This window comes from Oncorhynchus masou, chromosome 10, assembly GCF_036934945.1.
Source record: "Oncorhynchus masou masou isolate Uvic2021 chromosome 10, UVic_Omas_1.1, whole genome shotgun sequence".
NCBI classification, from domain to species: Eukaryota; Metazoa; Chordata; class Actinopteri; order Salmoniformes; family Salmonidae; genus Oncorhynchus; species Oncorhynchus masou.
In genome coordinates this window covers 12,649,814-12,793,992 of record NC_088221.1, presented here as the reverse complement: position 1 = coordinate 12,793,992, position 144,179 = coordinate 12,649,814, and the positions used below count along the sequence as shown (strand labels likewise).

Genomic DNA, 144,179 nt, shown 5'->3' with positions numbered 1-144,179 from the left:
CTTCTACATCTTTATTCCTAAAATACTGTTTTCATTTTGTCTTGCATTGACAGGGAAACAATTGCTATTTTCGGAGGCACTGCATCATGTTAAGACACTTTAAAAACAATTTCCTAAATAAGTAAGATGTCTTTTATCTAAGCCACCCGGGGTCTTTAGCTACTTGGCAATTTAGTCCACAACGTAACCTTGGTTAGGAATGACAAAAGAGCAGATTAAGATAATCAAATGACTTAAGTGACGGACCAGAGGAGGCTTAGCAAAGATAAGGATGCAATGGGTCCAATGGGCTTTCCTGACAACTCGTATATCTTTTTGAGAAACAAATATTCATCACCATCTATGGGACTTCCAATTCAAAGCCTGTTTACATAACATGTTTGGTCTCAAAATGTTAATGTGCCTATATGACAAGTGGTTAATTAGGTCATCATAGTGCTGCCTGAAGAATGTCAGCCTGACCAAAGCAGATTTCATGCATTATTTATTTTTTCCTTAAAAGTTGCATTTAAGAAAAGAAGATACAATAACAAAAGATAAGATGGAGTTAAAATAAGAGAGCTTTGTGGGATACTCTTTTAGCAAGGTCAGTGTGATCAGCCATGGTGCCCGTCAAGGTCTGTGAAGGAAAGTTCAAAGTTCATAAGGTTTGTTTCCATAGATTAAACAAGATACACTAGATCATGAGCACCAGGCATTCATTTTTTTGTTTTGTTACTGTGTTACTGGAGACGTTGAATTAAATGAATACTTAACAAACACTCCACCAGTTTACCCATAAACAAATTAATACAATTAGTCAAATGATGAGGATTGAATTAATGAGCAACAACATTAATTTTGTTTTACATAAAGTTACAGGTTCATCTTCAGTGATAACCCTCTTGTCACTGTTATTCGGCAGACGCTATCGTAATTACTGTTACATGATCTGAATACTTGCAGTGTATCAATCCACCCTCCGCGGAGCTCCATGCAAACCTTTTGTTCTTTGGAATGTCTAGGAAAACGTGGCTGCTGAAAGCAGCGTTTTGCACTGCCGCCCCACAATTCATGAATCAATAGAAACAAATTCTAACAGAGATGAGATGCACGGCTTATCATCTGTCAGTCCAGAACATTGAACTGAGCCACGTCTTCCTATTTCCTTTGAACTAAGTATCCAAGCTGTTACAAACCTGGAGGCACGTGTGTTCTTGAAGGTCTGTTGAAGTCCATTAAAAACTGAGTGGTTGCCCAGATATAAATACCACATATACTAATTGCTAGCGTAATAATGCCCTGGCAGCAATAAATGAATCATAAGTATAAGCATTCAAAGAGACTAAAGATCATGGCACACTAGGTATTGCTAATCTTAATGGAAGTGATGATCATCTTTGTTTCTGCCACAGTTTCCAAGGTCCATAGAATAATGCGCTGATAACAGTTTTTACCAGCCACAGTCAAGTCACAGATGTGCCAGACTTATTAACATTGAGTACGGTCAGGGTATTCTGGGCATTATTTCAGCCCTATCGCTCTGCACTTCTGAGTGCTCTCAACATATGGAAATATGCTTCAATGACTGGGGTCCACAGGAATAATAGGGACTTGAGGTTGAGAAGCCAATTGAGGCTAAGTGCAGGGAATCTTGTAGTCATTTGTATCATGAACTTGTCACACTGCCAAAAATCTTCCAAAGCATATAGTCACACGACATATTGACCGACAGGCATATACTGTAAGCTCAAAGGTCGAGTATTGGTGTACACATGCAAAAGCACACTTCTACTACACTGGTATTTTGCTTAAACCCTCAGTAATTCTTGTATCATTTTACCACCAATAATGGCGTGCCTGTTTTCGTAGCTGTATACATACGACCACAGACCGATGCTGGCACTAAAACAGCACTAAATGAGCTGTATATACCGCCATAAGCAAACAGGAAAACGCTCATCCAGAGGCGGCACTCCTAGTGGCCGGGGACTTTAATGCAGGGAAACTTAAATAAGTTTGACCTAATTTCTATCAGCATGTTAAATGTGCAACCAGAGGGGAAATACATTCGACACCACCTTTACTCCACACACAAAGATGCGTACAAAGCTCTCCCTCACCCTCCAATTGGCAAATCTGACCTTAATTCTATCCTCCTGATTCCGGCTTACAAGCAACACTTAAAGCAGGAAGCACCATTGACTCGGTCTATAAAAAAGTGATCAGATGAAGCAGATGCTAAACTACAGGACTGTTTTGTTAGCACAGACTGGAATATGTTGTGAGATTCTTCCGATGGCATTGAGGAGTACACCACATCAGTCACTGGCTTTATCAATAAGTGCATTGAGGACAGGAATCGGGAATCAACTCCACATCCCTGGTGTAGGAAGCGCCATGCTCTACCAACTGAGCCTCTCTGCTATTTTAGTCAGAAGTGGGCTAAGAGTCACGTCCCAAAGACTGCCAGAGACACACAGAACATATTAAAAGTCAATATCACACACCACTCAATGGAAAATAATCAGTAGAGGATATTCAAATATTGTGATAAAGTTCAACAGAACTGGCCCGGAGCATGACAGAAGATTATAAAAGCAAAGAAACAGACATTTCCTCCATTAATTATAGCACAAATGAACACAAATAGAATTTTCCTCCATTAATTCTACCACAAATGTACCAAAATATAACTTTCCTCCATTAACTCAGCACCATAATCATATTCAGTGATCTATAGAAATGGGCACACATAAGGATAATCGCACAGTTCATCTGAAATCAGATAATCAACTTCTGGTTCCCTGTTGGGTAGCTCTCTATTTTCTGATCTGCATCCTATTGAGCGGCCTCGTATTGGAGGAAAGCCCAGCAATTTTGTAATAGCACCATCGACAGGCAAAAAGGTAAAGTGGTGAGGTATAAGTGGGTTCATTCCTGCATCCATACACTAAAGGCCATTGACAGTCTCACTGAAGAGGGTGCTCTGTTGCTTTCCTTTTCACCCATAGGGAAAAGCCACAATTACAGACAAATTGCTATCATAAACATTTTGGAAACTTGGAGGTGATATGACTACAATCAAACAGCTTTGCTGTGTGTTTAAGATGAGTATAATAAGCTACACTATATACAGTGCATTCGGAAAGTATTCAGACCCATTCGCTTTTCCACTTTTACGTTACAGCCTTATTCTAAAATGTATTCAATACATGCTTTCCCTCATCAATCTACACGCAATACCCCATAATGACAAAGTGAAAACAGGTTTTTAGAAATGTTTGCAAATGTATTATAAATTAAAAACAGAAATACCTTATTTACATAAGTACTCAGACCCTTTGCTAAGAGACACAAAATTGACCTCAGGTGCATCCTGTTTCCATTGATCGTCCTTGAGGTGTTTCTACACCTTGACTGGAATCCACCTGTGGTAAATTCAATTGATTGGACATGATTTGGAAAGGCACACACCTGTCTATATATGGTCCCACAGTTGACAGTGCATGTCAGGGCAAAAACCAAGCCATGAGGTTAAAGAAATTGTCCATAAAGCTAAGAGACAGGATTGTGTCAATGCACAGATCTGGGGAAGGCTATCAAAAAATGTCGGCAGAATTGAAGGTCCCCAAGAACACAGTGGCCTTCATCATTCTTAAATGGAAGAAGTTTGGAACCACCAATACTCTTCCTAGAGCTGGCCACCCAGCCAAACTGAGCAATCGGGGGAGAAGGGCCTTAGTCAGGGAGGTAATCAAGAACCTGATGGTCACTCTGACAGAGCTCCAGAGTTCCTCTTTGAACCTTCAAGAAGGACGACCATCTCGGCAGCACTCCCAAAAATCAGACGGAAGCCACTCCACAGTAAAAGGCACATGACAACCGGCTTGAAGTTTCCCAAAAGTCACCAAAAGAACTCTCAGACCATGAGAAACAGGATTCTCTGCTCTGATTGAAACCAAGATTGAAGTCTTTGGCTTGAATTCCTGAAACCATCCCTACAGTGAATCATTGTGGTGGCAGCATCACGTTGTAGGGATGAAACCAAGATTGAAGTCTTTGGCATGAATTCCTGAAACCAACCCTACAGTGAAGCATTGTGGTGGCAGCATCATGTTGTGGGGATGTTTATAGCGGCAGGGACAGGAAAACTAGTCAGGAATAAGGGAAAGACGAACGGAGCAAAGTACAGAGAGACCCTTGATGAAAACCTCCTCCAGAGCGCTCAGGACCTCAGGACATCGTGAGGTAAAGGTTCACCTTCCAACAGGACAAAGACCCTAAGCACACAGCCAAGACAACGCAGGAGTGGCTTCGGGACAAGTCTCTGAATGTTCTTGAGTGGTCTAGCCAGAGTCCGGACTTGAACCTGATCGAACATCTCTGAAAAGAACTGTAAGTATCTGCGCTCCTCATCCAACATGACAGAGTTTGAGAGGATCTGCAGAGAAAAATGGGAGAAAATCCTCAAATACAGGTGTGCCAAGCTTGTAGCGTTATACACAAGACTCGAGGCTGTAATCCCTGCCAAAGATGCTTCAACAAAGTACTGAGTAAAGGGTCTGAATAGTTATGTAAATGTGCTATTTCATATTTTTCTTTATATACATTTGTAAAAATAAAATAAAATAATTTTAAAAAACCGTCGGCTTTGTCATTATGGCGTATTTTTTATTTTGTGTAGATTTATGAGACGAAGAAAGAACAATTCAATCTATATTGGATAAGGCTGTAATGAAAAAGTATGATGTCTGAATACTTTCCTAATGCACTGTATACAAACGTATGTGGACACCCCTTCAAATTTGTTTCTGATAGGTGTATAAAATCGAGCACACAGCCATGCAATCTCCATAGACAGACGTTGGCAGTAGAATGGCCTTACAGAAGAGCTCAGTGACTTTCAACGTGGCATCTTCATAGGACGCCACCTTTCCAACATGTCAGTTCCTCAAATCTCTGCACTGCTAGAGCTGCCTCGGTCAACTGTAAGTGGTGTTATTGTGAAGTGGAAACGTCTAGGAGCAACAACGGCTCAGCCGCGAAGTGGTAGGCCACACGAGCTCACAGAACGGGACCGCTGAGTGCTGAAACACTGCCTCTGGAAGTACGTCAGCACAATAACTGTTTGTCAGGAGCTTCATGAAATAGGTTTTATGGCCGAGCAGCCGCACACAAGACTAAGATCACCATGTTCAATGACATGTGTTAGCTGGAGTGATGTTAAGCTCACCGCCATTGGACTCTGGAGCAGTGGATTTATTTTATTTTTTTCATGGTTTCGGGCTAGGCCCCTTAGGTCCATTGAAGGAAAATCTTAACGCTTCAGCATACAATGACATTCTAGACGATTCTGTACTTCCAACTTTGTGGCAGCAGTTTGGGCACAAAGGGAGGTCCATACAGAAATGGTTTGTCGAGATCCGTGTGGAAGAACTAGACTGGCCTGCACAGAGCCCTGACTTCAACCCCATCTAACAACTTTGGGATGAATTGGTGCGCCGACTGCGAGCCAGGCCTAATCACCCAACATCAGTGCCCGAGCTCACTGTTGCTCTTGTGGCTGAATGGAAACAAGTCCCGAGTGGAAAGCCTTCCCAGAAGAGTGAAGACTGTTAAGACAGGAAAGGGGGGGCCAGCCCCATATTAATACCCATGATTTTGGAATGAGATGTTCGACAAGGAGGTGTCCACATACTTTTGGTCATGTAGTGTACCAACAGGCATAAAACACTACGTAATCGTCATACCTGCCTGGAATGGTGTGTTCCTATGGAAACCAAATCTACCAATGGTAAGTGAGCATAAACACATCATATGAAGTCTATTTGGATTGTCACCTTTGAGTGCAACTCGAGGCAAATGTGGAGCATTTACAGGACACACAAAAGTATATTTCTTGTCTTCGGCCATCCCAATCAAAACAACCATCCATAAAAGCACTGGTTTTATCACTCAATACTGGATGATACATTATACCCCTAGTTCCTCACCACAGTGAACTGGTTTGAATGCCTGTATGCCCCTGACCCTTTCCAGCACGTCACTGCTCCTCAAAGTGTATTTGTTTGGATCGAATCCTATGTAGTACCTTATCATTGTACGTGAGCTCATTTTACAAATACCATATTTAATAAGCACAGTGAAAGGTACCTTTAGTACCGTCTGTCTGGCTCTTTCATCCTCTCCGGGACACAGACTGTGCTTTGTGTACAGACCTCTCTTTGATGTTCTAATGTATACCCTGTAAAGTGTACTGCGTGACGAGCACAGTCAACACCAGTGGAGGCTGCTGAGGGGAGGACGGCTCATAATAATGGCTGGAACGGAGAAAATGGAATGGCACTAAAGAAATAGAAACCATGTGTTTGATGTATTTGATACCATTGCACCAATTCCGCTCCAGCCTTTACCACGAGCCTGTCCTCCCTCAATTAAGGTGCCACCAACCTCCTGTGATACCAGATACAAACAAGTCTTAAGAGACAGAAACACCTATAGTGGTGTCAGTTTGTTTTCGAGACATCTCAGGAGATTGGTAACATGGCTTTATATCGTGCCTTCTCTGTATAAATTGGATGTTGCGCCATAAGACTGGATGTTGCGAAATATTTAACTTTAATTCGATGGTGAAATCAGATAGACGGGATTTGAAGCGTGAAAGCCCTGCAAAACACATACTATTTTCAAATATCAGATTATTAGTAAAGAAAACTGAGCTGCAAACAAGACTCAATTTCCCTTCTTTTTACAGCAGGTAAATCTACAATATACCAAAGGAATTTTGCTCTTCAAATTGAATATACACTATATTTCTCATGCAATAACGTGTTGCCATTGAGAGAGTATTAAGGGCAAAGGACATTGATCTCGCTGAGGTTGTATGTTTGGGAGTCTATCAAAAGCTAGTACTTTGTGAGTAAATGAAGCTAGCTAGCACAGCAGGATAATACTGAGCTCTCTTGTGTTTCAAATAACAAAGTCAAGACGCAGCCAAGTCGCTAAGGTGACAGGGAGATACAATTGATTCTTTGGGTGGCGGGAATGGAACATAAACTAGGAGGAAGCTTGCCAATAGTTTCTGCTTGATGGTGGCTCACAAAACTTACTGGCATTCATGGAGCAGAGAGTCTCGAACGTAAGCTTATCGAGGATATAGAAGCCACAGGTGCAGAGGATTATATCCGTTTGCTGCATGGCTCAGTCGTATACTGGAGATCAGGCACAACTCCACTGTCTCCACACCTCAAGGCCCAGAGTCCTGCATCCCGGCTTTAGATAGATGCCTGTTTTATTCAATCCAGTTCTTACATATCAACAAATCCATACGCATCATTTGACTTCAGAAATCAGTTTATTTGACTCACTCACTCACAACCACCTGCACTCTTTGGAAAATAGAGCAATGCAAATTGAGCAACGCATTTACATATTTATGCAAATGATTGATTGCCCGTTTTTCAGATTAGCCTTCCTCTGCACTTCGACTCCCACAGTCCAAGTCACTGGGAGAAAGGTGGGCGTAAAAAGTCCTCCCCGACCTCTCCATTCTCTCATAGACAAGGATCTGCAGATGTAAGACATCCTCTCACAAACAAACACATGCAAGCACGCAAGTGTAGCACATGGGGATGTGTGAAACTTACTCCTCAGCCTGAAGTTTCCCCACTTGTGTCAGCGAATGGCTAGCTTTTCTCGTGGCGCCAACTGGTAAGATGCAGGGGGGTGGTCAGGTGTTCCAGCAAGGCAGAGGTCCTAGGTTTGCGCTAGAGATCGACCGATTATTATTTTTCAATGCCGATACCGATTATTGGAGGACCAAAAAAAAGCCAATGGCAATTTACAACAATACTAAAATAACACTTATTTTAACTTAATATAATACATCAATCAAATCAAGTTAGTCTCAAATAAATAATGAAACATTTTCAATTTGGTTTAAATAATGCAAAAACAAAGTGTTGGAGAAGAAAGTAAAAGTGCAATAAGCTAACGTTTCAGTTCCTTCCTCAGAACATGAGAACATATGAAAGCTGGTGGTTCCTTTTAACATGAGTCTTCAATATTCCCAGGTAAGAACTTTTTCCTGTTACGTTGCACAACCTTCAATGTTATGTCATAATTACGTAAAATTCTGGCAAATTAGTTCGCAACGAGCCAGGCGGCCCAAACTGCTGCATATACCCTGACTCTGCTTGCACACAACGCAAGAGAAGTGACACAATTTCCCTAGTTAAAAGAAATTCATGTTAGCAGGCAATATTAACTAAATATGCAGGTTTAAAAATATATACTTGTGTACACATTTTAAGAAAGGCATTGGTGTTTATGGTTAGGTACACATTGGTGCAACGGCAGTGCTTTTTTTCACGAATGCGCTTGTTAAATCACCCGTTTGGCAAAGTAGGCTATGATTCAACAATAAATTAACAGGCACCGCCTCGATTATATGCAACGCAGGACAAGCTAGATAAACTCGTGATATCATCAACCATGTGTAGTTAACTAGTGATTATGTTAAGATTGATTTTTTATAGATATGTTTAATGCTAGCTAGCACCTTACCTTGGCTGCTTGCTGCACTCGCATAACAGGTAGTCAGCCTGCCACGCAGTCTCCTCGTGGACTGCAATGTAATCGGCCATAATCGGTGTCCAAAAATGCCGATTACCAATTGTTATGAAAACTTGAAATCGGCCTTAATTAATCGGCCATTCCGATTAAATCGGTCGACCTCTAGTTCGCGCCTCGGTGTGAGCCGAATCAGGAGGAAATGGTAATCGCTAAAAGCAGCATAACATCATTTACGCATACAACAAACACTCATTCGTGCAGCCTCACTCACCAGAATATGGCTTATCAACACAGTATACAGGCTTTAGAAGCAACTGAAGCTGTCACATTTGTCATATTGAGGACACCAAGGCGCAGCGTGATAAGCATACATTCTTCTTTTAATGAATGAAACCCACTAAACAAAACAAATGTGACGCTATATAACACAAGTGCTGACATGCAACTACACGTAGCCAATAACCCACAAAGCCAAAATGGAAAATGGCAACCTAAATAGGATCCCCAATCAGAGACAACGATTGGGAACCAATTCAGGCCACCATAGACCTACATTTACCTAGACAATACCTAAACCCCATAGGTAAAAATAGATAGATAAGATAAATAAAATAGATAAGACAAAAACACATATACCACCCTCGTCACACCCTGACCTAACCAAAATAATAAAGAAAACAAAGATAACTAAGGTCAGGGCGTGACAGAAGCATTATCTGTGAAGGAAACAGTGGCGGAAGCAAGACTGTGAATCAGCGCTCTGGACAGTGAATACAGAGAATCATGAGTCAACCCTCTAATGCTTGCACCGTTAAGATTATTTTCTGTGAACAAATCACATTAACATATGAATGCTTGAATTATTTACCAAACGGTGAGCAGCAGCAGCTAACTAACAATGCATCATGTGGAAGGTTGTTGCTGAAAAGTAGAAGAATACATCCCTGCTTGACTGCTTTTTGGCCCAGCGGTATCAAATATTAAAGAGATGGCACTGAGCTCGAGCAGCATGGAGGACAACTGACAAAAGAGAGAGGGAATAAGCATCCAAGAGATGTCGTCTTTAATGGAGAAGGAACATTTGAATTCACAGGACATACAGTACAGCAATAATACTGTGCTGAGTACGGTACTTTGGGTTCCTAACAACTGATTATACACATTTTTCCATGAAACGCCTGAAAGGCCACAACAAATTGTGTCTATTAGAGGATATGAGAAATGTTTCTCTCATTTTGATACAGATACATCTGTTATGGGCACAAGTCCTCTCTAAGACAGACAATCTGTTGCTATGGTGACCGCCATCAAACGGTACACTGAGATGAAACACGGTATTCTTTTAGAGGCCTGATTTTTCCCTCTTTGATTCGTCGTAGATGAATACAACATTCCTCAGCTGTGATGCTATTTAAGAATTCAATCAATTTGTTAAGGTTGCATCCCGAGCTTATTGCATCCCGAGCTTATTCCACATTTATACGACATGCGGTAGGCAAAATGTGCGCAAAAAAAAAGAAGAAGAAAAAAACACAGAGAAGGAAAATATACTGCCGGAGAAAAAATGGTGTAGAAATGTACTGCTATGGGGGATGGGTGTTGAGGGAGCCAGAATACTCAGGCAATAACATCAGTGTGGAGGTAAACAGCAGAGCAGAGAGGAGCAGAGCAGAGGCTGTGTGTGTGTGTGTGTGAGAGAGAGGAGAGTGTCATTGCCTGCCAAGCCTCTACACAGGGTGAGGTGACAGACCAGGCACGGGAACATACGGCTCGACACAACAGTAAGACCATTAACAAGCAGCAGGGGGGAGAACATGCATTATGAAGGAAAGAGGGTGTTGGTGGTGATGGTGGGTGAGGAGTATTAGAGGGAGGAGCAGGAGGAGGGGCACACGATCGATAGCCTTGAAGCCAAACACCGACTAATAGTGGGCAGACAAATCACACTCGGAGTGTGGCCATTTAAAAAAGGGATATCGCATGTTCAGTTAAGCTTGTGTTTTCTCACTATGGTTTGAGTGAGGTCCAATACCCCACAGCATGTCAATGGGACTGAAATAAAAAGCACGCATCCCCCTAAGGATTGTCTCGCTAGAAGCGCATCCAAAAGACAAAATGTCAATGTGGCTGTGTCTGTGTAGACCTAGATCGATTAACGTGCACTTCAGGGACACTCAGACACTATCAATCAATGCTGCACAGTGACCAAAACGCTGAGAGCTAGGCTAGCAATTAGAGCATTGGGCCAGTAACCAAAAGGTCACTGGTTCGAATACCCAAGCTGACAAGGTGGAAATCTGCCGAGGTGCTCTTGAGCAAGGCACTTAACACTAATTTACTCCAGGGGTGTCGTACTACTATGGCTGACCCAGTAAAACAATGCATTTCACTACACCTATCCAGCGTATGATACAAATATTATATATATATATTTTTAGAGCAGAGCACAACGATAACATATGGTTATTGAGGAGCCACCATCTTTAGTCAGTTTTGACCAAGCTCTAGCCTACCCATCCTTTGTGAGTCTTTCATATAACCAAGATCTTTGTCGTTTTCCTTTTAGTTCTGGGTGACAAAAGGAGCAGCATGATACCATAATCAACCATTTAACTGACCCTTTATACACTCTTAGAAATAAAAAGGTGCTATCTAGAAACTAAAATGGTTATTGGGCTGTCCCATAGGGTAACCTTTTAAATAACCCTATTTTTTGTTTCTAGGTATATCTCTTAATGCAAACTGGTCATGTGCAATTCGACACAATATACATTTAGTCTATTACAGAAATTACAGTACCTCAACTGAGTTAGAATTCCAGCATGAGATGTACAGTACTGTATGTACTACCTAGTGTATGTTCTATACTGTAAACTGAGAAAAAAATGACATTCCAAAAAGATTATCGCACTAAATTTGGTTGCTAATCACAATTAACATTTGCGTTGGAAAAACATGAAGCTTCAACACGGCTTCTTAATGCAAAGAAATGCGTGAGACGGGTCGTTAAAATAAAAATAAAAAAGTGAAATGAAACAAATGAATAAAAAAACCCTGTAAACCACTGGAGAACAGAAGGCTATTAAATAAGTGTCTTATCAGCGCACCCGTGGGGGGGGGGGGTGTGACTCTGCCGTGCTCTGACCCTGGGCACATTAGATTTAATCGGAGACTCCTGCTCTCACCTGCTTAGAAGGCCGACTTCCCCCGGCTAAACCCACATTAACCCTTGAACCGCAGAGTGCTTGAGTGTGGGGCAGAATGGAGAGCGGGGATCATGACGGACATGCTCTGAATTGTGATCATTCTGAATTAATTATGGTCACTTACTCCAGGGGCCTTGTCTATCCTTTCACAGTGGTGTGTAATAACAAGCTCCATTCTGACACTATTTACCTCAGACCAACGCATGCCTCTGACTTGTCAGCAAATCTGCTACATGAGATGTATCCATTTCTCTGAATTCATTATTCTGCTGCTACTCTTTGTGCACGACAAACTCCTCTTTGGCTTGTTTTACTTTCAAGATAATAATGGAAACGTATTATCATAATGCAGTATGTGGATACTATTAATATCTAATTACAACAATTAAAATATAAAAAAAAGAGACACACAACTTTGCTTGCTTTTAGGCCATGCCCTCGCAAAACTTGCATAGCCCGGTTCTCTGATATTAAGAGTGCGATATCTCACATGTGGCGGATTCGCTAAGGATCGCCTACACTCGGAAGGACCAAACAAAAGCTTCTGTTGGGGACAGACTGGTAGAGTGGCAAATGAGGTGAGAGCCTCACCTCCCTTAAAAGGAGCCACTCTCTGGCCCTCCGGTTATTCTCAAGCATGCTTCTTTTCATGTCCCCAAAGTAGTGCCCAATAGGTAAACTTCTATGTGGGAGAGAGCCCGAAGGTTGTCACCCTCGCGATTATAAATCAGTATAATAGTCCCCATGATCCGGCAGGATATCGTCGGATATCTTCTGAGGGTAGTTGCCCGATCAGCGAAGAGCATGACACTCTTGCCCGAGCTCTCCTACGTACATACCAGGTAGACGCCCACTGCGCATACTGGACAACGACGGGGACGCCCTTCTAGGGAAGGCGACAAGTGAAAAGCCATAGGCACATTAACCTGGGGGATAAAAAACCTGTCCAGTCTGAGGGCGCGAACAGTGGCTAGTAGAGCAAGATCCTGCATGGAGCATAGGACCATGGAAAAACAGATTCACACCACTTCTCCACGAAAAGACGCACCAACTGTAAAACAGAGAGCATGCATAAGGGGTTGGCTCTTTCCTTTTTATTCTATGCATCCGGGTGAGGATAGAAAATTGCTTTGTTCGGTATGGTATAAGCCCTGCATGACGATAGCTGCCAGGACTGGTCGTAAGCAGGTTGGAACTGCCGTCTGGGGAAATCCACTTGTCATCGAGGGGCTCGAAGATGATGCGGGAAAGCATACGGCATCTCCCAATTTGTCCCGGGTATGTTAGCTCTTCCACCCCAAATGGCGTGGTCACCATGTTTTGGGATGAGGTCTCCCTGGGCCCTCGTAGAACTGGTCATCGCTTCGACCAGACTGCAGCAAGTCAGTCTGGATAGATGGGGGACGCGGGCTCTCGTAGAACTGGTGATCGCTTCGACCAGACTGCAGCAAGTCAGTCTGGATAGATGGGGGACGCGGGCTCTCGTAGAACTGGTCATCGCTTCGACCAGACTGCAGCAAGGCAGTCTGGATAGATGGGGGACGCGGGCTCTCGTAGAACTGGTCATCGCTTCGACCAGACTGCAGCAAGGCAGTCTGGATAGATGGGGGACGCGGGCTCTCGTAGAACTGGTCATCGCTTCGACCAGACTGCAGCAAGGCAGTCTGGATAGATGGGGGACGCGGGCTCTCGTAGAACTGGTCATTGCTTCGACCAGACTGCAGCAAGTCAGTCTGGATAGATGGGGGACGCGGGCTCTCGTAGAACTGGTCATTGCTTCGACCAGACTGCAGCAAGTCAGTCTGGATAGATGGGGACGCGGGCTCGTAGAACTGGTGATCACTTCGACCAGACTGCAGCAAGTCAGTCTGGATAGATGGGGGACGCGGGCTCTCGTAGAACTGGTCATTGCTTCGACCAGACTGCAGCAAGTCAGTCTGGATAGATGGGGGACGCGGGCTCTCGTAGAACTGGTCATTGCTTCGACCAGACTGCAGCAAGTCAGTCTGGATAGATGGGGGACGCGGGCTCTCGTAGAACTGGTCATTGCTTCGACCAGACTCCAGCAAGTCAGTCTGGATAGATGGGGGACGCGGGCTCTCGCTCGACAGAGCAGCCAGCGACATGATGTGAGATGCCATGCAATATGCCCACTCTGTCTTAGTTATGCGTTACGCATTTCTTTTTTTCATACTTTTTGTCCAATATGCAGCATTTTTGTTTAATATTCAACATTGAGCCAAAGATGGGAAAATCCATTGCAAATACAGCAATATATTTCAAGAGGCTCATAAATCATGATGTAGATTAAAACATGATAATAACATAATTCCCAAGGTTTCCAAATCCAATGCATTATACTAGTTTTTTAAAGTTGTTTTATTTGACCTTTATTTAACTTGGCAAGTCAGTGACGGCCTAGGAACAGTGGGTTAATTGCCTGTTCAGGGGCAGAACGACAGATTTGTACTTTGTCAGCTCGGGGATTTGAACTTGCAACCTTTCGGTTACTAGTCCAACACTCTGAAATGATTCATCTGGCAGAATTTTTGGTACAGGATAAGCCCAACCGTGAGACTGCGTGTAACTCGAAAAACACTTTCTTTATCCAGTACTAGAATTTCCACAGACAAACATACTGTATTTATATGCTCACAGATACACATGAATAAACATCAAATGCACTTTAAATCAATTCAAGTCCACAACAGTCTCATGCCACCCACACGTCTTAGCATGAACAAATAGCAAAAAAACAATAACAAGGGAGATTCTATTTTTCTCCAATACCAGTGAATCGTGAAAAAGGCTTGGACTGTCATGGAGGCAGAGAGGAAGCCAAGCCAACTGGTCACTTCAATGCACAGCTAACTAGTTATGGACCGTGTCCCAAATGGCACCCTATGTAGGGCACTACTTTTGACCAGCGCAATATGGGGATTGCTCTTTTCAAATAGTGTAACAAAATATTCCACTGTAGCTTTCGGCTGGAGTTGTTCGGAAAATATTTGTAAACTCCTTGTTAGCGTCATGTAAATGCCACAGCATGTTCCCAATAGCCCATCAATCATTAGCATTTGCATGACATCACATCGCAGTCTTCTCACAGAGGTCATTTTCTGCTGATATGCCAGCCACTATGTTTCTAAACATAATTGATGAGTGAACACGAAACCTAAATGAAGTGCTTCGCAAATTTTTTTTTTTTTTTTGCTGAACTGTGAAGCGTCTTGTTAATAAAGAACGACACACAAATTTTCAGGGAGAAACGTGTTGGTGACAGCATTCTTCCTCTAGTCAATCACACATTCAAAGTCAGCTTGCCATGAAATTAAAATCCCAGCATGTTTGTCATGTAACTGAGCTGATCAAAGATGGAAAACGGGACAAAAGTACAAAATTGCATGTTAGATGTACTGTGTATAATTGGCATACCATTTGAACAGACGAGTGGTAAATCAATTGCAGTCTGAGCAATTTCACTTTTGCATATTACAAAGAAAATGTTATTGCAACTCAGTGATTCAGTATGGTGTTCCCCGGAATGTTTTTTTAAACCTTTATAGAAGGAACAGTTAACTAAACCTTAACAATTTGGATTAAACAATTCTATCTGTTATATAAATTGCAAATATGTAAATGACAATGTTATAACACTTGAATCAGTAGTCCCTAATGAAGGATATGTAGAAACATATATATTTTTTTTTAAAGAACGTTGTTCTGCTGAACATGCCATCATAACAAAGGTGTTTAAATAATATGAAAAGTGTATTTTTTTCTTGTCCTTTATATTATTATATTGTAACACTCTCATATCATACTTCCATGCATGCAGTGACTATGTTCAAATCTCTGACAACATAACAGATGGGAAGCCATGTGGAGCTGACTTTGAGTTTATGATATCATGAGAGGCTGGGATGATGATGTCATTTGAAAAGCTCATTATGTGAATATGAAGAGAGCTGATTTTCTATGAACATGTAAAAAAAAAAAATGTCAAAAATGTACATGTAAAACTTGGACATGCTGATGTTAGCTAACACCAGTAAATGTCTCTGAATTAATATTTTATAAACATTCTATCTGGCACCCATTAAGCCTTGTAACACCTCACGGTAGCTCTCACGAGTCCACCTCCTAATTTGATCTCGGAAAAGTAGTTATCTTAATATCAGGTTATTTTGTCAGTAGACCTCTTGCTTTGTGTACGGTTACCACATGTTGACTTGTGTATTACTGACAATTGCATTGCATTACAGTTTTCCCCCATACCATAGGCATAGAATCTAAGTTCAGGTGCAGTGCTGAAATCCAGAACGCTCAAAGAGAGGTTGCCATGGAAACAGAGTTACATTGGACCGAAATGAAAGTGTCTGAGGATTAGACTTTCACTGTACATACATTTTTAACCACATATTGTTTTCACATTGACATCTCTCTTCTTGCTTTTTAACCTAACCCGACCACCTAGTATGTTCGCATTGACACGGTCGAGATTACACTACTACTGTATCTAGAATTAATCTTGACATTGAGAAAACATCCAAAACATGTTAAATTACAATTACAAAATGTGTTTGCTGTCTAATTTGGTTGTTGTGCCCAATACATATGACACATGTGAACCTTTCCCTCCAAAGTGTATGTTTTGAAATTCTTATCCGCATTCTAGAATTTTCCGTGTTGACGACTGACCAATTAATCAAAACTTTGGGAAAAGACAATGACATAAGTAGTTCTAAGGATATATTCTACAAGGCGGCACCATTACGACAGACTTATCATACAGCCATTTCTCTGCACCTTTTTGTCTATATAACATCAATACGTAACCCCTCATAAAAAAAATAGTCCAATTAAATGTTCATATACTATATGAGTTATATAATATAATGACATGACGTGAACCGTATACCTCTGCCACATACGTACAGTACAGGACCAACTATTTCATCTTGAACATAACTGTTTTCTGCAGTGGTCTGTGTTGCATCAGACAGGACTGGTATGTCATTCCCCAATCTTAAAGTACTCCCTGCAGCCATTTATTAACGGTCTCAAATGAAACAGTTGAATTTGAAATATGATCACAGCGACCAAAATGTTTCTCAAGTGGTCATTACTGTTTTTATTGAATTGACGTTTCCAATTTCAGAAGGAAATTGGGAAAGCAAAGTATACCCCCAGAAGTGCATGAAGTCGTATTGTAAAACAGAAAAACTGTTCCCTAGACAGCAATTATTTTAGGAGATCTCATAAAAAAATGTTGAAAATGATTTGTACAAATCTATCAAGGGACTGGCTCTTTAGATAAACTAAACATAATTGAATCCCATGCCATGTTGATGTACTGTATTAAACACAGGCCAACCAAAGTCAAGAGATTGAGCATATCCAAATGCAATTTGTTTTTTTGCCACTGCAAACGAAAAATCAATCAGAACATATATGATTTATAAACCTATCCAGTTGTGCAACAGAACATCAATAGCATGCAATCAATGACATCCACTATCATCCAGGGGTCAATGGAGGCCCATCTGGGTCAACTTACAGTATACACCTGCAACTTCACGTTATACTGATTCACATCATTATAACACTCATACTGGTGCATTTATTTTGCTGTCATATACTTTAGCCAGAGCCAAACATTCTCCACTAGTTTATCTCAGGGCATAGATATACAATAGGCCGATACTGCAAGAAAGAAAAACAAGGTATTTGTGATAACTTACCAGTGGTTTCCACTATTCCTTCCAATATAACCACAATTTCAAACTGCTCTGTTTGCATGGATCTCTGGGAGAGTTCGTAGAATGGACTTTTAGTGTCAATCACATGGCAGATTGTGAGTGGTGAGACGAGGAAGAGCTGATCCGCCCCGGTACTGAAGCCCACGTCCAATTCCAACTGATCCAGAGGAAGAAACTCACCTTCGGGCGTCTGACGAGACTATGGAAGTATACAGAGAGAGAGAGAGAGAGAGAGAGAGATTGAGAGAGGCTGGGGGGGACAGTTTAACTACTGCAACCCAGTGAGCCATACTGAAAGCCATCCACATTTTGTGAACAATTAAAGAAACCAATCATCAGTAAATATACTGAGTTAGTAAATCAATGTCTATAGCCAGAGCCATATATATAGTAGCTCTGGCTTTAGCTAATCAGGCACATCATGCCACATCAAAGGCACATCTCAAGATGTTAGTAATGACCCAGTGACTCTCTTCTACTTCAGGGGGCCTGTAATAATGGTCAAATGTGTATTTCTATATGAATAGCATTGCCACTAAACTTCCCTGGAATCAATTGCTTTATGTGTTAATTCACATTGGTAGGCCTATTTGCAAATAAAGTGAAAAAACGACTGTTCATAAAAGTAGGCTCTAGAAATCCATTAATCTATGTTTAACTAGGCCTACATTAATATCAATAGAAACGTCTCTAAAGCGATAAAAGAGCAATACTGGTATTGAAATGTAATATCAGCAGAGAATAATAAACTTTATACTACTCCTCTAAGTATGTGATGTGTAACTATGGCGTAATTAAACAATAAGAAAACGAATAACTTACACTCACATGACAGAAGTAAATGGGGCACTAACGTTGAGATACACAAATATTGTTGTGCATGGGGCCGTAGAAGTGACACTTACTTTCAGCAATTTGCAGCGGATCTGTGCGGACACCATATGGCTATTACGCAGGTTGCCGACTCTGAACATGAGAGTTAGTTTTCCATCTCGCATCGAAATAGCTGCATGTTCACTAAACATCAAGGTCTCTGCCCTTTTTTTGGGCTGGGACATCTTAATGAACATGCAGCCAATCAAAAACGCATCAACGATTGATCCCAGTATTGACTGGAAAAGAAAGAGAATGATCCCCTCGGGACATTTGTCCGTGATATACCTATAGCCATATCCTATTGTGGCTTCCGTTTCTATGAAGAATAAAAACGCGGAGGGAAAGTTGTAGACATTGGCAACGCATGGCGTATACTTGTCATCGTGGGTTCGATGGAGGTCTCCTCTGATGTAGGCTATGATCCACCACATGAATGCCATGAAGAGCCATGCCACCGTGTATGTTAGGATGAAGATAAATAAATTCCAGCGCCATTTCAAATCGACCAGCGTAGTGAATAAATCGGAAAGGTATCTACTGGTTTCACCACCCAGGTTTCCATGCTGGACGTTACAACGCCCGTTCTTGTCCACAAAGCGTTGCCTCTTCTTCTTCTTCTCTGGTGCCGGCTGGTTGAATCCAGACCCGCTGGATGAGGTGGTCACTACCTGATAATCGTCCCCAAATTTCTTTCGAAGTGCAGACATACTACGATGACAGCCGCGAGAGAAATAATCTGAAGGGTTCAATATAAAGTCTATTTCTGTACAGGACTTCGTTGTAGTTGCAGTAATTGGCCTTATGTTGTGGGCAATACCCCGGAATTGGAAATACTGCGTGGAAAGTGCGTTCTGTAACGAACTAATCATGCACTGTCCCCTCTCTCCACATACTGTTACTACTACTGCACTTCAAATCCATTAAAATAGAGAGGGATAATGTCACTTCAATCACTACAAACAGATCTTCATCCGAAAAGCAGTATGCTAAAAAACAATTACGCACAGGATCATCTTCTAACCAAACGCGTCCGTCGCAGTTCAGGTTTTGAACAGTTTATTATTTGGTGCGTCGCTGCTGATCATCGCCCTCCCAGGCTAGAGCAATCAGTGCAGGTTGGGTCAACACTGTCCTCATCTGTGAAGTCCACACCTTGGGTTAAAAGTTTCAATTGTTTCCACGCCCCATCAGGCAATTAAGATGTTGTAGGTAATCAATTAACCGTTGGTTACTGTGATTATAAGCCGTGGTCAAGATGAAACCGCTCCATACATGCTGCACATCCGATGTCAGTGTTGGTGTTGGACACAATTTGGTTCCCAACCTCCGCTTTGTGCTCCTGCGTGCGCACATAGGATCTTGCATTCAGTTCATTGGCAGTGGAATATGATGGGAAATAATGGATTCGTGGAACAATTTACTGTCCGGTCATACTTATGTGGTTCCCCTTTAACGATGATGCCTGCACGCTGTCTTTCCTGTCCCCCTTTTCCTCTTCTGGTGGGATTTTACTGGTGTTCTTGTGGACGCATGCAATAAGAATCCGACAGCGGCTGCTTCGTTCTTTCCCCTCGATTTTCCCCTTCACCGCTCCTGCATACTGCACGTTCCGTATGCTATGATACACTCACTATTACCTACCGGTACTAAATAGACAAACAGTTTGGAAGAAGAGGGAGGGAAGAGGTATGCAGTTAATTTACTTTAACACAGTTTGCTAAGATATAATGCAATCCATTCAAATCAGCCTACCATTGAATAACGCGTTTTAGAGCAGGCTACTGTGCCATTGATTTTTATTTTTTTTACCAGTTCTGATTTTTCTTTAGTGGTACATAGATGGTGGGATAGACAATTATGTAAGGGATAATCAAGGAGGGGCTCTATGCGTTCTATGAAACATAATGAACGACGTGGAAGATGTGTTCCATGACGCACTTGCGGGGTGGTGGAATCCTCCACAAAGTTGCATTATTTTCCAGAGAACACATAGAGCCTCGAGATGATGATCCATTTTATACAAGAGCTATGCATTTACAAATGTGTGCCTAGAAATGTTTTCAAATGTGTTCAAATCACTTTTGCTTTCATAAGCAATAGCCATTGAATTCTATCATGCTGATATACCGTGCTTTATAGGGAAATAATCCACTCTAGAATCCCGTTCAAGCCAATCAGAAACGAGTATTCAACAACGACCTGTATAAACACAGACAGAAGGGGTTAACCCAGACATATCACAGGGGCTATAAAACTGAAGCATTCATTTAAAACGTTTTCTCACCACCAAATATGGTAGTGAAAGGAAGTCCAGTAGTGGGAGAGGATGGAACTAGGTGAAACTGGGATGATAGTCTTCTATTTTTCTCATTGATGAAACATCTGATCTCAATTCATTTTTCTGTTCCAAAAACTAGAATCTGTTACGAACACAGTTCACCAGAGCAGGCCATTTATGCATTGACCGTGAGACACACGCATTTGACCCTCTTCTCACACTCTCATGGCAAACCTCCTATATCTTACACATTGAAAAGTACTGTTTTTATTTTCTAATTAGTCCATTGTATAGTCAGCGCGTTAACTTTTCAACTGTGCTCTAAATCGTTTTGAAATCGGAGCATATGCGCCAGCAAATTAAACATCACGAGCAAAACCTCTATCATTGTCCTGTCTTGCCACAGCACTGAGAACGTGACCAATTGAAGCACATGATTGGTCTAGATATGTAAGGGATCAAGGAGATTGGATGCATGTTTTAAAGAAACGCCCTTTAGGATTAGCTTTGAGTTGAATAGAGAGAGAACGTTCTCTGCTGAGTGTATAAAAGTGTACAAAGAGCAGCACGTTAGCGCTGTTTTATGTACAATGTTGTCAACACAATTCGTTTGCTACTACTCTCATGCCTATTGTAGAATGCCTGCATGTACTAAAGTCGATTTAATCCACACTTGCACTAGTCCCCTAAATTTGTTTCTAAAGGGGGGGGGGCAACACTTAGACAACGTATTCGGTTAGGGTGTAGGCGCAAATGTATGTCATCTTGTCTTCAGGAGATTGTATTACCTATTTACTTTATTTAGTCTGATCTGGGGAACAATTCTCATTCTTAACAGTGGTCTAAAACATAGGGTAATTACCGTGCTTGTCAGGAAGAACACTACTGTTATTACTCAAACTTATTTTATTATTCCACTTCTTCACAATTTCGCCAATGTAATCACATACAGTGCCTTCGGAAAGTATTCAGACCCCTTGACTTTTTCCAAATGTTATGTTACAGCCTTATTCCAAAATGGATACAATAAAAATGTTTGCTTATCAATCCACACACAATTCCCCGTAATGACAAAGCAAAAACACGTTTTTAGAAATCTTTGTTTCTGTAATGAATATTCAGGGAGAAAAAGGTGTAGATTCACGCGCAGAGCGCAGCAGATGTTTAGTAAGCCTTCGCACAAGGTAGGAATCGTAGTCACAGGCAGGCAATGGTCAAACACGGGTAGGCAGTCAAAAACAAACAACACCTCACAAGCATACAAACAGAAAAAATGGAACTAAATATGGAGCTGATGAGACCAGATGAGAAACCAACACAGGTGACATCAATTAACAAAAATGAAAGACAGGGCTATGTTCAAGAACACAAAGAAAAAGTACACAAGGTTGACTAAGAAAAGAAAAGCAGAACCTTACAGTTTCATCAGACCAGAGAAACTTGTTTCTCATGGTCTGAGAGTCCTTTAGGTGCCTTTTGCCAAACTCCAAACGGGCTGTCATGTGCCTTTTACTAAGGAGTGGCTTCTGTACACTCCACCATAAAGGCCTGATAGGTGGAGTGTTGCGTAGATGGTTGTCCTTCTGGAAGGTTCTCCCATCGGCACAGAGGAACTCTGGAGCTCTGTCAGATTGAACATTGGGTTCTTGGTCACCTCCCTGACCATGTCCCTTCTCCCCTGATTGCTCAGTTTGGCCGGGCTTCCCCAGATCTGTGCCTCAACACAATCCTGTCTCTGAGCGCTATGGACAATTCCTTCAACCTCATGGCTTGGATTTTGCTCTGACATGCGCTGTCAACTGTGGCACTGGTCAACTGTGGGACCTTATATAGAGGTCAGTAGCTAAGCGTCAGTATAGAGACAAAGTAGAGTCACAATTCAAAGGCTCAGAGGTATGTGGCAGGGTCTACAGTCAATCATGGATTACAAAAAGAAAACCAGCCCCGTCACGGACCAGGATGTCTTGCTCCCAGACAGACTAAATAACTTTTTTTGCCTGCTTTGAGGACAATACAGTGCCAATGGCCCGCAACCAAAACCTGCGGACTCTCCTTCACTGCAGTGTGACGTGAGTAAAACATTTAAACGTGTTAACCCTCGCAAGGCTGCAGGCCCAGACGGCATCCCGAGCCGCGTCCTCAGATCATGCGCAGACCTGCTGGCTGGTGTGTTTACGGACATATTCAATCAATCCTTATCCCAGTCTGCTGTTCCCACATGCTTCAAGAGGGCCACCATTGTCCCTGTTCCCAAGAAAGCTAAGGTAACTGAGCTAAACGACTACCGCCCCGTAGCACTCACTTCCGTCATCATGAAGTGCTTTGAGAGACTAGTCAAGGACCAAATCATCTCCATCCTACCTGACACCCTAGACCCACTCCAATTTGCTTACTGCCCAAATAGGTCCACAGACGACGCAATCTCAACCACACTGCACACTGCCCTAACCAATCTGGACCAGAGGAATACCTATGTGAGAATGCTGTTCATCGACTACATCTCAGCATTTAACACCATAGTACCCTCCAAACTCGTCATCAAGCTCGATACCCTGGGTCTCGACCCCGCCCTGTGAAACTGGGTACTGGACTTCCTGACGGGCCGCCACCACGTGGTGAGGGTAGGTAACAACATCTCCACCCTGCTGATCCTCAACACTGGGGCTCCACAAGGGTGCATTCTGAGCCCTCTCCTGTACTCCCTGTTCACCCACGACTGCGTGGCCATGTACGCCTCCAACTCAATCATCAAGTTTGCGGACGACACTATAGTGGTAGGCTTGATTACCAACAACGACGAGACAGCTTACAGGGAGGAGGTGAGGGCCCTCGGAGTGTGGTGTCAGGACAATAACCTCACACTCAACGTCAACAAAACAAAGGAGATGATTGTGGACTTCAGGAAACAGCAGAGGGAGCACCCCCCCTATCTACATCGATGGGACAGTAGTGGAGAGTAAGTTGTAAGTTCCTCGGCGTACACATCACGGAGAGACTGAAATGGTCCACCCACACAGACAGCGTCATGAAGAATGTGCAGCAGCGCCTCTTCAACCTCAGGAGGCTGAAGAAATTTGGCTTGTCACCAAAAGCACTCACAAACTTCTACAGATGCACAATCGAAGGCATCCTGTCAGGCAGTATCACCGCCTGCTACGGCAACTGCTCCGCCCACAACCGTAAGGCTCTCCAGAGGGTAGTGAGGTCTGCACAATGCATCACCGGGGGCAAACTACCTGCCCTCCAGGACACCTACACCACCCGATGTCACAGGAAGGCCATAAAGATCATCAAGGACAACAACCACCCGAGCCACTGCCTGTTCACCCCGCTATCGTCCAGAAGGCGAGGTCAGTACAGGTGCATCAAAGCAGGGACAGAGAGACTGAAAAACAGCTTCGATCTCAAGGCCATCAGACTGTTAAACAGCCACCACTAACACTGAGTGGCTGCTGCCAACACACTGACTCAACTCCAGCCACTTTAATAATGGGAATTGATGGAAATTTATGTAAAATATATCACTAGCCACTTTAAACAATGCTGCTTAATATAATGTTTACATACCCTACATCACTCATCTCATATGTATATGTATATACTGTACTCTATAACATCTACTGCATCTTTATGTAATACATGTATCACTAGCCACTTTAAACTATGTCACTTTGTTTACATACCCTACATTACTCATCTCATATGTATATACTGTATTCGATACCATCTACTGCATCTTGCCTATGCCGTTCTGTACCATCACTCATTAATATATCTTTATGTACATATTCTTTATCCCTTTACACTTGTGTGTATAAGGTAGTAGCTTTGGAATTGTTAGGTTAGATTACTCGTTGGTTATTACTGCATTGTCGGAACTAGAAGCACAAGCATTTCACTACACTCGCATCTGCTAACCATGTGTATTTGACAAATACATTTGATTTGATTTAGACAGGTGTGTGCCTTTCCAAATCATGTCCAATCAATTGAATTTACCACAGGTGGACTCCAATCAAGTTGTAGAAACCTCTCAAAGATGATCAATGGAAACAGGATGCACTTGAGCTCAATTTAGAGTCTCATAGCAAAGGGCCTGAATACTTATGTAATTAAGGTATTTCTGTTTTTTATTTGTAATACATTTGCTAAACTGTTTTGTTTTTTAACTGTTTTCACTTTGTCATTATGGGGTATCATGTTAGGAGTGTGTATTGGAGGCGAAGTCAGGTGCAGGAGAGCAGAGTGTAGTGAGCAGTCACACTTTTTATTCCAGTCCAAAATGACAGCACAAAGTAACATAAAATGTGCCCAAACACGGAACATAGAAAAAAATAATGCACGTAACAATATCCACAATTCCAAAATACATGTAACACAAACAATCTTACACAAAGACATGATGGGGAACAGAGGAATAAATACATATGGATTGATTGGGGAATGAAAAGCAGGTGTGCAGGGAACAAGACACAAAACAAGTGGATACATGAAAAATGGAGCAGCGATGGCTAGAGAGCCGGTGACGTCGACCGCCGAACGCCGCCCGAACAAGGAGTGGAGCCGACTTGAATCCAGTACCCCCCCGACGCGTGGCTCCGGCGGTGCATCGACACCGGCCTCAGGGACGAACCGGAAGGCGAGGTGCAGGGCCATCCGGCCAGCAACGGTGGAACTCACGCAGTAGTTCAGGGTTACATCAGCCACCAGAACCCAGCACCTCTCCTTCGGACCGTACCCCTCCCACTCCACGAGGTACTGAAGGCCCCCCGCCCGACGCCTTGAATCCAGGGCGGAACGGACGGAGTACGCCGGGGCCCCCTCGTTGTCCAGAGGGGGCGGAGGAACCTCCCGGACCAGCCACCACCAGCCTGAGGAGAGACACATAGAACAAGGGCTAATATGGTAATCGGGGGGAAGCTGTAACCTGTAACATACCTCATTCAGTCTCCTCAGGACTTTGAACGGCCCCACAAACCGCGGGCCCAGCTTCCGGCAGGGCAGGCGGAGGGGCAGGTTTCGGGTCGAGAGCCAGACCCTGTCCCCTGGTGCGAACACTGGGGCCTCACTGCAGAGACGGTCCGCGCTGGTCTTTTGGCGCAGCACGGCCTACTGGAGGTGACCATGGGCAGCTTCCCAGGTCTCCTCCGCGCGTCTGAACCACTCGTCCACCGCAGGAGCCTCGGTCTGACTTCAATGCCACGGTGACAGAACCGGCTGGTACCCCAATACACACTGAAAGGGGGAGAGGTTAGTGGAGGAGTGGCGGAGCGAGTTCTGCTCCATCTCTGCCCAGGGCACGAACGCCGCCCACTCCCCCGGCCTGTCCTGGCAATAGGACCGCAGAAACCTGCCCACATCCTGGTTCACTCTCTCCACTTGCCCATTACTCTCGGAGTGGAAACCCGAGGTAAGGCTAATCGAGACCCCCAAAAGTTCCATGAGCGCCCTCCAAACTCTCGAAGTGAACTGGGGACCCCGATCAGACACTATATCCTCAGGCACCCCGTAGTGCCGGAAGACATGTGTAAACAGGGCCTCCGCAGTTTGTAGGGCCGTAGGGAGACCGGGCAGAAGGAGGAGATGACAGGACGTAGAGAAACGACCCACAACGACCAAGATCGTGGTGTTCCCCTGTGAGGGAGGAAGATCCGTTAGAAAATCAACCGACGGGTGTGACCAAGGCCATTGTGGAACGGGTAAGGGATGTAGCTTACCTCTGGGCAGGTGTCTAGGAGCCTTACACTGGGCACACACCAAGCAGGAGGAAACATAAACCCTCACGTCCCGAGCCAATGTGGGCGGGCCACCAGTACTTCCCAGACAGACAGCGCACCGTGCGACCGATCCCCGGATGACCAGAGGAGGGTGATGTGTGGGCCCAATAGATCAACTGGTCACGGACAGCAGACGGAACGTACTGAAGTCCGATGGGACACTGGAGTGGAGCGAGCTCAGTACGCAAGGCCCGCTCAATGTCCGCGTCCAGCTCCCACACGACCGGCGCTACCAGGCAGGAGGCCGGGAGAATGGGAGTCTGATCCATGGGCTGCCCCTCTGTGTCATACAGCCGGGATAGTGTGTCTGCCTTAACATTCTGGTCTGTAGGACATGGCCCACCTTGCCAGACGAGGATTCAGTCTCCTCGCTGCCCGGATGTCATCCAGGGGGCGGTGGTCAGTCCAGATGAGGAAAGGGTGTTTAGCCCCCTCAAGTCAATGTCTCCATGCCTTCAAAGCCTTAGCCACAGCCAACAGCTCCCGGTCCCCCACATCATAGTTCCGCTCCGCTGGGCTGAGCTTCTTCGAGATGAAAGCACAGGGGCGGAGCTTCTGAGGAGCCGACTGAAGGCGGAAGTTGTGACATGTAGATTGATGAGGAAAATGTTTCTATTTAACTATTTTAGAAAAAGACTAACGTAGCAAAATGTGGAAAAGGGGAAGGGGTCTGAATACTTTCCGAATGCACTGTATTTGAAATATGATACTTGTGTCTTTGAAAATGTATTAGATGACGCTATGTATTTGCAGCCATTCGTGGACAGTTTTGTATAAATCCTACAAATAAGCATTGGATATTAAATGCTCCAGGAATCAAATGTTTTTTCCTGATATTTTAGGGGGACTCACAACTCATAAACGCATCATATTTAGTCTATGTAGAGTACGATGATGACAAGGATCTTCAACTAGTAGTCATAAACCACCTGAATATTGCTAATCATTAGATTTTTGAGAAATTAATTGTTATAACAAGAACATTTTCAAACACTCAGCACTTGGGAATCATAGATTATGGGTGGCCAACCCTCAAGGAGAACAAGCAGAATTTTCTTCCATCCCTATTTTTAAAGACATAGTTCACCCAAATTACAAAATGTTTGTGATCTTACCTTGAAAGCAGTCTATTGACAAGGATATATGATTTGGTTGTCAACTGCCATTAGCCATTAATATTAAAATGTCCTGTGCAGAGCCTTGGTGTAGTTTTCATTTTTAAAACGTTCCACCCTGGTCATGGGCCTAAGCCATGTCAACATATGTAGAATTGCAGGAAATGAGTTGGGGGAAAAAGGTTAAATATGTGTCTAGGGGTAGTGCCAGGGGGCAATGAAATTCACATAGCAAATCTCACTCCAAGCTTTCTTCAAAAGTTGGCAGCCCTGGTGCACTACATTTATAGACTTGCCTGGTTCAGAAGGAGTGCAAGGTCGAATTGAGTTTGTGCATACTTGCACTTCACAGAGGATGTGTTCCCTAATGGAAATATGCAAATACATGCTACATCGTGCCAATAGGAGCTTACTATCTCGTTCTTGGCTTTGCCTTTCTCCTTTCGTGTTCTGTCCACTATGCTTCATTTGCTAACACTGTAAACGACACAGATGAACTCTTGGGTTAGTTCTGAAAATATTTTGCATAAGTAAGGGATAATGAATGAGGGTCTATGTAAAATGTATTCATTTGCCGGTAGAAATGTGTTTAACATCCACTGAAGTAGCTACCAAGTTTACAAGATAGTTACAGTAATTAGTTGCCGTGGTAACCAAACAAACATATTTGTCAGTTTAGCTAACCAAACCATCTGTCCTAGCTTGCTATTATAAAAATCGAATTCAACAATGACAATAATGTTTTCAATTCGACTTTTGTTTTCAAAAGCAGCTCAAACATAGAACATGTAAGAATGAACTATAGCCATTGAAATCTACTATGCGTTTTAAGGAAATAACGCATGCTCTAGAATTCCCGTCAAGCCTATCAGAAACAAGTAGTCAACAACGTCATGGTATAAGTCACTCTACACATTAAGCTAAATGTACCACTGATCATTTTTTCTGGTTTGACCACAAATCGTTTTTCATCTGCTACACGTTTTGTAATGATCGTGATAGATATTTACAAGCTATTACCTCCACCATTTTTTTTCTTTTCTATACCTCCACCATCAGTCTCATCCATTCCATTGTCTTACGTCAGATCACCTCACTCCCACGCAATGCTCATCCCTCAACAAAAGATGATCCGTTATATTTGCTAGTGGCCGCTCTAACAATGAAAATAAACGTCTTCAAAATTGAAGGCAGTCTGGAGGAGGACCATTCCAGCAAATAAGAGGGCAGACACGCGTGTGAACGGCAGTCATAACCGTTTCCACGAGTTACCAAAGTTAAAACAGTACATAAAACCCAGGGTCGTTACAAGTATATCATAAAAATTCATGAAAACTAAAATGTGTTTTTAAATCTTCGTTTAAGGTTAGGGTTAGACATAAGGTTAGGAGTGTGGAGACATTTTAACAGGAGACGTTGTAGAAATAGGCAGGGGTTATGACTTTGTGGCTGTGGTAACTAGTGACGACAACCCAGCTCGCAGTGGATCTGGGCGGATTCTTTCGGAGAGTCGGGACACCGCTGAGAGTCAGACTCGGCGGACGTCATGTGGCCCGAGTCTGGGTCGTGTTCGGCAGTATTACATATGGCTAGGATGCGGGTATTGAGCTCAGGCCGATTCCGGTGTGAGTTATCTGGCCCAAATGTATTACTTGGGGTTGCTTTATATAATTAAACATTTCATTATTTATTTATTTATTTCCATATTTTCTCATTGTTTCTGTGATCAAACATTACAATTAACATTTCAATTAAATTCTTTGTGATTCCTGTTTAAGTAGTATATTAGTATTTTGATACTTTGTGCAAGGCAATTGATAAGCATAAAAAACTTTGTGGATGGAGTCTCCCGAGTGGTGCAATGGTCTAAGACACTGCATCGCAGTGCAAATTGCGTTACTACAGATGCTGGACCCATGCCGGACGCGACCGGGAGACCCATGAGGCGATTCTGGTAAGATTCCATCAAAGTTGGCTGAATTCCGTTTAGATGGAAACGTCCCGATGTACTTGAGCCGATTCTGGGCAGTTATTCATTTTGATTCTGGGCCAAGTCCGACACCCGATTCCGGGCCGATTCAATCAGTTCCGCCCCCCTGGAAGAGGGCCGAATCCTCATTGCCAGCTGGGAAGGTACAACTCCGATATAAAGTTTTATTTAAAGTTGCTGGGATGTCACGTGTCCTACTTGTATCAGGACACTGTTAACAACCTAATCATTACGAAACTTATGTTCAATCAAATAAGCCACATGTATCAAATAAGCCATTACATTTTTATTTACCAAATTCGACAATATAGCCATTGAACTATAGCTGACTTGCAATAAAAAACGTTCTGCTTGGTGAGCGTTATTTTATTTTTTACACCACCTGCTGGAAATGTGTGTGTGTGTTTTTTAATGCACCTGCTGGAAAAGACCGATTTTGGGCCCAGTTATCCCTCTCACTTCGCTGCTTCTCTGCTTCTTTTTTTATTATTTTTTTTTATTATATTTTTTTTTTATTAACAACAACAACATACATAAAGCACATGAAGGAACACAAGCATACATCGATTACAAAAAATGGACAATCGAGCTAGGGGGTACAATATCACATTACAATTACATACACAAGGACCTTAAGGGACATGCATATACTTACAATTCTAACAGATTCTTTGTTAGTAGAGCATTTAACCATCTTAAAATACAGTTCAATTTATTTTTGAAGGGTACGAAAATGTGGTTTTCTGTTTGTAAATTTACATTTGTGTATATGACATTTGGCCAAAAGAATAATGAAATTAATTACATAAAAATTTTTCAGCTTATTTCTATTGTATGTAAAGAATCCAAACAGTACATCTCTCCACAATAGTGTAAAATCTTCATAAATGTATTCAAGTATAAACCTACTGATGTCTTGCCACAGTTTTCTTACATACATATAATGCCAAAACAAGATGCAACACTGTTTTTGGGTGGTCATTACAAAAGGAGCAATTTGAGTTGATGTTTTCCTTCAACTTCTTCATATAGTGGTTGGCAGGATAATATTTATGAATAATTTTAAAGGAAACTTCCTTAATTTTGTTAACAAGTAGGTATGTGTGTGGCAACATCCAAACTTTTTTCCAACAGATATTATCAATAAATCCATTCCAATAAGGCATGACATAAGGTATAGATACAACATCCTGCTGAAACAAGGATCGTATCGCTCTGTTGTTGAATGGACCAAAAGAGAAACAAATCTTTCCTACTGATGAGTCAACAGGGTCAATAGAAGGTAGGCTCTGAGGGTCAGGTCTTGACATGATCCTGAATAACATAGCAACACCTGAGGGAATGTCATCTAAAACAATTGCAAAATCTTTAGATGTTACAGGGACCTTGTAAAGTGATAAGAATTCTTTATAACTGAGTAAAAGACCCTCTGCATTTACCAGTTGGCTCACCAATAGGATATTATTTCGGAACCAATATTCTAAAAACAAAGAAGTATTTTTATACAATATATCCCGATTATTCCATATATAATATCTGTGTGAAGAAAAATTGTGTTTATAAATTAAGGATCATGACAAGAAAACCTGCCGATGAAAATCAGAAAGTTTCACTGGAACTTTGTCAATATTATAATTGCAAAACAACATGAAGTTAAGGCCACCAAAAGTAGAGAAGACATGATGAGGAATACATTTCCAGATAGAAGTGGGTCTTCTTAGGAATTGTTTTATCCAATTGATCTTAAAAATATTATTTAAAGTAGTAACGTCCAGAAAATTCAGTCCACCATTTTCATAAGTGTTCATTAAGTGTTCTGACTCAACTATGTTGAATTGGCACAAAAGTGCGTAGAGCTATGTGGAGCGCGATGCAAACGAAGCGCCATCGGGCTTATTACGGAAACCTTGCGTAGGCTGTGTGAAGCCCTTTAGCCAACTTGTTCTAGCTAGCTAGCTTACTAAGATATAGGGTGTCCAATCAAAAATCTTTTGACAAATTGGTAAAATAATGTTAATTGTGTAGATAATCCTCTAAAAAAACATTAGTTCAAACTCTGTCTCTATCATAATCCACTCACTGTAGACCAGAGAAAAAAAGTGGTCTAAATCAGGAAAATTGCATTGTGTCAGCAAGGCTGGATTCTGTGCAAGAATTAAGGCTACAGTCTACTTTTTAAATTTTATTTATTTTTATTTCACCTTTATTTAACCAGGTAGACTAGTTGAGAACAAGTTCTCATTTGCAACTGCGACCTGGCCATGAAGCGAGGGCCAACCAACAAGAGCGTACAGGTCGCAATGGTGGATAGTGTATGGGGCTTTGGTGACAAAACGATTGCACTGTGATAGACTGCATCCAGTTTGTTGAGTAGAGTGTTGGAGGCTATTTTATAGATGACATCACTGAGGTCGAGGATCGGTAGGATGGTCAGTTTTATGAGGGTATGTTTGGCAGCATGACTGAAGGATGCTTTGTTGCTGCGATATAGGAAGCCGATTCTAGATTTAATTTTGGATTGGAGATGCTTAATGTGAGTCTGGAAGGAGAGTTTACAGTCTAACCAGACACCCAGGTATTTGTAGTTGTCCACGTATTCTAAGTCAGAGCCGTTCAGAGTAGTGATGCTGGACGGGCGAGCAGGTGCGGGCAGCGATCGATTGAAAAGCATGCATTTAGTTTTATTTGCGTTTAAGAGCAGTTGGAGGCCACGGAAGGAGAGTTGTATGGCATTGAAGCTTGTCTGGAGGTTAGTTAACACAGTGTCCAAGGAGGGGCCAGAAGTATACAGAATGGTGTCGTCTGCGTAGAGGTGGATCAGAGAATCACCAGCAGCAAGAGCAACATCATTGATGTATACAGAAAAGAGAGTCGGCCCGAGAATTGAACCCTGTGGCACACCCATCGATACTGTCAGAGGTCCAGACAACAGGCCCTCCGATTTGACACACTGAACTCTATCAGAGAAGTAGTTGGTAAACCAGGCGAAGCAATCATTTGAGAAACCAAGGCTGTCGAGTCTGCCAATAAGAATGTTGTGATTGACAGAGTCGAAAGCTTTGCACAGTAATGTCTCTTATCGATAGTGGTTATGATGTCGTTTAGAACCTTGAGCGTGGCTGAGGTGCACCCATGACCAGCTCTGAAACCAGATTGCATAGCGGAGAAGGTATGGTGGGATTCGAAATGGTCAGTAATCTGTTTGTTAACTTGACTTTCGAAGACCTTAGAAAGACAGGGTAGGATAGATATAGGTCTGTAGCAGGTTGGGTCTAGAGTGTCACCCCCTTTGAAGAGGGGGATGACCGCGGCAGCTTTCCAATCTTTGGGAATCTCAGACGATACGAAAGAGAGGTTGAACATGCTAGTAATAGGGGTTGCAACAATTTTGGCAGATAATTTTAGAAAGAGAGGGTCCAGATTGTCTAGCCCGGCTGATTTGTAGGGGTCCAGATTTTGCAGCTCTTTCAGAACATCGGCTATCTGGATTTGGGTAAAGGAGAAATGGTGGGGGCTTTGGCAGGTTGCTGTGGAGGGTGCCGGGCAGTTGACCGGGGTAGGGGTAGCTATGTGGAAAGCATGGCCAGCCGTAGAGAAATGCTTATTGAAATCCTCAATTATAGTAGATTTATCGATGGTGACAATGTTTCCTGGCCTCAGAGCATTGGGCAGCTGGGAGGAGGTGCTCTTATTCTCCATGGACTTTACAGTGTCCCATAACTTTTTTGAGTTAGTACTACAGGATAAAAATTTCTGTTTGAAAAAGCTTGCCTTAGCTTTTCTAACTGCCTGTGTATATTTCTTCCTAACTTCCCTGAAAAGTTGCATATCACGGGGGCTATTCGATGCTAATGCAGAACGCCACAGGATGTTTTTGTGCTGGTCAAGGGCAGACAGGTCTGGCATGAACCAAGGACTATATCTATTCCTAGTTCTACATTTTTTGAGAGGGGCATGCTTATTTACGATGCTGAGGAAGGCACTTTTAAAGAATAGCCAGGCATCATCTACTGACGGGATGAGGTCAATGTCATTCCAGGATACCCCGGCCAGGTCGATTAGAAAGGCCTGCTCGCAGAAGTGTTTCAGGGAGCGTTTGACAGTGATGAGGGGTGGTCGTTTGGTCGCAGACCCATTACGGATGCAGGCAATGAGGCAGTGATCGCTGAGATCTTGATTGAAAACAGCAGAGGTGTATTTGGAGGGCGAATTAGTTAGGATGACATCTATGAGGGTGCCCGTGTTTACTGATTTGGGGTTGTACCTGGTAGGTTCATTGATAATTTGTGTGAGATTGAGGGCATCAAGCTTAGTTTGTAGGATGGCCGGGGTGTTAAGCATGTCCCAGTTTAGGTCACCTAGTAGCACAAGCTCAGAAGATAGATGGGGGCAATCAGTTCACATATAGTATCGAGGGCACAGCTGGGGGCAGAGGGAGGCCTATAGCAAGCTGCAACAGTGAGAGACTTGTTTCTGGAAAGGTGAATTTTTAGAAGTAGAAGCTCAAATTTTTTGGGTACAGACTTAGAAAGTAATACAGAACTCTGCAGGCTATCTTTGCAGTAGATTGCAACACCTCCCCCTTTGGCAGTTCAATCTCGGCGGAAAACGTTATAGTTAGCAATGGAGATTTCAGGGTTTTTGGTGATTTTCCTAAGCCAGAATTCAGACACGGCTAAGACATCTGGGTTGGCGGAGTGTGCTAAAGCAGTGAGTAAAACAAACTTAGGGAGTAGGCCTCTGATGTTAACATGCATGAAACCATGACAGGCTCACATTCCCCTTGAATTCATGGTCTTTCTTCTCGAATCCGCAAGACATAAAACAATATAGAGGTAAGATAGATATCGATTTTGAGACAGAATATTTTCATATTTTAGTCTACGCTTTTCATATTAATTTGAAATTCCTGTTATTTCTCGAAGAGTTCACACAAAAACAAGCGTATATCTGTGAAATGTCAATGGAGCACTGAGCTTATCTCATTACCTTTTCATTTTCAAAGCCTTTTGCATTTATTTTAGCTCGTGCCATGCTAACATTGCTTTTTGGGACCCGGGGAAGCAACTCTGAAGACGACGACCACAAAATGTAAAATCCTCAAAAATTGTTACGAGAAACCTGTATTGCTATGTCAATAGACCTCTGTGCTTACTATCAAATGCATTAGATTACAGAAACATATTATGGTAATGATGTGTTACAGAAAGACCACACTGAACAATTCAGAGCATTAATAACATTTGTCTTGGTCAAATGTATTTTATAACATAAGGAATCGACATTTGATCAACAATGTGCGTTTTCACCAACTCTGGGCAGAGTGGGTGGACACCCTATAGCATAGCTAGCTAGCTCTACCTTTACTGAAAAATAAACAGCTTGCTTACAGTAGCTTGACCTGAAATTGTAGACATGCTACCCCAAAATGAAGAGGGACTGTTATCAGAAATCAGTCCATAGATCAGCATGTTTCTCTGTGATCGTTGCTAACGTAGGGGTCAAATAAGCAGCTAAGCGCAGCGGCAGCTGAGCTGAGAGGAGACTACTGGCCGACTGTGTACATGACTCGCGGCACAACAGGCAGGGCTAGCTCTTCTTCAAAACTCATTCATTGTGATAAAATAATGTTACTAAAATAGTGTGCTAGCTAGCTAGCTTATGGAGGAAGCAGTTGGTGTTCAGCATAGAGTGTGTGCACTAGGTTAGCTTCCTATTAATTTCATACAAAGTGACTAGCTTAGAGCTACATTAGCAAGCTAATGGACAAATTTAAGCTAGGTGCCATGCTCATCGTCAAACTCCAGAAATACTGCTCATTCAAGCACCAAACTTCTTAGCTAGATATAAAATTGAACGACTACGACTTCCTCAACAACAACAAAAAACCACAATCATTTACGGATTAATTGTTTTAGCTTATATTAATTTGGACGATTTGAGAGTGAAATTTGGGTCATAAGGCGAGGTCACCTAGGTAATATTTTCAAATGTTATGGCAGCCCATTGTAGCCAGAGTACTTTTGAACTATCTCATTACCTTTTGCAAGATACGAGACAGATCAGTGCAGGCGGAATTTATGTGCTATCTGATATAAGAAAATGGATCCATTTCTCAATTGTGTTATATAATACATACGATACACTGAATGCATTGACATTTTAAATTCACACAAATTCTCTAATATCTGGGATTTAACAAGGATAAATGAGGATATGAAAAAACTCTGTGGAATGTCTCTTTCTCTCCAGTCACACTGTAGCTATTAGCTAACTGGAAAGCAGACCTGGGAGTGTATTCAGCGACTCAGAACCTTTTATATCATAATGGACAGGGAGGACCTGATCCTAGATCAGCACTATACTCTGAGGCACATGACAAATACAGGCCCTGATCTCTACATGTACTTGGTCTTGGGAGACAATGATTGATATCTCTTCCATTCGCTATTACTCTCAGTCAACTCCACTAACAGGCACTGACAAACCCTCACCCCCCCCCCAACCCCATCCTTTCCACTTTTATTCCCAGATAGCTTTTCTTCCTCGCAAGAGCTGCGGATATCTTTCCTAATCTGGAAAGAGTAACAGGTTATGCAGACAACACCACCTGCTGAAACTTATTGCAAACTGTTGTTCCCCAGAGACAGAGAACATAGAGGGAACACAAGTCACTATTCAAGACTGATGCACTGCTCATATCACCCCCCCCCCCCGTTATACACACCACACACGCACATAGGTATGCAGGCATGCACACACGGACGAGTGCACGCACACACAGACTCGCACAGGCACGCACTCATGCACACACATGCACATACGCAAACTGGCACCACCACACACGGAGCCAAACTGCAATATATACTGTACAACCCTTTGAAAAAGAAAAGCTATTCAGAAAAAGAGACACCATGTTAAAGTGGAATGGAATGTTCATATCCTGTATATTTGACTGTGATATGTGTCTCAGCTAGCTATCTTAAAGATGAATGCACTTACGGAAAGTCGCTCTGGTAAAGAGCATCTTCTTGACTAAAATGTGAAATGTAAATGTTTTACATACAGATCTCATATTGCTGTATTGAGGAATAAAAATACAATTGTTTTTTATATTGATGTCACAAATGTATCATTTGTAAATTTCTTTATTAATACTGTAGTTATTTGTTTCATTATACTGTGTAAAACCTAGCAGTATACTGATTTCTCTGAGAGTTTGCAAAAAAACTTGATTATTTGAGTTAATAAAGCCGCATACAAACATACAACATCTCTTTTTTGTTTTCTGGAGTCAAGCAACTCCAAAATGCAGGTGATTCAGCCTAGTTCAGTGCTTTCTGTGGTGGTGGGGCAAGCCAGCAGAAAATCGGAGCGTTGCGCCGGAATTGGGTCAGTTTTCTGTCACTCATGGGGACACTACGTCACGTCCAAGTCTAAGGGTAGAGCTTTCAAATTCTAACCCCTTGAGTGCTGCCACAGAGTTACATTAGAAGTGCCCATCCAAGAAGGCTCTAGATCATTGGACCCAGATAAAATTACGTCAAATCACGGTATACCTACATTAGCTTTGATTGGACATAATTTTAAAATCTTAGCTAGCAGTCATCATCATGACTCAAGTCGACAATCAACTGGAGAAACCTTTTTAATCCTTGTCATATGAATAGAAATAATGAAGAGAAATTACAGATAAAACGTATCGGTGCTCATCGGCCATTGGACAATAACATTACACAACAAGTTGGAAATCGCAAATTCAACAATGAGCGGTTTGGAAGGAATCAGTGGCTAACTGCAAGCATTGCAAAGCAATCATTAGCCTGCTATTCAGTGGAGTGGCTGTCTAAGATTAAGGGTCTCTTTTCCAAGTTTAAAATGATAAACATTCAACACTGGCCATGCTGTCAATGAAGCATGATTTGTGACGCGCTAAAAACAACTGTCAACTCGGAACTGCAAAATCAGACTTTAGTGAGTTCAAGACAACTGGGAACTCGGGAAAAACAAGCTACGACTGGGAAAATACGTTTTGAACTTTCATCCTACTCGGAATTGTAAATCGGGAACTCGGGCCTCTTTCTTGAGCTACAACCTGAGGATCACTGACGTCATTATGATTCAACCTTTTTTCCCCCCCGAGTTCCTAGTTGTCTTGAAAGCACCATAAATCCAGAGAATGCCAGTCTTTGATGACAAAGTATGATGACAACATTTTCCGACGAAGGACCTCCATGCCACTTTCCTGTTCAAGTGAGCACAGAACAAACATGTATTCTATGCTGCTGCATAAATTATGTAATATGCCAAGAAGATATGTATACTGTAGCTAAGAAAGTAATACTAAGTGTATGTTGTTAGTAAGCTGTTAGTAGCCCATGTGCCTCACCATTATAATTTGGTCTATTTTCACCTATTCAATTTGCCTGCTGTTCTATCTTGGTGGTGCCTATAACCTATTTTAGAGAAATGTAATCAAAGAGTTTTCATTGTCTACTTATTTAGCCCCTTTATTTATCCTACGGTTCTGACTTGGTGTACAGGGAGTACACTTTAAGAACGGCCCATGTTCTGAATTCTGTCGCTGTACATTTCAAAAGTGCCGAACAAATAGTTATATTGACTACGTCCATCGTCACTCGCTCATTGTCTTAATCAAAATAACGGATTGCCTTTTATCCGCTCGTCGTCCCCTTATGCCATAATTTGTACATCTCAATTATCAGCAGAAACCACATTTGTTTCAGCAAGTCAGCCATATCAGCTATATTTTTTTTAAAGGCAGTAAACGAGTCTAAATACACTGTTTCGATGCCAGACAAGGCTCCGCTGATAGCCAGGTGTAGCAGTGGTAAGGTGTTGCGACTGCTATTGGGACAGCTTTATGTAGGGTCTAACAGTTTGTGGGCACCATTTGTCACCGTTATAGTGCAATTAACGTGTTGTTTAGTGTTGTGTTGTGTAGTGGCTTTGCTGGCATGCATCCGACATTGTTGTTTTTGCCCCACCAAGATTTACATGCTAAAATCGCCACTGATTTTGAAAAGTTAACCATTTGAATTGAATGCCATTTTAACATATGTTCCTTGAATTATTGATATCGATAATCCTTTTTATATCAAAAATACTATTACTGGTATAAAACATTCTATGAATGTACAGTATGTTAACACGTCTTTCCATACACCTCGTTATAGTACAAATGAGCACATTCTAAAAACAGCACAGAGCCTGGGGCTGCCTTACACCAACATGCAGTGCCTTGCAAAAGTATTCATCCCCCTTGGTGTTTTACCTATTTTGTTGCATTACAACCTGTCATTTAATTGGATTTTTATTTGGATTTCATGTCATGGACACGTTATGTGTTGCATGAATATCTATCCACCCCCTTTGCTATGAAGCCCCTTAATAAGATCTGGTGCAACCAATTACCTTCAGAAGTCACATAATTAGTTAAATAAAGTCCACCTGTGTGCAATCTAAGTGTCACATGATCTGTGACATGATCTCAGTATATATACACAAACATATTTGGCATCTTCATAGTGGTAGACATGTTGTGTAAATCAAATTATACAACCCCCCCCCCCAAAAAAAAATCTATTTTAATTCCAGGTTGCAAGGCAACAAAATAGGAAAAATGCTAAGTGGGGTGAATACTTTCGCAAGCCACTGTAACACTTGTAACAGCTAACACTGGGCCGGATCTGTATGTCAGTGCACTTATAATGTGCCTACAATAGCAGCATGTGTCCGAAGCAATAGTTCAAGCCTCTCGAGGCTAGACAGCAGCCACCAATGTCTTCAGCCACCAAGGAAGAAGATGAAGAAGATTGTTTATCTTATGTTTGTTGTGTAGTAAATATTTCAGCTTTTATTTTCATTGCTTTTAATTCGTTTTTTCCCCCCCTGTAAACCACATTGTGTTGCATTCCGTGTCTGAAATATGCTGTGTAAATAAAGCTTGATTTGATTTGAATTGTTTTGATTTGAAGAAGAAAAAGAAGAAGATAAGCTAACTGCAGCATTCAGTCGTTTTATAATGACTATGGGGTGACATATTCTTCCCCTCATTATGAGGAATAGGCTACTTAAATACTTTTCTGTGAAAAGACCAAAGCATTAGCTTTGTCTGGACAACGTCTGCTCTGTGCTGTGAGCTAGAGATTTTTAATTGCTATATTTTCAGACACAGCTCAAATTAGGCCAGACATCCTTACACTGTCTTGACTATGTCTACACTTTTAGTAGACAACATGCTACATAGGCCTAACTGGATAAATGTGTGTCCTTGTTTATCGAGTCACTATTTTACCCTATTGTGTTCTTATTACTGTGTAACTGTTGTTGTACAGTGTATCAACAGTGATCATGATATTTGTTGCACTGTGTAAGAATAAATACACAGTAAGATGATCATTAGCAGGAATAAGAAGACTGTGAAGTGTTACCCTCTTCTGTCATATTGTTTCTGTCCAATTCAGACTGTGTTAGGATAAAACATCTGCTCGCGGATGAGGATTTACTCTAACCACACAGACATCAGAATCAACGCAAGTCAATTACACAGCTAGCATTGGCTTTGTGGTGCAAGGGAGTCTGCTATTGCATGGCTATTTATGGCCTGGCCCCGGCTAGATCAGTGACAAGGAACAATTTGAAAATGCCGTCTGAATAATCCCTTTAATTGTGAGCAATCCCTTGAACCCTCACACTCACACACACACACACACACACACACACACACACACACACACACACGATTAGTTTTCAATTTGAAGTTTCACATTGCACGTCACTCAAAAGTACTTAGAACATGTGGGTTAGAGGTTGATCGGAGTCTTTTCAGAGAACACACTGAAAGGCTGTTGAGCTGTGCAACATTGTGCACTTAACTGGAAGATGTGCAGACTTGTTCTCGTCTCAAGATGATCCTAGATGGGTGATGGGTTGAGAGTAATGCACATTGCAAGAAGGACGGAGAAAAACATTCGCTAGTTGTGATCGCACATATAAAAAGGATGATTGATATCAGGGTTGGTATTTCAGATTCACATCATTGAGGAATCCTGTGAGGGTATGTTATTCTTGCTACTGAAGATACTTCGATTTTTTTTGGGCCAATATACCGTCTCCCATCAGAGTTTGATTGAAGGGAGTTTGATGTTCTTGTGTAACCCATTTAACAAAAATAGCCTGGGCAAGGCCTGATAGGAGGGCTGGGATTGATTTAATAATCTAATCAGAGAGACGTAGGGGAGATGCACTTATTGTGCACTTTATATCAGCAGAGATGGCACTTGAGGTCATTCGCTGGGAAGAACAGCCAATCACTTCACAAGACATTCTCTAATTTCCCATCTCACCCCATAATCTCTCCGATCAGGGACACTGCATGGGCCGTGTTGCTGGTTTAATATTCGCTGGTTGATGGATTTGGAGCCTTGTTTCTCACCAATGCCGTTTACCTCTATTTGAAATACTATACAACCTTGTTTTTCGTTGGGACAATATTGATTTCCTAATGGAGCTCAAGGTTAATCAAAAATCCTCTATCCATGAAAGAAATGGGCTGTGATTTTCTCAATGAAGACGGCGTTTTAACATTATCTAGGACATCATCTCCATCCCGAGTGTCACGCTATTCCATAGCGCACTACTTTTGACCAGAGCCCTGTGGACCCGGGTCAAAAGTAGTTCACTACCTAGGGATAGGGAACCAATTAGGATGCAGACATGGTCACTCCATATGGAAGCAATAATAGGCCATCGCACATTCTTCTGTCATGTAACATGAGAGCATGTGGTGGATACTATAGTATCCCTGAGTGATTCCATGGAGCATCACAACTGGGTCAAATGGATAAAGCAACTGAGACAGACAAGAAGCTGTCAACATATTGTGGTTATCAAATAACATCTGTCCAAGAGTTGGGAGAGTTGGATTTTGTTATATAGAACATCCATCCTTCATTAACAAAACATCATGCATAATATGCTATATATAGTATGCATTGTTGAATACAGTGAATGATTACTGTACTGCAAAAAAAGTGATATCTAAGCAAGACTACATATCTTATATTGAGGAATAATTAGCTTATCATTTGAGTTTCTTGTGTTTTTTTTCTTACCAAAGCTAAAATATCTAGCATCATTTGCAGGCGATTTTGTTTTGCAAGTAATTTATTTTATTTCAATAACTGTTTCAATATATTTCATCTTAATGTGACGACGAAGGTAAAATATCTTGAAAGATATCTTGAAATAAGATACATTTTACGTTTCATATATCGATTTCATATATCAGTTATCATACAAAAAGACTGTATCAAGACATAAAAAACCCTGGATGATACTAAATGAAATCATACTTTAGTAAACAGTCATTTTGCAGGGATGTCTTATATGGAACAGCTAGTCATATATGGAACAGCTAGTCATATATGGAACAGCTAGTCATATATGGAACAGCTAGTCATATATGGAACAGCTAGTCATATATGGATTTTGTCATTTTCTACAATATCAGCACAGGGCTTGTTGCTAATGTAGCAGTTTCTGGGCCCAGTTTTTTAGTTATCTGTTCGGATTTCAGCAGTCAGATAGGATTAAATGCATAGCAATAGAATGAATATACCTTGGCATCATTCTCTTGAATGGGGACTCCGGTTCTTTTAATTTTATTTCTATGAATTTAATCCTATTTGAATGTCAAAATCTGATCAGATAACTTTTGAAAAACTGTGCACTGTTGATTGACGATTGAATACCACACAATGACTGTAGTTAGAAGCATGACTTCACTGCCTAATCATTGTTTTACTGTTTAAATGTTATTATCACAAGGCTCCTCCTCCTGTTTTACTGTTTAAATGGCTATGATCACAATGCTCCTCCTCCTGTTTTACCGTTTAAATGGCTATGATCACAATGCTCCTCCTCCTGTTTTACTGTTTAAATGGCTATGATCACAAGGCTCCTCCTCCTGTTTTACTGTTTAAATGGCTATGATCACAATGCTCCTCCTCCTGTTTTACTGTTTAAATGGCTATGATCACAATGCTCCTCCTCCTGTTTTACTGTTTAAATGGCTATGATCACAAGGCTCCTCCTCCTGTTTTACTGTTTAAATGGCTATGATCACAATGCTCCTCCTCCTGTTTTACTGTTTAAATGGCTATGATCACAAGGCTCCTCCTCCTGTTTTACTGTTTAAATGGCTATGATCACAATGCTCCTCCTCCTGTTTTACAGTTTAAATGGCTATGATCACAAGGCTCCTCCTCCTGTTTTACTGTTTAAATGGCTATGATCACAAGGCTCCTCCTCCTGTTTTACTGTTTAAATGGCTATGATCACAAGGCTCCTCCTCCTGTTTTACTGTTTAAATGGCTATGATCACAATGCTCCTCCTCCTGTTTTACTGTTTAAATGGCTATGATCACAAGGTTATTCCTAATCACTGTTTTACTGTTTAAATGGCTATGATCACAATGCTCCTCCTCCTGTTTTACTGTTTAAATGGCTATGATCACAATGCTCCTCCTCCTGTTTTACTGTTTAAATGGCTATGATCACAAGGTTATTCCTAATCACTGTTTTACTGTTTAAATGGCTATGATCACAACGCTCCTCCTCCTGTTTTACTGTTTAAATGGCTATGATCACAATGCTCCTCCTCCTGTTTTACTGTTTAAATGGCTATGATCACAAGGCTCCTCCTCCTGTTTTACTGTTTAAATGGCTATGATCACAAGGCTCCTCCTCCTGTTTTACTGTTTAAATGGCTATGATCACAATGCTCCTCCTCCTGTTTTACTGTTTAAATGGCTATGATCACAATGCTCCTCCTCCTGTTTTACTGTTTAAATGGCTATGATCACAAGGCTCCTCCTCCTGTTTTACTGTTTAAATGGCTATGATCACAAGGTTATTCCTAATCACTGTTTTACTGTTAAAATGGCTATGATCACAAGGTTATTCCAAATCACTGTTTTACTGTTTAAATGGGTATGATCACAAGGTTATTCCTAATCACTGTTTTACTGTTTAAATGGCTATGATCACAAGGCTCCTCCTCCTGTTTTACTGTTTAAATGGCTATGATCACAAGGCTCCTCCTCCTGTTTTACTGTTTAAATGGCTATGATCACAAGGCTCCTCCTCCTGTTTTACTGTTTAAATGGCTATGATCACAAGGCTCCTCCTCCTGTTTTACTGTTTAAATGGCTATGATCACAAGGCTCCTCCTCCTGTTTTACTGTTTAAATGGCTATGATCACAAGGCTCCTCCTCCTGTTTTACTGTTTAAATGGCTATGATCACAAGGCTCCTCCTCCTGTTTTACTGTTTAAATGGCTATGATCACAAGGTTATTCCTCCTGTTTTACTGTTTAAATGGCTATGATCACAAGGCTCCTCCTCCTGTTTTACTGTTTAAATGGCTATGATCACAAGGCTCCTCCTCCTGTTTTACTGTTTAAATGGCTATGATCACAAGGCTCCTCCTCCTGTTTTACTGTTTAAATGGCTATGATCACAAGGTTATTCCTAATCAGTGTTTTACTGTTTAAATGGCTATGATCACAAGGTTATTCCTAATCAGTGTTTTACTGTTAAAATGGCTATGATCACAAGGTTATTCCTAATCAGTGTTTTACTGTTTAAATGGCTATGATCACAAGGTTATTCCTAATCAGTGTTTTACTGTTTAAATGGCTATGATCACAAGGTTATTCCAAATCACTGTTTTACTGTTAAAATGGCTATGATCACAAGGTTATTCCAAATCACTGTTTTACTGTTTAAATGGCTATGATCACAAGGTTATTCCTAATCACTGTTTTACTTTTTATATGGCTATGATCACAAGGCTCCTCCTCCTGTTTTACTGTTTAAATGGCTATGATCACAAGGCTCCTCCTCCTGTTTTACTGTTTAAATGGCTATGATCACAATGCTCCTCCTCCTGTTTTACTGTTTAAATGGCTATGATCACAAGGCTCCTCCTCCTGTTTTACTGTTTAAATGGCTATGATCACAAGGTTATTCCTAATCACTGTTTTACTGTTTAAATGGCTATGATCACAAGGTTATTCCAAATCACTGTTTTACTGTTAAAATGGCTATGATCACAAGGTTATTCCTAATCAGTGTTTTATTGTTAAAATGGCTATGATCACAAGGTTATTCCTAATTAGTGTTTTACTGTTTAAATGGCTATGATCACAAGGTTATTCCTAATCACTGTTTTACTGTTAAAATGGCTATGATCACAAGGTTATTCCTAATCAGTGTTTTACTGTTTAAATGGCTATGATCACAAGGTTATTCCTAATCACTGTTTTATTGTTAAAATGGCTATGATCACAAGGTTATTCCTAATCAGTGTTTTACTGTTAAAATGGCTATGATCACAAGGTTATTCCTAATCAGTGTTTTACTGTTTATATGGCTATGATCACAAGGTTATTCCTAACCACTGTTTTATTGTTAAAATGGCTATGATCACAAGGTTATTCCTAATCAGTGTTTTACTGTTTAAATGGCTATGATCACAAGGTTATTCCTAATCACTGTTTTACTGTTAAAATGGCTATGATCACAGGACTCCTCGTTATGATCACTTCCATTCAACATGTCTGTCAATATCCAGATTGCACCAAGGATTGCAAAACCACATAAATTGCAGGTTATCTAGCAGCTGTGTCCCAAATGGCAACCCTATTCCCCTATATAGCGTGCTACTTTTGACCAGGGCCCACTGCACTGTTTTATTGTTAAAATGGCTATGATCACAAGGTTATTCCTAATCACTGTTTTACTGTTTAAATGGCTATGATCACAAGGTTATTTCTAATCACTGTTTTACTGTTTAAATGGCTATGATCACAAGGCTCCTCCTCCTGTTTTACTGTTTAAATGGCTATGATCACAAGGTTATTCCTAATCAGTGTTTTACTGTTTAAATGGCTATGATCACAAGGTTATTCCTAATCACTGTTTTATTGTTAAAATGGCTATGATCACAAGGTTATTCCTAATCAGTGTTTTACTGTTTAAATGGCTATGATCACAAGGTTATTCCTAATCACTGTTTTACTGTTAAAATGGCTATGATCACAAGGTTATTCCTAATCACTGTTTTACTGTTAAAATGGCTATGATCACAAGGTTATTCCAAATCACTGTTTTACTGTTTAAATGGGTATGATCACAAGGTTATTCCTAATCACTGTTTTACTGTTTAAATGGCTATGATCACAAGGCTCCTCCTCCTGTTTTACTGTTTAAATGGCTATGATCACAAGGCTCCTCCTCCTGTTTTACTGTTTAAATGGCTATGATCACAAGGCTCCTCCTCCTGTTTTACTGTTTAAATGGCTATGATCACAAGGCTCCTCCTCCTGTTTTACTGTTTAAATGGCTATGATCACAAGGTTATTCCTAATCAGTGTTTTACTGTTTAAATGGCTATGATCACAAGGTTATTCCTAATCAGTGTTTTACTGTTAAAATGGCTATGATCACAAGGTTATTCCTAATCAGTGTTTTACTGTTTAAATGGCTATGATCACAAGGTTATTCCTAATCAGTGTTTTACTGTTTAAATGGCTAGGATCACAAGGTTATTCCAAATCACTGTTTTACTGTTAAAATGGCTATGATCACAAGGTTATTCCAAATCACTGTTTTACTGTTTAAATGGCTATGATCACAAGGTTATTCCTAATCACTGTTTTACTTTTTATATGGCTATGATCACAAGGCTCCTCCTCCTGTTTTACTGTTTAAATGGCTATGATCACAAGGCTCCTCCTCCTGTTTTACTGTTTAAATGGCTATGATCACAATGCTCCTCCTCCTGTTTTACTGTTTAAATGGCTATGATCACAAGGCTCCTCCTCCTGTTTTACTGTTTAAATGGCTATGATCACAAGGTTATTCCTAATCACTGTTTTACTGTTTAAATGGCTATGATCACAAGGTTATTCCAAATCACTGTTTTACTGTTAAAATGGCTATGATCACAAGGTTATTCCTAATCAGTGTTTTATTGTTAAAATGGCTATGATCACAAGGTTATTCCTAATTAGTGTTTTACTGTTTAAATGGCTATGATCACAAGGTTATTCCTAATCACTGTTTTACTGTTAAAATGGCTATGATCACAAGGTTATTCCTAATCAGTGTTTTACTGTTTAAATGGCTATGATCACAAGGTTATTCCTAATCACTGTTTTATTGTTAAAATGGCTATGATCACAAGGTTATTCCTAATCAGTGTTTTACTGTTAAAATGGCTATGATCACAAGGTTATTCCTAATCAGTGTTTTACTGTTTATATGGCTATGATCACAAGGTTATTCCTAACCACTGTTTTATTGTTAAAATGGCTATGATCACAAGGTTATTCCTAATCAGTGTTTTACTGTTTAAATGGCTATGATCACAAGGTTATTCCTAATCACTGTTTTACTGTTAAAATGGCTATGATCACAGGACTCCTCGTTATGATCACTTCCATTCAACATGTCTGTCAATATCCAGATTGCACCAAGGATTGCAAAACCACATAAATTGCAGGTTATCTAGCAGCTGTGTCCCAAATGGCAACCCTATTCCCCTATATAGCGTGCTACTTTTGACCAGGGCCCACTGCACTGTTTTATTGTTAAAATGGCTATGATCACAAGGTTATTCCTAATCACTGTTTTACTGTTTAAATGGCTATGATCACAAGGTTATTTCTAATCACTGTTTTACTGTTTAAATGGCTATGATCACAAGGCTCCTCCTCCTGTTTTACTGTTTAAATGGCTATGATCACAAGGTTATTCCTAATCAGTGTTTTACTGTTTAAATGGCTATGATCACAAGGTTATTCCTAATCACTGTTTTATTGTTAAAATGGCTATGATCACAAGGTTATTCCTAATCAGTGTTTTACTGTTTAAATGGCTATGATCACAAGGTTATTCCTAATCACTGTTTTACTGTTAAAATGGCTATGATCACAAGGTTATTCCTAATCACTGTTTTACTGTTAAAATGGCTATGATCACAAGGTTATTCCTAATCACTGTTTTACTGTTAAAATGGCTATGATCACAGGACTCCTCGTTATGATCACTTCCATTCAACATGTCAATATCCAGATTGCACCAAGGATTGCAAAACCACGTAAATTGCAGGTTATCTAGCAGCTGTGTCCCAAATGGCAACCCTATTCCCCTATATAGCGTGCTACTTTTGACCAGGGCCCACTGCACTAGCCCTATAGGCCATTTGAATTGGGACGGAGCCAAGTTCTGTACATTTGAATTAATGTACTACTACAGAGAGACACCTCTCCTGTGGCAATGGATCAGTCTCCCTAGTCTCCCACAGAGTCTAGCCTCACCATCTCTAATTAAAGCTACTTTTCATTCTGGGCACAGTGGAAGCGCAGGTCCCCATAACAATTAAGGGCAGGCTTCCTCCTCTGGTCCTCTGTGAGAAGAAAGGGGCCATCCAGGGCACTGATTATCCCTCCACTCTCCCCATTATTGGATTCACTTCTCTGCCTGAATAGAATCCCATATATCGAGCACCAGCAGGGAGAGAGAGGCTGGCAGACCCACACACAATCAAGCATATATCAGACACAAGGAGATAGAGAGGACAAACACATACAGTGCCTTGCAAAAGTATTCATCCCCCTTGGCGTTTTACCTATTTTGTTGCATTACAAACTGTAATTGAAGTGCCTTTTTTATTTGGATTTCATGTAATTGACATACACAAAATAGTCCAAATTGGTGAAGTGAAAGGAAAAAAATAATTTGTTTAAAATTAAAAATTAAAAAAGTAAAACGGAAAAGTGGTGCGTGCATATGTACAGTATTCCCCTCCTTTGCTATGAAGCCCCTAAATTAGATCTGGTGCAACCAATTACCTTCAGAAGTAACATAATTAGTTAAATAAAGTCCACCTGTGTGCAATCTAAGTTTCACGTGATCTGTTACATGATCTCAGTATGTATACACCTGTTCTGAAAGGCTCCAGAGTCTGCAACACCACTAAGCAAGGGGCATCATGATGACCAAAGAGCTCTCCAAACAGGTCAGGGACAAAGTTGGGGAAAAGTACAGATTAGGGTTGGGTTATAAAAAAATATCAGAAACTTTGAACACCCCATGGAGCACCATTAAATCCATTATTAAAAAATGGAAGGGATATGGCACCACAACAAACCTGCCAAGAGAGGGCCACCCACCAAAACTCATGGACCAGGCAAGGAGGGCATTAATCGGAGAGGCAACAAAGAGACCAAAGATAACCCTAAAGGAGCTGCAAAGCTCCACAGCGGAGACTAGAGTATCTGTCCAGAGGACCACTTTAAGCCGAACACTCCACAGAGCTGGGCTTTACGGATGAGTGGCCAGAAAAAAGCCATTGCTTAAGTAAAAGAATAAGCAAACACATTTGGTGTTCGCCAAAGGTATGTGGGAGACTCCCCAAACATATGGAAGAAGGTACTCTGGTCAGATGAGACAAAAATGTAGCTTTTTGGTCATCAAGGGAAAAGCTATGTCTGGCACAAACCTAACACCCCTCACCACCCCGAGAATACCATCCCCAGGATGTTTTTCATTGGCAGGGACTGGGAAACTGGTCAGAATTGAAGAAATGATGGATGGCACTAAATACAGGGAAATTCTTGATGGAAATCTGTTTCAGTCTTCCAGTGATTCAAGACTGGGACGGGGGTTCACCTTCCAGCAGGACAATGACCCTAAGCAGCTGTATTTGCTGCAAAAGGTGGCTCTACAAAGTATTGACTTTGGGGGGCCGGTGTGAATAGTTATGCACGCTCAAGTTTTCTGTTTTTTTTTGGTCTTATTTCTTGTTTTTTCCACAATAAAAACTATTTTGCATCTTCAAAGTGGTAGGCATGTTGTGTAAATCAAATGATACCCCCCCCCCCCAAAAAAAATATATATTTTAATTCCAGGTTGTAAGGCAACAAAACAGAAAATTGCCAATACTTTCACAAGCCATTGTATAGGACCGTGGCCTTCCTTCCATACATTAAATTGTAAGGATGTTTTTGTCTTGCCATACAGTAAGTCATTACACCCACTTGATGTTTGGAAGAAAAGAAAATTAATCATGTGAATAGCGGCACTTGTTATAAAAAGAAGCAAGCATCTAGTTAGTCGAGTGCTGTAGTAGCTAATACACTGCCCTTTCTTCGTACCCCTGCACATCGACTCGATACTGGTACATACTTCCTGTACTGTATATACCCATGTTATTTTTAATCATTATTTTTATTTGTTATTCAATGTGTATTTATTCCTTGTGTCACTATTTCTTTCTTTTTTCTTTATCTCTGCATTGTGTCACGCCCTGACCTTAGAGATCCTTATTTATTCTCTATGTTTGGCTGGGTTAGGGTGTGACTCGGGTGGGAAAATCTATGTTTTCTATTTCTTTGTTGTTTTGCCAGTGTGGTTCCCAATCAGAGGCAGCTGTCTATCGTTGTCTATGATTGGGGATCATATTTAAGTTGTGATTTTCCGTTTGGGTTTTGTGGGGTGTTATTTTCTTTTTAGTGTCTGTGCCTGACGGAACTGTTCCTTTCGTTTTTTGGTTTCGTTATTTTTGTTTGAGTGGTTCTTGTAAATAAAGATCATGAACACTTTCCACGCTGCGCTTTGGTCCACTCTTCCTTCCACCGACGACGAGCATTACACATTGTTGGAAAAGGACCCCTAAGTAAGCATTTCATAGTTCGTCTACACCCGTTTTTTCCGGAGCATTTGACAAATAGCATTTGATTTGATTTTGATATGATTCAGGACACTGGATGCGAAATGTCTCTATCATCACAACCACGGAAGCTGGTGTATAATGGTCCATGATTCGTGTGAGTATTGAGGCTTTTCCAAAGCAGGCATGTCAGAATTGCAATCCTATCTGTGTTAGTCTGTCCCTGATGGTACAGGAGACAAACGGAAAAAAAGCGTTAAATCCATGGCTGTCTCCATGGTGAGGGGCACTGATCATGCAGTGGCTCCCGAGTGAGGCAGCGGTCTAAGGCACTGCATCTCAGTGCTAAAGGCATCACTACAGACCCTGGTTTGATCCCTGGCTGTATCATAACTGGCTGTGATCGGGAGTCCCATAGGGCGGTGCACAATTGGTCTGGGTTAGGGGAGGGTTTGGCCGGGGTAGGACATCATTGTAAAATAAGAATTTGTTCTGAACTGACTTGCCTAGTTAAATGAAAAATGCTCTACCTCTTAGAGCCACAGCAAGCCCAGTCAGATAACGTTTCCATTAGGCCATTATTTTAAACCATCTCACCCTGTAATGGACTGGCGGCCCTGGTCCCTGTGTGGCTATCTTATCCCCATATGTCCAGATCTGTCTGTCCAGGCCCTGCAGCTGCCCAAAGGTGTGAGCCTGGCTGATTGCTGATGGCTTAGTGTGCCTGCCTCAGAGTGCCTTGCTGCCTACTGCTGTGCAGAGGTGCTGAAGTGTTGCTCAGCCTAACTCAGATTGGGCCCCATGAGGAGTCGTTAATTACACTGGAGTGGTTGCCTTGGAGAGGTTTACTAATGTTTATTTTTTTTAAACTCCCCTTCTCTGATGTGGGCGGGGAAAATAGAAATATACCGTAAAGCAATTAAGTTGTGGCATCGAAATGTTACATAAAAATTATGCAAATGAGCTTTGAGACTCTATAAACCAAATTAGTGTGAAATCGTTTGTTGTCAAGAGATTTGTTGTCCCGGCCCCAGTCTTATCTGGACTTCATCCATAGCCTAACCCCTAACCCCTAGCCCTGACCTAACACCTACAGTAATAATGAGCCTATTATTGAACCATGATTAAAAGCGCTGCCAGCTTCCTAGTAGCAGATATTAGGGTTGTGTCCCAAATGGCATTCTATTCCCTATATAGTGCACTACTTTTGACCAGGACCTAGATTCCTATAGGCCCTGGTCAAATGTGGTGCACTATATAGGGAATAGGGTGCCATCGAGGATGCATTCCCAGTAGATTAGAGATAAGAAGGAAGACACACTGGGGCCTTAAAAGTTTCAACAGAAAGGTTTAATCAACAACAAATGTATTGTTGTTCACAGTTTTATTCATACGCATCATCACCAGTAACAAAATGCATGATTCCATCTAGCCTTTTTTTAAACATTTTTTTATTGCTGCTTTTTATTTTACAAAAATGTACGAACAGGTAACATACATCACTTTAGACCAATAAATGTACAGTGTAACAGTTCAAAGTTGAAACACAATCTGTAGTACATTCCTATTGTAGTACCATGCACATAAATATAACCTACAGTAGGTCAAAATATAAACAATACATATATATGAAGTTCATTCAATTCGAGTCTGAATGCCAAACAAACAATAGGCATAGATACGACAGTGTTCAAGCATTGATATTGTTTCAACATAAAAACAAATGAAACAGAGTAATAATCTCTTGTGTACAGTAATGTCCATTGGATCATTTGTGGGTTTGTGTTGATGGGAGAGCTGATGAACCTCATAAACCCCAAGAAAGCATTATATGTGTTTCATTGATATTTCTAAACAGCGCACAGCAATGCCTTCAAATACATAACCATGCCACGTTTTACATTTCAATGGGGCTTTCAAGTTTTACAGCATGTTAGAAAAATAATTGGTTCTGTATGTACAGTTACTATGATGATTGACAGCGTTAGTTATTTACAGTACACATGTCAGCTGCTCCAGGTCGACAATCCATTGAAGAACAAATAGTTGTTCCACTTTCTTAAAGGAGATAACACTGTTGCCCATATCAAGCCATTTTGTGTGCAATCCCAAATGGCACCCTATTACCTATATAGTGCACTACTATGAGACCTGGCCAATAGTAGTGTGATATATATAGGGAATAGGGTACGATTTAGGATACACCTGTTTGAATGATGATCAAAATGGTACAGTAAAGTGGTTAAATAATATGATGAGTTTATATACCATTATACTGTTGACATCGTTCATATTGATTTATTCACTAATGCTCGATGTTTCGGAGATCTTTATACTAAATATGACTCATTTTCACAATAGCTTAATTCAATCAACTAGAAACTTGATATTCAGTCAACATTCTAAAATAATTCACTACCTTTATATGTCTTAGGGTCATTTTTGCTTTGTTTCGATCGGGCAAAAGATTTGCCATAAAGAATCGTGCTAATGATGAGTAAACTATGATAATATAAGTGATGAACATGATGTATACATTTAAGGAAACCTTAAAACAGACAAATGTATCCCAAATAAAATAGAACAAATAAATAATCCAACATTTTGGGGAGCTAACAATGATATAGTGCATTAGAAAAAAAAAATCCTAAATATTTCTATGTAAAAATGGTCAAAAGAAATAACTGCATTCTGTGATAAATACTCCACTTGACTTATTGAGGGAAAGCAAACTGATTTTCTTGGCAGCTACATGCATCCATACATGAGTTCTGTATCACCTCCAATGTTTAGAGTTTTTTCATCCTCTTAATGTACCCATCAACAACAACGAGGCATGTGCACAGGTAGGGGTATACCTATGTCAGACCCCTGGGACTTTGCTCTTCCACTCAATATTGGGTGGTCACTCGTTCTTTTTTTTTGTATACAGTTCTTGTGGTTGTTGTTCTGAACCCACTGCCCCCAAGTCGTCAAGTTCGCCACCCCCACCCATCCGTTGGTCTGCCCTGTATGGAGCTCATGCGCACCTGGTTGTGCATTTTACCCAGTCTACCCTGTACGGATATTGCGGCTCACCAGTCGAGTGTGTGTAGCAAGCTATCTAGTTTAAATATCAACAGTACTACCACACCATAGCAGCATAACATTTGATTAACAATTGATATCGCTTGATTTACATCATCATCAATATTCGGTCTGGTTGGCTGATATGCAGCAGCAGTTCATCATTTACTTCCTCATGGAATCATAGCCACGGGAAGGGTGCTGGAGGTGCTGCAGGACACCTGATAAATTGAAATACATTTGGCAACGTTCTAGAATTACTGCTGTCTGTTCAGAAATAAATGAAATAATTCAGAATAGCCTACTGCACCAAGAGTAGGCCTATAATTTAGCCACAAAGGATCAATAGGACATTTTTTTTTAATTGCTTAGCTGTGGATTGTGTGTAGCCCAGTCATAGTCTACAGTCAGGAACGCGCTGCAAATCTGTCTGTGAACAACATATACAATTGCGGGAAACACAGGCTGGAAAGCAAATGGCTCCTGCTGAAAAGAGAATACTCAAATCTGTCTGCTGTAGGCTACCACAACATTTTATTAACTTGCAAATGGGCCATTTGAGCAAACATTATTTACAAGAGAAGGATCAGCTTTTGGCACCAGTGCATCAGCCATCGCCGGTGAGTGAGCGGCGCATCATTGGGTGAGTCAATCCAACTGGAAAGCTTTTTTAGGACTATAATGTCCTCCTCATATTGTAAACATGTGTGTCTCCACACACCTAGGCCCAGGCTGTTGATGGGTTCAAGACAAAGTTGTTTTTATTGAGCTCAGATTCTGTTTGTCAGTGTCAAAAGTAGCCTGTCTTTGGGTCATTTGTGCGGAATTAAAAAAAGATTCTGCCAAAGTCTCCAGTCATGTAAATTTACATAGATTTGCATGACATGCATTTATAAAAAGGCCCAATTGTTTTCGGACACTACGTTACTAAAAAATGTTCCCCATGTGTGCAACTTCTGTAAGCACCTCTACTCTACTGCTCTATGCCACTAGGGAAATGTCCAGAGAGGACATATGAATAAAAAACAATTCCCTCGTTATTTCGAGAATCACAACTTATTTCTCTCATGATCACTACATAACAAAAGTAGTTTTTTTCGAGATCACAAGACCATTTTCTCATGATCACGTCATAACAAAAGTTGTTTTGTCGAGATCACGAGATAAACTTTATAAATAGGAGTGGACGTATTGATGATAGACAGTATTGTTGAGGCGTCAGAGCCCACGTAGGATCAGCGCATATGTTTTTATTGATTGCTACACTAAGGGATGGTACATTTCATGTTAACATCATGCTTTCATTTGTATTTGGAGCTCATTATCAGTTTATAAATTGGAATGCTAGTAAGCTCAATGTCCCTTACCTTGAGCTAAGCCCTCGGGGGGCATTTAAGCCCTGAATGATGCCTGACAGGCAGCCCAGACCACTGCAAATTGCATGCTAGCAACACCACTAATCTTGTGAGCTAGCTAGCTAGGTAGTGTTAACTATGCTGGGTAGTGTTAACAATTTTTCATAATAGTTCATGTGAAAGAAAATAACAAATAAATGGCCAGCCAGCCGCTTTTGGCCATCCGTCACTGCGTCACACTTCGACCCCTGTCCCCCCGTCCCCCATGGCCTGCTGCTGCACAGTGCACTGCCAGATGACAGTCTGCCTCATGGACCGCAGCATCGGAGCTCAGCCTCGTGTCTCTGGTAGCATCATCAGAAGCTAGCCTAGCTGGCAGCTGCCTGCAGAATTGAGTTGAGACCACCAGACTGCTAACGGGTAAGTAAGTCATACAATTCTACTTATAGTAATAAAATATATATACAGTGCCTTGCGAAAGTATTCGGCCCCCTTGAACTTTGCGACCTTTTGCCACATTTCAGGCTTCAAACATAAAGATATAAAACTGTATTTTTTTGCGAAGAATCAACAACAAGTGGGACACAATCATGAAGTGGAACGACATTTATTGGATATTTCAAACTTTTTTAACAAATCAAAAACTGAAAAATTGGGCGTGCAAAATTATTCAGCCCCTTTACTTTCAGTGCAGCAAACTCTCTCCAGAAGTTCAGTGAGGATCTCTGAATGATCCAATGTTGACCTAAATGACTAATGATGATAAATACAATCCACCTGTGTGTAATCAAGTCTCCGTATAAATGCTCCTGCACTTTGATAGTCTCAGAGGTCCGTTAAAAGCGCAGAGCATCATGAAGAACAAGGAACACACCAGGCAGGCCCGAGATACTGTTGTGAAGAAGTTTAAAGCCGGATTTGGATACAAAAAGATTTCCCAAGCTTTAAACATCCCAAGGAGCACTGTGCAAGCGATAATATTGAAATGGAAGGAGTATCAGACCACTGCAAATCTACCAAGACCCGGCCGTCCCTCTAAACTTTCAGCTCATACAAGGAGAAGACTGATCAGAGATGCAGCCAAGAGGCCCATGATCACTCTGGATGAACTGCAGAGATCTACAGCTGAGGTGGGAGACTCTGTCCATAGGACAACAATCAGTCGTATATTGCATAAATCTGGCTTTTATGGAAGAGTGGCAAGAAGAAAGCCATTTTTAAAGATATCCATAAAAAGTGTCGTTTAAAGTTTGCCACAAGCCACCTGGGAGACACACCAAACATGTGGAAGAAGGTGCTCTGGTCAGATGAAACCAAAATTGAACTTTTTGGCAACAATGCAAAACGTTATGTTTGGCGTAACAGCAACACAGGCCATCACCCTGAACACACCATACCCACTGTCAAACATGGTGGTGGCAGCATCATGGTTTGGGCCTGCTTTTCTTCAGCAGGGACAGGGAAGATGGTTAAAATTGATGGGAAGATGGATGGAGCCAAATACAGGACCATTCTGGAAGAAAAACCTGATGGAGTCTGCAAAAGACCTGAGACTGGGACGGAGATTTGTCTTCCAACAAGACAATGATCCAAAACGTAAAGCAAAATCTACAATGGAATGGTTCAAAAATAAACATATCCAGGTGTTAGAATTGCCAAGTCAAAGTCCAGACCTGAATCCAATCGAGAATCTGTGGAAAGAACTGAAAACTGCTGTTCACAAATGCTCTCCATCCAATCTCACTGAGCTCGAGCTGTTTTGCAAGGAGGAATGGGAAAACATTTCAGTCTCTCGATGTGCAAAACTGATAGAGACATACCCCAAGCGACTTACAGCTGTAATCGCAGCAAAATGTGGCGCTACAAAGTATTAACTTAAGGGGGCTGAATAATTTTGCACGCCCAATTTTTCAGTTTTTGATTTGTTAAAAAAGTTAGAAATATCCAATAAATGTCGTTCCACTTCATGATTGTGTCCCACTTGTTGTTGATTCTTCACCAAAAAATACAGTTTTATATCTTTATGTTTGAAGCCTGAAATGTGGCAAAAGGTCGCAAAGTTCAAGGGGGCCGAATACTTTCGCAAGGCACTGTATGTCCGTTACATGAAATCCAAATAAAAATGCATTTACATTACAGGTTGTAATGCAACAAAATAGGTAAAATGGCAAGGGGGATGAATACTTTTACAAGGTACTGTAAATTGCTGGAATACTCTCAGACTAAAGACTGTCTACTTCTACGCCTGCCGGCACTTCAGTCTCCCCTCCTCAGGTGATTCGGTGTTTACAATCTGAAGAGGGGTTAAGAAATTGGAAAAAAGCAACTTACAAAGATAAGGGATTTGTAGGCCATGCCCAATCAGAATAACATGCTGTTAAAAGTCGACTGCAATCAAATGCTCTCTCAGCCTCCTTAAATGCAGAGTATAATAAATTAGTGCGGGAAAATAGAGAGTACGTTAAAACTGTCGGAGAAACCCTGCTCCTCACAGCTATGCAAAACTTTACACAGAGTGCACATAAAGAAACGGAAGGTCAGAATAAAGGACATTCCCTCTCTATTATGGAACTGCTAGCCAAGCATGATCACACAGTGAAAAGAAAAATGAAGTCAAAGAAATCAAAGAAATACAACATACTTTGGGCATAGTACACAAAACAAAATGATTGATTGCCTGGTCCGAAATGGTCCGCACCTCAATAATTAGTGAAGTTCCACAAAGTGAGGCTTTCAGCATTATGGTTGACGAGATCAAAGACATTAGCAAGAAGGAACAGATGTCCTTAGTATCGAATTGCAATTACAATGGGTCAATATGTGAACGTTTTCTCACCTTTGAAGTAGCAGAGCGCCTGGATGCTGCAGCACTTTCACCGAAATTTGTACAAATACTGCAGAAGTATGGCCTTGACTACAGAAACCACCTAGTAGGGCATGTATATGATGGTGCCTCTGTCATGAGCGGAAACAACACAGGTGTGCCAGCACCCATTAAATCAGAGGCCCCATTAGCTTTGTATGTTCACTGCAATGCACATTGCTTAACTGTAGTATTAGTTGACGGTGTGAAATTGCATCCCTGAAGCATATTGTTTCTTTTCTCTTTTGCAGAAAATGTATGTCTTTGGGTCAGGGTCATATGTACCACAAAGGTGGCAAGAGGTGCAGAGGGAGATGTTTCAGGGGGCCCCGAGAGAGTTACAAAGACTGATAGAGACACGATGGGCATGTAGGTACAATGCTTGCAAGACCGTGAGGGCACACACTGCCAACCATCATACGTCTACTGAAAGAAATATCTGAAGAGAGAAATGGAGTCGTAGAGGCAAGACGTCTATTAGCCCAAATAGATCTAGTTTATTGGCCTCCTTGTAACACTCACCAATGTTTTTGGTGAGATTAAACATCTGTCAGACATTTTACAGTCCCCACAACTCAAATTTGGGCGCGGCTGTTTCCCTTGTTGATTCTCTTGTTGACACCTTGAACATTGATACTACATCGGATGTTGCACCTCCAGGCCATCCAGGGCGTCAGGTCACACCAAGCTCTAGGCTTGAAGGGCATCACATTCCCACTCCAATAGTTCAAAGACGGGTCAACACAGATAAGGAGTCATTTCCGTCAGGTTCATTCATTCCAATTGTTGATGTGCTTCTCTCTGAGGTGAAGAGCAGATTTCCTAAAGAAAATTGTGTCATCATGCAAGGGATACAAGCCTTGAGTCCCTGCAGTCTCACAATTTGTGAGAAAAATGTAGTGTTTCCATTTGCCATTTGCCAACTGCAGCACTGAGGATCTAGAATATGAGATCCCTCAGCTCAAGCGAATTCTTGATAGGAAACAAACTAGTGGCTTGGAAACACCAGTTTAAAAGAGCTCACAGTCTTCCTTGGGCCATATAGGGAGGTGTTCCACAAGATGTTTAAACTGCAAAATGACACTTGCATTACCTGTGAGCACTGTAGCATGTGAGCACAGTTTTCCAAGACCGTCTTGAGAAATACAACGAGTGACGAGCGATTGAGCAATTTGGGGGTGTAGAGTCAAGAAGGGCGAGGGCAATAAATCTTGAGGATTTTGTGGATGTGTTTGTCAAAAGACACAGCAACAGGCAAATAAATCTGTATTGAAAATAATGTAGCCTAATAAAGCAGGGGTATGAATAGGTTGTGAGTAGGCTATAGTAAAATGTATATTGTTGTCCATAATTATGTTTTTTTTTTTTTCATTTTTGGACATATTTCATATTTTTGTTTATAACAAGACACAGCAACAGCCAAATAAAGCTGTATTGAAAATAATTGGAGGCGTCTGTGTGGCGTTTTTAAACTTGAGTAGGCTTGTTCACAGTAAATGTTTTGCTCCTTGCAATCAATGTACTGATTTCAAATTAAAGCTGTATATTTGTCTAAGGAAAAGGGCAACTAGCCCATTTTGAAGAACAATCGCCTAGCACATGTATATACAGATACATAACACATTAAAACATGATTGTTGTGGAACTTAAAATGTTAACTGTACTGGTATTAGTCAATGCACATCAGATAAATAGTAACATTTAACTGTGAAATAAGAAACCAAAGTATATCAGTATGCGATTCCGTGACTCTTAATATTGACATAGTTTCCAACTAGCCTATATACTACAACAGCATAACAGAATTCCTGAAATTCAGTTACGGCTTTTGGTTTTGGTGTGCCACCCCAAGATTTTCAGTGGCCCCACCCGGCCACCCACCCCTATGAACAATTTCTGGGGGCGCCACTGATTGTGCGTCTGAACAAATGAATGGGCGATGCGTGGTACTTCCGATTATCTCGTGATCTCGACAAATCAACTTTTGTTATATAGTGATATAGTGAGATAAGTAAGTTGTGATCGCGACATAGAAGGGAATTCTTTATTTTGATTAATATGTCCCCTCTTGACTTCCGTAATGCAATGCTTTATTAGGTGATTTTTTTATATTTTTTTATTCTCATGAGTTCCGGTACTTCAGAGCTCCACTGTTCACCTCTCTCTCTCGCACTCACTTTTTGCTCCGGCACCTCAACATTGAAAAATTAAGTACTGAACACAGGTAGTATAGAATCTGGCTAACCACCATATACTAAAATATACACACAAACCACCAGCCAGCCAGCAATACACTGAGTGTATAAAATATTAGGAACACCTGCTCTTTCCACGACAGACTGACTAGGTGAATCCAGATGAAAGCTATGATCCCTTATCGAGGTCACTTGTTACATACACTTCAATGAGTGTAGATGAAGGGAAGGAGACAAGTTAAAGAAGGATTTTTAAGCCTTGAGACAATTGAGACATGGATGGTGAATGTGTGCCATTCAGAGGGTGAATGGGCAAGACAAAATATTTTTTGAACGTGATATGATAGTAGGTACCAGGCGCACCGGTTTGAGTGTGTCAAGAACTGCAACGTCGCTGTATTTTTCACGCTCAACAGTTTCCTGCGAGTATCAGGAATGGTCCACCACCCAAAGGACATCCAGTCAACTTGACACAACTGTGGGAAGCATTGGAGTCAAAATGGGCCAGCATCCGTGTGGAACGCTTTCGGCACCTTGTAGAGTCCAAGCCCTGGCGAATTGAGTCAAAATGTGTGCAACTCAATATAAGTAAGGTGTTCCTAATATTTTGTACACTCAGTGTACATCACGAGTTAGATTATATATATTATATTATGTAGTTATTATTTAAGAGCATTGAAGATAAATCACAATTTGTAAAAAAAAATAATTGAGGTAGCTAACTAGCAGATTTACATCAATCATCAACATCCCTCTTTCCCGATGTCAATCATGTCTTTCGGAGGCACTGTAGCTAACTAGCTCTCTTACAATCTGTGATGGGTGAGTGTGTTGCTGAAATAAATAGGCCTATGCTCAAAAATGTTTGTTATTAATTTCGAGATCTGAATTATGAAAGTCTTATATTTGGGGTGAGAGGGGGTTGGGTGGGGGGCTTTGTTCATTTTGAGCACCTGCTCCCTGAAAGGTCTGTGCATGGCCCTGTCAACAACCCTTACCGTTAGACCCTTCATCCTCAGATTTACAGGTGGTTCCGACATAAATATGAATTGGGGATGTCCAATATCACAGAACAGAATAATCGACCTTGCAGGGTTGCCCCATAGAAGCATACTACAACGCTCTGTCTAGGAAATGCTATCCTGCTACTGGTGCTTCTGCTGTACTAATGTCTGAACTCTGACTTCACACATGACCAGCCCTGAGAGCCATCAGACATATACAGTATCACTGATTCCAGCTTCCTCCACGTGTAAAAGTGTTAGTCACTGTCACTACAGACGCGCCCAGATGATTCAACCATACAGAGAGCTCTGGCTGAGAGTGTGCCGGTCAACCTCTCGGCAACCACTTTGTGTAATATTGACTGAATGGGAGGAGCAGCATCTCAGATAAAGCCCTTGCAGAGCCTCAGAAGCCCCATAATAAAATACTACAGGCTGCTGCCTGCCTGCTTCTTCCCCACCCGCGAGTGCTGAAGGAGGCAGGAACACGTGCATGACAAAAGACACCTGGTGGAGCGAGGTGAGGTCGTGGCCAGTTTAGGTGGGGGCGAGTCTGGCCGGTGTGGTGGTGAGTGAATGTGGAGGTCCTACTCCTGGGTCAGATCAGAGCGCCAGTGTCATGTTGCGGAGGAGCCACTGCTGGGAGCGGCTGCCTGTGCAGTCTCTCAGGGTGGGCACCATCTTGTCCTCCTCAGTAGGCATGTCCAGACATTGGTTACTGTTGACATGCAGCAAGGTCAGCCGCTGGGGAGAGAGGCGCAGGCAGACAGGCAGAAACAGGCACACACGCACACACACGCACACACCCACACACACACACACATGGGTGAATGAGCATTACGCACTAAACACATGGGCACTGCAAAAAGTGAGCCGAGATTCTGGCCTCTGCTCCACCTGCAGCCAGAGAGATGCTTTCTGGGTAGATTAGATTACAGATGAGCACCACTTCAACATATTTTAAAATGGATGTTTTCCACCCACTCATACAGATTTTGCAGTATCTTCCCCAGCAGCTTGTATGTGGATTACACTTTATTTACAGAAAAGTCATCACTGGGTATTGAAATGATGCAGACTTGTGTTCGGATAAATAAGTGTCAAACCTTTCAAAATAAATGTTGTGATTAAAAAAAAACAGATGCTCCTGAATGTACCCAAGGACTTTCACCTCAGGAGGATTCGTTTGGTAGAAATCAATCATTTGAGTGCCGTCACAACGATGCCTGTATTCCCCACGTCGATACCTAAGCCCCAAAACGAATGGCAAGGAGAGGAGACATAAAAGCTCTTAATTAACCACTTATGGCCACTCTCTCTCAGAGGTAATGTACTTAGCCAGTTTATACCTCCGTTGGCGGCCGTTACTCTTGTCATAATGACCATACAGAGTGCAGACGGCAGAATCCAATTCTTACCGTTATAGCCGCGTTTTACTTCTTAAGGACGGAAAATGCAATTCTCTTTCCAAGAGCCATGACATACATTGTAAAACGACATCAAAAAAGTATGTAGGGGGGGGGGGGCAACAGCCCAACCAGTAGTGTAACCCGTCAGAACAGATTTCCCCATTATGAATCTCCAGCTCATTGTGTGTTGTGTTTTCTTCTTGTTATCACCATTTCAATTCAATTCAGGCCAAATTCTCTCATGAGATGACCTATTGGTAACAGAGAGGGATTCCCCCCGTTTACACCTTGTGTTTTGGCCTGTAAGCCCGTGGCATATGAATCTGATTCTCTTGTTCTTCTCACATACTCAATTTCACACGGACAGATTCTGTGAGCGGGGCCATTGATTTGAAAATCAATAGGTAGGCTACTGAGAGGAGATGGTTGGAGGAAATGGTTGGGAACAGTGTCAGGTGCTGCAGGTGTGTGTGTGTGTGTGTGTGTGTGTGTGTGTGTGTGTGTGTGTGTGTGTGTGTGTGTGTGTGTGTGTGTGTGTGTGTGTGTGTGTGTGTGTGTGTGTGTGTGTGTGATCATGTGATACAGCTCTGTGTGCGTTGGGACACCAGTGGTCGTGCAGAGCCATTATTGTAGAAGTACAGTAGAGAATGCTCAATCTGCAATCTGTCCCTCCTTGTGTACCGTACAGTAGAATAGCAATCAGATGAGCTCGCAACGTTAAGGTGATAGAGTGTTTGGCATCAATAGCTAAACTTTTAATAGGAAGACAGACTATTTTATGTTCTTTTGGCACATCATTCACACATCCCAGGAGGTGTTTTCCAAAACAATGTGTGACTGGTACACACTAAATCCAAGTGACACCTTGAGACCAATGAGACCAAATGAGGATTGATTTTGTATTATAGGTTGACAGAATGCTAGAATCCTTATTCCCCATTCCTATTGCTTAAGGGTTTGATTAAATGCAATGAGTTTCCTTCCAGGCAGTTTTTCCTGGCCATTGTGCTCTCACCTCTGCTTTGTTCTTTGGGGTCTAAGGCTGGGTTACTGTAAAGCACTGTGCGACAACTTCTGATGTAAAAAGGGCTTTATAAAATCTATTTAATGAATGAATGAATACACTTTCCTGCAGTGTAACTGAGAGGCATAAGCATTGTTACCGTCAAGTTAAATGAAAAACCATTAGTAATATGGAGGTTTTAGTAATAATCAATAAATGAATACAGCACATGACTAAGAACACACTGATTCAACGATATAACATGGTTCATACGCAGACTTTGCAGCAATGATTGTCTTTGACTTTGAGGCAGTAGCGGTGCGTGGGTCAAATCACCAGGGAAGCCAATCCAGAAAAAAAAGCCATATTAAAACCTGTGTGTTGTGATAACTGCGTAGTTTGCTCTATAATCTGTTAGTTCCTATACCTTAACACCGGGATATATAGGCCTAAGGCCGAGACAATAAGACGACGCAGTGGCAGAATACATTCTAATAATACACATTTGGTTCATTACAAAACCGGAGAGCAACATTTATCCGGGGAAGTCCACATAAAAAAATATTGCATGTAACAAACAGTTACATGACCTACAGCATGGTCAAGCAAGTTAATGTTTCTGACATTTTCAGACTACTAAACAGCTATTGAGTTAGAGTTACTAACTTCTTTTCATGGTCAACGATACGCCAGGCCAGCTAGTTAACATTAGCCTACTACATCTAACTACATATTGAACTTCCATCTTCTCTGGCAAGGGGCACAATGTATGAATTTATGGTTGGATCAGAATTGCCATCATAATCATTGGCAGTACGAAGGCTTATGTAAAACCACAAGTTCCTATCTCCAACGGTGGTTACTTTAGGAAAGGGACGAGGATAACAACACAACAAGATGCAACAATTCCATTTTTTTCTGTCAATAAGGATGTTTGGCTTGTGATGTGATTGGTCTTAAACCAAATCCAAACTGGCTTCCCTTGACACTTTTGTTTTGGTGCGCCAGGACCATTCACAGCTGAGCTCACGTAGTTTAGCTCAATGCCGATTGGCTATTATTTTATATATTTTTATAAAGGGAGGCCAAATGCTCGCTGGCTTCCCTTGTATTCAATGCTACGGGTGGCAACAATGCCATACACTTTCTGACCAGACAGCATCAGATACACATACTGAGACAGAGGGGCGCTGTTTCGTTCATTCGAATGCTTTCTCCAATGAGATACATCCAGCCTCTTGTGAATTGACTTTTTTTTAATGAAAGACAGAGAAAGCCCAATTGTTTTAAATTACTTTTTTTGGGGAAGCCTGGCTTCCCTTGGCATCCATGAATACATCGCCACTGCTTTGAGGTAAGTTTGTCCTGAAGCTGTATAGGACATTTTCAGATCGATATACAGCCTTTATTTTTTGAATGGGTAGCACAAACGAAGATGGTTTGTATGTGATTGTGCATATTTGAGCTTGTGCTTCCTTCAATGCAACAATACACAGAAGGGTCTCGCATTTACTCTACCTACAGTGCCTTTGGAAAGTATTCACACCCCTTGACTTTCCCAACATTGCATGGACTCACTCTGTGTGCAACAATAGCGTAACATGAGTTTTGAATGACTACCTAATTTCTGTACCCCACCCATAAATGTATCTGTAAGGTCCCTCAGTCTCGCAGTGAATTTCAAACACAGATTCAACCACAAAGACCAGGGAGTTGTTCCAATGCCTAGCAAAGTAGGGCACCTATTAGTAGGGTACAAAAGAGAAAAGGCAGACATTAAATATCCCTTTGAGCACGGTGAAGTTATTAATTACACTTTGGAAGATGTATCAATATACCCAGTCACTTCAAAGATACAGGCATTCTTCCATACTCAGTTGCCAGAGAGGAAGGAAAATGCTCAGAGATTTAACCATGAGGCCAATGGTGACTTTAAAACAGTTACACAGTTTAATGGCTGTGATAAGAGAACTGAGGATGGAACAACAACATTGTAGTCACTCCACAATACTAACCTAAATGACAGAGTGAAAAGAAGGAAGCTTGTTCCAAATAAAATATTCCAAAACATACATCCTGTTTGCAATAAGGCACTAAAGTAAAACTGCAAAAAATGTGTCATAGAAGTTAACTTTATGAATTTAAACTGCACTCAACGAGCTGTATACAGCCATAAGCAAACCAAAAAATGCTCATCCAGAAGCGGTGCTCCTAGTGGCCAGGGACTTCAATGCAGGTGTCATGACTTTCCTGGTTGAGGATCCAAGGCCTCAGATCAGCTTGGCAAAGGCTGACAGTTAGCCATACCCATCTCTATCCCACAGAAGAGGAGAGGGGGGCTGGGACGGTTTTATGACACCTCACGCCAATCGTAGATCTTATGCAGCAGAGAACTTTTGCCTGCTATTCAGTATCAACCAAAGGAATGCCTTTGTCTAGAGAGACTGTTACCCGCTCAAAAAGTGAATATTAGAACAATATTTCTAAGATAGGAATGTTAGGAATGGTCAGTGGGGATCTAAAGAATAATCATGTCATATTGTTGTTCATTTTGTGATGTCATTAAAAACTGTATAACAAAAATACTGTAACTTGAAGAGCTTTCACACTGTATGTCAGGTTTACATCCCTTACGTTGTGTAGGAAATATGAAGAACAATGAAACTGTTTTTAATTAAGATAGGAATGTGATTTAATTTTTCTAACGAGATCATAGTTTTCATGTGTCTTGCACATTAACCAAGCCACGCCCCGAATGAGGTCAGAAGAGTGTGTCAGTGTGATGGAACCGTCCTTTTCGACCAGAGTGCTTAAAAGGACTCGCTAAGAATTAACATATCAGACCAGCAAATGTGAAGCGTGAGCTAAACGTTACAAATGCTTGAAACTCCCAGACCAGAAAGCGTGCAGCTGTGGCTACACGTTGAAAACTCAAACTCAACACGAGGTGTAGAAGAGAAATTCACTTTACACACAGCTGTGCATGTAAAGTGATCTAGAACCTTGACTATCTACCCGAGGAAGAAAAGAGGCGAAAAGCTCAACTCAGACAATCAATGGTACATCCGATTAGCTGTCTTACGTCAGATATCGAGAAAAGTGAATCTAAATGACTATCCTACTACAATCATCACCATTGGAGACCGGACCACTAAGAAGAAAGACATTGTGACCTCTGGTGGACAACCAAAGCCTTACACCTATCGAGCCAATCCCCATAGAAGGATTGATTGGTTTCAACAGAAAGACGACGAACAAAGACATCTACACGTAAATACATTGCATTTCTTACCCAAATGAGCGGTGGCTTGTGTGTAAGGTTTATGGTTACTGTGAGCGTAATTTCCAACTGTACGATAAATGTCCCTTTTTCCCTATCTCTCTATTTTCCCCATCCCCTTTTCCATCTCTGTATAATAAGCTGTCATATCTTGTCAGTCCACTAGGGACATTTGCCTCATGTAAGTGTGTATGTGTATTCTGTGTTATTATTAAGTTAGTTAGTAAATAAATCCTTAAATACATTTGTGTAGAACTGAATAATGAGAAAAGGATGGGGTTCTTGCGGATTCAAGAAGTCTGCGAAGTTCAGAATGAGACTGATATGAGGTAACGATTAATAAACGACTGCTATCGACATATCTTATAAATATCCTCTTGAGTTTAATTCGGGAGATGATAACTCATTAAACAACTTCTTTTTTGGTGCCCCAAATTCCCACTGAGTTAATTGTTACATGATTAATTTAATCAAGTAACAATTAAATTTAGTTGATTGATTCGATAAATAAAAATCATCACATTAATCAAAGTCACGTCACGACACAGGCAAACTCAAATCTGTTTTACCTCATTTCTACCAGCATGTCACATGTGCCACCAGAAGAAGAAAAAACACCTTTACTTCACACACAGACACACATACAAAACTCTCCTTCGCCCTGCATTTGGCAAATCTGACCATAATTCTATCCTCCTGATTCCTGCTCACAGGCAAAAACTAAAGCAGGAAGTACCAGTGACTCGCTCAATACTGAAGTGGTCAAATGAGACAAATGCTATGCTAAAGGACTGTTTTGCTAGCACAGACTGTGATTCATCCAATGGCATTGAGGAGTATACAACATCAGTCACTGGCTTCATCAATATGTGCATCGATGACGTCGTCTCCACAGGTACCGTACATACATATCCCAACCAGAAGCTGTAGAATACAGGCAACATTCACACTGAGCTAAAGGCTAGAGATGATGCTTTCAAGGAGTGGGACACTAATCTGGACGCTTATATGAAATTTCTCTATGCCCTCAGACAAACCATCGAACAGGAAAAGCACCAGCTGTTCCGGATGACTCTGTGATCACACTCTCCACAGCCGATGTGAGCAAGACCTTTAAACAGGTCAACATTCACAAGGTGGCGGAGCCAGATGGATTACCGGGATGTGTACTCAGAGCATGCGCGGACCAACTGGCAAGTGTCTTCACTGACATTTTCAACCTCTCCCTGACCGAGTCTGTAATACCTACATGTCTCTGTGCCCAAGAACGCCAAGATAACCTGCCTTAAATGACTACCTCCCCATAGCACTCACATCTGTAGCCATGAAGTGCTGTTCATGGCTCACATCAACAACATCATCACGGAAACCCTAGTCACTAATTCGCATACTGCCCCAACAGATCCACAGATGATGCAAACTCAATTGTACTCCACACTGCCCTTTCCCACCTGGACAAAATGAAAACCTATGTGTTCATTGACTACAGCTCAGTGTTTAACACCGTAGCGCCCACAAAGCTCATCAATAAGCAAAAGGAACCTGGGACTAAACACCTCCCTCTGCAACTGGATCTTGGACTTCCTGACAGGCTGCCCCCAGGTGGTAATGGTTGGCAACAACACACCTGCCGCATTGATCCTCAACATGGGGGCCCCTCAGAGGTGCGTGCTTAGTCCCCTCCTGTACTCCCTGTTCACCCACGACTGTGTGGCCAAGCACGACCATCATTAAGTTTGCTGACGACACAACGGTGGTAGGCCTGATCACCAACAATGATGAGACAGCCTATAATTCAACAATCTCTCCTTCACTGTGAGCAAGACAAAGGAGCTGATCGTGGACTACAGGAAAAGGACAACTGAAGACACCCCCATTCACATCGATTGGGATGCAATGTAGCGTGTCGAGAGCTTCAAGTTCCTTGGTGTCCACATCACCGACAAACTATCATGGTTCAAACACACCAAGACAGTCGTGAAGAGGGCACAACAATGTCTACTCCTCCTCAGGAGACTGAGAAGATTTGACATGGGTCCCCAGATCCTAAAAAAGTTATATAGCTGCACCAACGAGAGCATCGTGACCGGTTGCATCACTGCCTGGTATGGCAACTGTTCGGCATCCGACCATAAGGTGTTACAGAGGATACTGGCCATCTGGCCCAGTACATCACTGGGGCCAAGTTTCCTGCCATCCAGGACCTCTATACTAGGCGGTGTCAGAGGAAAGCCCACTTTTTTTAAGACTAAAGCCACCCTAGTCATAGGATGTTTTCTCTGCTACCGCACGGCAAGCAGTACCGGAGTGCCAAGTCTAGTTCCAAAAGGGTCCGAAACAGCTTCTACCCCCAAGCCATAAGACTGCAGAACAATTAATCAAATGGCTACCCGGACTATTTGCATTGACCTCCCTTTAGTTTTTTTTTCACACTGCTGCTACTCGCTGTTTATTATCTATGCATAGTCAATTTACCATTACCTACATGTACATATCACCTCTATTACCTTGACTAACCTGTACCTCCGCACAATGACTCGGTACTGGTACCCCCTGTATATAGCCTTGTTACTGTTATTTTATTTGTTTTACTTTAGTTTATTTAACTCTTATTTTCTTCACACTGCATTGTTGCTTAAGGGCTTGTAAGTAAGCATTTCACGGTAAGGTTTACACTTGTTGTATTCGGCACATGTGACAAATTACATTTGATTTGATTCATTTGATATGTCCTGAATGCAAAAGGTATTATGTTTAGGGAAAATGGTGGTGTCTGCATTATGTTATGGGTATGCTTGTCATCGGTAAGGACTAGGGAGTAAAAAAAATCAAATGTAATAGAGCTAAGTACAGGCAAAATCTTCAAGGAAAACCTGGTTCAGTCTGCTTTCCAACAGACACTGGGAGACAAATTCACATTTCAGCAGGACAATAAGATAAAACAAAAGGCCAGAGTTTTTAAAGATATCACGAAGAACTGCATAAGTGTTGCTAATGCTTTCCAATTTCTGGAGGACCGAGTTTTGACATCAGTGGAATACTCAGTGGAAGCAGAGTATGCTAACTAAGGAGATAGGGACTATTTGAAGAATATAAAATATAAATATAGAATAAAAAATACATCTCAATTGTCAATAGAAACGACATTTGTTTAAGCAAGTCAGCCATATCAGGTATGTTTATTTTAAAGGCAGGAAATGAGGTTGAATGAACTGTTACACTGCCAGACAAGGCTCCGCTGATAGCCAGGTGTAGCAGTGGTAAGATGTTGGAACTGCTGTTGGGACAGCTTTATGTCGGCCCTAACAGTTTATGGGCACCGTTTGTCACCGTGAAAGTGCAATTAATGTATTGTTTAGTGTTGTGTAGTGGCTTTGCTGGAATTCATCCCCACCAAGATTCACATGCTAAAATGTCCACTGCCTTGGAGTAAGGGTAAAGGATAGGAATTTTCTCTGCCATCCACTTTATGTTTTAATTATTATTTTGGGTATAGGGGAAGGTCACTTGTTTTTTTCCAAATGTTCAGGGAAGGTTGATAAATATGTATTTTACTGAAGAGAGGGTCACCCATTTTAATTTCAGAGAGGTACGATTTTCTCCAGGTACAGTATCCCTCATTATAAATAACGTACAGTCCCTTATCCAGAAAGACCACAGCTGTAATCACTGCCCAAGGTGATTCTAACATGTATTGACTCAGGGGTGTGAATACTTATGTAAATGGTTACTTCTGTATTTCATTTTCAATACATTTTCAAAAATGTATATGTTTTCACTTAGTCATTATGGGGTATTGTGTGTAGATGGGTTAGAAAAAATATATATTTCATCAATTTTGAATTCAGGCTGCAACACAAAAAAAGTGGAATCACTACTTTTTAAAGGCCTCACACAGCGCCTCTCTCTCTCTCTCTCTCTCTCTCTCTCTCTCTCTCTCTCTCTCTCTCTCTCTCTCTCTCTCTCTCTCTCTCTCTCACTTCACTGGAGGAGGAGATGACCTGAGCATTACAGTAAAACCAACCACCTAGGCAGGTTTTCGTGCCAAGGTTTAAAAAAATACAACATTCTGCTTTTAAAATGAATAAAACAAATTCATGTATTGATGTCCTCAAAACTATAGCTGTCATAATGGTATTACACTAACAAGCCAAAATTGTAGTATCTGCCATTATAGTCCTGTACCTGTAAATAGACCTATGAACCTCCACTACACTAAAGCTTATTTATTAATCATAAGAACAAGTCTGGGGCAATAATGGAGATGCTATTTTTGCCATCCCTGAAAGATCCCGCCATACTTCAGTGCAGAAAAGACAGCATGAAGAAAATATAAGAGAGGAGGAAAACCAATCCATATTTAATGAAAATATTAGACATGTGAGGGACGTGTCCTCTCTGCTCATAATTATTTCATTGCTCCTCAGTGGCAGTAAAAACTCCCATTACAGCTGTTGCAGTCCCAGAGTGTGGCTCATGAGCTCTGTGCCGTGTGTGTGCACAGCTGAGACCTGCTAATTAAATGAAGATGGTCTCCAAGAGCCGGCACAGGGTGAGGAACATTTATCCTCTATGTCTCAAAGAGTCGGCGGCAACCTGACTTGCTGACAGATGCAGGATCCCTTTTAAATGTGTGTTTGTGCTGACACTAACAACGCTTAAAAACAGAGTCTGGCGTGTAACAGAAAATCTACACAGTACCAACAGATTCAATAGAAATGTGTTTCTTGGCATTCTGCCATTGGAGGGAGCCATGGCGGTTAGATAGTGTGGCTGTTCAGTACGGATTCACCTTGTGTGTATCCCAAATGGCACCCTATTGCCTTTATAGTGCTCAACTGTTGATCGGGGCCCATAGGGCTTTGGTAAAAAAAAAGTGATGCACTATAAAGGGAATAGCATGCCATTTGGGACACGCCCACTGTCTAATTGTGGTCCCAATATTGTCTGTTCAGAAAGCGTCGTGCAGTGTTAATCTCAAGGACAGAGACTACTACGGTAGGAACAGAACAGGGAATGAGGCCATCTGACAGCAGGCTGCTCTAGCACCGTCAGGTTTACAAAGAACAATAACCCTGAGCGCAACTCACCCAATTTAACCAACAGTATTCCCGAAAAGGAGAGCACACAGCAATGAATATGTTCTTTACCAGGCAAACGTCAACTGCTTAACAGACAAATAAACTCCAATGAATTACAGAGGTACTGTAAAGAGGTAACTGGCTAAAGTTAAGCGAATGACAAATAGAAATACTGTTCATATATCAAACAGAAGCCGGTAGCTTCTTGCAGCGAGCATCCAGACTCGATTCAGTAGATGTATATAGGTAAAATGGAAATGAGTGGTGATTAAAATTCAACCCTCAGACACTGAGAACACGCTGTGTGCTGAACACAGCTGTTATGAGGCCATAGGAGTGTGTTCAAAATGCAGCCCTCACTTTCCCAAGGCCAGAGCCATGAAAGCACAGCTCACAATGAGGGATCACTTCAAAAGAGCTTGTAAACAAAGGCGAGCCCATTTCAATTTGCCCATCGCATAGATAATCAGCTAAACATAAAACCACCTCGCCTCCTCAGCTCTCATCCAATGAGGGCCTCCAGTGAATTTTCGCATCTAAAATAAAATATTGATGTAGGAAAATAAATGTAAAATGAGATCAAATTTGGTGAAGGAGGAAGGCTGGATACATTTCTTGCAGATAGCGTCGTTTTTACAGCACCATCTAAAACTGTCGAGGGACGTTTATTATTGCCCGGTGTGCCTCTGTGTTCCTGTCGTTATGCATTTACATCAAAAGGCCACTGGTAATCGCTACTGAAACTTCTTTGCATGGCAGACTTTTACTAACGTTGGAAAAGTCCAGCATCGCAACAAACTGCAGCTCCAAAAACATCTCAAAGCGGAGGTAAAGGAAACGAACACAAACATACTGTGAGGTAAAGGAGCCACTTACAAAAGCAAAGTTGAACGCATATTCCGCCACAGTCATACAACTCCAGCTCTACAGGCTAGACAGTACACACTAGACGATTGAACACTAGCCAACTACACCATTGGTTGCTGGTGAGCAGAGATAAAGCAGGACGGGCTAATTTCAAAGGCTGGAATTCCATTACAATAAACCCTTCCTCCGATATCTCCGACCACCAGCCACCACTGGACTACACACTAGACGACAAATTACTCACTAGACTACTACACATTAGAACACTACACACACTACACACTAGAACACTACACACTAGAAGACATACTACTCACTAGACTACTACACATTAGAACACTACACACACTAGAACACTAGAACACTACACACTAGAACACTACACTACTGCACACTAGGACCTCCACAAGGTCTGGTTGTACAGTAAGTTACTGACCTGTGGTGGCCCATGCAGGAAGACAGCCCCTACAGAAAGTAATCAGTGGGGCTGTAGTACAGCTTCCTAAACACCTCCAGCCGGGTGAAGTTCCTCAGGACCCAGGCTTGCAGGGGGCTATTATTACAGTACTCCACCGTGGGGCGCCAGCTGCCATCCTCCAGCCTGCTGACGGTCAGACACGACTGGGTGATGATGTGGAGGAACGTGTGCTTCTGTGGACGGACATCCGGATGGAGGATGTCATGCATGGACATGAGGAGATGGGAGTGGTGAGTGAGAAACGCTAGGACAGAGCCAGACTCAGGACAGACAGGCCCAACAACAAGATAACCAACAGTACTGTAGACTTATATTCCAAAAAAACACAATGCCACACAACCCATCTAAAGGGTAAATGGACTATGTTGGAGTGTTGCTCAGAATGGAACCACCTTTGCCTACAATCAGAAAATCTTCAACCAGATTTCCTAGTTTGATAAAAGTGGATGGGACTTGGTGGGATGGTGGCACTGATATTCTATATCAGCACTGATATTGTATAGTCCTATGAAAGGAAGAGCAGGGAGGGATTGAGAATAGGAGGTGAGTAAAGAGATGGCTCTGACCAGTGCTTGAATTGGACTGTTACACACTGGTACTGAGTACCGGCACCTCGAATTTGTTACTGCTTGAGTACCAGTACCTCTTGGCTTAAAAATATTGCAAAGTACCCGCACCTAAATATAAATGGGTACCCAAAATGACTACCGACAGCTATTTCAGTCCACTTCAAGCCCAGGCTCTGACCACCTGGAATATGGAGATGATGTAAAAGTCAGGTATTTCTCTCTGTCTCCCAGATGCTGAAAATGATGACCATATGAAATGTTAATGGTACGGCCGGGATCAGTAGTATCGTCTGTCACACTGTTCCTAAAAATAATCAGGCCGTTGACAGAGGCATTGAAACCCCACTGCCGTATACGTCAGGGACATTTCCTAACGCATGAATTATTCATGTTTTCATATTACATATTTAACTAAAGCACAAAGTGTAATACCTGGATCTCTCCCAGGGTGTGTACAGGAATAGATGAGCCTGGGGGCTTTTCAAAGTTGACAGTGACATGAGAGATCTTAATCAATGACAGGTGACACCATACTGGAGCAGGTAGCAGTTGGCGCAATCGGCCGTTTGCGTGGCTGAATTGTAGAGGACATTTTAGAGGCCCCCGTAGAGATATATTTTTTAATGCCAATTCCCTGCAGTTCTACACATTTTGCCATTAAGCTGAGAGAGAATGTTCCAGTTTCAAAGAACATTTTATGCGATTCGACATATTCTGCAATGGAGCTGAGAGAAAATGTTGCAGTTTTAAATCAAATGTTCTGCAATTCTACGCATTTTGCCATGGCTAATTGTAATGAACATGAGGGGAGACAGAGAGCTGGGTTTAAGTGCAGGGCGCAGCAGGTGTTTATTGCAAAGGACCACAGGAGAAGGCAGGTAGCTGGGTCCAGGGGCAGGCAGAAGGTCATACACAGAGGTCCAAAAGGGCAACCGTACAGGCAGGTAAAAGGCTAGTAATAGTCCAGGAGATCAGGCAATAGGTAGATCAGGAAATCCAATAGGCTAAAGTACAGGCAGGGAATAGGTAAAAGGCGCCGTTAGTGAGGCAGGCAAAAACTATCATACACGGGAGGAGTAAATCATGGGAAAAACAGAGCTCTGAAAGACGTGTGTCACAATACAAACAATACCTCACAGTGATGGGATGCACAGAACTGAACTAAATAGTGTATGATAATGGCATACAGGTGTGTGAACAGGTAATTATAATTCAGGTGATTGGGATCTGGAGAGTGAGCTGCGTTCAGGGGATCTATTTGTTTGAGGGTGTAGGTTGGAAGCAGATGTTACACTAATGCAGTGTTATTTAGCAGTATATATTTTGTTATTATGCAAAGTTAATTGTTGTTGAATTTTAAATTCTCTCTGACTGTCTAGTTTTAAATTTTGGTGATTGTTAGTTCTCAAAGATGATATTATTTAAAAACATTTTTATATTGTTTATATCTGGTTTTAGTTGTTTCATTTTACTCTGAAAGCGTTTTTCCATCACACATTTTTTGGGGGAAAAAAACGCTTAGACGGCCCGCCCAAGGACTCAAACATATGAATATGTCCCAGTGGAAGAAATATAACGATATGAATTGTTAATATTAAGGCTGCTTTGAGAATACACAATTGTTGTATGCTACAGTTTCCCTGTGGGAATGTATATGCTTTAGTGTATGTGCTGTGCTAGTATGCTGTGCTTGTTTCAAAGTCTGATGCACATCAAAATGGCACTTGTACTGGCATAGATGATCTGCATGATATAAATATTATGGAGATATCTCGAAGTGTACTCAATTCATCAAGTCCTGGATCATTGAAATGAAAACCAAATCTGTTGGAATATCATGGACCATTCAGTAGTGTCTAATATGCTTGCAAAATTCCAGCAACTTTCTCAAAATGTCCAAGAATTCCATTAATCTTCCACCCAGGACTTCTGGAAAGCCAGGGAATTTTTGGAAAGTTACTGGAATTTTGCAACTCTATTTCTGAGTCGACATGTCATTAGGCTCATAACTGGACAGTGGAGTCTGTTCGGTCCACAGGTCTGGCTAACGAGTCACATTCCCCAGAGCATTAAAACCTATAAACTACTAACACAATTTCACAGAGGACTTTGTAGACTACTGAGAGAGAAGAACAAAAAACACGCAGGCCTTACAACCACTAAGAACAAGATACTACTACCTACCAAAGACAGGACTTATACACTGTCTACGTCGACTAGATGGCGACATTCACGAGCGCCAGGTCAGAAAGCTTACCTCAAAATCATATTCCCACTTGCCAACATACTACATGAGAGAAGAACATTTGAATAAATGGGGGAAATTATGGGCTGCAACGTGCACTGAGCTACAGAATAATGGCTACTGTACAGGTTTTGACAGGAAGCCTGACTCCTGACATGTAGCACCATCTGGTGGCTGAAAATAATCCAACCATTTTTGAAAAATTATAGATGTATTTGTACAGATGTGTCATTATACACATGAAAAATCTTCCTAGGTAATAGTGTAGAAATTACTCTGGACAATCAGTGTGAAAAAGCTGTGTGGGCTCCCGAGTGGCACAGCAGTTAAAGGCACTGCATCTCAGTGCAAAAGGCGTCACTACAGTCCTTGATTCACATCCGGCCATGATTGGGAGTCCAATAATAGGGCGGCGCACAATTGGCCCAGCGTCGTCCAGGTTTGGCCCAGCGTCGTCCAGGTTTGGCCCAGGGTCGGCCGTCATTGTAAATAAGATTTTGTTCTTAACTGACTTGCCAGGTTAAATAAAGGTTAAATAACATCATCTAAAAAAATATCATAATCACAAGTTATCGCACTCCTGTCATGACTCACACAGTACAGGAGGAGTCTTGAGTTTGATCTTTACCTCTGCATCATACTCAAACATCTGATTCCCCTTCATTTGATGACACTTCAGCATGACCACAGGTCCATGGGGATGAGACACGTCCAGACACAAGTCATCTGTCCGGATCTCCTTATCAGCTGTGTAGGAAAACACCTAGCAGAGAGAACAAGACATTTACTGTATCTACTCGTCCATAGCTCTCTCCTTGTGTTGCAAAATTCAGGTAATTTTCCAAAATCCTGGCTGGAGGATTCTGGATTTCCTGCTAATTCTCTCCATTCCAAACTGGATTTCTGGGAAAACATAGGAAATACGGGAAAGTCCATAGCTCTCTGCTCTCTACTGCAGTCTCCTTACCTGATTCCCACCCATGCCATGGCAGTTGAAGAAGCCAACTTTCTCGTTTTCCTTCCTGCCCATGTTGTCCACACACTGGTTCGTTTCAACATTTCTGATCTAGGGTTAGAAAGGAATAAAATGAGAGATTCAACATTGGATTCATACTTACTCATAATTACCATCCTTCAATCCAACTTGGCATATTTACAGCTGACAAAAGCTACTGCTTATAGAGGTGGAAGAAATGAAGTCCCGCTCATCAAACACTGGCACATCATTTCCAGGTGACAAAATCTGTTGCCCAGATGTCAAATCGAATTCAATATTTACTATTCAATAAAACTAGCAATCTAAACTCATTAGCTCACCGGCGATGTAACTCATGATGCGGGACCTTGCTTAGCAACGCAAATGGCTGCATACATCAGACCTGTTGTGACCTATGTTCCCAACCCAAATTCTTACTTAATGATTCCATAATCCAATGAGCCATCTAATGTCTAACTAATATACTCCTAGAGGCATGCTCTATGTGCTAGGTGTTGGATAAGGTGCTTACTATGCAGGAATGGTACCGTTCATAATTAAATGATATAAAAGCTAATGACTGGAGCTGTGAAAAGTGGGTTGTGTGCTGTGTGCTGTGGAGTGAGTTAATCATGGAACAGACGGGAGGGCAGGAAAGGGAAGACTGAGGGCACTGCTGCAGTTCCCTGCCATAGGCAGCTTTTACTGCAGTACATTGGATGCAGGCTGTAAAATCATGGAGCCTCAGCAGAATTAAACTTGGGGATTACAACCTCCTCTCCAAACTCCCAACCCGTCACATCATTTAACAGGCTCTCTATCAATCATGGCCTTCCTCTTTTATTGGAATATGTTATCAAGAACATTCCCCTCTTTGCCTCATGCTAACCTGTTATCTAGAATGTTGTTAGCTAACTGCAAATGGCACCCTATTCACTATGGGCCCTTGTTAGAAGTAGTACACTATATAGGGAATAGAGTCCCATTTGGGATGCATACACAATCATCAGAGGTACATTGGGCTGTAGAATCTGAAATGCTTCATACTTCACCAAGTGAGTAGTATCGCCTGGGGATCTGCGAGTCGGGGTAGATGTTCTCCAGGTACCAGGAGAAGGGTTTGCATTGCAGAGCTTCACGCAGGGCCTTACGAGAGGACACGTCTCCATAGCCCACCCGGGCCACACCTGCAACACAAACCAAGACCACGGAGCCATGTGTATCGAGCATGTCAGACTAGTAGTGGATCCGTTTTTGAGCTCGGATCAGTTTTTACATTTGAGATTATGATGAATGGACAGAGGGGACCTGATCCTAGATTAGCCCCTTACTTTAAGATGATTGATACATACAGCACCTGGTGCAAGTACGGGGACACATGCATTGAAATATCAGCTAAAGACAACAAGAGCCCTTACCGCTTACAAGCAACAACGTTTGATTGGTGGGTGTGGCAGCTGTGGCTGAAACACCAATGACGTTAGTACTCTGGCATCTATTGTCTGACTGCACTGCCAAAGCTGTACACTAGAGGGACCTATCCATCGTTACATATTTAATGGCTGCCTCTAGTCTACACCACTGGAGGCTTCTCAGAGGAAGGAGAGGACCATCCTTTTCAGTGAAATTTCATAAAAATAAAAATAGTAAAACATTTAAAAATTATACTTTTTTTAGATAAAACTATACTAAATATACTAAACTATACTAAATACTAAATATATTGTCATCAAATAATTGATTAAAACAATCAATTAAACAATCAAACAATCAACTTCAACAACACTCTAGCTTCTGTCCTTCATTGACTTCAATACAAAACCTAGGAAGCTCGTAGGCCTTACCCCCTTCCATTGGCCTACATGGTAATTATGACAACTTCTGGAGGACGACCTCCAACCAATCAAAGCTTTTGCAATATGAACTGACATGTTGTCCATCCAATCATAGGATTATGAACATAGAATGAACCGAGTGTGTTGTATTGGGGTTGTACAGCAGAGCATTATTGGTGACATTATTGGATAGAGATTGAGAGTGAAAAGTGAGAGTTGAGCATTTTTAGGATATTATTCATAAATAGTTTTCTATAAATAGTTTTCTTCTTTGGTTTATTTTTGTGCCCAGATAGTGCAATTCATTTCATTTTGCCTTGCTAAATTCAGTAGCAAGTGGCAGTAGCTAGCTAGCTAACAGCGTGAGCATGCAGTTCTCGCTGGTACAATGGTAGAAGCTACCAAAAATGTTGTTGACTTTTTGTGAAGAACCCCTGTCATTCTCTGGAGTACACGGAAAAGGTTAGAATTAAAACCAAGGGTCGACCTCTGCCTGAGATCAGTTTCAGGAAGAAGGAGGAAAAGGTGAGGGCGTTCAATACCAACCGGTATCAAAAGGGTAGCTGGTTAACAGGGAGCCTTTCATCAAGCCGCCTGTATTGCTGGCCTTCCCTGCTTTTAGGAAAGTCTGAGTACAGTGACCTGAAGAACATCGATCTTTTAGCTAAATAGCAAAACAAAAGATGGGAGCATATACAGTTCATTCGCAAAGTATTCAGACACATTGAATATTCCACCTTTTGTTACGTTCCAGCCTTATTCTAAAATTGATTAAAATAAATCTTTTCCTCGTCATAATGACAAAGTGAAAAAAATGGTTTTAGAATTTTTTGCAAATGTATTAAAAATAAAATCAACAGAAATACCTTATTTATATAAGTATTCAGACACTTTGCTATGAGACTCGAAATTGAGCTCAGGTGCATCCTGTTTCTATTGATCATCCTTGAGATGTATCTCAAACTTGATTGGAGTCCATCTGTGGTAAATTCCATTGATTGGATATGATTTGGAAAGCCACACACCTCCCTATATAAAGTCCCACAGTTGATAATACATGTCAGAGCAAAAACCAAGCTATGAGGTCGAAGGAATTGTCCGTAGACCTCCGAGACAGGATCGTTTCAAGGCATAGATCTGGGGAAGGGTACCAAAAAATGTCTGCAGCATTGAAGGTCCCCAAGAACACAGTGGCCTCCATCATTCTTAAATGGAAGAAGTATGGAACCACCAAGACTCTTCCTAGTGCTTTCCGCCCAGCCAAACTGAGCAATCGGGGAGAAGGGCCTTGGTCAGGGAGGTGACCAAGAAACCTACAATCACTTTGACAGAGTTCCAGAGTTCCTCGATGGAGATGGGAGAACCTTCCAGAAGGACAACCATCTCTGCAGCACTCCGTCAATCCGGCCTTATGGTAGAATGGCCAGATGGAAGCCACTCCTCAGTAAAAGGCACATGACAGCCCGCTTGGAGTTTGCCAAAAGGCACCTAAAAGGACTCTCAGACCATGAGAAACAATATTCTCTGGTCTGATGAAACCAAGATTGAACTCTTTGGACTGAATGCCAAGCATCACATCTGGAGGAAACATTCACTATGGTGAAGCATGGTGGGGGCAGCATCATGCTGTGGGGATGTTTTTCGGAGGCAGGGACTAGTCAGGGTTGAGGCAAAGATGAACGGAGCAAAGTACAGAGAGATCCTTGATGAAAACCTGCTCCAGAGCGGTCAGGACCTCAGACTGAGGGCGAAAGTTCACCTTCCAACAGGACAACGACCCTAACTACACAGCCAAGACAATGCAGGAGTGGCTTCGGGACAAGTCTCTGAATGTCCTTGAGTGGCCCAGCCAGAGCCCGTACTAACATCTCAAGAGAAACCTGAAAATAGCTGTGCAGTGATGCTCCCCATCCAACCTGACAGAGCTTGAGAGCACAAAGAAGAATGGGAGAAACTCCCCAAATACAGGTGTGCCAAGTTTGTAGCGTCATACCCAAGAAGACTCAAGGCTGTAATTGCTGCCAAAGGTGCTTCAGCAAAGTACAAAGTAAAGGGTCTGAATACTTATGTAAATGTTACATTTCAGTTTGTTTTTTGACAAAACCTGTTTTTGCTTTTTAATTATGGGGTATTGTCACGCCCTGGCCATAGAGAGGCTTTTATTCTCTATTTTGGTTAGGCCAGGATGTGACTAGGGTGGGAATTCTAGTTTCTTTATTTCTATGTTTTCTGTTTCTATGTTTTGGCCGGGTATGGTCCTCAATCAGGGACAGTTGTCTATCGTTGTCTCTGATTGGGAATCATACTTAGGCAGCCTGTTTTGCCACCTTGGTTGTGGGTAGTTGAGTTTGTTAGTGGCCTGTATCGCCCTAGTCAGCTTCACGTTCGTTTTGTTGTTTCTTGTTTTTGACAATTTAATCCATTTTAGAATAAGGAGGGGTAGGGACAATTTAATCAATTTTAAAAGAGGGTGGGGGTTTTCCATTTTAAAATAGGGGGGGGGCAATTTAATCCATTTTAGAATACGGCTCTAACAAAACAAGAGATCTGAATACTTTCCCGAATGCACGGTAAATGCCCACATCAAATTCAAGCTTCTGGGATAAAGATTATTCGATAATGTAACATACGAGGATCTGCGTCTTCGAATGAGAAAGTAAGAAAAACAGGGATGTTCTCAAGTGGTTTATCGATACCACTGCATTTTAGGGCATGCAAGTATTGGCTTTTAAGAGGACACGACAAGAGGGAAAATTCTGCTAACAAGGGAAACTACAAGGAGCTTGCAGAGGTAATTGCACATCACGATGCTTTACTTTCTGAACATATGGAACTTTCGACTGTCTTTTCTGGGATGTCGAAATTAATTCAGAATGATTTCATAGCTTCCATCGCATCATCCATTAAAAGTGAGATTACAGTGAGGTTGATGCAACACATCTTTTCACACGCGCTCAAGTAGGCTTTCCACATTCCTTCTGTATTTATTTAGCAAAGATGATAACACAATCAATCCGGACAGACACAAGAGACAACTCATTGCATACAATTGAAGTCGGAAGTTTACATACACCTTAGCCAAATACATTTAAACTCAGTTTCACAATTCCTGACATTTTATCCTAGTAAAAGTTCCCTGTCTTATGTCAGTTAGGATCACCACTTTATTTTAAGAATGTGAAATGTCAGAATAATAGTAGAGAGAATGATTTATTTCAGCTTTTATTTCTTTCATCACATTCCCAGTGGGTCAGAAGTTTACATACACTCAATTAGTACTTGGTAGCATTGACTTTAAAATGTTTAACTTGGGTCAAACGTTATGGGTAGCCTTCCACAAGCTTCCCACAATAAGTTGGGTGAATTTTGGTCCATTCCTCCTGACAGAGCTGGTGTAACTGAGTCAGGTTTGTAGGCCTCCTTGCTCGCACACACTTTTTCAGTTCTGCCCACAAATTGTCTATAGGATTGAGGTCAGGGCTTTGTGATGGCCACTCCAATACCTTGACTTTGTTGTCCTTAAGCCATTTTGCCACAGCTTTGGAAGTATGCTTGGGGTCATTGTCCATTTGGAAGACCCATTTGCAACCAAGCTTTAACTGATGTCTTGAGATGTTGCTTCAAAATAACCACATAATTTTCCTGCCTCATGTTGCCATCTATTTTGTGAAGTGCACCAGTCACTCCTGCAGCAAAGCACCACCACAACATGATGCTGCCACCCCCGTGCTTCACGGTTGGGATGGTGTTCTTTGGCTTGCAAGCATCCCCCTTTTTCCTCCAAACATAACAATGGTCATTATGGCCAAACAGTTCTATTTTTGTTTCATCAGACCAGAGGACATTTCTACAAAAAGTACGATCTTTGTCCCCATGTGCAGTTGCAAACCATAGTCTGGCTTTTTTACGGCGGTTTTGGAGCAGTGGCTTCCGTCCTTTGCTGTTGTTCTGAGATTGATTTGCACTTTTCGCACCAAAGTACATTAATCTCTAAGAGACAGAATGCGCATCCTTCCTGAGCGGTATGACGGCTGCGGGGTCCCAAGGTGTTTATACAGATGAACGTGGTACCTTCAGGCGTTTTGAAATTGATCTCAAGGATACACCAGACTTGTGGAGGTCTACAATTATTTTTCTGAGGTCTTGGCTGATTTCTTTTGATTTTCCCATGATGTCAAGCAAAGAGGCACTGAGTTTGAAGGTAGGACTTGAAATACATCCACAGGTACACCTCCAATTGAAGCTTCTAAAGCCAATACATAATTTTCTGGAATTTTCCAAGCTGTTTAAAGGCACAGTCAACTTAGTATATGTAAACTTCTGACCCAGTGGAAATGTGATACAGTGAAATAATCTGTCTGTAAACAATTTTTGGAAAAATTACTTGTGTCATGCACAAGGTAGATGTCCTAACCGACTTGCAAAAATTAGAGTTTGTTATCAAGACATTCGTGGAGTGGTTGAAAAAACAAGTTTTAATGACTCCAACCCAAGTGTATGTAAACTTCCGACTTCAACTGTAAATGTTGCAGCAGCTTAGGCTACACCTAACCATTAAAGATGGGATAAAAACAAGACCATTTTCAGTCTGATCAACTGTAGGCTACTAATAATAGCAGCTGCAAACAACCTATGCACCCAGTCCATCTGGTCAGGGTAAACAAATTGGAAACGTTATGTATTAATAATCCATTTGTGTGTCAGGAGAAAATGTCAATGTGATGAAATGTGGTTTATATTCAAAGTTGGGCTGGCTAGGCTGCCCATACCTTTTCAATCCAACATGATTAACTGGAATGAATCAATCCACATAATAGTGATGACATAGACTGTGAGTAAATGTTTAATTAGAACAACAGTTGCATAGGCCTGCATGATGCAAACATGCATAAAGCAAGCTCAGCCATGTGAGTTCTATTGTCTATCCGTTGTTGCCTCTGTGTCTGTGTAGAGGAAATACACCTCTTCATCTAGTCTAAATACAATTAATATGAACAAGTATAAGGTTGCTGCAGTTTGAGAGTTTTCATCCCCCCCAGGGCCAGGATTCTTTTTCAGGATTTAAACAAAAATAAAACATGTGACCTGATTTGGAAAAACTGGTCCCCATCATAGCCCATATAAAACCATTTTATAACTGATTAATCACTGTCATACCTTATAGGGTCCAGAGTTTTTTCTGGTTAGGCTAACAGATAAGGAAAAACTCTGGGCCCCAGGGGGAAACAATTGCCCCACCACTCTGGGACCTATGGTGCTGCCAGTCTGCTTGTAGTTGTCAGAATTCTGAGATGTCTGAGTTTAACTTCATGTTAAATATTATCCACCATCGGGAGCCACCATCAGTTATACCAACATACAGTACATTTATAACTGTCACTTTAGTGAGTTTGTATAGTTGTTCCTGAGGGTCGCTAGCATTCGGATCATATTAGGTTAATGTTGTGCAAGAATTTGGAACATGTAGTCTATTTGAATCAATATGGAACTTAGACCACGCTTAGCAGATTAAACCTGGAGCCTGGTTCACGATGACTGGACCATTGTCATGCAGTTCCATGATTAGTGAGGATTAGGGTAGATTCATAAGACTATTGTTCAAATCTTATTTTTTCACCTTCCAATATTTCATGGATTGAATTTTACAACATTTATTTTTGATTCATCAATATATTTGTTGTGTTCTCTTGATGTATTCTAGTCTGTTGACTAAATTCTAATTAAAGGTACACCGTATTTAAAGGGATGGATTAATATAAATTTACCGAAAACCCTATTGAATGAGAAATACACAACAAAATATGTTGGCCAGCAAGTGGGAGGGTTTTCAGCGATTTAATTAAATGTCTTCAGCGTGCGCAAGGGAATCACACCTGCAAAGCCTGTTACGCACCAGCATAAGGTAAATCTGAATACCAACTACTGAGAAGTGCATAGGAAAGGTGTGCATAGGAAAGGCTTACATTTCCTCAATTGGAATCAGGCCAATAGTGCAGTACTTTTGACCAGAGCTCTGGACAACAACCCCTCCTCTCTAGACCTATATATAGGGCAGAGGTGGGCAAACTACGGTCCCCAGGCTTGATCCGGCCCGCAAACCCATTTAATCCGGCCTGTGGGAGGTTTGAGTAAAAAAAAATAATGATTGGGGCAAATTACTATTTTTGGATAAAAAAATACACCAGGCCAACACGTGAATGCCTAAAACTAGAGAGAAAGTCTGTAGAAATGTATAATGGACCTACATATTTTCAAATAACCTTTTCTAGCCCGCAAATTGATTTTGACAAACAAATCTGAGCTACCCTTGGTTGAATTTTGAAATCCCGACGTGGCCCTAGAACCAAAAGGTTTGCCCACCCCTGATACTGGGAATAGGGTGCAATTTGGAATGCACACTAACAGTGGAGCTGCTCTGACCTTATCATCCCCTCTAATATCCTGGAGAGGCAGACTGAATGTCGACCAGGCTACACTAGACAGGGTGGCTCATCTATCACAGCCTCAGCACTGTCTCTCTCTCTCTCTGCTGCCTGCCTGGCTGCAGCCTTCAGAGGATACTGTGAGCATGCTTTTCCAAAAATGACTTAGGTACTGGGCCTGCCTCTAACCCTCAGAAGACAGACTGAAGAGCATTCTGGAAACCTAGAAAGGGTGCCTTGCCTTCCATGCAAAACACTTAAAATACAATTGTATTTATCAAATGCGCCGAATACAACAGGTGTAGACTTGATCAATGTGCAGGGGTATGAGGTATTTGAAGTAGATACAGTATGTAAATGAAGGCAGGGTAAAGTGACTAGCCATCAGGATAGATAATAATAAGAGTAAAATAAAGACAAGTGAATACATTGTGTGTGTGTGTATTCAGTGTATATGAATGTGTGTGGATTTTGTGTGAGAGTGTCGTTGTAGTGTGTGTGAGTGTGTATATACACAGTAGTGTGTATATACACTGAGTGTACAAAACATTAGGAACACCTTCCTAATATTGAGTTGCACCCCCTTTTGCCCTCAGAACAGCCTCAATTTGTCAAGGCATTGATTACAAGGTGTCGAAAGCGTTCCACAGTGGTGCTGGCCCATGTTGACTCCAATGCTTCCCACAGTTGTGTCAAGTTGGCTGGATGTCCTTTGGGTGGTGGATAATTCATGATACACACAGGAAACTGTTGACTGTGAAACCCAGGAGCGTTGCAGTTCTTGACACACTTAAACCGGTGCGCCTGGCATCTAGTATCATACCCCGTTCAAAGGCACTTAAATCTTTTGTCTTGCCCATTTACCCTCTGAATGGCACACATACACAATCCATGTCTCAATTGTCTCAAGGCTTAAAAATCCTTCTGATTTGAAGTGGATTTAACAAGTGATATCAAATCAAATTGTATTTGTCACATGCGCCGAATACAACAGATGCAGATCTTACAGTGAAATTCTTACTTATAAGCCCTTCACCAACAATGCAGTTCAAGAAAAAGAGTAAAGAAAATATTTACTAAATAAACTAAAGTAAAAAATGTAATAAAAAGTAACACAATAAAATTATATAACAATAAGAAGGCTATATACAGGGGGTACCGAGTCAATGTGTGGGGGTACAAGTTATTCGAGGTAGTTTGTACATGTTGGTAGGGGTAAAGTGACTATGCATAAATAATAAACAGCGAGTAACAGCAGTGTAAAAACAAGGGGGGGGGGTCAATGTAAATAGTCCGGGTGGCCATTAGATTCATTGTTCAGCAGTCTTATGGCTTGGGGGTAGAAGCTGTTAAGGAGACTTTAGGGCCTAGACTTGGCACTCCGGTACCACTTGCCGTGCGGTAGCAGAGAGAACAGCCTATGACTTGGGTGACTGGAGTCTTTAACCATTTTTGGGGCCTTCCGCTGACGCCAAGTATAGAGGTCCTAGTTGGCAGAAAGCTTGGCCCCAGTGATGTACTGGGCCATACTCACTACCCTCTGTAGTGATACAGAGCATTTGCCATACCAGGCAGTGATGCTCTCGATGGTGCAGCTGTAGAACGTTGAGGATCTGGGGACCCATGCCAAATCTCCTGAGGGGGAAAAGGTGTTGTAGTGCACTCTTCACAACTGTCTTGGTGTGTTTGGACCATGATAGTTTGTTGGTGATGTTGACACCAAGGAACTTGAAACTCTCAACACGCTCCTCTACAGCCCTGTCGATGTTAATGGGGGCCTGTTCGGCCCTCCTTTTCCTGTAGTCCACAACCAGCTCCTTTGTCTTGCTCACATTGAGGGAGAGGTTGTTGTCCTGGCACCACACTGCCAGGTCTCTGACCTATTGCCAGTTGGCCCACGCATGTTTTGAGACACATCCTTGTGGTTTTGTGAATGTTGACCTGTTAAAAAGGTCTTGCTTACATCAGCCACGGAGAGCAGAACACCACGAAGTTAGCTCGTCTGGTAGGCTCGCGTCTCTGGGCAGCTTGCGGCTGGGTTCCCTTTGTAATCCGTAATAGTTTGCAAGCCCTGCCACATCCGACGAGCGTCAGAGCCAGTGTAGTAGGATTCAATCTTAGTCCTGTATTGACGCTTTGCCAGTTTGATGGTTCGTCTGAGGGCATAGCGGGATTTCTTTTGACCTTCCGGATTAGTGCTCTAGCCTTTAGGTCGGTGCAGATGTTGCCTGTCATCCATGACTTCTGGTTGGGATATGTACGTAGTCACTGTGGGGATGACGTCGTCAATGCACATGTTGATAAAGCCGGTGACAGGTGGTATACTCCTCAATGCCATTGCATGAACCCTGGAACTTGTTCCAGTCTGCGCTAGCAAAACAGTCCTGTAGTGTAGCATTGAGCGAGTTACTGCTACTTCCTGTTTTAGTTTTTGCTTGTAAGCGGGAATCAGGAGGATAGAATTATGGTCAGATTTGCCAAATGGAGGACGAGGGAAAGCTTTGCATGTGTCTCTGTGTGTGGAGTAAAGGTGGTCTAGAGTTTTTTTTCCTCTGGTTGCACATGTGACATGCTGGTAGAAATTAGGTAAAAAATATTTAATTTTCCCTGCATTAAAGTCCCAGGCCACTAGGAGCGTCGCTTCTGGATGAACATTTTCTTATTTTCTTATGGCCTTATACAATTTGTTGAGTGTATGTCAATAGGGGATCATAGCTTTCACCTGGATTCACCTGGTTTGTTATTGAAAGAGCAGGTGTTCCTAATGTTTTGTACACTCAGTGTACAGTATAGTCTTGTGACTGTGCATAGAGTCAGTTCAAGATAGGGTCAGTGCAGATATTTAATTAAATGGTTACCCGGACTATTTAGCAGTCTTATGGCTTGTGGGTAGAAGCTGCCTCGGAGCCTTTAGGTCCAAGAGCCGATGCTCCGGTACCGTTTGCTGGACGGCAGCAGAGTGAACAATCTACGGCTTGGGTGGCTGGAGAATTTTGCAATTTCTCAGGCCTTCCTCTGACACCGCCTAATATAGAGGTCCTGGATGGTAGAGAGCTCGGCCCCAGTGATGTACTGGGCTGTTCGCACCACCATCTGTTGCACTTTGCGGTCGAGGGCTGTGCATTTGCCATACCAAGAGGTGATACAGCCAGTCAAGATGCTCTCGATGGTGCAGCTGTATAACGTTTCGGCTCAGGCAGCCAAATGAATACTGAGCTGTGGTGACAGCATTGTTCCGAGTCTCCCATGAGATCTCCAACCCATGTCATAAACAACGTCTCGCATGAATATGTGAACGCAAGTTCAGAAAAGCACCAGTCTTGAAAGATACTCACAGTAGTCCAGCGCTGTCATATGAATAAAAGATCAAATGCCTTGTCCTGCACGTCAAGAGCAACATCAAAACTCAATGGAAGACGAACGCAAAGAACAGTAGAGTGAAGACATGAGACTCAGTGAGACAATGAGGAGAAGAAACATGAGCCAGAGTAGAGGTAGATTAGAGCAAGATACAGTAGAGGTTGCTTCCCTCTCAAACCAATTTGTTACATATAATCTAGTTACAGAGCTCACGGCATACAGTACAGTCCAGAGGAGAAATGACCCTATCCTGAAGAATATACAGTAATGCGGAAATGACTGTGGAATGAAGATTCAGGAGGATAATCCTATAAAACATAATGACACGCATAGTATTGGCATAGGAGGCTACACTAGCCAATATAGGCAAATATTTTTTATTCTGTGTGTGTAAGCAGGGGTATAAGTCATGTGGTGAATGCAAAACGACATGAGCAGTCTACTTTCAGAACCCACATAAATACGTGGGTATAATAATTTCCCTTAAAATTAAAGTTTAAAAAAACATAGTGACAATAAACAATGTCCAAACAACTCAAAATGTTATTTGGCCACTTTCAATTTTGAGTTTATATCCAATTTAATGAACCATTTCATGTATTAGTGCCTTGAATTTGCTTGCTGGTGTGACATTACAATTCATGTTAATATTATAAAGGTTTAATGATTCCAAAATAAACAAGAAAGATATTTTGAAAATCATTGATCGTATTCTTGCATTTCAAATGAAATACAATTTCCTTGTATAATGATGATAACTAAGTGTCTCGCTATTACATTTTGGGTATGATTCACAGCAACTTTACTAAACCTAGATAAAAATACACTTTTTTTTCTTTGCATTTGTTGGCGTCACCCCATAGGACATTATGTCACGCCGATGGATAATACACAGGCAGTCAAATTTTACTGTTAATTAACATCATCAATGGGACACTTTTAGAAGTTTCTGACTAAAAATGCTTCGTAACATTAGTTCTATACATCAGCAATGGATCCTCATTAAAGGATTTTAAGTGTACTCCTTTTAATTACACGGACTTGAAGTGTCCTGTATTATCATTTTTTAATCCCAGCCCCCATTGCCTTTTGGTAGGCCGTCATTGTAAATAAGAATTTCTTCTTAACTGACTTGCCTAGTTAAATAAAAGTTAAATACAGAATTTTTCATCACTACCTCCGCGAATCGGGAGTTGATCATTTGTGTGCCTGCTGCCTTCCTTGTTTCTTAGACTCAGACTCTCCCGAAATCAAATTGTGATTCTCCGTTACCCATGGTAGGCACAGAAACTACAATCCAAAGATGATAGGGCAGACATTCGAATGAGACACCAGTGCCACGGTCCGGAGCACCTGTATGGGTTTTGAGTCTGATAAATGCACGTGTGCCCAAAAGTCGGGACTTGTTGGCATATTTTAGCACTGGAATTGCCACAGTTATCCAAGTAACATTGGAGCGATTCATGAAACCATGACTGGATTTAACGAGCCATTCACAGTTTCACTGCATAGACCATGTGTACTAAGACTAGTATGGCTTAATATTTGGGACAAGAATATGGCATGATCAACCAGGTAGAGCAGGGGGGGGGCAGTCTCCAAAAGATGCACGGCTAATGGGGGCCCTCCCAGGATGGATCACGTATGCCCATCAGTCAGGAGGAGTGAAAATGTTAGGACAGACATAGAGGGACTAAGGGGATGGATGGTCTAATGCAGGGAGTGAGAACCAGGAATGGGAGCACCACAGCCAGCCCCCAATATGTGTCTGCATCGTCACTAGGCCAGGTAAAATAACTAGACCCTCCCTAGAGGGCAGAGACAGACCCAGAGGTCTCAAGAACAATGTTCACATGATGAGAGTGAGAAACCAGGTGTGGGAGAATGAATACATAAATATTGCACTCAGAATCACTTAAAAGTATCAAAATTGCAAGAGGATACAAATAGTCTAATTCAGTGTTACTTCATGAAAAATAGGTCTAAAAAGGTCATTATATAGAGTACCAGAAAAATGTTTGGATACATCTACTCATTCAAGGGTTTTTCTTTATTTTTACGATTTTCTACATTGTAGAATAATAGTGAAAACATCAACACTATGAAATAACACATATGGAATCATGTAGTAACCAAAAAAGTGTTAAAAAAATATTTTATATTTGAGATTCTTCATAGTAGCCACCCTTTATGACAGCTTTGCACAATCTTGACGTTCTCTGAACCTGTCATGTCTTGTTATGTCTGTTCCTGTCCTTTCTCTTCACTCTGTCTCTCTCTGCTGGTCTTTTTAGGTTACCTTCTCTGTCTCTCATTCTTCAGCTGTTCTACATCTCCTCTAACTAGCTCATTCACTCTTTCACACCTGTTCTCTCTTCCCCCTCTGATTAGGTCTCTATTTCTCTCTCTGTTCCTGCTACTTTCAGTGTCTGATTCTTGTTTGTGTTTTTTGATGCCAGAAGCAAGCTGTCGTCCCGTTTGCTTCCACCTTGTCCTATCCTGTCGGAGTCTGCCTGGCAGGTGCATCCTGCATTATACTACGTTCTTTTGTTCCATTGACTACGTTGGAAGAGGATTTATGCCATTCCTGTTTTTTCATTAAAGAACTCTGTTTTCTGTTAAAACCGCTTTTGGGTCTTCACTCAAGTACATAACAGAAGAATCAGACCAAGAATGGACCCAGCGGCTCCGGACCCTTTTCACTCCGCCGTCGAGATCCAGGGAGCGATGCTAGGCAGACACGAGGAGGAGTTGTCTGCTGCTCGACATGCCGTTGAGACCCTGGCCGTCCAAGTCTCCGACCTCACAAGACAGGTTCACCAACTCCACCTCGATCCACCGCCCACTTCCAGGGTTTCCGAGTCTCCAGAGCCCAGGATCAACAACCCGCCGTGTTATTCTGGGGAGCCCACTGAGTGCCGCTCATTCCTCACTCAGTGTGATGTGGTGTTCTCTCTCCAGCCCAACACTTACTCCAGGAGCGCAGCCCGCATCGCCTACGTCATTTCTCTCCTTACCGGACGGGCGCGTGAGTGGGGCACGGCAATCTGGGAGGCGAGGGCTGAGTGTATTAACCAGTATCAGGACTTTAAGGAGGAGATGATACGGGTTTTTGACCGTTCTGTTTTTGGCGAGGAGGCTTCCAGGGCCCTGTCTTCCCTATGTCAGGGGAATAGATCCATAACGGATTATTCTATTGAGTTTCGCACTCTCGCTGCCTCTAGTGACTGGAACGAGCCGGCTTTGCTCGCTCGTTTTCTGGAGGGTCTCCTCGTCGAGGTTAAGGATGAGATCCTCTCCCGGGAGGTTCCTTCCTGTCTGGACTCCTTAATAGCTCTCGCTATTCGCATAGAGCGACGGTTTGATCTTCGTCGCCGAGCTCGTGGAAAGGAGCTCGCGTTCTCCGTTGCTCCCCTCTCCACATCACTGCCACCTGCCGCATCACTGCCACCCTCCTCCGCCGGCTCGGATGCTGAGCCTATGCAGCTGGGGGTATCCGCATCTCGGCCAAGGAGAAGGAACGGAGAATCACCAATCGCCTCTGTCTCTACTGCGGCTCCGCTGGTCATTTTGTCACCTCATGTCCAGTAAAAGCCAGAGCTCATCAGTAAAGGGAGGGCTACTGGTGAGCGCAACTACTCAGGCCTCTCCTTCTGGATCACGCACTACCTTTCCGGTCCATCTCCGCTGGCCCGGTTCATCTGCTTCCTGCAGTGCCTTGATAGACTCTGGGGCGGAGGGCTGTTTTATGGACGAGACCTGGGCTCGGGAACATGACATTCCTCTCAGACAGTTAGGGGAGCCCACGGCCTTGTTCGCTTTAGATGGTAGTTCTCTCCCCAAGATTCAGCGTGAGACGCTGCCTTTAACCCTCACTGTCTCTGGTAATCATAGCGAAACCATTTCTTTTTTAATTTTTCGTTCACCTTTTACACCTGTTGTTTTGGGTCATCCCTGGCTAGTGCGCCATAACCCTTCTATTAATTGGTCTAGTAATACTATCCTATCCTGGAATGTTTCTTGTCATGTGACCTGTTTAATGTCTGCTATCCCTCCTGTTTCCTCTGTCTCTTCTTCACAGGAGGAGCCTGGCGATTTGACAGGGGTGCCGGAGGAGTATCACGATCTGCGCACGGTGTTCAGTCGTTCCAAGGCCACTTCTCTCCCTCCACACCGGTCGTATGACTGTAGTATTGATCTCCTTCCGGGAACTACTCCCCCCCGGGGTAGATTATACTCTCTGTCGGCTCCCGAACGTAAGGCTCTCGAGGATTATTTGTCGGTTTCGCTCAACGCCGGTACCACATAGTCTCCTCCTCCTCTCCCGCCGGAGCGGGGTTTTTTTTTGTTCAGAAGAAGGACGGGTCCCTGCGCCCATGCGTGGATTATCGAGGGCTGAATGACATAACAGTTAAGAATCGTTATCCGCTTCCTCTTATGTCTTCAGCCTTCGAGATCCTGCAGGGAGCCAGGTTTTTCACCAAATTGGACCTTCGTAACGCCTACCATCTCGTGCGCATCAGGGAGGGGGACGAGTGGAAGACGGCGTTTAACACTCCGTTAGGGCACTTTGAATACCGGGTTCTTCCTTTCGGCCTCGTTAACGCTCCAGCTGTCTTTCAGGCACTAGTTAACGACGTCCTGAGAGACATGCTGAACATTTTTGTTTTCGTTTACATGGACGATATCCTGATTTTTTTCTCCGTCTCTCTCGATTCATGTTCAGCACGTGCGACGCGTCCTCCAGCGCCTTTTGGAGAACTGTCTTTATGTGAAGGCTGAGAAGTGCATTTTTCATGCCGCCTCTGTCCCTTTTCTCGGTTCCGTTATTTCCGCTGAGGGCATTAAGATGGATCCCGCTAAGGTCCAGGCTGTCATTGATTGGCCCGTTCCTAAGTCACGCGTCGAGCTGCAGCGCTTTCTGGGCTTCGCTAATTTCTATCGTCGTTTCATCCGTAATTTCGGTCAGGTGGCAGCTCCCCTCACAGCCCTTACTTCTGTTAAGACGTGCTTTAAGTGGTCCGTTTCCGCCCAGGGAGCTTTTGATCTTCTTAAGAATCGTTTTACATCCGCTCCTATTCTTGTTACACCTGACATCTCTAGACAGTTTGTTGTTGAGGTTGACGCGTCAGAGGTGGGCGTGGGAGCCATTCTTTCTCAGCGCTCTCTCTCTGACGGCAAGGTCCATCCTTGCGCGTTTTTCTCTCATCGCTTATCGCCGTCAGAACGTAACTATGATGTTGGTAATCGCGAACTGCTCGCCATCCGCTTAGCCCTAGGCGAATGGCGACAGTGGTTGGAGGGGGCGACCGTTCCTTTTGTCGTTTGGACTGACCATAGGAACCTTGAGTACATCCGTTCAGCCAAACGACTTAATGCGCGTCAGGCTCGTTGGGCTCTGTTTTTCGCTCGTTTCGAGTTTGTTATTTCTTATCGTCCGGGCTCAAAAAACACCAAGCCTGATGCTTTATCTCGTCTCTTCAGTTCTTCTGAGGTCTCCACCGACCCCGAGGGGATTCTCCCTGACGGGCGTGTTGTCGGGTTGACTGTCTGGGGAATTGAGAGGCAGGTAAAGCAAGCACTCGCTCACACTCCGTCGCCGCGAGCTTGTCCTAGGAACCTTCTGTTCGTTCCCGTTCCTACTCGTCCGGCCGTTCTTCAGTGGGCCCACTCTGCCAAGTTAGCCGGCCACCCCGGCGTTCGGGTACGCTCGCTTCCATTCGCCAGCGTTTCTGGTGGCCCACTCGGGAACGTGACGCACGTCGATTTGTCGCCGCTTGTTCGGTCTGCGCGCAGACTAAATCTGGGAACTCTCCTCCTGCCGGCCGTCTCAGACCGCTTCCCATTCCCTCTCGACCGTGGTCTCACATCGCTTTAGATTTTATCACCGGACTGCCTTCATCAGCGGGGAAGACAGTTATTCTTACGGTTGTCGATAGATTCTCTAAGGCGGCTCATTTCATTCCTCTCGATAAGCTCCCTTCTGCTAAGGAGACGGCTCAGATCATTATCGAGAATGTTTTCCGAATTCATGGCCTTCCGTCTGACGTCGTTTCCGACAGAGGCCCGCAGTTCACGTCTCAATTTTGGAGGGAGTTTTGCCGTTTGATTGGGGCTTCCGTCAGTCTTTCGTCCGGCTTTCATCCCCAGTCTAACGGTCAAGCCGAACGGGCCAATCAGACTGTTGGTCGCATTTTACGCAGTCTTTCTTTTCGTAACCCTGCGTCTTGGTCAGAACAGCTCCCCTGGGCAGAGTACGCCCACAACTCGCTTCCCTCGTCTGCTACCGGTCTATCCCCTTTTCAGTGTAGCCTCGGGTACCAGCCTCCGCTGTTCTCATCTCAGCTCGCCGAGTCCTGCGTCCCCTCCGCTCAGGCTTTTGTCCAGCGTTGCGAGCGCACCTGGAAGGGGGTCAGGTCGGCACTTTGCCGTAATAGGGCGCAGACTGTGAGGGCCGCTAATAAGCGTAGGACCAAGAGTCCTAGATATTGTTGCGGTCAGAGAGTATGGCTCTCCACTCAGAACCTTCCCCTTAAGACAGCTTCTCGCAAGTTGGCCCCGCGGTTCATTGGTCCGTTCCGTATTTCTCAGGTCATTAATCCTGTCGCAGTGCGACTTCTTCTCCCGCGCTATCTTCGTCGCGTTCACCCGGTCTTCCATGTCTCCTGTGTTAAGCCCGTTCTTCGCGCCCCGCTCGTTCCCCCCCCCCATCCTTGTCGAGGGCGCACCCATCTACAGGGTTCGTAAGATTTTGGACATGCGCCCTCGGGGCCGTGGTCATCAGTACCTAGTGGATTGGGAGGGGTACGGTCCTGAGGAGAGGAGTTGGGTTCCCTCTCGGGACGTGCTGGACCGTTCGCTGATCGATGATTTCCTCCGTTGCCGCCAGGTTTCCTCCTCGAGTGCGCCAGGAGGCGCTCGGTGAGTGGGGGTACTGTCATGTCTTGTTATGTCTGTTCCTGTCCTTTCTCTTCACTCTGTCTCTCTCTGCTGGTCTTTTTAGGTTACCTTCTCTGTCTCTCATTCTTCAGCTGTTCTACATCTCCTCTAACTAGCTCATTCACTCTTTCACACCTGTTCTCTCTTCCCCTCTGATTAGGTCTCTATTTCTCTCTCTGTTCCTGCTACTTTCAGTGTCTGATTCTTGTTTGTGTTTTTTGATGCCAGAAGCAAGCTGTCGTCCCGTTTGCTTCCACCTTGTCCTATCCTGTCGGAGTCTGCCTGGCAGGTGCATCCTGCATTATACTACGTTCTTTTGTTCCATTGACTACGTTGGAAGAGGATTTATGCCATTCCTGTTTTTTCATTAAAGAACTCTGTTTTCTGTTAAAACCGCTTTTGGGTCTTCACTCAAGTACATAACAGAACCAGCTTCATGCATTTCAATTAACAGGTGTGCCTTGTTAAAAGTTAATTTGTGGAATTTCTTTCCTTCTTAATGTGTTTGTGCCGATCAGTTGTGTTGTGACAAGCTAGGGGTGGTATACCGAAGACATCCCTATTTGGTAAAAGACCAAGTCCATATTAACAGCTCAAATAAGCAAAGAGAAATGACAGTCCATCATTACTTTAAGACACGAAGGTCAGTCAATCTGAATTATTACAATAACTTTGAACATTTCGTCAAGTGCAGTCGCAAAAACCATCAAGCACTCTTATGAAACGGCTCTCATGAGGACCACCACAGGAAAGGAAGACCCAGAGTTACCTCTGCTGCAGAGGATAAGTTCATTAGAGTTACCAGCCTCAGAAATTGAAGCCAAAATAAATGCTTCACAGAGTTCAAGTAACAGACACATCTCAACATCAGCTGTTCAGAGGACACTGTGTGAATCAGGCCTTCGTGATCAAATTGCTGCAAAGAAACTACAACTAAAGGAGACAAATAAGAAGAAGAGACTTGCTTGGGCCAAGAAACACGATCAATGGACATTAGACCTTCATCTGACCATGTACCTATGAAGTGTACCTATGATGAAAATTACAGGCATCTCTCATCTTTTTAAGTGGGAGAACTTGCACAATTGGTGGCTGACTAAATACTTTTTTGCCACACTGTATGTGAATATGACATTTCAGTTTTGCGTTTTTAATACATTTGCAAAAATTTCTACAACCCTGTTTTTTCTTTGTCATTATGGGGTATTGTGTGTAGATTGAGGTGGGGAAAAAAACAATTTAATCAATTTTAGAATAAGGCTGTAATGTAACAAAATGTTGAAAAATTGAAGGAATCTGAATAATTTCCGAAGACACTGTATTCCGTATACATTCAAAAGGCATCACACCAAAGGACTAAGAAACTGACCACCTTTATGGCAATGGCAGAGGTGCAATATATTGATAAAACATTCTGATATCACTTACAATCTGTTCAGGCCATGTGCTCATTTCAAGAGAACCCTCCTCAGTGCCATGGTGCCCAAATGCTGGCTCGTTTAATCACAGAATTAGGACACACCAAGTGGACATTGCTTTTAGGGACAACATGTAATCAATTAGAACTATTTGGAAATATCATGAATAGACTATTGTTTCTTAAAATAAACTTCTGTGTTATAACTAAAAGAGTAGGCAAATTTAATTTTGTTAATTTTTTCATTAAATTACTTTAAATGGTGTACCATTTTCCACCAATTATATTGGTTCCATTGTGCCAAGAAACTCCAGCTTAAACCCAGCTTAAGTTTTTGAAATTATTATCAAATACTATTTGAACCCAGGTCTGCATTCCCAGTCCAGTCCATATGCATTCCCACCCGCTGAGAGACAACAACTGATCAAAATGAAGGCATGGTAGCGTACCTGGTGATATGATATAGAAGAAGTCTTTGAAGCCATCCATCCACACCTCAGCCAATCGCCTGTTGTTCTTGTTGATGACTTGACCCGTGCCCCCAGGGAAGCTGTAAGGGGTGGCCTTTCGGAACACGTGACCCACATGGGAACAAGTGATAATCTCCAGAGAGCCGCCACACTGCCAGATCTGCACACACAACAGCAAGAGGTCACACACACATACACACACACAAACAAACATGCATGCAAGTACGCACACACACACGCCACTTTCATTGTCATAATAACCAAGCAGAGCTCAGCCCTCTATTATCAATCACTCACCCTGAAAGACATCTCCAAGTTCTCTCCGCCCCAAATGTCCATCCCTGGATCATATGTGCCTATTTCTTCAAAATATGTCCGGTCAATAGAGAATAACCCTCCAGCCATAGTAGGGGTTCTGTAGGAGAAAAATTGATGAGTGTGGATAAAGAAATACATCTTGCAAGAGACACGTATCTTACAGTGAGAAACATGTCAGCTCGCAAATAATCAATATCTATGGCATACAGTAATATTACATTAATATAATACTCTCTGGGGGGAGGAACTATGATTTGATTAGCAAGGCATGATTAAATCACCTTGCTGCACAATTGTTTAAATGTTTTCATCAAACGAATGGGCACTTTGGAAACTACTCTTTCACACGAACAAGCCTGACTGAGACTGGCCCAGTTAAAAGACATGGATGCCGTGGAACTGACAATCTCAGTGCAAAACCACTCTCATTGTTTGAACCACTCTCTGCCATTTTCCTTCTGCTAAAGTAAAGCAAACAGACACAGCTAGGCCTTGGAGATAATCCTGTCATTTAACGATAATCAAAATCAGATTTATGAAGCATTGAGTGACACCATCGTAACACCATGTTGTTGCTCTGACCCAATGTAATATGATCGATGGAGAACTTAGTCAATATTTTGCAGCACCGGCTCCATTTATAAGTCCTGCTTTAGTATTTTCGTGTTTGACAATGGAACTAGTTGCAACATGAAACTACAAATATAGCTACTGTATCAACTAATAAAACAAAAAACAAATAGACAGAAATGCAATCCATTTCTATCTGCAAATGAAAGCCTTCAAAGCTGCAGTTATCAGAAGAAAAGGCTTCTAAAGAAATCCACATCAATGATGTCAACTCTGCAGCTTCCCAGGCATTTCAAACAACCTATTCTCAGCTGAAATGACAACGCTAGAGCTAACATTTGTTTTGTCTGATGAGATTCTCAATAAACTGTTCTTTAATGTTACTGTCCTCTCCTTGCTGACTCTGATCCACCAGCCCCTGGCTTGGCTGCACTGTGATAACAAAGCATGCATCCCAAATGGTACCTGAATCCCTATGTACTGTAGTGCACTACTTTTACAAAAGTAGTGCACTATAAAGTCAATAGGGTGCCATTTGGGACGTAGACAAATTCTTTCAGTACAAAGAAATGCATTTCAACACGGCCACAGATGAAGGTATGTATCTTGTGTGCACCTGAGAGGGAGTGTCCTGTCCCCTTTGCGCCTGTCCATCTCTCTCTGAGGCACGGGATACCAACGGAAATTCAGCTTCCAGTTAAATCCTCCATAGGTCATGTCTGAGCCTGCCATATATTCAAACGTCTCGTCGCTGATCACATCGATTATAGGGCACACCACAGATCTCCTAAACAACCAGGGAGACCATAAGGCTTTCATTTAACAAGAAACACAGTGAGAGACTAAACAACCATGGAGAAATCAGAAGAGTTAGAAATCAGAAGAGTTATGCACTCTCCAAAATGTATTCCCTTTGTTCCCTTAAACGCTAAAACTTTGTGTTATTTCCGTTAATAACATTCCACATTTGATTATATTAAACTGATTGGCTGGCAGAGCCAACAGCATCCAAGCAATGAATAATAAATGAATAAATCATTTACAAAGGTAATGGTCCCCTAACTGTTGTTTCTTCAGGTGAGCGCAGAGAAAAAATGAAAGTAGCTAGCTAACTGCTGGCCACGCATTTCTACAGCGGTGGCATTATTCCTGGCTTCATTAAGAGATTATTTCAATATTAGTCCATCATTGGCTGGTTCATACGCATTATAAACATATCCATTAGGTTAATAGCAATGACCAGAGGTAACATACTGCATTAGTGAGAAGCTACTTACAGTCAAAGGAAATTGAAAATACCCATGTAGATTATGTTGACAATGACAATGTATGGATAACTGTCACGCCCTGATCTGTTTCACCTGTCTTTGTGATTGCCTCCACCCCCCCCCCCTCCAGGTGTCGCCCATCTTCCCCATTATTTATACATGTGTTCTCTGTTCGTCTGTTGCCAGTTAGTCTTGTTTGAAAAGATAACCAGCGTTTTGTCTCAGCTCCTGCTTTTCCCCAGTCTCTCTTCCCCCCCCCCCTCTGGTTTGGACCGTTGCCTGTCCTGACTCTGAGCCCGCCTGCCTGACCAATGCCGGCCCCTGACCTTGAGTCTGCCTGCCATCCTGTGCCTTTGCCCCTGCTCTGGATTACCAACCTCTGCCTAACCTGACCCTGACCCTGAGCCTGCCTGCTGTCCTGTACCCTTGCCCAACTACTCTGGATTATCGACCTCTGCCTGTATTGACCTTTCGTTTGCCTGCCCCTGTTGATGTAATAAACACTGTTACTTTCAACACAGTCTAAATTTGGGTCTTACCTGAAACGTGATAGATAGCCCTAAATCTGCATCCCAAATGGCACCCTATTTCCTAGTGCACTACTTTTGACAAGGCCAATATCAGGTACTGCAGGGTGTCTGCGGCCAGATCCCAAAATATAAATACAGTATGTTTTATTTTTTTAATATTTTTTTTTACATTACATTCTTTCAATGAATATTACTGACAACAGATTAAACACATTTTGGCAAAGGGATATGTGGTATAAGTTTAGAGGGTGTAATACAATAACATTTTATTAATCTACAATATTTTTTTACAGAAATGCACTGTCAATGCAGGATATTATCTTTAAAGCTGCAACAACATAAATTCTCTCTGCCCCATGACAAAATGTGTTGAATTGCAGGAAATATGTTTGAAAACGGCAACATTTTCTCTCCACTGCCAAGACGCGGGCCTTTAAAATGTTCCATCCCAGGGCCAAGACTTGGTTCGTTTGTGCCATGCACTGCCGAAGTCATACTAGAACTCCTTGTAAACTATTTTGTTTTATCTCATTTGAGCTGTGTTCTGATTATGAAGGGGTCCCTGATGAATTTGCTATCACAAAAGGGGTCCCCGGGCCCCAAAAGTTTTCAGAACCCCTGACGTAGGGAATAGGGTGCCATTTGAGAGGCTCTGTGTGCTGCAGGCGATTCATTCGACACATCCCCCTCACTCAGCATCCACTTCACTTCCTGGTCTAAATCAAATCAGTCTCCGTGCACTTTTATGCTCCTGCACATCCTTTTACACATCAATAAACGTACAGGGGGCATAAAGGTGTAATGGCTCTATAATATAATCTCCTTGGTATTACAATATGAATTTCTGCCTGGCACCTGAGGCAAAATGGGTGAATGTCTGACCCCAGTTTTCAGAGATAATGGGGGAGGGGGGGGGGGGTGCAATTCATCTTTAGTCATCACCTGCAACGTCTCCCTTTTCCGTAGAAGGAACCCTTCACCCACCGAACAAGCAAGTGCAATCCTGGAACAGGATTAGAATTACCCCACCATTACAGGATAACCATTACCACAGATACCAGATAATAGATTTTAAACCCTGCTGTCATTAAGTTATTCTGTGCAATCACATTCCACTGTATCTACTACGGTGTAAAGACATGACAGACAACGCCGTGACAAAACAAGCTGCAACGTCTCCCATTCAGCTATGGCTGCATGACACGTTTTTAAAAATGATTTGGCTTACTTTTGAGAAACACACTGTACCCCAATTGACCCCAGTCACTTTCTCATTGCTCGCTGTGCAGTATCAGGGCGTGCAAAATGCATTAACAAAATCTCCAAAAACACCCAAATACGTCCTTTTAGAAACAGAAACTCTGTCAGTATAGTGATGTAGGTCTTCACATGTTGTACACATGAAATCTTGTTTCTTTCAACAGCCATGCTGTGCGGGCTGTGTCCGTGAAGGGACACGCTTGGCCTGCACAGCTGATTGGGGGGAAACAGCACGACTCGACCAACATGGATTATAACGTTGCAGATAAAGTTCTCAAAACCAAGCCAAATCACACAAAGAAATGTCTGGACCCTTCTATAACATGCCGGCTTACATCAAAAATACATCTTTTGATTATTTTCTCTTTAACATCAGATCAGTTTTCAGATGACACAGAAAATCGCATCCCACTGAGGCAGCAAGAGCAGAACAGCGTGGAGATGATTTGTGACAAGCATCAGCACCGCCATGTCTCTCCATTGCTGCCTGTTCCATTTACATTGAGGGGTGGTAGTGACACTGAGCTCCTTACCGGTCCTCTTTGATCCTGGCCAGCAGAGGCTCCAGCCAGCCCGTGGTGCACTCACAGTGGGCATCCAGGAAGGTGATGACCTGCCCCCGTGTGGCCGCAGCCCCCCTCAGCCTGGCCCGGATCAGCCCCGTCCGCTGCTCCATCCGCAGGACCCGCACGGGAACCTCCAGGGTCCGACCATAGTTCTCCAGCTTCTTTCCCAAGAAGTCTGACAGAAGAGGAGAGGACATGCTTCAAACTCCTGAATGACTTCCTTATTTGGTTATATTATGACCCAATACTAAGAACTACATACAACTACATACAACTAATCCTAGATTGCACCTTTAAACCCAGTAAAGCTAGTGAGTTGATGGATTTATTTGATTTATTTGACACTTATTTAACCCTTATTTTACTAGGTAAGTTGACCAAGAACACGTTCTCATTTACAGCAATGACCTGTGGAATAGATACAGAAGAGAGGAGGGGGGATGAATGAGCCAATTGGAAGCTGGAGATGATTAGGAGGCCATAACGAGGGCCAGATTGGGAATTTAGCCAGAACACCAGGGTTAAAACCCCTACTCTTACGATAAATGCCATGGGATCTTTTAGTGACCACAGAGAGTCAGGACACCCGTTTCAACGTCCCATCCGAAAGGTTTAAGTTTAGGCTGGACCCAGCTACAGTACCTCTCTCACTGGCGTCATCCACCAGTAGGATCTCCTGCAGTAGGTGGCGTGGCGAGCGGTTGATGACACTGTGGACGGTGCGGAGCAGGGTGCTCCACGCCTCGTTGTGGAACACAATCACTATACTCGTGTTGGGGAGATCGTCCGTGTACACCTTGGTCTTGCAACTGATGGACAGACAACGAGAGCTCTGGTTAGGAGATCAAATGTGCTGCTACTCCTGACGCTTGTCTACATTGGAATTCGATCAAGACTGAGCATAGTTGTGTGATATTTCTGTACATACAGTATAGCCTACTATACGTGGTTGAACATTAGAGCACCGGAACAAAACGAACCGCTTCGAAAAACAAAACCAACATTTATATCTCAAATGGCACCCTATTCCTTCCATAGTGCACTACTTTTGACCAGGGATCATATAGGGTTGTCTGCAACAACCTTATATTCAATCGAATAAAACAAAAATAACAGGTGCCAGAATAAAAATTCCCAATAACAACAATAACGTCAACGACATCAACAATAACACAAAGCTCATTTGAGTATGATCCCTCCAACCTAAATAAGTTAAAAATACAACAAATATATAGACCCGCAACAACCTCTTTGACTACAGTGAGATAAATGACATTCCCTATATGGTGGAGCGGAAAGCAGGGGTATCCCGTTCGCCCCACTACGGGTGACAGGACAGACTGACAGAATGGGGGCACCAGGGTAGCTAGCTACTAGCCACTGAACAAACCTCTTCTTTCTCTCCACAACTGGCTACTACACCACACTCTCTCACAGATGTTCACGTTTTTTGCAACGTCAAGCTTTTAGATTTATTTTTTATTTATAACGTTCCAAGGGGTACTGGCGAGTCGTTTGAGGAAAATGTAGAGATGCAATTAGTACAATTACGCAGCATGGCACTTTTGGGGTGAAATAAAATCACTATTTCGATCTACAGTATTGTTTGTTTGCTCTCCATTTTGTACAAATTCTTCAATATGGGACTCTAGTTTGTATTTACGTGGAATTTGTCATTAGATATGACTAAAAGCATTGTGCTTAGCACAATCTTGGTAGATGTGTGAAATGGAGTGCATGCAGTCTTTTACATGTTTACATGTGTCTTTATCAACTCAGTTTGAATCCAATGTAAAAACCCATGGTGGACAGTCATACAATTGAGTGTCAAGGCAGTAGGCACCAATACACATTCAATATATTAAACATACAGACCATGTTGACAGCATTGGCATATGTTTATATTCTCTGCATCGTTATTTATATTGTTGTATTGAAAATGTTCCTATTTTCCTCCAACATGAGAGACCTTGGGACTGCAGTGCAGGGCACTTTGTAAAGAACAGTTGATAAGAAATGCTCTGTAGAAATACATAAACATGAATCACGGCGATGTCGCCAGGAGAGACTGCCTCTAGATCAGCTGCTCAAGACGAATGTGGGTCATGTTTCACACAAATTGCTCTTTGGGTTTTCATTATCCAGCTCCAGTAGGTCTTGGGTGACAGTAAACAAAGCCCTTCTCCCATTCAGACTGTCACGGCTGATGTAAACCCACGAAGATTGTGATGGATCCAACACGGCTAAAGAGTAAGTCTAATATTCTTCAATTAGAGCAGTGGTGGCTGGTAGCACTTTAAAATCAGAGGACGAGCTCATAGTAAATCGATGGAATGGAACGAATGGCGCGGTAGGAAAAACATCAAACACATGGTTTCCCTGAGTTAGATGTTGTTCCATTCCGGGCAAAACTATGGCCCCTCGTCCCCCTCACCAGCCATCATTGAATTAGAGCATGTTGCATCATGGAATGAATCCTAAGGAATCCGAGGACTTAAAAGGGTTTTTTCATCAAAGTTAACAAATTGGTTGGTTCTGGACTATATCAAAATGTTCTGTTGGATCTTAGTTATTTGGTAGATAGTCTCTCATTGCTGTTAATACTCTGCTTGTGGCTGCTCCTAATATTAAAAGGAACCCCATGCTGTTATTGTCAACATTGTGCTGTCAGCTGTGCTTTCTTGAATTCATTGAATTTTGCTGAGTCTCTAGACTAAAACAACAACGAGTAAAAATAAAAAGAGGCAGAAAGTAGATCCAAAATGGCAGCCCTTTGATAACAGGAATATGTTGCCATGTGAAGTGGACAGAGTTGATGACTCAAGTCACATGACATGGACTCGAGTCACAAATTGGATGACCTAAGACTTAATTGAAAATAAAATAACTTCAGACTTGACTTGGACTTCAAGACTTTAAGCCTCAAAGACTCGGGACTCAACTTTGGCTTGAAACTGATAACGAAATTATCTAGCCAGGTTCTGTCGCTCATTTTGTGGCACATGCCGCGTTTACGTACTAGTCTGAACTAGGAAACTAACTGGCTGTAGTTATACACATGCCACGGTCAACTAATTAGCAAGTCTGAAATTTCAGATTTTTCTAGTTCTGACTAGCACGTGAACGCGGCAACAGACTAGAGTCTCCCTGGATTACTCTCCACGCAGCCCAAGATGGTAACCGCAGCCTTGCCCAGATTGCTGATTTGCTGTACAGCTATAGAATCAGGTGCAGATAAAATGTTGAATGGTGGGGAGAGAAGATTGCCATAATAAATAAATATGCAGCTCCAAACATTGTTTTGGTGGTCAAGAATATTAACTGTTTACTTTACAAGCTCAACAGCAAGGGGGCATTAAACAACAACTACTATCATGGTCTTTGCTATGTCAAAAATCTATTATTACTTTGGTGAAGATGCACCATAGGTGCCATCTTGTTGAAATGTTTGCTGTTGATTTTTATATTTTTATTCAACCTTAAATTTAACTAGGCAAGTCAGTTAAGAACAAACTCTTTCACTCGTTTAAATGCCTATGTGGTAAATGTAATTTCCATCTTACAATAATTGGTAGTGTTCCATCATTCCATCCCCATGGGGGCAGCAGGTAGTCAAGTGGTTAGAGCATTTGGCCAGTAACAGAAAGGTTGCTGGATCAAATCCCCAAGCTGACAAATGTAAAAATCTGTTGTTCTGCCACCGAGCAAGGCAGTTAACCCACTGTTCCCCAAGCACCGTGGATGTCAATTAAGGTAGCCCCCCGCACCCCCCTGACTCAGTTGGATTAAATGAGAAAGACATATTTCCATTGAAGGCATTCAGTTGTACAACTGACTAGGTATCCCCCTTTCCATACTGTTTATTGTGACACTTTGAAATTTCTGTTTCATACAATACATTTACATTTTTTTTATCCTCTGGTAAGTAAAAGCCTTGCATGAGCCTTCAAAACTACTTCAAAACTACTTTTCCCAGTCGAAGCTCGTTTTGTTCCGAGTTCCCAGTTGTCTGGAACGCACTGAAATCGGAAGTCTGTGAATTTTGAACGCAGCATGTGTCCTATCTTTCTATCATTTTGTTTGCGCATAATAGGAGTGTGTGCCCCTCAGTGCACATAGAAATAGGCTAAGTGGCCTGCGAGCCACGCTTTCTGAGTCAGTACGTTGAGTAAGAGAAAAATGATTGTTCCATGTATGAATGGTGAGGAAATATCATTAATAATCATTAAGTCTGATTAAGACGAATGTATCAATGGATGTGGAAAATGCCTTTTACATTATAGAACCAGTTTATTGGTTGTAATTGCCAATTGGGTAATGAGTAATTGTATGGTCCTGGGAAGGCGCCAAGTACTAATACATGTATGTACCTGTTTGAGGTCCTGCTAGACAGATTTGATTTGGTTTCTCCAGCAGATGCTGTTCAGTTTGGCCCTCTACCTGTGTCCGTTCAGTTAGGACAGATAATGAGAATAAGATAATGATAATGAGGCTATATCCTTTGGGCTATTGCCGGTGCCTAATTGGTAAATCTACTCATATTTTATATGGTATTTCGCTTTCACCATTGCACTGCCAAGACCTGTAAATAAATCTACACTGAGCATGTCAACCTGCCTTTTGCTGATTTCATTGCCTTACTATGACTGCAAGGTACCTATTTCACAATTACATAACCAAAATGTGTTGAAGACAAAATAATGAAAAGGGCTGCCTGGTTGCCTCAAAAAACAGACAGAGATTAGTAGTTGAACAAGTCATTGCACATATAGATTTTTCTGTTTTACTTATCTTGAGACTTGACTTGGAAAAAACTTGTGACTCAACTGGTCTCAACTTGCTCTCAGAATACACGACTCGAGACACGACCCGTTCTACTTGGGACTCGACTTGAGACTCAGACCCTTGTGACTTGCTTATGACTAGAATAATAGTGACTTGGTCTCACCGGTATCAAAGCTTCTGAGAGGGAGCAGTGGAAGGTTACAGCGTTGTTAAAGTGGGTGGTGCGTGCCGTGCCGAGTAAAGAGGTCAGTAGTGCGATTCAGAGTGCGTGTCTGGGAAAAGGTCAAGCTCACTCACCCGTCCAGTCTCACATCCGGCAGACTCCTGTTGAGCGCAATCATGTCACTGGCCATCAGATTGAACTGGTTAATCTTAAAGAGCTCCTTCATTTTCTCCTGCTCGTCCTTTGCGATAACCACCGCCTTCCCCATCTCCCCTGGGCCCTCGTGGGTCCGCGATATGACCGCTGCAATACAATGGGGAGAAATGTTACATATTTAATACTCACGATGTGATTTCACAGTTATTTCAATGGGAGCGGAAGGTCACACATACAATTCCAGCTACCGAATAAGATGAAAGAAATCTGTTAAATGCAGCTAGATCTATTTTATTGTATCTATTAATAAAGATACAGTACTGTGGAAAGTCCATGAACTTAAACATGAACCATGGTTATAGAGTGTGTCTAAGAGAGAAAGACTGGCCTCAGATCAGTGGGAGATTATGGCCACATTATCAGGCTTTGAATGCTGAGGCCATTAAAATGTCCCAAACAGCAAATGAAATCCTGATCAGTCAGACACTGGTGCAGCTTCCCCAAGTATTCTGTATCCATTAACCATGCTATTCTCAGGGCCGGATTACCAAACAGGCACACAGGGCATGTGCCCCTGGGCCCCCGAACCTCCAGTGGGCACCCAAGCAATTACATTTTTTAAGGTTATGGGCCCCCTGGAGGACATTTGTTTGAAAACTGCTCAATTCTCTCTGAGCCTCATAACAAAATGTGTAGAATAGCATTATAAAACTGCACTTTTTATCAACACAAAATGTGTTATCCGTTTTACTCCAAAAACTTTGGTGCCCCGGGGCCCCAAATACGGTAGTCCGACTCTGACTACTCTTGCCATACAGTCATGCCCCCTGCCCTCCATCCCCCTGAATTTTTTTTGTACATAACATTTCCTACTAGCAGAGACTTTTCTGATAACCCCTTTATGTAGGAAAAATGTACTTACTATGACTCTGATATGTGGTTGTCTCACCTAGCTGACTTATGATGAATGCACTAACTGTAAATCGCTGAGGATAAGGTCTGCTCAAAGACTAAAATGTCAAGTATCATCTAGGTCTGTTGGAAAATCCCATATTTGTCCAGGGACTTGGGGCTAGCCCTCCTCTCGGTCATTGGTGGAGGAGTGAGAGAGCATTATAACAGCTGCCCTCTGCTGTTAAGAAATATCAGCTCATAATCTGATCACTCGGCGTCACTAAGGATCCATTAAAGCTTTGAGAACAGCGGCACCATCCCAAGCTGCATCTGTTGCACACCGCTCTACACCACTTCACAATGATCCAAAGGTAAATAACCTCTGTGGATTTATGCTCCGCTCTCCAATAATCTCAAGCAGAGTGATTTCCATGGGGGACAATTCAGAGAGAGAGAGAGATAGAATATTCAGGTGACTGTCTTGTGATTTCTAAATGAAAACATGTACAGTTTCCTCACAAGTTCAAGTGAACGGAGGGGTATATATACTACAAAGCAGAATTAATGAGTTAGCCAGCTTACATTGATAAACAACCAAAAACATCTACAGATTTTCAGGTTCATTAAGAAATCTAACATGTAATGTGTTTTTGGTTGTTGAGTCAATTAGACCAAGCCCATTTCCATCTTTTCTTTGTAAACAATGTAAAGCTATTTCAGAATATTTAGGCAAATTAGCTGGCTACTGTAACTTACTGATTCTGCTTTGCAGCATACCCTCTGGTCAATAGTATCCTCGAGCTTAGAAATAACAAGACTTTGGTATCTTCCCTTTCTCTGGCTCTTCAGCCCAACAAACACATCACTGATCCCCTGACATGGGCCCCGGCAACAGTAACTCTATTCTAAGGCCCAAAGGTTTTATGCCCTGGTCCTGTCCAGTGACTTTGTCTGAAATGACATTATAGGGTCTTCACCCTCATATATAATGGGTCTGTAGAGACATGGTCAATAGTGTTGAGCTAAAACAAGAGTGCTCTATCAATCCTGTTTCCTGTGAACCATATCTTTACAGTTTTGGGTGGGTGACATAAATAATAGAGATCAATTAGCCTAACTTCTATGAGTTATTAAATATGTGTTTTAAATTGAAAAAATACGTATGAATTAGGGGTGTGAACGTTTAAATGACAATCCTTAATGTTAAGAAAAACATTCAAATCATAGTGCAGTTATCACAAAACATTATTTTCCATTTGATACATTTTAGCCTAAGTAGACTATATGGCTATAAAGGCCTGGGGAAAGGTGTGTAATTTAAATAAAACCAGAGAGAAAGAGGCTAACTGTAGGCTAATTTGGTGAATTTGCGAGGCATGCAAGACAATTTAAGGCATTGCAGACCACCAAGACATACAGTATGGGCATGGATCTGCCTGCCTCTCCTCTCTCATGCTGGCCTGCCCGCTCTTTCTCTTCGCTAATGACGCAAGTGTGTCTGTTGCGAATAGATGATCCTAGTTAGGCTATTCATGGAACCGATGTTGCCGGGATACAGAGGTATCCAGTCTAACGAGCAAGGGTTTGCTACTCTTTGTTGAGCAAAATGCTCAATCCAGGTGGGAGATCACATTGATCTGCAGCCGGCTCTGATTATATTATCTGATTATTTTAGTTTAGTTCCCCACATCCTCAAGCCATTTCTATGCCTAATTTACTTTGGAGAAGAGAGTGGAAGGGGAGTTTGGCCTGTTCAGGTTTGGTGAGTTAGAAACTGGGAGCATCTCAAATGGCACCCTAGTCCTTATATAGTGCACTACTTTTCCCCAAGGACTATAGGGCTCTAGCCAAAAGTAGTGGACACTATAAAGGGAATAGGCTTCCATTTCGGTCATACACTGAGTATAAAAACATGAACCCCCCAAAGAACGTCCTCACTCCTTCAGGCCATGGACTCTACAAGGTGTTGAAAGCATTCCACAGGGATGCAGGCCAATGTTGACTTCAAAGCTTCCCACAGTTGTGCCACATTGGCTTGATGTCCTTTGGGTGGTGGACCATTTTTGATACACAAAGGAAACTGTTGAGTGTGAAAAACCCAGCATCGTTGCAGTTCTTGACACAAACCGGTGCACCTGGCACCAAGCATACTCAAAGGCACTTAAATCTTTTCTCTTCCCCATTCACCCTCTGAATGGCCGACATACCCAATCCATGTCTCAAGGCTTAAAAATCCTTCTTTAACCTGTCTCCTCCCTTTCATCTACACTGATTGAAGAGGATTTAACAAGTGACATCAATAAGGGATCATAGCATTCATCTGGTCAGTCTACGTCATAGAAAGAGCAGGTGTTCATAATGTTTTGGACACTCAATGTAGACGCTTTGTTTTTGGGGCAGCTCCCCTCCTCCTCCTGTCCTTCCTCTCTCTCCCTTGCCTCCTGCTTCCCTGTTTGACCCAGTTGGCAGGTCATGTATTCGTGCAGATCCTACTGGGCAGGGGATCACAAGAGCCCAAGCCCAAATCCACTGCATAACAGTACAACAATGCACTTCCACTGTTTGTTTCAGGGATAGCACTTACAGTGAACTCACTCTCAATTGGTGTCAAATTCAATTCCTGGAGGGCCAAGTGTCTGTGGGTTTGCAATCCTCCCTTGTACTTGATTGATGAATTAAGGTCATTAATTAGTTAGGAACTCCCCTTACTTGGTTGTTAGGTTTTAATTGGTCACGAAATGAAAGAAACAAAAGCCAGTACACACATGGCCCTCCAGGAATTTAGTTTGACACCGCTGGCTTAGTACTTACACTGCTTACACTTTCTCAACATCGCTCATCCTACAGTTGAAGTCGGTAGTTTACATACACTTTAGCCAAATACATTTAAACTCAGTTTTTCAATACTCCTGACATTTAATCATAGTAAAAATTCCCTGTCAGTTAGGATCACCACTTTATTTTAAGAATGTGAAATGTCAATAATATTAGAGAGAATGATTTACTTCAGCTTTTATTTCTTTCATCACATTCCCAGTGGGACAGAAGCTTACATACATTCAATTAGTATTTGGTAGCATTGCCTTTAAATAGTTTAACTTGGGTCAAATGTTTTGGTTAGCCTTCCATAATAAGTTGGGTGAATTTTGGCCCTTTCCTCCTGACAGAGCTGGTGTAACTGAGTCAGATTTGTAGGCCTCCTTGCTCGCACACACTTTTTCAGTTCAGCCCACAAATTTTCTATAGGATTGAGGTCCGGGCCTTGTGATGGCCACTCCAATACCTTGACTTTGTTGTCCTTAAGCCATTTTGCCACAACTTTGGAAGTATGCTTGGGGTCATTGTCCTGACTGATGTCTTGAGATGTTGCTTCAATATATCCACATAATTTTCTTCCCTCATGATGCCATCTATTTTGTAAAGTGCACCAGTCCCTCCTGCAGCAAAGCACCCCCACAACATGATGCTGTCACCTCCGTGCTTCATGGTTGGGATGGTGTTCTTCGGCTTGCAAGCCTCCCCCTTTTTCCTCCAAACATAACAATGGTCATTATGGCCAAACAGTTCTATTTTTGTTTCATCAGACCAGAGGACATTTCTACAAAAAGTACGATCTTTGCTCCCATGTGCAGTTGCAAACTATAGTCTGGCTTTTTATGGTGGTTTTGGAGAAGTGGCTTCTTCCTTGCTGAGCGGCCTTTCAGGTTATGTCGATATAGGACTCTTTACAGTGGATATTGATACTTTTGTACCCATTTCCTCCAACATCTTCACAGGGTGCTTTGCTGTTGTTCTGAGATTAATTTGCACTTTTCTCACCAAAGTACGTTCATCTCTAGGAGACAGAACACATCTCCTTCCTGAATGCTATGACGGCTGCGTGGTCCCATGGTGTTTATACTTGCGTACTATTGTTGGCACAGATGAACGTGGTACCTTCAGGCATTTGGAAATTGCTTCCAAGGATGAACCAGACTTTCATTGAATCCCATGCGCAATGGAAACTTTTATATGTTGTGTTTGAAAGAATGGTGCAGCTTTGGAAAGCGGCCGTCTTATGGGCTCCTGACTATGGTTGCACATTTGGAGAATATTCGGAGGCGGAAACTTTCAGTGGGAATTAACGGGAATATATGGGAATTAATGGAAATATATGCAAATTAGTATTATATTTAAATGTATATGTTTTTTGCATTGGATGTATTTACCATATCATATGGAGACAAACATAAACCTTTCACCTTATCATGAGTAGACATAATTGCAAATGATTAAATCCTTCAAATATAAATAAAAAAAACAATTTAGTAATGAATTGAACTTGAATTGATTGAGTTGACACTTCACATAGGATGATTTCACTGAACAACAAAAGAAATGGAATATTGAATGATTACCAATGATCCATTGCATCTCCCAAAAACATTTTCAACATACATCTGTAAAATGATAGTCTAGAAACTAAAGCTTTTGTTGTCTTTTTCTCAGGCTTCTATGTCTTCTCCCTGGACCTCCTCAGTCCACCTCTTGAACATCAGACTCTGAGGCCTCATCTTCACTGTCACTTTCCAACCTTATTGAGGATGACTCGTTGTCAGGCTCAAAATAAACTCAAATTTGCCAGGATGGCCACCAATTTTTCAACCCTTGTATTGGTCAGCTTGTTGCGTGCTCTGGTGTGTGTGTTCCCAAAGAGGGACAAGTTGCGTTCTGAAGTGGCTGATGTTGGTGGGATTTGCAGGATGATAGAGGCAACAGGGGAAAGAGCCTCATATCCATAAAGTCCCTTCCACCAGGTGGATGATGAGATATGTTGGCACGACTGCCATATTGTATCTCCATCCCAAACCCCTTGCTTGGAAGTGTACTTCCACAGACAGCCAAGACCCTTGCCCTCATCCAGGCCAAGGTGGCGAGACACGGTAGTGATGACACCATAGGCCTTGTTGATCTCTGCACCAGACAGGATGCTCTTACCAGCATACTTGGGGGCCAACATGTACGCTGTGGTGTGTATGGGCTTCAGGCAGAAGTCTTCACGCTTTTTGATGTATTTCAGAACTGCAGTTTCTTCTGCTTGGAGCAACGGTGAAGTGGGAAGGGCAGTACGGATTTCTTCTCTTACATCTGCAAGCAGAGTCTGAACATTAGACAGGATGGCATTGTCTCCCTCAACCCGTGCAATGGCTACTGCTATAGAATTCAGGCTGCTTACCACTCTCTCCCAAAATACATCATCCAGGAGGATCCTCTTGATGGGGCTGTCCATTTCGACAGACTGTGATATGGCCATTTCTTGGATAGACTCCTTCCCCTCTGGGAGACTGTCAAACATGATGACAACACCACCCCAACGGGTGTTGCTGGGCAGCTTCAATGTGGTGCTCTTATTCTTCTTACTTTGCTTGGTGAGGTAGATTGCTGCTATAACCCTTCACATACCTAACCATTTCCTTGGCTCTCTTGTAGAGTGTATCCATTGTTTTCAGTGCCATGCTGTCCTTGAGGAGCAGATTCAATGCATGAGCAGCACAGCCAATAGGTGTGATGTGAGGGTAGGACTCCTCCACTTTAGACCAAGCAGCCTTCATGTTCACAGCATTGTCTGTCACCAGTGTATATACCTTCTGTGGTCCAAGGTCATTGATGACTGCCTTCAGCTCATCTGCAATGTAGAGACCGGTGTGTCTATTGTCCCTTGTGTCAGAGCTCTTGTAGAATACTGGCTGAGGGGTGGAGATGATGTAGTTAATTATTCCTTGCCCACAAACATTCGACCACCAATCAAATATCTAAATATCTACGTCGGCACTGATGAAAATAGCCCATACCTGGGAGATCCTCTACTCCAGAGAGAGAGGGTCCCATCTGGATAAAATATATGCACCGGAGTTGAAGCAACCAGGGACATGCTTACCCAAAGTGAAAGCATGTGTGCACTGATCCCCAGCAATAGAGCCCCACAGTGGAGGTGTCATGATACCCATAAAAACTTTTTATTTTTTTATTTCACCTTTATTTAACCAGGTAGGCTAGTTGAGAACAAGTTCTCATTTACAACTGTGACCTGGCCAAGATTAAGCATAGCAGTGTGAACAGACAACAACACAGAGTTACACATGGAGTAAACAATAAACAAGTCAATAGCACAAAATCTATATACAGTACATTGTGTGCAAAAGGCATGAGGAGGTAGGAGAATAATTACAATTTAGCAGATTAACACTGGAGTGATAAATGATCAGATGGTGATGTGCAGGTAGAGATACTGGTGTGCAAAAGAGCAGAAAAGTAAATAAATAAAAACAGTATGGGGATGAGGTAGGTAAAATGGGTGGGCTATTTACTGATGGACTATGTACAGCTGCAGCGATCGGTTAGCTGCTCAGATAGCAGATGTTTAAAGTTGGTGAGGGAAATAAAAGTCTCCAACTTCAGCATTTTTGCAATTCGTTCCAGTCACAGGCAGCAGAGAACTGGAAGGAAAGGCGGCCAAATGAGATGTTGGCTTTAGGGATGATCAGTGAGATACACCTGATGGAGCGCGTACTACGGGTGGGTGTTGCCATCGTGACCAGTGAACTGAGATAAGGCGGAGCTTTACCTAGCATGGACTTGTAGGTGACCTGGAGCCTGTGGGTCTGTCGACGAATATGTAGCGAGGGCCAGCCGACTCGAGCATACAGGTCACAGTGGTGGGTGATATAAGGTGCTTTAGTAACAAAACGGATGGCACTGTGATAAACTGCATCCAGTTTGCTGAGTAGAGTATTGTAAGCTATTTTGTAGATGACATCGCCGAAGTCGAGGATCGGTAGCATAGTCAGTTTTACTAGGGTAAGTTTGGCGGCATAAGTTAAGTACCATGTGAAATTTGTTATAAATAGAAAGACGACACTAGATTTGATTTTAGTTTGGAGATGTTTGATAAGATTCTGGAAGGAGAGTTTACAGTCTAGCCAGACACCTACAGTGCCTTGCGAAAGTATTCGGCCCCCTTGAACTTTGCGACCTTTTGCCACATTTCAGGCCTCAAACATAAAGATATAAAACTGTATTTTTTTGTGAAGAATCAACAACAAGTGGGACACAATCATGAAGTGGAACAACATTTATTGGATATTTCTAACTTTTTTAACAAATCAAAAACTGAAAAATTGGGCGTGCAAAATTATTCAGCCCCCTTAAGTTAATACTTTGTAGTGCCACCTTTTGCTGCGATTACAGCTGTAAGTCACTTGGGGTATGTCTCTATCAGTTTTGCACATCGAGAGACTTACATTTTTTCCCATTCCTCCTTGCAAAACAGCTCGAGCTCAGTTAGGTTGGATGGAGAGCATTTGTGAACAGCAGTTTTCAGTTCTTTCCACAGATTCTCGATTGGATTCAGGTCTGGACTTTGACTTGGCCATTCTAACACCAGGATATGTTTATTTTTGAACGATTCCATTGTAGATATTGCTTTATGTTTTGGATCATTGTCTTGTTGGAAGACAAATCTCCATCCCAGTCTCAGGTCTTTTGCAGACTCCATCAGGTTTTCTTCCAGAATGGTCCTGTATTTGGCTCCATCCATCTTCCCATCAATTTTAACCATCTTCCCTGACCCTGCTGAAGAAAAGCAGGCCCAAACCATGATGCTGCCACCACCATGTTTGACAGTGGGTATGGTGTGTTCAGGGTGATGAGCTGTGTTGCGTTTACGCCAAACATAACGTTTTGCATTGTTGCCAAAAAGTTCAATTTTGGTTTCATCTGACCAGAGCACCTTCTTCCACATGTTTGGTGTGTCTCCCAGGTGGCTTGTGGCAAACTTTAAACGACACTTTTTATGGATATCTTTAAGAAATGGCTTTCTTCTTGCCACTCTTCCATAAAGGCCAGATTTGTGCAATATACGACTGATTGTTGTCCTATGGACAGAGTCTCCCACCTCAGCTGTAGATCTCTGCAGTTCATCCAGAGTGATCATGGACCTCTTGGCTGCATCTCTGATCAGTCTTCTCCTTGTATGAGCTGAAAGTTTAGAGGGACGGCCAGGTCTTGGTAGATTTGCAGTGGTCTGATATTTCCATTTCAATATTATCGCTTGCACAGTGCTCCTTGGGATGTTTAAAGCTTAGGATATCTTTTTTGTATCCAAATCCGGCTTTAAACTTCTTCACAACAGTATCTCGGACCTGCCTGGTGTGTTCCTTGTTCTTCATGATGCTCTCTGCGCATTTAACGGACTATCTCAGTTCAGGTGCATTTATACAGAGACTTGATTGCACACAGGTGGATTGTATTTATCATCCTTAGTCATTTAGGTCAACATTGGATCATTCAGAGATCCTCACTGAACTTCTGGAGAGAGTTTGCTGCACTGAAAGTAAAGGGGCTGAATAATTTTGCACGCCCAATTTTTCAGTTTTTGATTTGTTAAAAAAGTTTGAAATATCCAATAAATGTCGTTCCACTTCATGATTGTGTCCCACTTGTTGTTGATTCCTCACAAAAAAATACAGTTTTATATCTTTATGTTTGAAGCCTGAAATGTGGCAAAAGGTCGCAAAGTTCAAATACTTTCGCAAGGCACTGTAGGTACTTATACATGTCCACATATTCTACGTCGGAACCATCCAGGGTGGTGATGCTAGTCGGGCGTACAGGTGCAGGCAGCGAATGGTTGAAAAGCATGCATTTGGTTTTACTAGCGTTTAAGAGCAATTGGAGGCCACGGAAGGAGTGACACACTGAACTCTGTCTGCAAAGTAGTTGGTGAACCAGGCAAGGCAAACCTAGCGATCAAACAGGGAAATGTATTTAATTTAACCCTTATTTTACCAGGTACAGTGGGGCAAAAAAAGTATTTAGTCAGCCACCAATTGTAAATATTGCAAATAAATTCATTAAAAATCCTACAATGTGATTTTCTGGATTTTTTTTCTCATTTTGTCTGTCATAGTTGAAGTGTACCCATGATGAAAATTACAGGCCTCTCTCATCTTTTTAAGTGGGAGAACTTGCACAATTGGTGGCTGACTAAATACTTTTTTGCCCCACTGTAAGTCGACTGAAAACACATTCTCATTTACAGAAACGACCTGGGGAATAATTAAAGGGTAGAGGAGATGAATGAGCCCATTGTAAACTGGGGATGATTAGGTGACCGTAATGGTATGAGGGCCAGATTGGGAATTTAGCTAGGACACCAGGGTTAACCCCCCTACTCTTACAATAAGTGCCATGGGCTCTTTAGTGACCACAGAGAGTCAGGACACCCATTTAACATCCCATCCAAAAGACAGCACCCTACACAGGGAAATGTCCTGGAGGAAAGAGTGCCTCCTACTGATCCTCCAACACTACTTCCAGCAGCATCTGGTCTCCCATCCCGGGACCAACCAGGACCAGTTTAGCTTCAGAAGCAAGCCAGCAGTGGGATGCAGGGTGGTATGCTGCTGGCCTAACTGACACCTTTGCTAACAGGTGTTCATTTAAAACATTCACAAGACAGTTCACAGAATTGTCAATTTAAAGAAATGTACCCAATGTATTAATTACTACATTTCACTAACATTAACAGCACAAGCCGGCCCAACAAAAACAGGGGGAAGCGCCTGAGCGCCAGATACTCCTAGTAATTGACATTCAGTGAGCACCGCACCAGTGTTCATACCCCCGAATCGAGGTGCCTTCGTACAGCGCACCCCACCCATGGGGGTTGTGGCTGTCGTGATCACTTTGCGAGATACAACTCATTCCATGGGTGCCCCCTAACAATAGCACAAGGTCCCAACACTGGGCCATGGCCCGTAGCCTTAACAGGGACACCCGAAGCAAACGGCTTAGGCTGTGAGATGCGTTCAGGTAAGCGGCTACCACTCAGCGCTGGAAAGGCCGTATCAACAATAGCCCCACAGGAACAACTTCCATCACAGAAGCCATCATCCCCAGTAGGCATAGGCACTGGCAAAAACGCACTTTGTGACCCAGACAAAATTTGTCTAAGCAGAGCCGGAACCCAAACACGCTCCGTAGGGATAGAAAAGCGTGCTATGCGAGTGAGTTGATTTGAGTCTAACTCGAGACCCAGAAACAGAATGCACTGAGATGGAGTCAGACAGCTCTTTTTCTTGTTTCTTATGAAGTCTGGAGCAAGATGGCACCGACAGAGAGGGTCACCTCGCTTCCAGTCCTTAGGAAACTATGCAGTATTTTTTATATATTAATTTTTACGTTGTTAGCCCAGAAAATCTTAAGTGTTATTATATACAGCTAGGAAGAACTATTGGATATCAGAGAGACATCAACTTACCAGCACTACGACCAGGAATACGACTTTCCCGAAGTGGATCCTTTGTTTGAACCACCCAAGACATTTGAACTGTTTCCAGGGGCTGAACCAAAACAATGTCGCCACAGGAGAGGTAGACGGAGCGGCCTTCTGGTCAGACTTCAGAGGCGCGCACACCACCCACCACTTCCGAGTATTTTACTCGTTATGTCCAGTCTCTAGATAACAAGGTAGACGAAATTAGGGCGAGGATTGCTTTACAAACAGACATCCGGGATTGTAACATACTCTGTTTTATGGAAGCATGGCTCTCTGGGAATATGCTGTCGCAGTTGGTACAGCCACTGAGATTCTTTGTGCGTCACACCAACGGGAATAAACATCTCTCAGGGAAGAAGGGTGGGGGTGTATTTGTCATGATTAATGACTCACGGTGTAATTGTAACAACATTGTGGCGAAATCTGCTCGGAGCCTTCACCGTGCACTGCCACTTTAAGAGCGCATGAGCACTAAGGAAGGAGGAGATAAAGAGAGCTCATTCAGCTCTTTGGGGAGGGGCTCTTGGCTGGCGCGACAGTTTGATTGTGTGTGCTGTGCTGCAGAAGTTTTGTTTGTTTTTCAGCGTTTGTAGTTTATAAAGTATTTAACTCAATCATCGGTGTGATCGCTTGAGATCGTGGTTGTTTTTGTTTGGGACCGCGCCCGTTATGGATCGCATGGATTAGTAGCAACATTGTTGCGAAGCTTTACCATACAAACCAACAAACCATCGGACAGTCAGACCGTACACCGGCAGGCCTGAAGACCACAGCTAAGATTTCTCTTTTTCTCTCTCTTTCTCTTCCCTCTCGTTCCAGTGCTTTACCCTGCAACAGACTCTCTATTTTTCAAATGCACTTCCCATTGAAGTTCATTAGAGCTGGACTATTATTGCCCTGCCAGAAGTATTTTGATGGACATTTTAGTTAAAAGGGAGGTTGCTTGCAAGTTGTGTATTGTTATGTGAACTGTATTGAGGTGAGGTGTACTAATGACATGTGGCCGAGAAGACTGTGGACATTTTTAAGGCCTTTGTTGTGTCGATGAACACCCCCCACATTCATACCCTCTGCACTCATCCACTAGAAAATAATACAGATTATTGCAAATCCTCTGTTGATGACTGGGTTCGTTCTTGTATGAAGTTACTGTTTAATTGCTCTGCCATTATTAGTATTAGTATTATTGTATGAGGTATTCTTGTTGGGGTTACCCCTGTGCTGTGATGTGGGTTTTACATGGTGTGTATTCTATTTTCTCTCCACTGGCTATCTGGTAAACAGGCTACACTCTAGGCAGTCTCTTCTGCTGATGTGTGTGGGTCTGGTAGTGGTACTCTCTCTATTCTACTCTTTTCTTTTTGGCATGGTTAATACCTGCCTGGCGCCCGAACAAAATCTTTCTTTACCCCTCTCTAATAAATACCGCTACAGAATTGGCGCCCAAACAGGGACTTGAAGAGAAACACTCATGACACCATCCACACAAGGTTGAATCATGTCTTTTGTTGGAACCCCATACTGTGTCAATGTGGACACACCTGATGGTAATCATGTTCGGGATTCTTTCATTGTGGAAGGACTCGATGAACTAATGGAGTTGGATAGCACTGACCCTAATCCCCAGGCTTCTGGTTCACCTATAACATCTCCACCATTACCCTCCCCTCAAACCCTTCCGGTTACCCTGTCCAGAGAGACTGGGAGAGGTGTCTCTGTGATCACTGGACAACTGGAACATCAATGGACACACACCAATCATAGTTTGACAATGCAGGAGAATGCCATTCGCAAACTCAGTGAATGTGTGGAGGCTCATCAGACAGATGTGCAGCGGAGGTTGGATTACCTTCCCTGTCAAATGGAGGAAAACCAACAACAAATGGTTCAGAGACAGAAATATTTACAAGATTCTCTGAAGCAGGATATTCAAGGAAAACTGCACCGGTTCAAAACACAAATGGAAACTAACCATCATCAAGTCATAATCTTTCTTGAGGAGGAACAAAAACAGAGAGCAGAGGAGTCAGCCTCTGTTGTGAAGGGAGTGTGTTCTTATCTGAAGGAAGTTATGGAGGACATGAAGAACTCTCTCACAGGGGAATTACGATGTTTGATTGAACAGACTCAAAAGGACACCGTTAATGAGATGGAAAAAGCACAGAAGGCCACAGACCTTCAACTGGAAGAGCTGCACCAGGAGGTAATGCAGTGCTTTTCCCTTCTGGACAAATCTTCTGCACCTCCCTCAGGTTTTACCTCTGCCACTGGCTTGGCCAGTAAGGGAATAGGAACAGGTAGTACTACAAAAACCCCTCTGAAGATACTGTTAAACAACAGAACTCCCGCTGCCACTGTCATGCCTCCTCTAGAGCGCTCCCTCCCTATCAAACTACTTTTCCCCACTTTTGGCAGCCCAGAAGATGATGTTGATCCACTGTTTTTCTTATCTAAGTGTAATGATTTTCTTTCTATCCGGCCCCTTACTGACTTGGAGGTTCTTGCTACCCTCCGCAGTGTTCTTCATGGTACAGCAAGAGACTGGTGGGAGATAGCCCGTGAACATGTGTCAACCTGGGAGGAGTTTCAAAATATATTCCTCTTAGCCTTCCTCTCAGAGGACTATGTGGATGAACTGGCGGAACGTGTTCGTAACAGAGTCCAGGGTGAAGCAGAGCCAATACGGGACTTTGCCTTCTCCTATCGAGTTCTATGTAGGAGATGGAAGGCTGACATTACTGAGCAGGAGATGGTCAAACTCCTTCTTAAGAACATGGTTCCCCGCCTTGCTAGTCAACTTCGAGAACGTGTGCAAAATGTGGATGATCTGGTGCGTCTTGGGACTCAGTTTGAGAAGGACTGGAAGCACCACCTCCAAACTAAAAACCCTGTTCCATCATCCCAGTATACCCATAACTCTCCTGGGGCTAAACCGTCTCAGATATTTGTACCCAAGATCCAGGACAAATGTCCAGTTGTGTGTTGGAGGTGTAAAGTCCAACATCCTCCAGATTCTTGCCCGCTCTATGTCCAGCGTCAGGATTCAGGAAAAGGTCAGAAAGGACCGAAGACTAAAAGTCTAGACAGACGTGGTGGCCTGCATACAATTGGGTCAGCCTTAATGCCCACCATGAAGCCTTTAGACAGCACAGCTAGCAGTCTTATTCCTATTCCGCAACAACTATTGGTTCCTCTGACTGTTAGGAACTGGAGAGGGAAGGCCATAATCGACACAGGGGCATCTTACACCCTGATGCAAGAGGCCCTGTGGCAGAACATGGCATTACCTCATGAGGAGCTACAAACATGGGAGGAGGGACCATTGTACTTGGCCAATGGAGAACCTACCACCCCCTTGGGCTGGATTAGTATAATAATAAAACTGCATGGTGAGACTATTAACCTTCCTGTGGCTATTCTTGCAGATTCAAGCCTTGCATTTGCTGTAGTCCTTGGCCTAGACTTTCTGTTCTTCAGTGGACTGACCATCTCGATGTCTGAACCCTCCTATCGGCTGCACTCTGACTATTCTCAGCATCATCCATTTCAACCTGGTAATGCACTGATTTCAGGCTGGAGCCTGCTACATTATGCAGAGTCCGGACAAGGTCAAGTCATCGGACAAAGACAAAAACATGTTCCACCAGTGAAGTCCGAGAACCCAACTATCACCCTGATTACCGCCGTACCCCCCCTTCTATCCGAGAGCAAAAACAAACCTGATGCGGATTTCTACATCAAACAAGCAGTGGAACAGGCATGTCTGTCAGATGATGAAAGGTGGCAGCTCTCCCAGATGTTGGACATGAACAGTGAGGTTTGTACTCTTACACTCGGCCGTACAACCGTCTACAAACACAAAATCTATACCCGGCATGAGGTCCCCATTAAGCAGCGTCCCTACAGGCTGTCCCCTGCCAAACTGGCAATTCTCAATGAACAGCTCAAAAGCATGTTGGAGAATGGAATTGTGGAACCTTCTTTTCCGGATGGGCTTCTCCGGTTGTCCTGATTCCTAAGAAAGATGGTGGATATCGATTCTGTGTGGACTACAGGAAGCCGAATGCCATAACAGAAAGCGATGCCTACCCTCTACCAAACATAAATGACATACTGGAATCTCTGGCAGGAACATCCATCTTTAGTAATCTGGATCTGAACAGTGGCTATTGGCAGGTGTCAATGGATCCCGCTAGTCAGGACAAGACTGCCTTTGTCACCCCTGCCGGTTTGTACTCCTTCAAAGTCATGCCTTTTGGTTTGAAGAATGCTCCAGCAACCTTCCAAAGGTTGATGGAGACTGTCCTGGGAGATCTGAGGGGTAGAAATTGTCTTGTGTATCTGGATGACATCATAATCTACTCCTCCTCTGTCGCGGATCATCTGCAAGACATTCAGTCCGTCTTCGACAGACTAAAGGCTGCAGGTTTGACCTTGAACTTGAAGAAGTGTCGTTTCTGTCTGCCAGAACTCAAGTTCCTTGGTCATGTGGTTAATGCTGAAGGTATCCATGCAGATCCAGCCAAAGTTGCAGCCGTGCAGGAATTCCCAATTCCCACATCCCTCAAGGCTGTTCAGCGGTTTCTGGGCATGGCTGGATGGTACCACAGGTTTGTGCCTGACTTTTCAAAGGTAGCTGAACCCCTCAACCACCTTAAGAAGAAAGGTGTGAAATTCCAATGGACCCCTGCATGCCAAAGTGCATTTGAAGCACTCAAAAACAGTCTAATTACTCCTCCAGTGCTTGGACATCCTAACCTGAATGCTCATTTCATTGTGTACACGGATGCAAGTCAAACAGGACTTGGAGCAGTCTTGGCTCAACAAACAGGACTTGGAACAGAAGAAGTTCTTGCCTATGCAAGTCGCACCCTTAATTCAGCCGAGAGGAATTATTCAACGACTGAAAGGGAGTGCCTCGCTGTGGTCTGGGCTTTGGAGAAATGGAGCTACTACTTGGAGGCAAAGATCTTCACCGTTGTCACAGACCATGCTGCTCTGCAGTGGGTTCTGGCATCAGGCAAGACCAACAGCCGCCTTATTCGCTGGTCTATCAGACTGCAGAAGTTTGACTTCATCATTGAGTATCGCAAAGGAAAACTGAACGTTGTACCAGATGCCCTTTCTCGGATTACAGAGACTGCCAATGTTTGTCCTCCCTTGTGCAGTACTTATGCTACCGCTAAATGTCTGGATGATTCCTTTCCTCTGGATGATGAGAGTGTATGGAGAGCACAGCAGAAGGATGCTGCCATAATGGTGATCCACAAGAGTCTGTCTGAAGAAGACACCAAGAGTCGCTTCAATGATAAGTATAGCATAATTCAGGATAAAGTGTATCGAAAAACTCCAAGAGGAGATGGAATACACAGCACCCATTATCGCGTCTTCATTCCCTCTACATTGTGTGACCAGATAATCCAAGCTTATCATGCCAATCCCATGAGTGGCCATCTTGGAGTTTTTAAAACTTATCGAAGACTACAAGAGGTGGTTTACTGGCCAGGCATGTGGGTTGATACCCGGAAGTTTGTACAGCAGTGTGAAGTCTGCCAGAAATACAAACCAGACATTGGCAGACCTGCCGGGAAAATGCAGCAGACCGTGGTGAACCATCCAAATGAAATGTTGGGAATTGACCTCATGGGACCTTTTCCTCCCAGCCGGGGGACACGGAATGAATTTTTATTGGTGGTAGTGGACTACTACACACACTGGGTGGAGTTGTTTCCCCTCCGCAAAGCCACTGCATCAGCCATTGCTCTAATTCTGAGAAGGGAGGTTTTTACCAGATTCGGGATTCCAGACCAAATCCTATCTGACCGAGGTCCGCAGTTCATATCAGGAATCTACAAAGAGCTCTGTACCTACTGGGGTGTAATTGCCAAGTTGACCACAGCCTATCATCCTCAGACCAACCTGACCGAGAGGGTAAACCGAACCCTGAAGGGGATGATTGCTTCATTCGTGGGGGATCAGCACACAAGTTGGGATCAGCATCTTCCAGAATTTCGCTTTGCACTGAACTCTGCCGTGCAGGAGACTTCTGGGGTCACTCCTGCCGAACTCCACCTGGGAAGACCACTAAAAGGTCCGATGGACAGGGTCTTGCAAAGTTCGAATGTTTCACCTGACTGCCCAGCGTTTGATGCCATACAACACCACCACACCTTGCTAGCCAGAGTGGAGGCCAGCAAAACCAAAGCCAAACAACGACAGCTGAGAAACTATGACAAACACAGACGAGACGTGTGTTTTCCACCCCAGTCTCGTGTCTGGGTACGTTCACATCATCTGTCAAAGGCATCTAAGAAGTTCACTGCCAAGCTAGCTTCGAGATGGAAAGGTCCATACCGTGTAGTGCAGCAGTTGGGACCAGTGAACTACTTGGTCTGTTTGGAGGACACTGGGGAAGATGTCAGGACAGTGCATGTTGTTGACCTAAAGCCCTGCTACCCTACGGCAGAAGAGCTGGATCGCAGACAAAAGCAACACCTGCAGGACCTCTTCGTGGAGGACTCTGATGAGGACTTCCCTGGTTTTGTGTAGCAGGAACATGAACCTGTCAAAGCCTGCGTCCTCTCTGATTCTACAGGCTTTGTTTTTTCATGGGGGGAGGAGTGTGGCGAAATCTGCTCGGAGCCTTCACCGTGCACTGCCACTTTAAGAGCGCATGAGCACTAAGGAAGGAGGAGATAAAGAGAGCTCATTCAGCTCTTTGGGGAGGGGCTCTTGGCTGGCGCGACAGTTTGATTGTGTGTGCTGTGCTGCAGAAGTTTTGTTTGTTTTTCAGCGTTTGTAGTTTATAAAGTATTTAACTCAATCATCGGTGTGATCGCTTGAGATCGTGGTTGTTTTTGTTTGGGACCGCGCCCGTTATGGATCGCATGGATTAGTAGCAACATTGTTGCGAAGCTTTACCATACAAACCAACAAACCATCGGACAGTCAGACCGTACACCGGCAGGCCTGAAGACCACAGCTAAGATTTCTCTTTTTCTCTCTCTTTCTCTTCCCTCTCGTTCCAGTGCTTTACCCTGCAACAGACTCTCTATTTTTCAAATGCACTTCCCATTGAAGTTCATTAGAGCTGGACTATTATTGCCCTGCCAGAAGTATTTTGATGGACATTTTAGTTAAAAGGGAGGTTGCTTGCAAGTTGTGTATTGTTATGTGAACTGTATTGAGGTGAGGTGTACTAATGACATGTGGCCGAGAAGACTGTGGACATTTTTAAGGCCTTTGTTGTGTCGATGAACACCCCCCACATTCATACCCTCTGCACTCATCCACTAGAAAATAATACAGATTATTGCAAATCCTCTGTTGATGACTGGGTTCGTTCTTGTATGAAGTTACTGTTTAATTGCTCTGCCATTATTAGTATTAGTATTATTGTATGAGGTATTCTTGTTGGGGTTACCCCTGTGCTGTGATGTGGGTTTTACATGGTGTGTATTCTATTTTCTCTCCACTGGCTATCTGGTAAACAGGCTACACTCTAGGCAGTCTCTTCTGCTGATGTGTGTGGGTCTGGTAGTGGTACTCTCTCTATTCTACTCTTTTCTTTTTGGCATGGTTAATACCTGCCTGGCGCCCGAACAAAATCTTTCTTTACCCCTCTCTAATAAATACCGCTACAACATACAGGAACTCAAGTCCTGTTCAGTGGACCTAGAATACCTCACAATCAAATGCCGTCCTTATTATCTCCCACGAGAATTCTCGTTGGTTATTGCCACTGTGGTGTATATCCCCCCAAGCCGACACGACGACCGCCCTCAAGGAACTCCACTTCTCTATGCAAACTGGAAACCATATATCCGGGGCTGCATTTATTGGAGCTGGGGATTTTAACAAAGCAAATTTGAGAACAAGGCTACCTAAATTCTATCAGCATATCGATTGTAGTACTCGGGCTGACAAAATACTGGATCATTGCTACTCTAACTTCCGAGATGCATACAAGGCCCTCCCTCACCCTACGTTCGGCAAATCTGACCAGGACTCCATTTTGCTTCTACCCTCCTATAGGCAGAAACCCAAACAGGATGTACCCATGACAAGGACAGTTCAACGCTGGTCTGACCAATCGGAATCCATGCTTCAAGATTGTTTTGATCACGCGGACTGGGACATGTTCCAGGTAACCTCAGAGAATAATATAGATTTATACGCTGATCCAGTGAATGAGTTCATAAGGAAGTGCATAGGAGATGTTGTTCACACTGTGACTATTAAAACCTACCCTAGGGTTCCCGAGTGGAGCAGCAGTCTAAGACACTGCATCTCAGTGCAAGAGGCGTCACTGCAGTCCCTGGTTCGAATACAGGCTGCATCATATCCGGCTGTGATTGGTCCCATAGAGTGGCGCACAATTGGCTCATCGTTGTCCGGGTTTGACCGGGGTAGGCCGTCATTGTAAATAAGAATTTGTTCTTAACTGACTTGCCTAGTTAAATAAAGGTTAAATAAATAACCAGAAACTGTGGATAGATGGTGGCATTCGCGCAAAACTGAAAGTGCTAACCAACGCATTTAACCATGGAAAGATGACTGGGAATACGGGCGAATACAAACAGTGTAGTTATTCCCTCCGCAAGGCAATCAAACAAGTGAAATGTCAGTATAGGGACAAAGTGGAGTCGCAATTCAACGGCTCAGACACGAGACGTATGTGGCAGGGTCTACAGGCAATCACAGACTACAAAAAGAAAACCAGCCACATCACGGACACCGAAATCTTGCTTCCAGACAAACTAAACATCTTCTTTGCCTGCTTTGAGGATAATACAGTGCCACCGATGCGGCCCGCTACCAAGGACTCCCTTCTCAGTGGCGCCAACGTGAGTAAGACATATAAACGTGTTAACCCTCGCAAGGCTGCCAGCCCAGACAGCATCCTAGCTACGTCCTTAGAGCATGCGCAGACCAGCTGGCTGGTGTGTTTACGGACATATTCAATCTCTCTCTATCCCAGTCTGTTGTCCCCACATGCTTCAAGATGGCCACCATTGTTCCTGTACCCAAGAAGGCAAAGGTAACTGGAGTAAATGACTATCGCCCCGTAGCACTCACTTCTGTCATCATGAAGTGCTTTGAGAGACTAATCAAGGATCATATCACCACCTTACGTGTCACCCTAGACCCACTGCAATTTGTATACCGCCCCAATAGGTCCACAGACGATGCAATCTCCAAACTCATCATTAAGCTTGAGGCCCTGGGTCTCAACCCCGCCCTGTGCGATTGGGTCCTGGACTTCCTGATGGGCCCTCCCACAGGTGGTGACGGTAGGAAACAACCTCTCAACTTTGCTGATCCTCAACACTGGGGCCCCATAAGGGTGAGTGCTGAGCCCTCTCTTGTACTCCCTGTTCACCCATGACTTCGTGGCCATGCACACCTCCAACTCAATCATCAAGTTTGCAGACGACACAACAGTAGTAGGTTTGATCAACAACGATGAGACTTTGACATAGGAACCACTCAGATTGCCTGCTTCTTGTGGCACCGTCATAGGATGCCAACTTTCCAACAACTCAGTTTGAAAAATGTCTGCCATGCTAGAGCTTCCCTGGTCAACTGTCAACTTGTGAAGTGGAAGCATCTGGGAGCAAGAACAGCTCATCTGCAAAGTGGTAGGCCACACAAGCTCACCGAACGGGACCGGCAAGTGTCCTCGGTTGCAACACGCACTACTGAGTTCCAAACTGCCTTTGGAAGCAACATCAGCACAATAACTTCATCGGGAGCTTCATGAAATGGGTTTCCATGGCCGAGCAGCCGCACACAAGCCAAAGATCACCATGGGCAATGCCATGCGTCGGCTGGAGTGGTGTAAAGCTCGTCGCCATTGGACTCTGGAGCAGTGGATACGCGTGCTCTGGAGTGATGAATTATGCTTCACCATCTGACAGTCCGACTGACGAATCTGGGTTTGGCCAACTGTAAAGTTTGGTGGAGGAGGAATAATGGTCTGGGGCTGTTTTTCATGGTTAAGGCAAGGCCCCTTAGTTCCAGTAAACACAATGACATTCTAGATGATTCTGTGCTTCCAACTTTGTGGTAACCGTTTGGAGAAGGCCCTTTCCTGTTTCAGCATGACAATGCCCCCATGCACAAAGTGAGGTCCATACAGAAATGGTTTGTCAAGATTGGTGTGAAAGAACTTGACTGGCCTGCACAGAGCCTTGACCTCAACCCCATCGAACTGGAACGCCAACTGCGAGCCAGGGAATTTATTTTTAACATGAGGGTTACCCTGCCGACCTGTACATAGGTACTGGCGATAAAGCACCTTGTAACATAGCTGGGAATGGGACAGACAGCTCTGAAAAATGGGCCCCATCTCTTTGAAATTGTATCTTATTCCTAGGAATGAAAAGTGTTGAGCTGGAGACAGACAGCTCATTTGGGTGCTCATATGAACCAGAGAGACTACATGTAGGATAATAGCGTGATGATGTCTAACCCTGCTCGTTCCCTCGACTCCGCTTCCAACAACTAATCGTCCATAACCTGTATCACATAGGGACTAGTGAGGTAAAAGCAGGAATCAGCAATGAATCCCAGTAATGGGCCACTAATGCGGGAGGTGCACCCCCTTGTGAACAGTGACCCAACTTGTTACGCTCACCCTGGGGAGATTGATATACTCCTTGAACCCTGTGAACACTGGAACGAGGGTAACTGTATAACCTGCATGAAGCCCCCCTCCTTTACGGGCACAGGTGGCTCTGGCAATGGCTGATGTAGTACCCCGTTTAACAAACGTGGAGGCACTGTTGTCACAGTACTGTTTTTGCGGAGGGGAGCACTGGTCATTCAGACCCGTGCCAAGGACCCTCGCTCTGGGGGTTACTCCAGCCAAGTACTCAGGGGGGCTGCTTTTTCATCGAAGGTGCACGCAAACCCTGTGCACCTCGAGTAGCCTCACATAACTGGCGACAGAGTGCACAGGAGCCAGGCAGCTACCGCATACCCCACGCCCAGGCAGCCACCGCATACCCCACACCCAGGCAGCCACCGCATACCCCAGGCAGCCACCGCATACCCCAGGCAGCCACCGCATACCTCACGCCCAGGCAGCTACCGCATACCCCACGCCCAGGCAGCTACCGCATACCCCACGCCCAGGCAGCTACCGCATACCCCACGCCCAGGCAGCTACCGTATACCCCCCGCCCAGGCAGCTACCGTATACCCCCCGCCCAGGCAGCCCCCGCATACCCCACGCCCAGGCAGCCACCGCATACCCCACGCCCAGGCAGCCACCGCATACCCCACGCCCAGGCAGCCACCGCATACCCCACGCCCAGGCAGCCTGCATGAAGCCCCCCTCCTTTACGGGCACAGGTGGCTCTGGCAATGGCTGATGTAGTACCCCGTTTAACAAACGTGGAGGCACTGTTGTCACAGTACTGTTTTTGCGGAGGGGAGCACTGGTCATTCAGACCCGTGCCAAGGACCCTCGCTCTGGGGGTTACTCCAGCCAAGTACTCGGGGGGGGCTGCTTTTTCATCGAAGGTGCACGCAAACCCTGTGCACCTCGAGTAGCCTCACATAACTGGCGACAGAGTGCACAGGAGCCAGGCAGCTACCGCATAGCCCACGCCCAGGCAGCCACCGCATACCCCACACCCAGGCAGCCACCGCATACCCCAGGCAGCCACCGCATACCCCAGGCAGCCACCGCATACCCCAGGCAGCCACCGCATACCCCACACCCAGGCAGCTACCGCATACCCCCCGCCCAGGCAGCTACCGCATACCCCACGCGCAGGCAGCCACCGCATACCCCGCGCCCAGGCAGCTACCGCATACCCCGCGCCCAGGCAGCTACCGCATACCCCACGCCCAGGCAGCTACCGCATACCCCACGCCCAGGCAGCTACCGCATACCCCGCGCCCAGGCAGCTACCGCATACCCCACGCCCAGGCAGCTACCGCATACCCCACGCGCAGGCAGCTACCGCATACCCCATGCCCAGGCAGCTACCGCATACCCCACGCGCAGGCAGCCACCGCATACCCCACGCCCAGGCAGCTACCACATACCCCGCGCCCAGGCAGCTACCGTATACCCCACGCCCAGGCAGCTGCCGCATACCCCACGCCCAGGCAGCTACCGCATACCCCACACCCAGGCAGCCACCGCATACCCCCCGCCCAGGCAGCTACCGCATACCCCACGCCCAGGCAGCTACCGCATACCCCACGTGCAGGCAGCCACCGCATACCCCACGCCCAGGCAGCTACCGCATACCCCGCGCCCAGGCAGCTACCGCATACCCCACGCCCAGGCAGTCACCGCATACCCCACGCCCAGGCAGTCACCCCATACCCCACGCCCAGGCAGTCACCCCATACCCCACGCCCAGGCAGTCACCCCATACCCCACGCCCAGGCAGTCACCCCATACCCCACGCCCAGGCAGTCACCCCATACCCCACGCCCAGGCAGTCACCCCATACCCCACGCCCAGGCAGCCACCGTATCTGTTCATTTAACTTTGACTTGGAGTCCGTGGTAAATGCCACGACAACCGATGACTGGGGGCATGATCTCGACCCCGAACCCGGCTTAGCCATTGTTGTCTTGGTCATTTTCTTAAACATCTTACTCATTGAAGAATAACTAATTGTTTGTGATTAGAAAATGTATGAAAACAAGTACAACCTTTAGCACACAACGTACAGAGGGTGAGCACGCTCTACCACTATGGCACAACCTAAGACAGTCTCGTCTTCCAATTGTTTGTTTTAGTAGCGTGAATCACTCCTGTTTACGCTGAGGGGAAGAGCGGAATAATTGAAGGAATTAATCAGAGCTTATCAACTGTGGAAGGCGGGGCTTCCAGCGACGTGCGGATTTCATTGACCTTGTCAGGCATGATGGTAGATCTTTCAACCAAGGTCGCAAGAGTGCGACTCCCCATTGTATGTTGTACTAAAGTTGACTGACTGAAAGGGAACAACTTTTGTTGTGTCATGATCATGAAATAATTATCTTGTGATAACGACAAAGCAACTTTTGTTATGTCGTGATCATGAGATAAGTTGTGATAATAAGTTGTGATCTCAACATAACGAGGGAATATCAAATATATAATACTACACAGAAACTGTAGTATTTTAATCTACTAGTCATAAGTGTACTGGGTTAAAGGGATTCAATCAAATTATAAAATTACATATTGGTGAACTATCCCTTTACGAATGGCAAAAAAGGCCTAAGCTAAATAAAATTAACATTGTGATACAAGGATCAAAAACCATTAGCCAACCAAATCAATTTGACGATGTTCATTGGAGACTCTTAAAGCAACAGTAAATCAGAGAATGTGTGACAGACTGCCAAAGGACTAAGCCATCCATTCCCCCAAAAGCTTACACTGATATATTTAGAGTCTGAAAACAACTCAATGCCGAGCACATGTATCAAATCGGCTAACACCATTTAAATTAAACTAAGAGCATAAGTAAATCGTATGTAACGTCAGGCACTGTTGTGATGGAAATTAGTCTGGAATCCAGAAGGCCACATAGATTTGTAGCTTCTTTCTGGAGTTTCTCTCCCCATTCTAACCTTGGAAGCAGCTTAGCGGGCCATTTGTAAACTTGTTTATTGGAAAGGGCATGTAAGGAAATGCTGGGCCAAAGAAGGAAAGGACACTCCTGTGGATAAGGTTGATTAACTAGGGCAGTGCTGTTTCTAGGCACAAGTGACATAAATATACACTTAAGGCACCGCTGCCACTAGGGACCCCCAACCAGGAAGTAAGGGCATCAACTTACTGTTAGTGAGGATAGTGGAATACATAACGAGCAATTTCAAAATTTGGTAGTGCTTCATCAGTTTCCCTCTTGTCATGTCAGGTATTGACAGTCACTCAATTAGTCCATGTTAGCTAACATTTTAGAAGTTAGTCTACCCTACTATCTAAACCTTGTAATAATCATGGCCCGAATTACATGCAAGGCACCTACCCAAGGGCCCTGACAGCCAGGGGGCCCCCAATGATTTTGTTAGTTACTCTCACTCAAATATCATAGGAACATGTCATAAGTCATGGCAAAATGTGTAGAATGGCAGAACATTTACTTTAGAACTGAAAAAATGCCACTCCATCCCATGTCAAAATGTGTAGAACTGCAGGAAATCAGCATTAAACTGTAACATTTTCTAACCATCCCATGGCAAAATGTATAGAACTGCAAGACATTTGCTAACAAAATGCTAGAAACGGCCCTGAACCAGGCATTTGAGACTTAACCATGGTTTTCACTCTCAAGGAAAAAAAGGTATCTTAATTCTGCACTCAGTCTGAGATTCAACAAGTAACTCTGTTGCTTTTCTTTGAAGTTTACTGTGGTATTTGTTCTCCAAACTTTCCCCAAATGTAATAGCAATGTAATAACACAAGAATAGTGTTCATTTGTATTGGACTACTGTGTGGAGTTGGCAAATCTGTCATGGTGACTGCTTCGCAGGGCCACCAACCCATATCTACAGAGGAAAGTCTATTCTATTGAATCCATTGGCTTCTATAGAAGTTATGACTTGTGCTTGTTTCACCAGCCATCAGTGCTCTGTCTGTGTGTGTCTGAAGTATGCATTGTTGTTGTGTGTGTCTTGCTGGTGACAAATCCATTTTCCCCCTGTGGTATTAATAAAGTTTATTCAATTCAGGGCTCACCTCTCAGAGCAGGCAGCATTGAGCGATCCTTCCTGTCGTCACATTTGTTACATTCACTGAAGTAGAGCAACAGGAAGACATCCACCAGCACCCAGACCAGCGAAGTGGTCAGCACCACCTTACAGTAGACAAACCGCCGCATTGCCCTCTACGTGACGTGGTGTCGGGGAGGAATCAGCAGGTGGGCCCCAGACAGAGAGCAGGAACTCAAACCAGCGGAGGGGAGATTGAGCGTGGGGCACACAGGGACAGCATCCCGCTATATAGAGATGAGAGCAAAACCAAACAACATGGTTAGATAGTGAACTTTAACAACTGTACAAAAGTAAACTTCACTTATGGAACGTTAATATTGAACATTGGGACAATGACACTGAAGTGAACAAGACTTGTTGAATTTAGTGATTCCACCATACAGCTTCCACCGCTTACTTCCTTTGAAGATGTACAGTTAACTGCCAAAATAAAGGAAACACCAACAGCGTGTTTTAATAAGGTGTTGAGCCAGAACAGCTTCAGTGCACCTTGGCATAGATTATACAAGTGGCTGGAACTCTATTGGAGGGATGTAACGCCATTCTTCCAGAGAAATTCCATCATTTGGTGTTTTGTCGGTGGTTGTAGAAAATGCTGTCTCAGGCACTGCTCCAGAATCTCCCATAAATGTTCAGTTGGACTGAGATCTGGTGACTGAGACAGCCAGGGCATATGGTTTACATCCTTTGCTCATCAAACCATTCAGTGACCACTCGTGCCCTGTGGATGGGTCATTGTTATCCTATGGGGGCATAGCCATGGTAGCCAAAATAATGGCCTGACCAGCATTTTTATACATGACCCTAAGCCTGATGGGATGTTAATTGCTTAATTATCTCAGGAGCCACACCTGTGTGGAAGTGTAACGAGTGCGCTGGGTAGCAAGTTCAGGGAGTGCATAATTTAATGAACAAAACAAGAAACACAGACAGGAAACAGAAACAATAATGCCTGGGGAAGGTACCGAAGGGAGTGACATATATAGGGAAGGGAAGCAACTGCTTTCAATATACTTTGTATCCCTCATTTACGCAAGTGTTTACATTATTTGGGAAGTTACCTGTACATTTTGTATGGAACATAGCTGTTGACGATGACTTTGTATTTTTCCAGTTCAGAGGAAAGCAGCAAGCTAATTTCTCCCTCAGAGTCTGCTTATCCTCTCTGATGTTATTGGCTGCTTTGCCTGGAACAGGCAGATAGATTTCAGTCCAATGAGAATGTTTGTGGGGAACAGAAATCTCAATGGAATTAAATGAATGCCTCACTAGTATTCAACATGACAAACACCATCATTTCCTCTGGAATATGACTTTCTCTGACTGGAATTATAGGCTTACAGTCAGAGGCAACAAGCTGCATTCAATTCAGCCTGTATGAAACCGTGTGCATGTCAAATGGCAAAGGAAAAGACAGGTCTATAAGAAGCAGCTGTCAGTCAGAAGACAACAGCATGGAGACATTACTCGTAATATGAACCATTACATAGCTACCCGACAACAACTCCGGCAAGATAGTGATTGATTAGATCACAACTGAAATAGAGCATGCTATATTTTCCTTCTAAAAATGTCAATCTCCAATTCAATTTAATGATGTACAGTAAGGCTTGTGTGACTGAAACATTTGCATTATTGTAAAGAAGTAATATCTATGATGCCAAAGTCTTACATTTTTATTTTGGTGAGGCAAGGAGGCCATAATGACATAATAGACTATCAAATATTTTGTATCTTACACACAAAATCTAGTATTGGACTGTTCTGTGGTGCATTAAGTTTCTAGAAACTCGATCATCTAACCACGCAAAAATAATACATGTAAACAGAAACAAGACTGTGTAGTGTGTGTGTGTGTGAGCATGCGTGTGTTTGTGTGTTTTTGCATGTGTGTTTGCGCGTGCGTGCGTTTCATTGCGTTTTTGTTTACCCGCATTCTCCAATATGCTCAAGGCCCCGTGCCAATGGGTGATTCTTGTAACACCCTTCTAGGCTCCTCCCCACAACATCTGACTGATTTCATGTCCGTATCATTCTCCTGCAGCATAGGACAGTGTAGTGTTGTCTTTGTACTACCAGCATCATCTCTGCTCTCTGTCTATGTCCATCACAGTAGATGACTAGCCTGCCCTGGGCTAACTGTTGCCTCATCCAAAAACAAGCCAGGGTGTCTGTAACCTGCTGCCAGAACTTACTGGCAGCAGGTTACATTTAAGTTACCGTAAACAAAAACAAAAGTACAGTATGTTACCGAAAATGTCAAAGTACTTTTGGTTGAACTGTCATAAGTAGGCCTACAAAGCTTAACCAGATGTGTAGGCTATGTAAGGTTGGACACTACCCCCAAAAGGCTTCGAGAATGACAGTCCAAAAAAAGAAAGACTCTCTTGTGTGCAATGTTGTCATCAGTCACAAAGGACTTTCCCAAACCATACAAATGTATACCCATGTATCGATTTTGGTGATAAGGTATTCAGATCTAAATCTAATCATGTATTTCAAAAACTCCATGACTCTGCATGATATCCAAGACACCAACACCTAGTAACACTGAGCATGGAACCTTACACTACCTTCACCATATTTAATTTGATGGTAATTTCTGCTAACAAAAAATCTGATCATGTCTGCTGCGTTCCTGCTCGACCATCTGCTTGGTACTGTCGAGTGCTATGTTTGGGTCTGGTGCCACCAACTACGCTGGAGGTGACGTTAGTAGTCCCCTCTGAAGCGGCTGGGTCATTAGTCTAACCATCTGCACAGATTAATATTTCCTGTCTGTTGAGCAGTGCGCTGCAACAAGGTCTCTCCTTCATTACTAGAGTGTGCGGCTCTCCTTTCATTTTTTGAACTGTTCTACTCCGCTAGCCAGCACCTCGCCTAAATAGGCTTGCGTTTCTTTCGCCTCTAGACTCGCCCTTCATTACAGCACACAATTCAGCTGAAACATTTGTCTAAACAACATCAAACATTATTGACTTCACCAGAGCTTTGGTGCTTTACCCATGGAGCCAAAAGTGTTACATCGGTTGACAGCTCAGGCTCTGTGACAGTTACAGTATCCATAGGCTTCTACTCATCAAGCAAGACTGCTCAAACAATGGCAATTGACAATTCGCCTTGCCCCAGAAGTTTGGGCAACCAATCACAGATCTTGAATGGATAGCAACTGTCATCAAGTCCAAAACCTCTGGCAAGTTTACGTTTGAATCACATCAAAGCCACTGAGGCATTACAAAATCAAAGAGTTTTCATCCAAAAATGAGTTGTTTAAATGACGAAATAATTGAACAGTGCAACAGGGGTACTTGCTACTGTGATTTCTGAAATGCAGAGACTGTTGATTTAGTATTTTTAGAATCCAAAAGTATACTTTTGTTACATTGTTTGCTAGCTCAGCTAGTTAGCTAGCGAGTTCTCAGACTTATTGACCACTCAACCTTGCTAAAGCTAGCTAGCCAGTTAATATAACTTGTTTTTTCTAAATGTATGTTAGAATGTTATGAAAACAACATTAATCTGCTGTCGACATCGGGATATGATTTAAGAGCACTATTTCGCTCCAAAAGTGGTTAGTAACTTTGGCTGCATGCTGACAGTGCATTCAGAGCCATCCAGTGGCTCGCCACACTACAACCTTAATTTTACCAGGTTCCTGTGTAGCAACTGTAATGACAGTCCACCACAACATACCAGGGGTAGTCTGTGTTTAATTTCATTGTGTATTAAAAACACAGATCATTGTGAGGGGATTTCGCCAGTGGTTAGAAAGGGGAATTGGGCTTCCTGTTATTGTCTGAGGTTGTTGTCTGAGATTGCAACAGTAACCAAGGGGGGCGGGGCTTAGCGAAGGGTCAATTGAGGTCTAATACTCTCTACCATTTCTGACTGGTTTATTCTTAGATCACAAACACAGTTATCTGAAGTACTTAAGTACAATCCAGAAGCAGACTGAACTTCTCTCGTGTACAGGGACCTGATGTCAGCAATTATGACAGAGAGCACTTTGAGCCCAATCTTTCTTAATTTTCAGAATATGAGAAATCAGCACAAATCATCCAGCATTGGGCCTTCAGGATACATGAAATGATTATCAGGATGGACTATAGGGCTGATACTCTTAAATCTGTCCATCGCTCCAATCCAATGGGTTGCTGTGACAGCTTAAATAACAAAGGGAAGAGGTGTGCTGTGCTACTAAAGTACATGAGGGAACACTAGTGTCATATCTATTGGAAACACTTCTTTAGTGTATGCAGGGCTGCCAAAACCCTATCCTGGAGTTCTACTGTCCTGTAGGTTCAGTCAAACCCTAATCCAACATACCCGAAACAGCTAGTTAAAGCTGAGATCCGCGAAAGGTGAAACAGCGCCACTGGTCGCCCCCAGGTTCATTTGTAATTGTTTTTGTTTTGTTGACTAAACTGAGGTGAGCAGCATGGTAAAAAATAAGTGCAGTATATTTTGCTGTTCTATCGCACGCCTGCATCCTGATCTGGTGAGCGTATATATACACTGAACAAAAATATAAATGCAACATGTGAAGTGTTGGTCCCATGTTTCATGAGCTGAAATAAAATATCCCAGTAATTGTTAATACTCACAAAAAGCTTATTTCTCTCAAATTTTGTGCACAAATTTGTCCACATCCCTGTTAAGTGAGCATTTCTCCTTTGCCAAGATAATCCATCCACCTGACAGGTGTGCATATCAAGAAGCTAATTAAATATCATGATCATTACAAAGGTGCAATAAAAGCTGGTGCTGGGGTTAATGAAATGTGCAGTTTTGTTACATAACACAATACCATAGAAGTCTCAAGTTTTTGAGGGAGCATGCAATTGGCATGCTGACTGCAGGGATGTCCACCAGAGCTGTTTCCAGATAATTTATTGATAATTTCTCTACCATAAGCCGCCTCCAATGTCATTTCAGTGAATTTTTCATTTTGCCCGTGTGTAACCACGCCACGTGTAACCATGTTACGTGTAACCACGCCAGCCCAGGACTTCACATCCGGCTTCATCACTTGCGGGGTCATCTGAGACCAGCAACCTGGACAAATGATGAAACTGAGGATTATTTATGTCTTCAATAAAGCCCTTTTGTGGGGAAAAACTCATTCTGATTTGTCTCTCTGGGAGAGCATAGGCCCACCCACTGGGGAACCAGGCCCACCCTTGGCTGTGCCCCCAGCCCAATCATGTGAAATCCATAGATTAGGGCCTAATTTATTTATTTCAATTTACTGATTTCCTTATATGAACTGTAACTCAGTAAAACAGTTGAAATTGTAGCCAAAGACATGTATGTAATCTCACGAGATCAGCATGATCATACAAGGCTATGCTTTATTAGAGTTGGACTTAAAACCTACAGGACAGTAAATCTCTAGGAAGAGGGTTGGTCAACCCTGGTGTAACGTAAATATAGTATCACTATTGATTAAGACCATTATAAAGTGAGAGACAACCCACAGGGTGTGATATGGTGGAAAGCCAAGAACACACTCCTTGGGCGGCAGGGTAGCCTAGTGGTTAGAGTGTTGGAGCAGCAACCGGAAGGTTGAAAATTCAAATCCCTGAGCTAACAAGGTACAAATCTGTCGTTCTGCCCCTGAACAGGCAGTTAACCCACTGTTCCTAGGCCGTCATTGAAAATAAAAATTTGTTCTTAACTGACTTGCCTAGTTAAATACAAAGTTTCACTCAGCATAAGATATATGTACACCAGTGGAGGCTGCTGAGGGGAGAATGGCTCATAATAATGGATGGAACGCAGAAAATGGAATGGCATTATATAGGCCCACAGATCTCTGGTTTCAGGCAAAATTATATAATTACTCCTGTCTAAATAAAATCATTAAAAATACTTCACCAGAGAGCATTATTTAGCCATGGAGGATCATTAGCTTCTTATAAAGCTGTGGGGCATCCACAGCTGTGCTAAAGGCATCACTACAGACCATGGTTCAATCCCGGGCTGTATCACAACCGACCGTGATCGGGAGTCCCATAGGGAGGCGCACAATTGGCCCAGCGTCGTCTGGGTAAGGGGAGGGCTTGGCCGGGTGGGGTTTGCTTGGCTCATTGCGCTCTAGTGACTCCTTGTGGTGGGCTGGGCACCTGCAGGCTGACCTCAGTCGTCAGGTGAACGGTGTTTCCGCCGACAGATTGGTGCGGCTGGCTTCCGGGCTATGTTTCAGAGAATGCATGACTTGACCTTCACCTCTTGGGGAGTTACAAGAGTTACAACGATGAGGCAAGATCAAAATTGGAGAGACATTTTTTTTAAATACACATGTTTTTTTTTGTTGCTATGTATTGTTTCAAATCACAAGTGCATAGGTCTATGCCTATTTGGGAAGCATGCAATTTGGGCAGTGTGCGTGGCAATATGTCTAGCTGATTATTGAGTTGCTGCTGTCAGTGAAAAGCATCTCTAATGTGTGAAGACAATGTGTCAAGAAGAAGAGGATATGGCCTGTCTCTCTACAGATTGCATGCACTTAGCTCTCCAGAATTGGCTCAGCTGTCTCCCACCAATTCTTGAGCATTCATTGTGTGAATTGTTTGCCCCTTGATTGTTTATTTTTTGATCAAATACCCATTACATATGGCACCTGTAGGCTTACTAAATGTACCATTAATCTCCATAATTTGGTTCCACTAATTTATGTTAATTGATGTATTAATGACAGTCATTTAATGTTACCATTCTCATTCTCGGAGTGGAAATGCTGTTTGAAGGGTTTATTCATAACCATAATTTACGAGTTTTGATTTGGTTCCTGATTGTCTTAATTAACTCACCACGTCCATAACTAATATGCTTTGCTTCTCATGGATGTTTTCTTCAACTCACACAGTAAGTCAATGAAGTCTCTTTATATTCAGTGGAACGTCGTAAAAAAAACAGCTGTCTGTCCCGAGCTCACTGGCGCGAGAAACTCTGAGGAACAAAAATAGGCTGGTTGATACAATGTAGCACTTCACATAGCGCTAGCTCAAGTAAACCGACAGAAAGGGAGGCAGACAGGCGGAGTAGAGAGATTAATGCGATTGAAAGAACCTTCATTTTCATCAGGATATTTTCTACTCTTTTTATTTGTCTGCTTTAGGCCTGTGTATTTTGCTTAGTTGACTAAGTTATAGGCCTACTGCTCTATTGGCCTGGGCTATAGGCTATCTCTGAGTTCCAGGCGCTCATTTCTTTTGTCGCCAATAGATCAGGGTATATCAATATGGTAGAGGCTGGTGCTCTTTCATTAGTTGAATTGTAAACTTCAGATTTATATCATTTTCATTCAGATTTTTATGATTCACCACGTGACAATGATTTTGAGAACGGAAAATGTTATTAATGAAATGAAACTGTTCCACAAAAATGCGCATATGAATATAATCATAACTGGCATGCAGATAGGTATAAATGGTAGGATAAATTGTAAGCTTCCCCAAACTTGAAACTCAAGAGCCGCTTTGAGTCTTTACTATAACACCCATAAAAACCATGTGCCACACATTAAGAGGTCACTTGAAGAATACATGCCTGGCCATGGAAATCAAATGTCCATCCAACTGATTCGTTCTGGCGCCGGCCCTGCAACTCCTTTACTGTTACCAATGCCTCACTGAAGGGTTTGGTTCAATGTTAATACAAGGCAATCTATTCAGGAAGTAAACTGAAATTCCAATTAAATAATTGAAGGCCATCTACTTTCAATTACTGTTCAATAAACTCAAAAAGAGAAGCGCTGTATGTTCAAGATATTTCCATTTTCGAGTTTTACAATTCAAATCACTTCTTGAATTGTCTGACTTCGAATGGACCCCAACCCTAAGTCACACCTATATCTCTAGAGGTAAAATACTACCATATTGTAATGACTACATTTTATCCATGATATCTGACCTCCACGATAATCCAGTCATTGTGATGGATGAGTAGGCTATTGACTTCAAAACGCTGCAGAAGTAAAGGTGTAGCCTATATCCAGGCTACAACTTTGGCCTGCTTTCTCTACCAAGACTAAGATATTCTAATTGGAATGCTAGTAACAATATTACAACAAATGTTGCAAATATGTATTAGTATTCAATCAAACAAGAATACCCACATGTCTTGTAATATCTAATAGACCGTCTAGACTTAATATATAAATGGAACACTGTCCCAAACGAATGCTGAAAGATGAAAACACGTCATTCATAAAATGTAATTTTGTAGGCTACAGTAAAAATAACAAAACTTCAATACTTACAGAAAATACGTATTCTGTGAATCAATAAATGCAATGATGGAAGTCTCTACTGCCAACAACATGTTGCATTGGGTTAACAACACTAATAGCCTAATTCACAAATAATGTTTGATTGCTTGAAATGATCGGCCTATTAGGCTACTTCGATATTATTCTATTTACATCAAAGAATCAATCCAAAGGTCCCGCAGACAGGCAACCTATATATAAACGAAGAGCATAATTTCACGTCCCTATGATGTTGCTGGTTGGCAACCGTTATTGCGTGATACCTATTAACGTTTCTCCTGGTCCCTCTTCAGAATGCATTGCAGTAGTCACGACCCGACCCGTACCGATACATTGTAAACGAGTTCCCTTGCATTCTATTTGATATGCAGTGCAAATGCTTTGGATCCACCTATTATCCGAAAGAATCATATATAGCCGGGTAACCGCAGACGTACAAGCGATACGTTCTGGTACAATCTAACGTGAAAGCAGTACAGGCAAATGTAATTTTTCTCATCCGTGGTTGGCTGTAAGTCTTGTCGATCATAAAGCCATGCTCATAGCACCAAGGGCGTATGGTAAATGTATTTTTCTCCGTGTCCATCACATGGGAAATAGCCTACGCACAATACTCAAATAATGTACATACACCTTCCTAATTTTGAGTTTAATATGAATGATATGTTGGCTATATGAGAATGTAAGTACTGTAGTTTTTCCACAGTTCATTATTTGTAAAAATGTAGGCTGTGTAAATCATGAATAAATAGTTATAACCCGTTGGTTGAAATTGTGTGACTGTAGTTTGGTGCTTCCTGAGTAATGGGTCAATATAGCCTATATGAATAATAATATTAATTATTATATGCCAGTTAAACCTAGATAAATATAACACATTTTGTACATTACAAACCAATATTACCCAGAATAATTAATAATTTCTCATTCTGGCATTGATTATGATCACAGCAAAACTGAACTGATATGCAGATAATGTGTTGAGTATGCCAGTTTTGCAACCAAGACTTTCTTGGCACAGCTTTGTTCACAAACAGAGGTGTCACTTTTCTACATCAAATAGTATAAAACACTGCCATCTGCTGCTGATTTACCAGTAGTTGCGAGCCAGGGATGGCCAGAGGTGTAGCCTAAAATATGCCTAATAATGTTCATGTCTATTATCCCAATAATGGAACACTTAGTAATCTTTCAGCTTCCGAAATGCATTATATTTATAAGTATTTTAAAAGTTAGGCATTCATATCAATACAGCAAATGTACAGTAGGCTAGGTCTTAGAGCTATTGTTCTGTCCAAACATTGGGCATAATAATAATTTAAAAGATATGCATAGCTCAGACCAGAATGGTCTCTTTGCCCAAGAACACCAAGGTAACCTGCCTAAATGGCTGTCAACCAAAGCCATGAAGTGCTTTGAAAGGCTAATCAACACCATTATCCCAGAAACCCTAGACCCACTCCAATTTGCATACCGCCCCAACAGATTCACAGATGACGCAATCTCTATTGCACTCCACACTGCACTTTACCACCTGGACAAAAGGAACACCTACTTTAGAATTCTATTCATTGACTACAGCTCAGCGTTCAACACCATAGTGCCCACAAAGCTCATCACTAAGCTCAGGACCCTGGGACTAAACACCTCCCTCTGCAACTGGATCCTTGACTTCCTGACGGACAGCCCCCCAGGTGGTAAGGGTAGGTAACAACACATCTGCCACGCTGATCCTTAAAATGGAGGCCCCTCAGGGGTGCGTGCTCAGTCCCCTCCTGTACTCCCTGTTCACACATGACTGCATGGCCACACACGACTCCAACACCATCATTAAGTTTGCTGACGACACAACTGTGGTTGGCCTGATCACTAACAACAATGAGACAGCCTACAGGGAGGAGGTCAGAGACGTGGCAGTGTGGTGCCAGGATAACAACCTCTCCCTCAATGTGATCAAGACAAATGAGATGATCATGGACTACAGGAAATGGAGGGCAGAGCGAGCCCCCATTCTCATCGTTGGGGCTGTAGTGCAGCAGGTTGAGAGCTTCAAGTTCCTTGGTGTCCACATCACCAGCGAACTATCATGGTCCAAACACACCAAGACAGTTGTGAAGAGGGCACAACAAAGCCTATTCCCCCTCAGGAGACTGAAAAGATTTGGCATGGGTCCCCAAATCCTCAAAAAGTTTGACAGCTGGACCATCGTGAGCATCCTGACCTGTTGCATCACTGCCTGATATGGCAACTGCTCGGCCTCCGGCCACAAGGCACTACAGATGGTAGTGCGTACAGCCCAGTACATCACTGGGGCCAAGTTTCCTGCCATTCAGGACCTCTATACCAGGCGATGTCAGAGGAAGGCCCTAAAAATTGCCAGACTCCTGCCACCCTAGTCATTGACAGTTCTCTCTGCTACCGCACGGCAAGTGGTACCGGAGCGCCAAGTCTAGGTTCAAAAGGCTTCTTAACAGCTTTTGCCCCCCGTAAGACTCCTGAACAGCTGGTCACGTGGCTGCCCGGACTATTTTATTTTCTATGCATAGTAACTTTACCTACATGTACATGTTACCTCAATTGCCTCGACTGGTCCCCACACATTGACTCTATGCCAGTTCCCCCTGTATATGGCCTCTTTACTGTTATTTTATTGTTGCTCTTTAATTATTTGTTATTTTTCTATTTGATTATTTTTATTATTTTTATTTTTTTACCTCAGTTTATTTTAGTAAATACTTTCTTAACACTTCTTTTTCTTAAAAACTGCATTGTTGGTTAAGGGCTTGTAAGTAAGAATTTCACTGTAAGATCTATACCCCTCTACACCTGTTGTATTCGGGGCATGTGACAAATAACATTTGATTTATTTGATTTGATTTGAATTTATGCGTTTGGATGTAATTGGAAAACGAAAATGCATGCATATGATCATTAAATGATTTATAAATCATTTACATTTATACATTTAATTAATTCATTAATGTTAGATATCCTACATGACATCCACTAGATGTCAATAAAATGATTGAATATAACGTGCACATGATTTAGCGTGCCAAAAGTGCGGGGACGACAGAGTTTGGCCTTCGCGTCCATTAGGACCAATGGAATGATTCCGAAATAAAAGCAACAACCCTGTCTACCCGACGCGTCGTGCGAGCTAGTTCAAGCACATTGTACCCACA

At 42.8% G+C, this 144,179-nt stretch overlaps 2 protein-coding genes across 2 annotated transcripts in view; both read right to left on the bottom strand.

Moving 5' to 3' along the window:
- The window catches only part of LOC135547159 (G protein-activated inward rectifier potassium channel 1-like), a 24,572-nt gene extending 4,573 nt beyond the window's left edge, over positions 1–19,999 (bottom strand). The window contains exons 1-2 of the mRNA XM_064975880.1: positions 18,430–19,999; positions 17,507–17,723 (exon numbers count right to left, since the gene is read on the bottom strand). Coding sequence (XP_064831952.1) covers positions 17,507–17,723; positions 18,430–19,269 — 1,057 coding nt within the window. The 5' untranslated portion in view covers positions 19,270–19,999. The remainder of the gene's footprint in view (positions 1–17,506; positions 17,724–18,429) is intronic.
- Positions 20,000–56,246: 36,247 nt separating this feature from the next.
- Positions 56,247–141,429, bottom strand: LOC135547158 (polypeptide N-acetylgalactosaminyltransferase 13). Its single transcript, XM_064975879.1, has 12 exons — positions 140,986–141,429; positions 132,688–132,946; positions 106,753–106,921; positions 102,313–102,479; positions 101,638–101,845; positions 98,663–98,833; positions 97,456–97,573; positions 97,138–97,318; positions 77,763–77,902; positions 76,707–76,805; positions 76,368–76,502; positions 56,247–61,551 (listed from the first exon to the last, which is right to left on the bottom strand). The coding sequence occupies exons 2-12, from the start codon at positions 132,827–132,829 to the stop codon at positions 61,411–61,413; spliced, it is 1,671 nt and encodes a 556-aa protein (XP_064831951.1). The 5' UTR covers positions 132,830–132,946; positions 140,986–141,429; the 3' UTR covers positions 56,247–61,410.
- Positions 141,430–144,179: the final 2,750 nt, after the last annotated feature.

What these genes read in the sequence shown, in the direction of transcription:
- LOC135547158 (XM_064975879.1), bottom strand. Translation starts at nt 132,829, where the DNA reads ATGCGGCGGTTTGTCTACTGTAAGGTGGTGCTGACCACTTCGCTGGTC. An exon ending in GCCAGGATCAAAGAGGACCG is followed by an intron (nt 98,834 to 101,637) that starts GTAAGGAGCTCA and finishes CTGGTTGTTTAG; the next exon opens with GAGATCTGTGGTGTGCCCTA. An exon ending in ACTTGGAGATGTCTTTCAGG is followed by an intron (nt 97,319 to 97,455) that starts GTGAGTGATTGA and finishes TTGTGTGTGCAG; the next exon opens with ATCTGGCAGTGTGGCGGCTC.